At 38.6% G+C, this 142090-nt stretch overlaps 1 protein-coding gene and 1 pseudogene across 1 annotated transcript; one reads left to right on the forward strand and one right to left on the reverse strand.

The window, feature by feature from the left end:
* Nucleotides 1-16082: 16082 nt before the first annotated feature.
* LOC132143294 (vacuolar protein sorting-associated protein 8 homolog) lies at nt 16083-55421 on the reverse strand (annotated as a pseudogene).
* A 24930-nt stretch (nt 55422-80351) lies between these two features.
* LOC132143698 (vacuolar protein sorting-associated protein 8 homolog) lies at nt 80352-94900 on the forward strand. Its single transcript, XM_059554155.1, has 3 exons — nt 80352-80535; nt 80671-80752; nt 94820-94900. Exons 1-3 carry the CDS (start codon nt 80407-80409, stop codon nt 94849-94851), a joined length of 243 nt encoding a protein of 80 aa, XP_059410138.1. The 5' UTR covers nt 80352-80406; the 3' UTR covers nt 94852-94900.
* Nucleotides 94901-142090: the final 47190 nt, after the last annotated feature.

Here is a 142090-nt window from a genome sequence, read left to right on the forward strand (position 1 = left end):
GGCAAAGCATCACTAAGGAGTAAAACCAGTCTCTGGTGATGTCCATGAGTTCCCAGGCTTAATACAGTCGTTGCCTGCAAAGGATTCTCTGTAAAATATTAAAAATAAACATTTTATTGATTATATTAATTTGTCCAATTACATTTGAGCCACTTTTGTGGAATCCTGTGGAATATGATACATATAGCTGAAAGAAATGCCCTCTTTTTGGAAGCTAAAAGAATCAGCAAATTATGTAAAATATTAAAATACAAAATGGACTGATGGAATGCGGTGACCTGCTGAGGACTGAACTGACACAACAGGTCCAATAAGAGCTCATGAAGATCTGGACCCAACTTCAAGACAGGCTGAGGATTCATAAATCATGAGAAAAGAATGCACTTTAGAATAGAAGAAACTGTTACAAAACACTTTCAGAAAGTTGTTTTTAATAAACAATTTTTTGCAAAATGGTCATTTATTTGGATCATCAGACTATTGCTGTGAGCATTACTGTCCAGACTTACTACACACAGCACATACAGTAAGAGCAGCCTGCTCAAGGCAGTCCTTCAAAGCCAACTTCCATGAACTGAAGTTTAAGACCGCTGGCTTGAATGTGCCGGGGAAAAGATCAACAGCCAGACCAAAACCAAGGACAAACAGACCATAAAATGTAAACATGAAAACTCAACTGACAACAGAGAGTAGAATTAACATGACAATCAATTTTCATGTGAATATCTGCTTTGATGTACTGTGGTATCCTCAATAGTTTTCTGATAGCAATAACATCATTGCTCAGCTAACTCTAATTCCTATTCCTTAGTTATAATATCATTTTATTTAATTTATAACTAAAATACACTACCATTCAAAGGTTTGGTGTCAGTTAGATTGGTTAACATTAAATGAGTATTTGTTTGATAAAAAAATGCAAACATTTTTTTTTTACTTTTATTCCAAAGTAGACATTTCTTCAGTGCACATGATTCTTATTTTTTTTTTCATAAATAATTATAATATGCTGTTTTAATGAACCATCAATGTTAGAAGAAAGAGATTAATGACCCCAAACTTTTTTAACGGTAAAAGTGACAACAAAAAAAAAGTTGGGTGTTCAGTGCCTTGCTCGAGGGCACCTCAGATGTGGTATTGAAGGAGGAGACAGTGCTGTACATTCACTCCCCCCGCCTACAATTCCTGTCGACCCGAGACTCAAACTAGCAACCTTTGGATTACAAATCCAAATCTCTAACCATTAGGCCATGACTTCCGCTAGTGGATACTATTACAAAAGATTTATTTTTTAAATAAATGCGGTTACTTTTTATTCATAGGATTCATATCATAGGTTCCAAAAAGAAAATAAAAAAATTAAGCCACACAGTTGTTTCCAACATTGTTAATAAATCAGTGTATAATAATAAATTATATTTTAAAGTATATTAAAATAGAAAACATTTAAAATCACAATAATATTTCACAATATAAGTTTTTCTGCATTATTGATTAAATAAATGCAGCGTTGATTAGCATAAGAAAATTCTTTAAAAACATAACAAATCTGAGCCAAAACTATATATAAATATCCTATATACATACTGTCAAATATATAGGTGTTTTAGGCCAAGCCATCTACTCCTAAGACTGTCTGTCTCTTCTGAGGTAAATATGTTTTTCAAAGAGCTCCAAATGGAAATCATGCGTCATCCCCTTCTTGCTCTCGTTCGCTCTCTATCAAGTTATCATGTAGAGTGGTTTTCTCAGACCTCAATCATAGCCAAGCTCTCAAATCAGAGCCCAATCAGCCACCATCAGCTCCTGCTGAATAAGGCATGTGTGAGAGAGCACATCCTCATGTGAGACGCACTGTCCTACTCATAAATCTATGAGGCATATGAGAATGATATTATGAAGTATATGAAGTGGTCAAAATCATACAGAACATAAATGTATGTTTATGTTATGGATAACAAACACAGATGCATTTTACTGATGGCATTTTGAATGCACAGAGATACTGTGACAAGATCCTGAGGACCCCTCCGGACCCCCAATACAGTAAAACTGCACATTTTAGAGTGGCCTTTTATTGTGGCCAGCCTAAGGCACATCTGTGCAATAATCATGCCGTCTAATCAGGATCTTGATATGCCACACCTGTGAGGTGGATGGATTATCTCGGCAAAGGAGAAGTGCTCACTAACAAGATTTAGACATATTTGTGAACAATATTTGAGAGAAATAGACATTTTGTGTACATAGAAAAGGCTTAGATCTTTGAGTTCAGCTCATGAAAAATGGGGTCAAAAACAAAAGTGTTGCATTTATAATTTTGTTCAGTGTCTTCATTTATGATTGGAGAAATGATAAAAAAACAAGTGCTACTCTTAACCACTGACTTCTAGTCGTGTCCTCTTTTGAAAGGCCAAACAAAATAGTTTCTCTTCACAATGAAACAGCGTCATACACCACGGCCTTGAGAGGGTCGGCCTAGAGACTCTGCTTCGACCACAGTGACCACCACCTTCCCAAGCCTACCTCGCCACATACCCCCACCGCCCAACTCAGGCCGGGAAGCACTCCGGCCTGCAGCAGCCCCCCCCCACCCATTCCTGGAGAGGAAGTCGGCCACCGCCATCTGAGCCCCTGGCCTGTGGATCACCTTGAATTTAAAAGGCTGTAAAGCGAGATACCAACGGGTGATCCACGCGTTGGTATCCTTCATGCGGTGGAGCCACTGGAGGGCTGCGTGGTCCGAACAGAGAGTGAATTCCCGTCCCAGGAGGTAATAGCGCAGAGTGAGGACGGCCCACCGAATGGCTAAACATTCTTCTTCAGTGGTGCTGTATCTAGTCTCTCTCTTTGAGAGCTTTCGACTTAGATACAGCACCGGCCGCTCCTCTCCTGCGACCACCTGAGACAGGACTGCACCCAGCCCCCTGTCCGACGCGTCCTTCTGCAACAAAAAACGGAGATTAAAGTTAGGAGAGTGCAAGAGCAGCCCACCGCACAGAGCAGCCTTTACCTTGGTTAGGGCCTGTTGGCACGGCTCCGTCCACTGGACCGGATCTGGTGCTTCCTTTTTGGTGAGATCAGGGACGCACCTGCCCATGACCCAAGTGGAAGCCCAGATACCGTACCTCCACCCGCCCAATTGCACACTTCCGTGGGTTCGCCATGAGTCCAGCCACCCTTAAGGATCTCAGGACCGCACGCAGATGTTCCATATGCCGCTGCCAATCACTACTGTGTATAATGATGTCGTCGAGATAGGCAGCGGCGTACGCGCAATGGGGCCGGAGAATCTTGTCCATGAGACGCTGAAAGGTGGCGGGAGCCCGAATAACCCAAAAGGAAGGGAGACAAATTGGTGCAACCCAAACGGCGTGGTGAAGGACGTTTTTTCTTTGGATAATGGCGACAAGGGGATCTGCCAATACCTTTTGTTAAATCCAGTGTCGAATAAAAGCGAGCCGAACCTAACCGATCAAGCAGCTCGTCAACTCGGGGCATTGGATAAGCGTCGAATTTCGACACTGCAATCACCTTTCGGTAATCAACACAGAAACGGACCGAGCCATCTGTTTTAGGGACTAAAACTATCGGGCTCACCCAGTCGCTATGCAATTCTTCTATTACTCTATTCTATTACTTCTATTACTAATTCATCTTGAACCACCTTTTTTTGTGTTCCGGTAAATGATAGGGGCGGCTGCGCACCACTTCCCCGGGGACCGTTTTGGTATGGTGTTGTATGAGATTTGTGCGACCCGGCAGGGGTGAAAATACATCCGCAAAATCTGCTTGCAACTTGGCTAACTCTGCGAGCTGCCGCGGCGAGAGGAGATCTCCCCCAGGGACCAGAGTGAGCGGGTTGGTTTTGACAGCTGCTTCTGGTCCGAGATCATCCTCTGCTGAAATTGTCATGGCTAACTCAACCGAGGTCACCTCATTCCACCGTTTTAGAGGATTGAGATGGTAAATGTGACGTGAATTCCCTCTATCCGATCGCACCACCTCATAATCGAGATCCCCCACTCGCCGTGTAACCACAAACTGGATGTTGGAAGTAACAAAAGCTCTTTCTCTCCCAGTGTAAATTAACGCGCTCGCATACCCCTGTGGTACAGCCGACTCTGTTTGTTTTGAGCCTGGAGCAAATTCTCCATAGACAGCCGCCCCAGAGTGTGAAGTTTTGTTAGAAGGTCCATGACATAGTGAATTTCACTACGGCTGTTTGAAGGCCCCTCCTCCCAAGCCTCCCTAATGACGTCAAGCACACCGCGGGGCTGACGACCATAGAGAAGCTTGAATGGGGAAAACCCTGTGGAGTCTTGTGGAACCTCCCGCACTGGGAACATTAGGGGCTCGAGCCATTTATCCCAATTTTTGGCGTCCTCCTTCACAAACTTACGAACCATGGATTTCAATGTGTGATTAAATCGTTCCACCAAGCCGTCTGTTTGTGGGTGATAGACGCTGGTGCGAATCGATTTAATGCCCAGTAGTTCGTATAGCTCGCTTACCGTACATCACATAAACGCCGTGCCCTGGTCTGTGAGGATCTCTTTGGGGATCCCCACTCGGGAGATCACTCGAAACAGTGCATCCGCCACACTCTTTGCGGAGATTGTGCTAAGCGGCACTGCTTCTGGGTATCGTGTTGCATAGTCCACGAGAACTAATGCAAAACGATGCCCGCATGCTGAGTGTTCTAATGGCCCGATGAGGTCCATACCAATTATCTCGAAGGGGACCTCCATCAGTGGTAAGGGACTCAATGGCGCTTTAGAAGTGGCCGGAGGATTTACCAGCTGACATTCCCGACACCCCGCACACCACCGGCGGATGTACTCATGAATGCCCAGCCAAAAAAAAACGGGCCATTAGCTGCGCACGTGTCTTTGCTTACCCCAAGTGGCCTGCCATGGGACTACAGTGAGCCGCCTGGAAAAGCATTTCCCGACGGCTTTTTGGGACTAATAATTGGGTTATATTCCTTTTTGACTGGGTATCTTGGGTCACCCAATACAACCTATCTTTTATCATGGAAAAATAAGGAAAAGAGAGCGGTTGGTCAGGCTGGAGAAGCCGTCCGTCGATGGTGCGGACCCGGTCATACGCGTTTTAAGCGTCTCATCACGAGACTGCTCCAGTGGAAAGTCATCTTGCTTAGGGGACATGAAGTCCGCCCTTGTTCTCGTTTCCTCTGAGTCAGCCTGTGAAGGTCCCGCAACTGCATCCCCAGCCTGCGCCACCGCTTCTCCGTTTCCCTGCCCTGTCTCCCAAGAAGCATCCGCTCACAAAATCCCCAATAATTGTGTAAAAGCTGGCCAATCTGTCCCCAAAATCAGCGGATGCCTAAGGTGGGAATTAACCGCCACCTTCATTCTATGCATTTTCCCCCTAAACTGAATACTAACAGGCACTAAAGGGTAGTCCACCACATCCCCAGCAGGCCGGCCAAGGCCTTTCCGCCGCCCCAGCGGCAGAAGGATGGCCAAAAAAATTGGTGGAGAGAGGAGAAAGGGGCGGATGGACCAGTAGCCCCTATGCCCTCCCGTGTCCCTGGTCCGTTCCCCTGGAAGGCCCCACTCCGCTGTGGGACTCGAGGGGGCATGTTACTCCGCGACCTGGGAACAGGAATAGGGCGAGAGGGAGAGGGAAGGGAAGTGTTGCCGATGTTGTTCGGGGGTACGGCCGACTCACTGAAGGATGGCCCGCTTCATGTCGTCATAGGCCAGGAGGTTCGCTACAGGCAGCTGTTGGGCCGCCACCTGTGCCTCCCCAGTCAGCAGCGGCATGATTTCCACACCTCCGCTGTTCTCTCAAAGAGATCCACAAATGCCTCCGAATCGTCTTGTGGACCCATCTTCATCAGCAGGACGTGAGCTAAGGAAGAGACTGCTGCTGGGGTGCCCTCCCGGCCAAGAAAGCTCCAGAGAACTCGCCAGTCTTCATCCTGTGCTTGGACCAACAGCCGGAAGCGATCTTCCTGCTCCAACTTGAGGTCCATCAGCGCCTGATGTTGGGTTTGGTGAAGACCGGCGAGTGACTTCACCAGCTCCGCAAGTGGCGTTGCTGTAGCTGGCTGCATGGCGGCGTGCCAGCTTCCATGTCCCGGGTTTCGGCACCAGTGTAAAACAGGAAGTCAGGGTGGCGAAAAAGGCTCTTTATTAACTCAAAATAAAACAGGATAAACAAAAGTAAAAAAGGGCTCGGCTCTCTGCCTTCACACATATATACACACACACTCGACTCGGCTCAGCTCTGGCTCTCCCAAAGATCCAGCTATCTCCCCCTTTCCCCAGTCTATTGGGCGCTTATAACTCCTCTCTTCCCCAATCACTGGAATTACAAACAGGTGTTAATCATTAATCATTTGACCTCCTTATTACCGCTCATCTCCACATTCTTTCTCCCACTGCAGCTTTCCACCTTCCCACGCCCACCTCGCCACAATCTCTTTGGATTTGAGACTTTAGTCTTTGCAACTTTACAGATCTTCCTTACGCACCAAGAGCTTGTAACACTCCAAAGAGAAAGGAAAAAATTTAATCACATCATATAACCCCTTTAAGAGAGAATAGAAGATGTGTCAATGGGTCCTTTTAAATGTATATTTTAAACTCCATGCACACTAAAATACAAAATATCATACATGTTGGTGAATTGCCAAAGTGAAAAAAAGAAAAACACATCAAAGTCTAGATAAAGAATGGTCTTTTTTTTTTTTTACCCCAAATGCTGGCTATTGAGTATTTTTTTTCCTTTGATATGATCAAATTTTTATTTAAAAGGTAAATCGTTCACATATTGTCCTAAGGGTGCTTTCACATTTGGTTCGCTTGCCTGGTCGAACCAGAGTTCAATTGCTCCTCCCTGCCCCCACTGGACTGCATTCATATTATTTTATTTGGGTCTGAACCATGGTTTGTTTCTGTCAAGCCAGCAGCTGTTTGTTATTAACCATAGTGCAGGAGAAGGCGACAAATGCATAACATTGCTCTTTGCACTTTAATATATTTATGTTTTTGAACTGTTAGTTTTGTTTACAAAGCTTCAGTACATAACGGCACTGTACGTCTGTCTTTTAAATGTACTGCAAATGCTCTAAAGAATGCTGAAGGCAAACAGAAATGAGATAAACAGCACTCTGTTTGCAGCACACCAGTCACACTCATCAGGAAAGTGAGTGAAACACACACACACAAACACTTTTTTATCAAATAACACATCATTAATAGCAGTTCACTTCCGCAATTTGGTACGATTGTGTTCACATCAGCAGCGTGTTAAATCCTTTCCAGTTACACTTTACAGAGAATTAGTTTTACTGTGTTCTAATTTCATCTTGCAAAGAGAATGTAAATCTTAAGTAAAAAGTGGCACAGGTTCTGACGTTCTCCTGAAAGTGTTAAAGTTTCTGCCAGAAGGTAAAGTCACAGATGAGTTATTTTTATAGCGAAGTCTGTAGTGTGTTTATCACTGCTGTGTCTGGCTTCAAGTCAAGTCAAGTCAAGTCACCTTTATTTATATAGCACTTTAAACAAAATACATTGCGTCAAAGCAACTGAACAACATTCATTAGGAAAACAGTGTGTGAATAATGCAAAATGATAGTTAAAGGCAGTTCATCATTGAATTCAGTGATGTCATATCTGTTCAGTTAAATAGTGTCAGTGCATTTATTTGCAATCAAGTCAACGATATCGCTGTAGATGAAGTGACCCCAACTAAGCAAGCCAGAGGCGACAGCGGCAAGGAACCGAAACTCCATCGGTGACAGAATGGAGAAAAAAACCTTGGGATAAACCAGGCTCAGTTGGGGGGCCAGTTCTCCTCTGACCAGACGAAACCAGTAGTTCAATTCCAGGCTGCAGCAAAGTCAGATTGTGCAGAAGAATCATCTGTTTCCTGTGGTCTTGTCCTGGTGGTCCTCTGAGACAAGGTCTTTACAGGGGATCTGTATCTGGGGCTCTAGTTGTCCTGGTCTGCGCTGTCTTTCAGGGCAGTAGAGGTCCTTTCTAGATGCTGATCCACCATCTGGTCTGGATACGTACTGGATCCGGGTGACTGCAGTGACCCTCTGATCTGGATACAGACTGGATCTGGTGGCTACGGTGACCTCGGAATAAGAGAGAAACAGACAAATATTAGTGTAGATGCCATTCTTCAAATGATGTAGCAAGTACATAGGGTGTTATGTGAAGTGTTCCCGGTTCCGGTTTACCTAATTAATGCAGCCTAAAAATCCTTTAACGGATTTGGATATTAAAAGCATATTAGTATGTTATGTGTAAGCCAGGTTAAAGAGATGGGTCTTTCATCTAGATTTAAACTGCAAGAGTGTGTCTGCCTCCCGAACAATGTTAGGTAGGTTATTCCTAAGGAAAGATTGCGATCAAATAGCACACCTAGGTTCCTAACTGATGACGAATAATTTACAGAGCAACCATCAAGTCTAAGACAGTGTTCTAGGTTATTACAAGCAGAGTTTTTAGGTCCTATAATTAACACCTCTGTTTTTTCAGAATTTAGCAGTAAGAAATTACTCGTCATCCAGTTTTTTATATCAACTATGCATTCCATTAGTTTTTCAAATTGGTGTGTTTCACCGGGCTGTGAAGAAATATAGAGCTGAGTATCATCAGCATAACAGTGAAAGCTAACACTGTGTTTCCTGATGATATCTCCCAAAGGTTACATATAAAGCGTGAAGAGTAGAGGCCCTAGTACTGAGCCTTGAGGTACTCCATACTGCACTTGTGATCGATATGATACATCTTCATTAACTGCTACGAACTGATGGCGGTCATATAGACGGTTTCATTGGGCGCACGCGCCTGGACCTAAGTTAACTTCCGGTCTGTGTTGTGTATATCGGTCTGGCTGCGGTGCCTTCTACAAACGCAGTTAAAGTCAATGTGATGAGTAGACTGAAGTTGGGGTCAGGTGGTTGTGCTGCGGGATGTGTTTCCCATACATTTATTTATTTTTGGAGACTCGCCACAATTTTAAAACTGATCGATTTTCAAAAAGGCTTCGTTGAATAAACATGAGTAACGTTATGTACTGCACGTTTAATAATAATAATTCCTTACATTTATATGTTTAAATATCAAAACGAGGCACAGGTGTTTTTATATCGCTGTATTTCTGAAGGAAGACTTGCATGTTATATGCCTGATAAAGCAGCGTTTGAGCGTACCAGCTCTGCTTTGTTTACAGCTGTTACTGGGGAAACCTCTATTTCTCGCCCTTTATGTCTATGCTTTAAAACATCTCCTGCTGGCAAAGAATGAATTTGCATTTTCATTAAGTCCGCCTGATCCACACGGCAAACATATTTAGTTTGTTTATCAAAAAATATCTACTCTAGAGGGACTTGGCTGTTGTTATTGATTCTATTTGGAGGTCTACCGGAAGTTAAGTTAGGTCCACAAAAGTGTGCATGCAAAGTAACGTTTGTTTATGTTGTTGCCGTTGAAACTGTCTATAAGTACGCTTTAAACCATGCTAATGCACTTCCATTAATGCCAACAAAGTGTTCAAGTCTATGCAAAAGAATGTTGTGGTCAATTGTGTCAAACGCAGCACTAAGATCCAATAAAACTAATAGAGAAATACACCCATGATCAGATGATAAGAGTAGATCATTTGTAACTCTAAGGAGAGCAGTCTCAGTACTATGATACGGTCTAAATCCTGACTGGAAATCCTCACATATACCATTTTTCTCTAAGAAAGAATATAGTTGTGAGGATACCACCTTTTTCTAGTATCAGAAAAGGGAGATTCGAGATTGGTCTATAATTAACTAGTTATTTGGGGTCAAGTTGTGGTTTTTTGATGAGAGGCTTAATAACAGCCAGTTTGAAGGTTTTGGGGACATATCCTAATGACAATGAGGAATTAATAATAGTCAGAAGAGGATCTATGACTTCAGGAAGCACATCTTTTAGGAGCTTAGATGGTATAGGGTCTAACATACATGTTGTTGGTTTAGATGATTTAACAAGTTTATACAATTCTTCCTCTCCTATAGTAGAGAATGAGTGGAACTGTTCCTCAGGGGGTCTATAGTGCACTGTCTGATGCGATTCTGTAGCTGACGGCTGAATGGTTGCAATTTTATCTCTAATAGTATCGATTTTAGAAGTAAAGTAGTTCATAAAGTCTTTACTGCTGTGGTGTTGGGAAATGTCAACACTTGTTGAGGCTTTATTTTTCGTTAATTTAGCCACTGTATTGAATAAATACCTGGGGTTATGTTTGTTTTCTTCTAAAAGAAAAGAAAAGTAATCGGATCTAGCAGTTGTTAATGCTTTTTTGTAGGATAGGTTACTTTCCCGCCAAGCAATACGAAATACCTCTAGTTTTGTTTTCCTCCAGCTGCGCTCCATTTTTCGGGCTGCTCTCTTTAGGGTCCGAGTATGCTCATTATACCATGGTGTCAAACTGTTTTCCTTACCCTTCCTTAAGCGTAGAGGAGCAACTGTATTTAAAGTGCTAGAAAAGAGAGAGTCCATAGTTTCTGTTACATCATCAAGTTGTTCTGAGGTTTTGGATATGCTAAGGAATTTGGATACATAAGGGAGATAACTTAAAAAGCAGTCTTTTGTGGTAGAAGTGATGGTTCTTCCATACTTGTAACAAGAAGTAGAATTAGCAATTTTGGCTATATGAAGTTTGCACAAAACTAAATAATGATCTGAGATATCATCACTTGGCTGCATAATTTCAACACTATCAACATCAATTCCATGTGACAGTATTAAATCTAGAGTATGATTTCGACAATGAGTAGGTCCTGAAACGTGTTGTCTAACCCCAATAGAGTTCTTTTTCATTAGCAACATGGATATTAAAATCACCAACTATTAAAATTTTATCTGCAGCCAGAACTAACTCGGATGTAAAATCACCAAACTCTTTAATAAAGTCTGTATGGTGCCCTGGTGGCCTGTATACAGTAGCCAGTACAAACATAACAGGGGATTTATCATTAACATTTGTTTCTCTGGATAATGTTATATGAAGCACCATTACTTCAAACGAGTTATACTTGAAGCCTGCCCTCTGAGAAATCCTGAAAACGTTGTTATAAATTAAAGCAACACCTCCCCCTTTGCCTTTTAGACGCGGCTCATGTTTATATCAGTAATCTTGGGGGGTGGAGTCATTTAAAATAATGTAATCATCAAGTTTTAGCCAGGTTTCTGTCAAACAGAGCACATCCATATTATGATCAGTGATAATATTATTTACAAAAAGTGTTTTCGTAGAAAGGGATCTGATATTCAATAAGCCAAGCTTTATCATTTGTTTATCCATATTGCATCTGTTTTTTATTTGTTGAACCTCAATTAAATTGTTAATCTTAACTTGGTTTGGATGTTTTTTGTATTTTCTAGTTTGGGGAACAGAAACAGTCTCTATAGTGTGATATCTAGGTGAAAGAGTCTCTATGTGCTGAGAATTAGCTGACCTCTGTGACGTGAGGCAGCTAGCAGATGGTCGGTTTAGCCAGTCTGTCTATCTGAACTTAACTATGTAGTCCAAGATGAGGCTCTGTGACAAACTGAGATGGGAGGTTGCTAAGGACAGGAAGATCGTGAGGTGAAACGCGCTTTGAGGCTTGGCCTGAGAGGAGACAGCAGTCACACGGGGAAGACAGAGTAAATTCAGATGTTCTTCCATAGATGAGTTTTAGCCCTGAGGTACCATGTGTCCCATAATGGGCACCACAGGTCAGCTACAGTAAAAGCAGCGTTGTAGCTCTAAGGGTCTGCCATGACACTGAAATGAGCAAGCACTGATGTGTGACTGTGTCTGAAACTAAAACAACTCTGAACTGGGCCGAGGTGAATGTGTAAAAATCCAAATATAGATTTTGAAACATTTTCAGTAATAACATAATAAACAAAAAGGGTGCTGCTACGCACTTGCAAAGGTGGGGTGGGTTTTAGCCAGTTTCTTACTGGCTTAAGTTAAAGTTGCAGTGAAACAGAATGAATGACAAATCTTTACTTCTATATTGTGAAACATATAAAGTACAATGAAATCAAAATGTAGGGTGGAAACTTTTTTCCCTCATCGATTGAGATGTGGGCATTGCACTCAGAAAGGGAGGCAGACATAAACGCTTGCTTTCAATTGATTTAAGAAAGGGGTTTAAGTGGACTAAATGATTTCAGAAGTCAAGCAGAGATTTCTATTTATTTTTTACTGAAAATTACAGTTTTACCTCAATAAACTCCCAATTTGCAGATTTTTGATGGAAAGGTAGTTGTTATAGTAGTTTTGTGTTTATGTTAAGAAACCTAGAATATAGTTGTGAAATAAAGCATTAATATGTGCTTTTACAAGTATTAATATACAGCCAATATGCTAGTAATATGAATGTTAATAAGCGACTAGTTAATACTGAATAGTGTTCCCTAATTTAAACTGGGTCACATTAAAGGTTCAATTCTCACTATTAACAAATCATTAAGAACAATGATTAATTGATATTGTATTAAAAACAAAAGTGAATTAAAAAACAATGAAAACTAAATTAAACTTTGAGATTTTCTTATTAATTAAATACATTTTAATAGTGTACATGTAAAAATATGGAAAATGATGTATAAGTAAATGACGACTGCTTCAAGATGTGGTAGCAATGTATCATGCATTCCTAATAGCATGGTCTTTAGAGGTTATGGGATTTCTCTACAGATGTTATTGTCCACCAGAAAAGTCGGATAACTGAAACATTTTCTTCAGATTAAAACTAATTAATCGGTTTTCTCCACCAGTCACCCAGTCAGAAAATCTCAAGGTAAAATGCATACGTACATTGCAAGAAGGTCTGATCTCTCTGTTATCCTCAGTCGAGCTGTGTAAGACCACTGTACTGACAGACTGTCCTCTCTGTTTTATAACTACCAGCTGTCAACAGGAGTATGTGCAAAACTCACTACAGATACTGATCTAAATCCTTGAGTCCTGTTTGGCAAGGGCAGCAGAAGAAAGACAAAAACTAAAATGTGGGAGCTGGGTGTAATGGACTCCAGGACAATATACAGGTACAAGCGAATGAAATACTAGGTGTAGATAAATAGATCATATATGAGGAAAAGAGATGAAAAAACAATGCTTAAGACAGAAATAGATGGTGACAGAGATGGCTGTTATTTTGACAGAGGGCTGCACCTGCTCACTAATAAATGAGCAATATTGTTGTTTGATTAATATTAATGACAAAATAGACAGTTCATGTCTGCTTAACTACATTTACACTGCAAGCCCTAATGTATAGATTACATATTTTGAAACAAATAAGATGCAGCCTCTGTTGGATATGAGATGTGAAATAGCCAAAGTTTGTTAAAGGAGCATTTCACCCGTGGGAACATTGATCTTCATTGAAAGTGGGTCATATATGTAGTCGAAATCTATTAAAATTTTCGAATTTGGTGCCTTTTTGACCGAGTTATTACAGAAAGTAACTTTAGGGCTCATTTGTATGGAAAACCACAACTCCCACAATGCAACACATTTGCACAGCTCCACAAGCCACTCCCACTAATCCAGAACATTGAGACATTGAGGACACAGTTAGCGATGTATGGTATTTACGTGCCACAGTAGTAAACAATGCCACAGTAAGCTTTTTGTGCATTAAAAAAGGTACTGCACAAACAGTTTACAGTTGACGTTACGTAACTTATTAACCGGAAAACATTTCGTGATAATAATGCTTGAAGAAATTGTGTACATTTTACGAAATGAATAATAAATAAAATTGAAACACTTACTTTACAGTTAGACGTCCATTTGTCCCTGCAGGCTTCGGCTGGCGTTTCCAGTTTACCTTCGGAATTCTGAAATATGTCTCCAGGACGCCTCTGTCCATATGCGGGGCGAAACTAGGATGGTTCACAACGCAAACATCCGTGTCCTTGTCTGCCTCAGACATTTCTTCGAGGAGAAATTGCCATCTTTGAAGTTCTTGGCAGCAGACGGACTCTAGCTCTGTGTCCGTAGGCGCACAACGAGAGCACAGGCACCACCAGTCCGCACCAGCTCGAGCATGCCCGGGCTCCTGGGACGCGACAGGCAGGTCTCCGGCCTCGGCTGCAGCCGCCGCCTCCTCCTGTTCCTCCATCAGCCTCAGCTGCTCTGCGCTATATTGTGGCTCGTATAGATAGCCACGAACATCTGTTTCGAGCAACAGACTTTGAAAATCCTCTTCTTCCATATCATGAGTTGTTCCTCCAGCCATTCTCGTAAATCTGACTCCATAAGCGCTTGTTAGCTACATAGCTTCCAAACAAAGATGGCGGATTTTCATTTTCGTTTCTGTAAGTTTAGTCCCACCCACTGATCTGTAATAGGCCTGTAGGGTGAGTGGGTCCCACCCCCTGGAATAATAATAAGCTTGTGTTTGTAGTCTACACTTTTCAATGAATTTTGACTTCCTGCTTATTATGACGCAAAATGACGATTTTTACGTCATAATAAGCAGGAAGTAAAACACTTAAATCCTTATTTCTCCCATCTCAGGGAAAAATAAAGGGAAAATCCATGATCATTATAATATATGACTGGGTTTCTAACAATACAAAGCTAAATGCAAATGGGTGAAGTGTCCCTTTAAATTGTAGAAACTTGGTGTCGTGTCTGACTAAAACACTGGAAAAACACCAGTCCTTTGCTCTTTGTAATTCCATTGGATTGAAGAAGCATAAATCTTTAGCAATTCACATGAAGTTCACAAATTCACATGGAGCAGGACTACTAGGCTGGACATGATGAACAGGATGCACAGGATAAACAGGATGTTATTAAATCATTAACGAATCCTAAGGGGACATGGTTGGGTGTCCATTCAAACCCCCATACTTTCCCAATGCAAAAAGGACAAAGGATGGAAGTAAGTAGTAACCAGGGGAATATGGGTAATGGAGTGCACCATATATGGACATGTAGTTTACTAGGAATTGTGGGAGATGTAGTACAAAGAAAAAAGGAAAAATGTGAAAAAAAGAAACATGAATCAAATTCACAACAACCTCTTTACTGCAAGGCATGTCAGCCCTGGTATTTTCAAGAAGATCATTTATATACAAATTTGGCTATAATTCAGACTGAAACAATAACACCCAGATGCATAACAGTAATATATATTGAATGGTCTCTAATGCTAGATCCCTCACAGTCAAGTTCTTATTTGTGTCTTATTAACTGATGTAGGGACAAACATAAATACAATACCATTCAAAAGTTTAGAATAAATCCGTTTTTTAATGTTTATGAAAGAAGTCTGTTCTGCTTACCAAGGCTGAATTTATTTGAATTAAAATATAGTAAAGAAAATAATATTGTGAAATATTATTACAATTCAAAATCATTTAAAAGTTTTCTGTTTGAATATATTGTACAATTAAATGTATTACTGTGATGCAAAGTTGAATTTTCAAAAACAATCCAGTTGGGTAAGATTTAAAAAAAAATAGAAAATATATAAAAAGATAATAATACTTTTATGCAACAAGTTCAAATAGATGCCTTTGTTTCTTTCTATTCATCAAAGAATCCTAAAAATTTTAGTTTTTTGTCCCAGCATAAATATTAAGCAGCATATACTCTTTTAAACGTTGATAATAATAAGAACCATTATGGAGAACCAATAATAACTGATCATATTTAAGCAACATATCAGAATGATTTCTTTAGGATCATGTGACACTGAAGACTGGAGTAATTGTTGCTGAAAATTTTTTTGCTGAAAAGTTCTGTGTCACAAGAATCAATTATATTTGAAAATCTTTTACAACAGAAACATATTTAAACTTTTTAACTGTATTTTTAATCAAATAAATGCAGTATTTATATGTAGAAAACATTTATTTCAGTATTTCATATTTCAAAGAATTATTAAAAATTTTTGGTAGTGTAGTTTAAGTAAATCATTTTTATGGCCAGTTTTTACAGTTGACCTGCCTTTCAACCCATTATAGGTTTCGGTGGATGTTAAGGAAATAAAAAGAGAATCAATGGTAAAAAGTCATAGTGTTTCTCTGCTTGCCCTGGAGAGAGATCTATGAGGTGTGAAACTTTAACTGCACACCATTAAACCATTACAAAAAACAGCACAACACAGACAGCAGGCACGTAAGATGAAACAAAACTGCAGAAGAGAGAAAGTGTTTCAGAGGGTGCTGCTATTATTAGGAGGCACTTCAGAAACTGGAACGCCAAATAGTCATCCTACAGACACAGAGAGTTCAACATCAAAATATAGTTCTCTTTCAAATGGACTGCAGTCATGTGAAATTATAACTTTGACACAAATCGCAATGTCTGGCTTGTGCGAGTAAAAATCTGCTCAGTTTGACCACTAGTGTTCTTGTCATCGATAATTTACCAAATGCTCCAGATTTGAATGAACTACACATCATTAAATCAGCATTAATGTTATTCTCACACTAGTCTTTGACTGTGAAAAAAGAAAAAAAATCCCTTAACACTTGTTTATTTTCTCCCCATTTCCCTCATATCTTCTTCTCATCGGCACATATGTTTGCACAAGCAGGCTTTTCAATTAGCACCTTTCTGACAGTGTGTGAGAGATAACGCAAACCCAATTACACACAGCACTGCAGATAGAGCCTAATCCATTTACTGATACACACACACGCGTGGGCCTCAGGGGGGCCTCTTCCTTCTCACACACATTCACTGACACTATCTTAAGATGAATGAATAGGAGCCCAGACAATGCAACACATATATTTACACACACACACAAACAGAGAATCAAACACTGACAGGGTCCTTTAGAAATGCTTTTCTTAACAGTCCACCTTTTGGAAGATAAACTATGTGTGTCAAGCCAATATCAAGTCAACAGAGAGAGAGAGAGCGCTTACATACGGCAATGCGGCGTACCTGCAGAGATGTGAGGACAGACTGCACCTTGTCTGCAAAGTGCACTGACACTAGTTCTGCTGTCTTAGCTGAGTTAATGCTGACCAGATCCTGCAACAGAGAAACCATGACATACCAATGAGAATTCATAACATCAGTCAACCAACCAGAGTAGTATTTTCTTAGTGTTAGTTGAGTCCTAAGGTCTACTAGTAAAAACAATTTATTTATTACAAATAATATTGTTGGCAAAACAATTTGAATTAAATGCTTCATCAAAATAAACACAATGTAAATTTCAGAATTTCGGTATGCTGCGTCAACTCTGTAAAGCCTGATATATGAAGGTACAGTATAACAAAAACAATTTCTTATATATATATATATATATATATATATATATATATATATATATATATATATATATACCCCAGTCAAGTTTTTTAAAGAGAATGTTTTTTAAAGAAGTCTCTTCTGCTCACCAAGCCTGCATTTATTTGATCCAAAGTACAGCACAACCCCCCCCCGCCCTTTTTTTTTAACAATTTAAAATAACAGTTTTCTATCTGAATATATTTTAAAATGTTATTTATTCCATTGATTTCAAAGCTGAATTTTTAGCATATATAAATGTTAAAATAATGTATGATGATCAAGTAAACCTAAGTTGCTTCAGCCCAGTAAGAGTTCATCTTGAAATATTATTTACAATATTGTTCGTACATTTACTTTATAAAAATCAGTAAAGATTTAAAAGCAAAAAGACACCTCAATCAAAACCTGAAGGTGAAACATTTTAAGGTTATATAACAAATGAAAATCAAATGAAAGCCAGTCAAAAATAATGCAGTGGCACCGACTGATTTTTAGAGCTCTCTATTTTAACAATCAGAGTAAGTAATTTGGACAAAGATCATTTACTGAACAAGATGAGAAAGAGAAGGGTCTGATGAGATTAGGGTCTGAACTGAGCTTTCTCTCTACCTGAAGTGTGCTCATGGTAACAAAGCATTAGAAGCCTTGTTTGACTCACATTGATGTGTTGAAGGGCTTTGACCCACACTAACTGTTTCTCTTCTGAGCTGTAACATGGCATGGACAGGATGTTATGGATGTAGTTGAAGCGCTCCTCCTGGAGTTCGAGATAAAGATTTAGTACAGGAATAACAGAAGTGACAGTAAAGAAAAAAGTGAAATGGAGTACCTTTCACATTTTGTCGTATAAGTACTTTTTGTCATACATAAACTCGCAGATCTGATAACTGAAAGAACGAAAACAAAACAACAATATAGATTAATAAGTAATAATAACAACAAAAAGGTTTGCTCTTCAGTAGATGTTCAATGTCTTTCTCCTTGAGGAAATCAACATAATGCATTCAACAGAAGTTGTTAGATTTAGCATTGATTTAACCTTCTAGCTTTTAGAAGTCTTGCTTAGAGTGGATCACTGTGTTTACTTGGTACTTACCACGCAATTATTTTTTTGACAGTTAACCACATTTTCACTCCGTTGTGCTTAAAGGTAGTTTTCAACACTTAAATACAAAAAAAGGGAAAAAATACTACAAAATGAAGTTAGTTTATTTTAAATCAGCAAAAATGAAAGGCAGTGCAACAAATACAGCCATAAACACTACCATTAAAAATTTGGGATTGGTAAGATTTTTCATGTTTTTGAAACATTGCAGGTCTCTTCTGCTCACCCAAGCTACATTTACAATATTTGATTAAAATATATATATATATATATATATATATATATATATATATATATATATATATATATATATATATATATATATGTAGATATTAAGAAATATTACATTTTAAAATCACTGTTTTCTTTAAGAATATATGTTTTTGTAATGCTGATTCACTGCTCTAGAAACATTTCTTATTATCATCAATGTTGAAATCTGCTTCATATTTTTGTGGTTTTTAAGGATTCTGTGATGATCAAAAAATGAATGATCAAAAAGATCAGCATAATTTTTTAACAATTCATATTACATAGTCTTAATTATTTATACTGAATTGTATTTAAGTGAAATACGATTTCATATTTCTTTCTTTTGATTCTAAGGTGAAATATGATCTGGACGTGGTTTTGACAGGTTTCATGATGCTCATCTATGCAAACTTTAGTGCAAGTGATTTTTACAAGAAAATATCTAACTAACATTTATGTACAAGTTAAATCTAATTTATCAACCACATTTCCAGAGAATAATTAAATATATGCCTCCTCAAATAACATGCCGGACCATTATAAATGATGATTTGCTATGATCTATGAATGGTTCATGCTGTACTGTAGAAGATGGATGATCTTATCGTTCCACAAATAAATCTTGTTTTGACCATGAATTTAAAGGACTTCAGCTGTATATATGTTTGGTGGATGAAGCAAATCTGTTCTGCGTTCTGATTGAAAGATATCTTACAATTTGGCCTTCTGTGCAAGGTCAAGGAGACGCCCCTCATCAAACTGGACCACGCCACCAACCTGCAGCAGCTCCAGCAGAACCTGAAACATAACACATGAAGATCACATGATCAATCAATGTTTTCACAAATCCTGAGTAAAATTAAAGATGTCTTTCTACTTTCAGTATGTCTAGAGTCATCATCTGGACTACATACACAGAAACTCTAGAACCTGCAAAAGAATGAGTAACCAAAAAACCTCAACAAAACATCTTTTCATATAGGAAAGGAAGAATAATTCTTAAATCACAATTGTCAGCTTCCCTGTCAGTAGCTGAAAAGCTTCCAGACTGGTATTAAATGTATTCAATCTAATTAAGAACAGGCCTTAATGCAGGGTGCAAAATCCTGAACTATTTAAACATGCAGAAACAAGCATAACGCTTCTAATGCGGAGAGCTATTTTTACAGAAGCTGCTAATTGTCTTTACCAGCACTAACACCTTAGAAATATTCTCTTGCTTTAACCATTATAGCTCAGATTAGAAAAATGACAGCATAGTGCAAATGGAAAAGGCGAGGGACTGACAAATGAACTGTGAAAGAAGCAGACAGTCACGTCACCTGGTCAAACAGCTTCCGGTTAACAAAGAGGGTATTGTCAGGTTTGGCAAGTTGTCGTGCAAGGAAGGTAAAAAGACAGCCGACCTGAGAAGGGGTGAAGTCAGAATTGTCCACCATAACCTGAAAAGTGCACACACACAAGGAATTTGTTAGTGTCTGTATATATAAAGAGTGAAACATTTTTACAATTATTTTTGTTAAGATTATCGGAGTGTGTTTTACTCTAATTCAAAAGGTAAAATTTAATTGAATGGGTTACTTGCCATTTCTTTGCCATTATTTTTGTTCAAGTAAATTTGAACGGAAAAGCCAAAGTCACACTTTTATTTTGTGTTTTGTCATCTAATCAACTGATTAGCAAAAATGCCTCTGGTATTGGAATCGGTGCACAGAGAGAGAGATCTGACTGACAGGCTTGTCCAAAGAAAGTTATTCTTCTGCTATTTAGGAACTTTTACTTAAGGATTGAGATTATGATAAGTGGTGCAATATTCAATTATAAGGCCATTCAGTAACATCTGTAGTGAATATTTGAGTTTCTAAAGTTGAGGTGTAGGTTCTAATTATTGACTTATTGACAATTTAGAAGAAAAGGTTTCCTTGACAGTTCGTGTCATATTAATTCACGAGAGGGAGTCGTGTGCCACGCTCTGCTTTGAGCGGGTGTGAGTCAGTGAGGACGGTATATTCCGGGATTGGGTGCGTTTGTGCAGGTGAATAGACGGGACTTTACTAATGCATCTGCTTCTAGGAAACGCAGTAGTGTGTAACTTAGCGATCACTTTACACCAGAGGATAATTTATCATCCCGGCAAAATGATGCAGTTCAACATTGGATATCGAAGCAAGTGAGTTTGACTCAGAGCTGATGCACACAACACAGCACCTGCTTTGGGTCCTGTTCTGCCTGTGGCTCACCCACCGACGGGTGACATGATGCTCACAGATCTGTCAGAGATGCTGCTCTACGAAAAAGTCAGCTGTGCACCGCAAGTCTTGTTTTTAAACATTTGCTACCTACCAAATCAGTGAACATAATTTTTGCATAATGAGTCACAATAAGATGTGTATAGGTTGTTTTAAAGCACTGCAGCTAGCTTGTAAGCATTAGCAATAACGTTATATACCATGTAAAAACATTAACATATGAGAAGGCATAACCATTAAGTCTAGTTACAGCTTAGTGACATTGTTTGGTAATTTTTTTTGTCATGTGGTGCATTTATATGGCTTTGGGAGACATTGCAAGTAATGAGGGAGTGTGAAGACCTGAAGCAGTAAAGGCCAGCTGTTATTAACCACCTCTACTGGACTGCAGCTTCTGCTCCTAATGGAGATGCAGATGTGATGGAGGCCAAGTGGAAAAGCATGGTCAGCAGTGAATGTGATCTAAACTTTTGCTTGCTTCTCTCAGCATACTCATCAGGCCTCATGGAGTCTCTGAGAGAGGAATACTGAGGTCACCACAGGCTCTATGAGAACACAGCACTGTCTTGTCCACCACTACACCTGCTACTCTGTCCAGATCCCTCCAGAGAATCAACAAGATGAGGCTGTTGTTGTGTATCTAGCTCAGCATTCACGATTTATGGGCCAGATGGCAAATTTTTCTTTCTTTCAGTAGTATATGTTTGGTACATCCATCCATCCATCCATCCATCCATTTATCTACATCTATCTATCTATCGTCTCATTTACATATGTAACCCTCGTTCCCTGAAGGAGGGAACGGAGACATTACGTCAGTAAGAGACTGACGAATGGGATCTTGTTCGAGAGCCCAATCACCTTCGAGAGGTTACAAAACGAGCCAATGGTACACAAAGTACCTTGGTCTGCGGAACTTGCATCACGAGCTCCGCCCCGCAGAGCGGGTATATAAGGAGCAGCGTGAGCAACTCGCAAACAGGTCTTCGCTGAAGTGCCGAGCCCAGTGACCTGGCTGTTCAGCGGAACAGCGATGTGGCAAGGGGACGTAACGTCTCTGTTCCCTCTGTAAGGGAAACAGGTCAATTTAGCTCAAAGGAAATCATTTAAGATTTTAAAGGGAATTTGAACAGAATCACTGTTTCACGGCTGATCACTGAGACGCCCTGCGATTCACTGAATGAGCCGTTTAACATCAAATCTGCGCTGGATATTAATATCCAAACTATAGTGAAAACACTATCAATTAGCACAGTAACAAGATCGGCAGTTTAAGACATTAACTTGTAAGCACAAAACACAAGATACTTCTCTTTTCAATATGAATAAGGCTTTATTAGATAAATCTAAGACAGATAAACTAATCTAACACATAAACGCACGCACTCACACATTCAAGTTGCAGGAAGATCGAAAGTTAGGGAAAGATCATTTTAAGAGAATGGTAATGTGGAATCCCAAGTTTACAGCAATACGTGAAATTGCATAGACATGAACAGCCATCAATCACTTAATTCTGAAAAAACAGAGGTGTTAATTATAGGACCTAAAAACTCTGCTTGTAATAACCTAGAACACTAAGACTTGATGGTTGCTCTGTCAATTCTTCATCATCAGTTAGGAACCTAGGTGTGCTATTTGATCGCAATCTTTCCTTAGAAAGCCACGTTTCTAGCATTTGTAAAACTGCATTTTTCCATCTCAAAAATATATCTAAATTACGGCCTATGCTCTCAATGTCAAATGCAGAAATGCTAATCCGTGCATTTATGACCTTAAGGTTAGATTATTGTAATGCTTTATTGGGATAATTAAATATATGCCTCCTCAAATAACATGCCGGACCATTATAAATGATGATTTGCTATGATCTATGAATGGTTCATGCTGTACTGTAGAAGATGGATGATCTTATCGTTCCACAAATAAATCTTGTTTTGACCATGAAGTTAAAGGACTTCAGCTGTATATATGTTTGGTGGATGAAGCAAATCTGTTCTGCGTTCTGATTGAAAGATATCTTACAATTTGGCCTTCTGTGCAAGGTCAAGGAGACGCCCCTCATCAAACTGGACCACGCCACCAACCTGCAGCAGCTCCAGCAGAACCTGAAACATAACACATGAAGATCACATGATCAATCAATGTTTTTACAAATCCTGAGTAAAATTAAAGATGTCTTTCTACCTGCTGTCTTTCAGTATGTCTAGAGTCATCATCTGGACTACATACACAGAAACTCTAGAACCTGCAAAAGAATGAGTAACCAAAAAACCTCAACAAAACATCTTTTCATATAGGAAAGGAAGAATAATTCTTAAATCACAATTGTCAGCTTCCCTGTCAGTAGCTAAATAGCTTCCAGACTGGTATTAAATGTATTCAATCTAATTAAGAACAGGCCTTAATGCAGGGTGCAAAATCCGTAACTATTTAAACATGCAGAAACAAGCATAACGCTTCTTATGCGTTATGCATAGACATGAACAGCCATCAATCACTTAATTCTGAAAAAACAGAGGTGTTAATTATAGGACCTAAAAACTCTGCTTGTAATAACCTAGAACACTAAGACTTGATGGTTGCTCTGTCAATTCTTCGTCATCAGTTGGGAACCTAGGTGTGCTATTTGATCGCAATCTTTCCTTAGAAAGCCACGTTTCTAGCATTTGTAAAACTGCATTTTTCCATCTCAAAAATATATCTAAATTACGGCCTATGCTCTCAATGTCAAATGCAGAAATGCTAATCCGTGAATTTATGACCTTAAGGTTAGATATTGTAATGCTTTATTGGGTGTGCACGCTTAGTAAACAAACTACAGCTAGTCCAAAATGCAGCAGCAAGAGTTCTTACTAGAACCAGGAAGTATGACCATATTAGCCCGGTCCTGTCAACACTGCACTGGCTCCCTATCAAACATCGTATAGATTTTAAAATATTGCTTATTACTTATAAAGCTCTGAATGGTTTAGCACCTCAGTATTTGAATGAGCTCCTTTTACATTATAATCCTCTACGTCCGCTACGTTGTCAAAACTCAGGCAATTTGATAATACCTAGAATATAAAAATCAACTGCGGGCGGCAGATCCTTTTCCTAATTGGTGCCTAAACTCTGGAATAACCTACCTAACATTGTTCGGGAGGCAGACACACTCTTGCAGTTTAAATCTAGATTAAAGACCCATATCTTTAACCTGGCTTACACATAACATACTAATATGCTTTTAATATCCAAATCCGTTAAAGGATTTTTAGGCTGCATTAATTAGGTAAACCGGAAACCGGGAACACTTCTCATAACACCCTATGTACTTGCTACATCATTAGAAGAATGGCATCTACGCTAATATTTGTCTGTTTCTCTCTTATTCTGAGGTCACCGTAGCCACCAGATCCAGTCTGTATCCAGATCAGAGGGTCACTGCAGTCACCCGGATCCAGTACGTATCCAGACCAGATCGTGGATCAGCACCTAGAAAGGACCTCTACTGCCCTGAAAGACAGCGGAGACCAGGACAACTAGAGCCCCAGATACAGATCCCCTGTAAAGACCTTGTCTCAGAGGACCACCAGGACAAGACCACAGGAAACCGATGATTCTTCTGCACAATCTGATTTTGCTGCAGCCTGGAATTGAACTACTGTTTTCGTCTGGTCAGAGGAGAACTGGTCCCCCAACTGAGCCTGGTTTCTCCCAAGGTTTTTTTCTCCATTCTCTCACCGATGGAGTTTCGTTTCCTTGCCGCTGTCGCTTCTGGCTTGCTTAGTTGGGGTCACTTCATCTATAGCGATATCGTTGACAGACACTATATAACTGAACAGAGATGACATCACTGAATTCAATGATGAACTGCCTTTAACTATCATTTTGCATCATTGACACACTGATTTCCTAATGAATGTTGTTCAGTTGCTTTGACGCAATGTATTTAGTTTAAAGCGCTATATAAAGGTGACTTGACTTGACTTGACTTAATTAACCCTCGCATTGAGTTCCTCAATGAGGTTAAAATTATATTAGATACATCAGTACAAATGTCTGAAGGTACATTGCCTGTGTAAAGGTGTTCCCTTTGTTGTCGTTGAAAGGGATTTTCCCGATGTCGCTGATTGGCTGGAAGTTCAGTAGTCGTTGAAGTGACATCTTGGGTAGCCCGTGGTTGGGCGTTGGCTGAAGACGCGGAGTTGTGTGGGCTGGTTGAAGTTGAATGGGCACTTGAGGTCAGACGTCGGAGACTCGACGTTACGAAACTTAACTCAGAACAAGAAACTCTCAAACGGAAAAGAAAAGAGGTAAAGTTTGGCGAGACTAGGTGGTGTTTCTTCTCATCGTGGCTAAGTAGCAGCAGGCGTGCAGGCCGATGCACGCTGGAACCACGCTCAAAGAAAAGCTAACAGTGATGACTAAAAGCATGTCTAAAAGCTAAAGCTAGGAAGCAAAGCTACAAGCTAAAAGCAGACATGACTAATAGCAAAAGCTTAACAAAAGCTAAAAGCTAAAAGCTAACTAAAGGCATACTAAAAGCTGGCATGACTGATAGCCAAAGCAAAGCTAAAACTAAAAGCAAGATTTTATGGTGTCCTAAGTATTTAAACTGGCCTGTTGGCCACACCTCAAATGTTGTATTGACCAAATCAGATATTGTCTTGGCTCGGGGGTATCATAAATCATATGTTATCTTATCAAGCATGTGGTCCGAATTTTTCCGCTCTTGCAGGGTCTAATTTTGGACATGATTCCTATAACAAGATTATGATACATTTGACAAATAACTGATGGTCATGACTGTTGCTAACAGATTTGAACACAAACATACCAAACATGATTATGAATCCTTAAGCTATCCCATAGTTATTAAAAGACATACACAATAAGTGATTAAACATAATAGTCAAATGTGTGGGTTACATATAAATGAATATGGAGTGAAGCGATGGACTGATATTCATTTATAAGTCTTTTTGAGTTCATTTTGGTCCATATATATGTAGAAAAGACAGTTTTCTGTGCCATTATCTGACAAAGATTTCTGTGGAGACCAGAGGTTAAAAGGACCCTTAGGAATTTAAGTCTGGTTCTGCTAGGTGGGGGAAGTCAAAGGATCTTGTGTAGTACTCTCATGGGTTTACACGTGATGTCCGACGTTCCATCTCAATTACTTTCCCCAAATTTGACAATCTCTTCTCTGAATTGAAATTTTCAATAATTGTTCTAATGGTGTTAATGTCGAAAGCTGTTCTGTGAAAGAGTTGGTTGGTTGGTTAAATTGTTTCTGACTTGTGGCACTAGAACTGATTTATGATCTCCGGGTGCCTTCCTGAGGAATTTGGCTCATGTTTCAAACACAGTCCTGATCGACTCTTTCATTTGTCTGATTGCATCAGAAAGAGAATGACGAATGGGGTCCCTTACAAAATGCCACATGGCTGTGAGTGATAGCATCCTGTCGTGAGGCCAGCATGAGCGAGTGCCTATTGCTAACACAGAATACACTGGGTAGCATATTCCAGCTGGACGTATGCTAGCAGGCTGCCTGCTCGTAGGAGAACTTACAAAGGCAGGTATCAACCAAAGGTGGTGATACACATGAACTCTGAGGTACCCAGCCCGCAGGGTGGAAGTTTCAATGACAGAGCTGGCAAGGGGCTTGCCAAGGGAAAGACACATGCTAGGAAGAGACTTACTGTGGACATACACACGTGGGATTGCCCAGAAAGGGCTTCCTGGCCAAAGCTTCCTGGCCCCTCTCAGGAACCTGATGATCAGATCATGCTTCCCAAGAGACTTACCTTTAACAGGGTCATGGTGAGCCGAAATGGCACCTTCAGCCACCTTCAGGGTGGAAGGAGACAGCATTCGTTCCAACCCCTCCGGAAAAAAGTAAAGCACTGACCCGATAGGGCATTTCCAGGGGTCCTCACGACGTGAAGAAGACCAAGTGACAAACAGGTTCCACTTCAAAGCACAGGCGTGTCTGGTGGACACGAGTGATGGTAGCTACCATCTGAGGTGGCAAGGTACCTAAACCTTCCGCGACCCGTCCAGAACCCACACATGTAGGTTCCAAAGATCGGGACATGGATGACAGAGGGTGCCACGTCTCTGAGAAAGAAGGTCCTTCCTCAGAGGAATTGGCCAGGGAGGGGCTGTCGCGAGGAGTACAAGTTCATGGAACCAGGTCCTGCTGGGCCAAAAAGATATAATCACCATGAGGATCTGCTCCTCGTCCTCCCTGATCTTGCATAACGTCTATGAAAGAAGGCTCACTGGGGGAAACGCATACTTGCGCAGGCCAGCAGCCAGCTGAGTGCCAGAGCGTCTGTGCCAAGGGTCCCCTTGGTCAGGGAGTAAAACAACTGGCAGTGGGAATTTTTTGGAGAGGCAAACAAGTGTACTTGAGCATCTCCGAAGCATTCCCAAATCAGCTGAACCGATTTGGGGTGGAGTCTCCATTACCCGGGGCGAGACTGCTGCTGTGAGAGCTCATCGGCTGCACGATTGAGCCTGCCCAGGATGTGAATGACATGAAGCGACCTCAGATGCTTCTGACTCCATAAGAGGAGATGGCGTGCAAGTTGCGACATGTGGCGGGAGCATAGATCGCCTTGATGGATACGGACCCCTCGTTCCCTGTGAGGAGCCAGGGCTCCATCCGTGACTTTTGTAAAGACAAGGGGAGACAGGACCAACCCGAATGAGAGGCCCTTGTACTGAAATGCCTGCCCTTCGAAAAGCAAACCGAAGAAATGGTCTGATTCGAGGAAGAATGGAGACATGAAAGTACGCGTCCTTCAGGTCGATTGCTGCAAACCAATCCAACGGATGACTTCATGCATTCGAAAATGCGCTTGGGCATTAGCATCTTGAACGTAAGTCTGTGAAGAGCTCGGTTCAAGACACGCAAGTCCAGGATTGGCAGTAACCCACCTGTTTTTTTGGGTACTATGAAGTAGGGACTGTAAAAGCTGGACCTCATGTCGGCTGGAGGGACCGGCTCTATCGCGCCCTTTGCTAGCAGGGTCGTGACCTCCGCGTGCATGACAGGAGCTTCTTTGCCCACCATTGTCGCGCAAACACCCTGAAACCTGGGGGGACGCCTGGCAAACTAAATCGTGTAGCCGAGCCTGATTGTTCGGATGAGCCAGAGTTATGGCCTGGGGAGCTCTAGCCAGGCTCCCAGAAACCGATCCAGCGGGGTCAAGGGAACTACAGGCATACCCACAGTGGGGCAGCGAGGTGGACAGCCCCAGCATGGGAGGGATAGCGTCCCTTACCGTCTGACTCCAAGTGGCAAAGAGGGCATGAGAAGGCAAACCTCCTCCGGGGAAGGAGTGGTCCTGCTACCATCTCCTGACAAGCTGACGTCTCCAACTCTGGGTCGCCCGTCCGGGTCGCCCATCTCAGGAATGCCGCTTGGGCTGACGCTTGGCAGGTTTAGGGGCAGAGACGGGCTGCGCCGGCCTTCTGCGGCCATCTCTTCGCTGCGGCCGGGGTAACGGCTGCTGCGGTGGCCGAGCGGGAGTAGAGGAGACCACAGGGGGGGCGCCCTCTGGGACGAGCAGACTGAGGCGGCTGTGCTGGCTGCAGAGTGGAGGCAGCAGCGGGCCGTTTCAAACACGATAAGCATGAGCAGCCCCCAGGAACCAATCATCCAGCCTTGAGCGCTCGAGGCAGGGTGGAGGATTCAAGTCAAGCCCGATGCTCTCAGCTGCCCGGGAAAACACGGCTGTCAGCTCGGGATCGAACTCGGGCAACACTGGGACTCTCGAGGGAGGCAACGCAGCCGAATCTTCATCTCACGAGGACTCAAGCCCGCCTTGTGATGCGGCGATCGACATAAGGTCTTCCTTCTGAGCCCAGAAATAAGATGTCAGGAGCCTGAGAGGGTCTAGAAACTCATCCAGAAACTCAACCGGCTGCACCATTTGTGAGGGGGGTGTGGCCCGAGGAGTCGTTCTGTCACACTTGTTAATATCCCAACACTAACGTTACATGATCTAGCAGTTTTTCATCACTGCAGGAGAGAGATAAACACATTTTTGTTTCATTATTTGTGAGAAATGTGAGGTCATGGTCACAGCTGCAGCACTAACTTTCCTCAGCTGTGACCATGATCTCACATTTCGTTAGTGTTGGGATATTAACAAGTGTGACACACAAAAACGACTCCAGAAGCCTTAAAAGCGTATTTAAAAATATAGTTTAAAGAAAATCTAGTTCCTACATTATTTTTCTATACATCGACTCACTGGGGTCTCTAACCTGGAATATGCACTTTAAAAGTAAGCATTACTCATGAATAATAATACTATCCTTAAAAAAAAAATAATAATAAAAGTATTAGACATTAGCATTTAAAATGCTAGTTTTTTTAGCATTACTCAAGAAAATTTTACAAACAAGATTCAAGATACTTATTCATCACATACACAATTATTTTGAGAATATGAATGAAATGTAAACTTCAGGGTGGTTAGACTGTTATTTGTTACACTATCTTGCTTCACAAACATTGAACCAGGTTTTCTAAGATCAAGTGATTTTTTAACTGTTTTGCATTTTTGAAAATTTATTTAAGCAGAAAAAAGATGGGGCTTTTTTTGCATTTTTCTACATGTGTGATTGTTAAATTCTGAGGAATTAATTAAAATATGGTAAAACCTTCTGAATGATAAGCATTTTATTTCTGCTGGATATTCGGTGGAGTTATGTGGGAGTCATGTGGGATACCATGGGGGCCAAGGTAGTGCTCTCTGTTTTTTATGAATGAACAAGTGATTACAGATGGAGAGAAAGAGAGAGTGTGCGGATGTTGATTTGAGTTGCTGAAGGCTCTTGAATGAGCTGTGATGTGGTGGGGGAGGAAGACTGCAGGACTGAACCGCTTCTCCAGCAGATAAAATTATCCCATTCACATGATTTACATTCCAATGACAGAGTGAAGAATCATTTCAGAGCCAAATGATTTTTACACAGATGGAGGGAAAGCTGGGTGAGCATTCGAATGTATGTGTGTGCGTATGTGTATGAGATTTGTAGGCAAAAGACAGTGAGAAATATGTTACTGTTACCTTCAGTAAAATGTCCACAATCCGTTGCTGATACTCCAGAGCCTGTTTGTCATTCTTGAAGTCCTCAAATGTCTGTGAGACAAGGAGATATTAATATTCAGATCTGATTATAGAGTGTACTGAACTACACTCTACATGTATGTGACGAGTGGGGCGGGGCCCAGAGATTTGGGAACAGGAGCGAGGCCAGTGGAGTGATTGGGAATGAGCGACACCTGCTCGACCCACCGGTCTCGAGTCCCACAGAGGAGATGAAAGGATATAAAACCAGAGCGACAACAGTGACAGACGTTAGAGGACCAGGCCTGGGTTTTAGTTTGTGTTTTGATTTTTATTTGTGCACGTCAGTCGTCTGTGAGGGGCTGACGCGCTGTTTTGTGTTTATTTTGATCATTAAAATATTATTTGATTGTCCGCCGGTTCCCGCCTCCTTTTTCCTCATGGTTATGAAGGTTTTTATCGTTACAGTGGTGTCGAAACCCGGGAGAAGGAGGGACGCACTGCTGAAGATCTCTCGCCGCTGTGGTGAATCCGCGGTGCCATCGAGCAGGCGAGGGAGTGTGCCGCCATGGATGCTCGAGGCGGTGGGCTGGAGTGAGTTGCCGGGGACGGGCGAGCTCGCTGCCGGCCGCCCGTGATGTGGAGGGGCGGCTGCCATCCGTGAGGGAGCGGAGGAGTTGGCGCGGTTCGCCAGGGGGCCGGAGCCTGCTGCCTCCGTGAAGGAATCCGGAGGAGCAGGGAACGGGGGACTCCTGCCGGCTGCCCAAAACCGGAGGAGCCGCCGTGCCGTCAGCTGAGGGCCTTCCAGTGCCACCGCCAGGCACTGCGGAGGAGATCACCCAGCTGGTGGAGGGCCGAGCAGCAGTGCGTCTGGGAACCGGAATTTTTTTTTTTCCCTCTCTCCCCTCTGTCGCTTCTCCTTCCATCTCCTTTTCTCTTGCCTCGTCTGTCCTACCCCCAGGTTTCCGCAGGTCCCCGTGAGCGGTCCCCCTCGGAGGGAGGGGGGGTGTAGAGCTTAGTCTTGAGGTTACAATGTATAACACATTAGTAGAGCACTGATGATTTTAGTAATACATATTGAATTATGGATCAGCTGGTGCAAACCAGTGCCAGGACGTTGAGGAACTCTCGAGTGTCGAAGTGCAGAAGAGTTTGAATGTATGGATACACTTCCTCTTCCTGAGCAGCCTCCAACGAGTTCAGACGAATGAGAAACTCAAACACCTGGAACGCATTCAGTAATACAATATAAATAGCACAGCATTGCTTTTCAATGATTTTTTTATTTTTTAAGATTACCTTTGCTGTCATCGAACACTTACTTTATGTTATTATTTTAAAACACTTATATATAAAATTTCATCAATTATATTATATTTTTAACATTCAAGTTAAAAAGCCATTGTAAAATTTTTATCTATGTGCTCGTTAACCAATTCCTCTACACAATAACTAAATCAAAATTCAACCCATTATCATCTGAGTACAGTATAGGGGCTGACTAGTTGCCATGGTGACCAGGTAGTACACTTTCCTTCCAGTGTGTGTGTGTATGTGTGTGTGTGTGTGTGAGAGAGAGAGAGAGAGAGAGAGAGAGAGAGAGAGAGAGAGAGAGAGGCACAGACCAAAAGATTAGCCATTATCTCTCATTCACAGACACATAAAGGGAGGTAATTGGGCATCATTTGGAGGTGCTCATCTTTGCAACGCCAATGTTTTCTTTTACAGCAGGGAGAAGGTTTTATTTCAGGAAGGATTTGGACCTGCAGATGTGACAATGTGTGTGTGTGTGACTGCATGGGAATGTGTGGATGATGCTTCATTGCAATGAAGGATCAAAGAGGAACAGGAGTCTCTCTGTGCAGATGTCCCTTTGAACATGACAACTCAGGGCCAACAAGATGATACTCCACTTGATAATACAATTTACTCCATGCTGTAAAACATACAGTACACACTACTAAAAATACATATAGTAAACACATATAAAAACATACACAAGCATACATATGTGTGTGTGTAGGCTACATACATTTTATTGGTCACTGAAACACTAAGTTACCCGTGTTGTCATAGTTTGAAAAAGGCCTATGCCTATTTTTTCAGTACTGTTTTTTTTAATGTACAGTTGAGGTCAAGTGTTTTCAACCCCCTTTCAGAATCTGCAAAATGTTAATTATTTTACCAAAATAAGAGGGATTATACAAAATTCAAGTTATTGTTTATTTAGTGACCTGAATACTATATTTCACATGAAATATGTTTACATATAGTCCACAAGAAAAATTGACAAATTCATTTATAAAAAAAAAGACTCCTTTCAGAAGTTTACATCCCCTGGATTCTTATTACTGTGTTTTTACCTAAATGATCCACAGCTGTTTTGTTGCAAAGTGATTTTTTGCATGAGTCCCTTGTTCGTCCTGAACAGTTTAACTGCCTGCTGTTCTACAAAACAATCCTTCAAGTCCCACAAATTCTTTGGTTTTCCAGCATTTTTGTGTATTTTATCCCTTTCCAACAGTGACTGTATGATTTTGAGATTCATCTTTTCACACCGAGGGCAACTGAGGGACTCGGTATTATGGCACAAGATAAACATGAGTGTACATCAGAAAGTATTCTGTCTCAACCACGGAAAGACGACAGTACACACCACTTTTCAAGTTCAAGTCCACCAACGTTAATCTACTTTCCGGTCTGATTTGTTTGTCGGACAAAATGGCAGATTCTGTGTTATTATTAGCTAGATTTGCTGTCAATCAAACTCTGCTTCAGGGTAAATGACCGTAGACTCAATAGATAATGTCCTGGCAGAAAACCACCAGCATACATCTCATTTTTTTATGCATTTATTTCTTTCAGGGGGTATTTTGCAGCCCATCTTAAAACCTAAACCTGGATTCTTCGATACTCTCCTTAATTTCGCCGAGAACATTCTGTCTTGTTTCAGGACAGATCATCTCTACACATCTTTGGAGTAAACAACCCTGTCTGTCATGCTTTCACTCAAACCTATAGAGTGTGACAGCACTCAATGTGTGTGTGTGTGTGTGTGTGTGTGATCCATGTCCGTTTTTAAGTTCCTCTGGAGGTTGTCTATCCCAGAACAAATCACTTGAGCACTCTGAATGGGAAACAAAGAGAAAATCCCTCTAAAAGCCCTGCTGAGAGCAAACTGCAGAGAATACTAAACACACACTTGTGCTGTATATAACTGAGGGAGAAAGAGTGGCATGAATTATACAGACCCATACAAACCAAACAGACATGAGTGTTACAGTGTTGAGCTGTACAGACATTAGAATGTGACTGCAAACCAAACCATACAAATTCTCTGCAATCTGGGTTTAATCAAACTTCTTACCTGGTTTTTCACCTGAGAGACCAGATCTCCTGGAATGTCACCTAACGGATAGGCCCGTCCTGCCAAACAACAGCTAGCAGAGGAGAAGGAAACAGGTGTGTGTGTAATTGCACACAACTATGTATGAGTGCAGTACTTATGCAGAAAGTCACCTCACCTGATGTACACCAGCAGTTTATTTCCCATCACAACATGCTCATCTGAGGAAGGAAACAAATGGGAAAATGTGATTATGTGCACTGTAGTTTAGCATTAGCTGACCAGATTTCAGGAACGAAAACCATTCTACTTCAGCAGTCAAAAATCTGTGGCATTTGCAGTGTTATTATCTATTCATTATTTATTAATAACATTGTTATTAAGCAGATTTTGTAAATTCTGGAGGTTGGGGTTGGCTGGCATTTTTTGTTTTCATTCATTGCTGAGTATCTCTTGTGAAACAAGTCTGACAATGTGCAAAAGAAAGTTTGAGTTATTGGTTTGAATTATTAATTTTGAGCAACCCCCCCCCCAAAAAAAAAAATAAATAAAAATAAAATAAGTACTCATATGCATCTTTTAGGATTTGAAATGCAATCTAGGCTTGTTGTGTTTGTAGTGCTTAATAATTTGGTCAAAATCTTATGGTTATATACATTTATTTACGGTATTTATTTTTACATATTTTTTTACATACATTACAAATACAAATACAATCTATACTAAACAAGAAATATTACTAAAATCTTACTATAAAACAGCCAAGCTTGAGTATTCAAGAAAAATTATAATAATTCAATTTTACATTACAACTGCAAAATTGTAATACTTATAATTAAAGCTGTCTAAATTTCTTTTCTGGAATAGTTTCTGCCAGCTTCTCAGGTTTAGCTGAGTATCTTGATGTATGTTGCATGTTTTGTTTTATATTTGCTGGTTCTTTGTTCTACCTGTGAGAGGAGGACCAATTGCCTGAAAGAGTTTCTGAAAAACCAGGAAACAGAAGCAGTTAAATTTTTATTATTTGTTACAAGCAGTGCTTTAAGTGGGCCGGTACGCACCGGTACTCATTACCGCCACTTCCAAATATAGCTCTTGAGCGTACCGCCACCTCTCCGTGCGCTCAGAACATGCTTTTAGCGTTCCGGTACGCTCATTTGGACATCTGTTTTAATAGAGGTTTTAATCTTTTGCCTGCGCTGCCGCTATTCAGAGCGCCCTTCACAATGCAAGCTTCCTAATTCATCCCACCGAGAGCAGAGACTACATTACCCATACACCCTTCAGTTTAGCAAGTGAAAGTGCATGCGTCGCTTTTGCCGCTGTCAGAAAGAACTTAACGTGGCCGGAGAGGGTGTGTGAAACACGCACACTCGGCTCAGTTAAAATTCAAATACAGTGAATAACACTTAATATGCTTTCCTGGCTTCAGACTCTGAGTACTAAAACAACACGGTCAGAATCAGATAACTCGCTGGCTGACACCCCACCAAGCCTCAATGATATCACTGAAGGTCAGACGCAAGCTAATGAAGTAATTCAGTAGCTCTTTCTGGTAGGGTGACCAGACGTCTCGAAAAATTCGGGACAGTACCAAAATCTAAACTGTTGTCCCGAATCCCGAATCTGGCCCTAATTGTCCCAAAAATTATACTAAAGCAAAATCTTGAGTAGTTGTCTGATAAACATTAAAAACTGTCTGCAGAGGTTGAGTCGTCCTGCAACCAGCCCCCGCCGGCTGCTCATTGGCTGCAGCATCTTTTTTCTAAGTTCTAAAAAAATACCGTAGGCAGCTAGGCACGAATTTAGATATTCATTTATCTAATTAATCTATACGCACAAAGACAATATGACCTTTTTGTCCCCTTTTTGTTTTAAAGCTTGATGAAGAGAGCGCAAGTTGCTGCAGCTGCGAGGAGGACAGTGATGCACGCGTATACAGGCGTGATTAACAGTTCGCGGCACTGTGTACAAAAAATACGTTTAAGTTCGTTAGCATTAGCGTAACAGAAAGGTCTGATTTACGCACTGTTACAACAGTCATTGTTTTTTTTCTTTTTACAATGACATTTGAGTTCATGATTTTAATGTTGTTGTTTCTTGTGGCAGACTAAAGAGTAATGACAGACGGTTTATCTTTGAAGAAAAGTGTGTTTAGTTAAGGTTTGAAATTCATTATCTTTTATTATAGGCTACGAAGTCTAATATCATAAGCCCCCCATCCCGTCACCCAAGACCGCAGACACCCCCCCTGCTAACACACGACGTAACACTTACGTAACGTATTGGTAATTTTTGGTAATTCCATGACTTACCAATTGACAACGTAACTACGACGTCTCATGCCCGTAATTGTATTACCATCACATTACCAACTCACAACGTCGTCAGTACGTCCTTCCAACGTAACAAGATAACCAAGAACATCCCAGATAGGTCCTCTATTCGTAATATATTGGTAACTTCATGACTTACTGGCAACGTAACTACAACGTCGTACGCACGTAATTTTAATTACCATAATTTTTGTACATTCTTTATATGCTCCCTGAGTATAGTGCTATTTATAAAGTGTAATTAAACTTCAGACACACGATTAAACGTTCCTTAAAGATAAAATGTGTTTCTTTTCACCAAGTCAGAATATGGACATGCTTTTAATATATAGTGACGTGGCATACAGCGCGCGCGCGCTTCCACAACTGACGCACCCGCGCGCACAATATTGACAAGAAAGGAAATACATTTTTCGGAGTTGTGAAACTTTCTATTTCGTAAGGAGTTGTGAACGTGAAATAATGACAGACTGGCTACACCATCTCATCTGCCGCAGATACAATAACGTTATCAGGAGGACAGCACGTTTGTTTGAAGCACTTTTCACTTCAACTGTGTCTGACAGAAGAATTGGCTTTTTCTGAGGTGAGTCTTACAATTTATAATAAATAAAGAGGTTGGTAAAATTTATAAAACAAAAGTCTTGATCTCCGTAAAGACGCTAATTTAATCTCATTGTTTTTATTAGCCTACTAGCCGTTGAGAGTTACCATGGCAACAGCGGACACATCAGCTGCTGGAGAGGAGAGGACTCATCTGACAGTTTCTCTGTTTCTCGTCAGTTATACCAAAAAAAAGTTCAACAACTGCGACAGATTGGTTAAGTAACATATGTTAATATTATCCACAGTCTACTTTAAGTACTTTTGTTAACATTTATACCTCTGTGATTATGGCATCTTAATTATCTGATATGTCTGCTAGCAAATATTATGCTAGCTTAGAAGCATAAATATAACATAATAGATTTGAGCTCTTATTAATGAAAGTTTGGGCTTTTAATCACATCTTATGTGTAAAGGAGCGGTTTTGATAGCTTTGTAAACGTTTTTGATGATAATATGTCAAAAGATAAATGGAAGCAAGCTAATTAATTAAACCTAAAAGTCTGCACCTTAGAGTCTATCAGTGACGTCACTCGCGGTCTAAAATTGGCTGACACTATTTCAAACCAGTGTTTCAAACACGTTTTGATTTTTCATTGTAAACAAATATTGATAAAAATTGTACTGTGATTTCAGGAGTGTCTTAAAAACCCTCTAAAACAGAGGGGAAGTTCAAAGAAAATTTCTAATGGGAGCTGCTGACAGAGATAGAAAACACAGGTGATCCGAGGAAGCTTATTAAATAACTTAATATTTTACACAACATATCATCATGCATCTGTAACATCAAAAAATGTGAATACTGGTATCTTAAGATTTATATGTATGTTTTCCATTTTGCTATTTTTCTTTTCTGCATTTTACCTATTCTCTAGTTTGTTTATTTGTAATAAGGAGCTGGAGGCTGTGGAGAAGCAGATCCGTGACCTCATGGAGAAGCAGGCCCAGCTGAGAGAGTGGAGAGCTGTGCTGGAAACATTCAGGGGTTGACGCTCATAAGTCCAGGGTAAGTAAACAGCTAACCCTACTACCTTCTCTACTCTGTGTGGTTCTCAGCACAAGCTTGGTGCACCCAGGACGCGATCTTCCCAGATGTCCACAGCGTAAGACATGAGCCAGGACCTGGGCGATGACCTCTCTCCTTCCAACGCCTCCGGTCTTCAGGATCTCCACCTGCAGGAGCTCCACTTCGCGAGACAGAACACGACACTGTTATCATCTGAGAGGGTTAACGACACCACGCTGCGGCAGACGGAGACGCTGAAGAGGGATTTCAGGAGCCTGATCGAGACGGTTCGCAGCACGACACCCGCGGCGACGATCATCGTGTCAGGACCAATGCCCACGTATCAACGAGGACACGAAAGGTTCAGTAGACTTGTTGCTTTAAATGAATGGTTGTTGTCATGGTGTAAAGAACAGAAACTGCTACTTGTTAATAACTGGAATCTTTTCTGGGAGCGTCCTAGGCTGTTTCGCGCTGATGGTCTGCACCCCAGCAGAGTCGGAGCGGAGCTGCTCTCTGACAACATCTCCAGGACACTTCGCTCCATGTGACTAGTAAGACAATTCTCAAATAACTATTATGATGACTTTTGTTCTACACGCTCAAATAGAAGTACTTGTGCTGTCCAATCAATAAAGATTGTGTTTGTACCAGTGTTAATTTTGACAGGCATTTTTGATTTAGCATTAGTCTAAACTCCACCAAACTACTGTTATAAGCATGAGCCCCGTCAGACTGGTAGTGGCGGAGGTGTTGCAACAATATATAGTGATATTCTCAATGTTACCCAGAAAACAGGATACAGGTTTAACTCATTCGAAATACTTCAGCTTAATGTTACACTGTCAGACATGCAAAAGAAATCTAATGTATCTCTTGCTCTGGCTACTAGGGGTGTGACCAGACACTTAACCCACAAGACGAGATGAGACAGGAGACTGGGTTCATGAAAGCGAGATGAGATTTTTTTTTTTTTTTTTAAAGAAATGCTGAATGATTTTTTTTTTTTTGCATTATTGACACACTGTTTTCCTAATGAATGTTGTTCAGTTGCTTTGACGCAATGTATTTTGTTTAAAGCGCTATATAAATAAAGGTGACTTTGACTTTGAATGATAAAATAAATATTTAATTTTTCTCTACTCCTTTTTCGTAGTACATACATTTTCACATCAATTTATTAAAAGTAAAAAAAAAAACATGTTTAGGGCCCTATGAAATGTTTCATTTTTCCCCCAGCATATTATTTTTTATTATTATTGTTAACAAATTATGTATTTTAGCATGTCTAACTATTTGAATGCATAACACAACTTAATTTATTAATTTTATTTTTTCTTAAAGGTAGCCTTACTGATATAGATATCATACCTCAAAGTGTTGTTACTGACCACTTCCTTGTATCGTGCATGCTGCATATTACTGATATTAACTATATTTCCAAAATGAGCATTATGAATGTAAGTGTTACAGATTATGCTAGTGCTAAACGTAAAACAAAGTGCGAGATGAGGATCTGGAACAAATAAGGAGTTTACTGATGACGAAGGAGAATACAGACAATATACAAGATTACATTTAGCATTAACATATCAACAAGACATTTACATACAAACACATCAACAATCACGGACCAGGGAGAACTGAACAGACCGGGTATTTAAACACTCAGGAGGTGATGAGGGAACTGGAAACAGGTGGGGATCAATCACTTAACCAAAACAAGAACAGGAAGACCAAAAAAGGAAACAGAAAGTTCATAAATGTGACAGTTCGCCCCTTCCCGGAACGGTGCATCCTCGCACCGCAAGAGGAATACCAGCGGAGGGAGGGTGGGGGTTCTGGAGGCGGGCGAGGAGCAGGCCAGGAGGAGGTGACGAGGGAGCATGGAGGAAGGGACCAGGGTGGAGTGGATGGAGGGAGGAGCCAGGGAGGAGCCCGGAGCAGGAGGAGCCAGATGGTCCACCAGAGACCAGCCAGGACGGAGATCCATGGTGGAGTCGATGGCGGGAGGAGCCATGGTGAAGGGGCCGACGACACCAGGGGGCCGACAGGCGGAGACTGCTCCGGTGGGTGAGGAGCCCAAGATGGAGCAGCACAGCCGCAGAGCCAGGGTGACGTCGAGGATCCGGAGGGCCTAGGTGGAGCAGAAGGCTCAGGCGACCAAGGCGGAGGCGGGGTCCTGGGAGACTGCTGTGGAGCCGGAGCGACCGAGGATGGAGGTGGAACCAGAGGGAAGGAGGAGCCTGACAGAGCCGGAGGGATGGAGTGATGAGGTGGAACCAGAGGAATGGAGTCCCAAGGCGGTGGATGGTCGACGACTGACCGAGGTGGAGCCGGAGGGACGATGGAGCCCAGTGGAGCAGGTGGGATGCCAGGCCACGGTGGAGACCAGGGAGCTAAGAGCCAAGGCGGAGCCGCTGGGTCGAAGGACCGAGGAGGAGTCCAGGGCTCGGAGGCAGGAGGCGGAGACAGGGCCTTAACGCGCCAAGGCGGAGCTGGAGACTGGCAGTCCAGCGGCGAAACATCGCGCCCAGATGGCGCGGACTGAGGGTGAGCTGCGGGACTGACTGGCACCAGCAGGGATGACGAGGAACTGGCTGGTCTAGAGGAGGAGAGAGAGGAAGGATGGGAGGAAACACACGAGGATCAGGGCTGGACGGAACCAGCGGAAGTGGAGCAGAGGGACCGGCAGGTCCATGAGGAGGTGGACCTGCACACAACTTAATAAATTAAGTTGTGTTATGCAAATTCAAAGTCACCTTTATTTTAATTCATAGCTGGGCGGAGGGAGGCTGGGAGGGAACACAGGAGACACAGAAGATTCAGAGCTGGGCGGAACCAGCGGAGACACAGAAGATTCAGAGCTGGGCAGAACCAGCGGAGACACAGAAGATTCAGAGCTGGAAGGAACCAGCGGAGAAACAGAAAATTCATAGCTGGGCGGAACCAGCGGAAAAACAGAAAATTCAGGGCTGGGCGGAACCAGCAGAGAAACAGAAAATTCATAGCTGGGCGGAACCAGCGGAGAAACAGAAAATTCAGGGCTGGGCGGAACCAGCGGAGAAACAGAAAATTCATAGCTGGGCGGAACCAGCGGAGAAACAGAAAATTCAGGGCTGGGCGGAACCAGCGGAGATGGAGCATAGGAACTGACTGGAGGAGGTAGGAGTGGGAGACTGAGAGGGTACACAGGGGGATCAGGGCTGGACGGAACCAGCGGAGAAACAGGAAAATTAGGGATTACCTCCATTGACCAGTCCATAAGGTCCATACGTTGCTCCATGTTTTTTCCCCGAGATCGCATACAGCTCACTCTCAGTCGCAGGAGTGTGGGCAGGGCTTTCCTCCACGCCCTCGATCTCCACGAGGACTCCCACGATGCACAGTGTTGCCGGCTCGCACACCTGGTCAGTCGCGCTCTCGAGATCCTGCTTCATGTCAGTGGATGGCTCGGGCTCTGCGGCTGCGGTGGGCTCTGGCGCGCTGTGTGTCTGTGTGCCTTACACCGCTCGCTCAGGCCGGCGTAGAAGAAGTTAGAGAGCGAGCGTTCGGGGAAGTGAGTAAGGCACGCCAGATCTAAAAAGTCCCTGGTGTGGTCCTCCAGCGAACGGTCCAGTTGCTCCAGGCATAGGAGACGGACTGCTGGGATGGCCATTCCGGGAGAGGAGAAAAAAAAAAAAAGAATAAATGAAAGAAAAAACGCTGCTAAATTAACTACACTGTTGTGGGTCCGTGATTCTGTTACAGATTATGCTAGTGCTAAACGTAAAACAAAGTGCGAGATGAGGATCTGGAACAAATAAGGAGTTTACTGATGACGAAGGAGAATACAGACAATATACAAGATTACATTTAGCATTAACATATCAACAAGACATTTACATACAAACACATCAACAATCACGGACCAGGGAGAACTGAACAGACCGGGTATTTAAACACTTTGACTTTGAATGATAAAATAAATATTTAATTTTTCTCTACTCCTTTTTCGTAGTACATACATTTTCACATCAATTTATTAAAAGTAAAAAAAAAAACATGTTTAGGGCCCTATGAAATGTTTCATTTTTCCCCCAGCATATTATTTTTTATTATTATTGTTAACAAATTATGTATTTTAGCATGTCTAACTATTTGAATGCATAACACAACTTAATTTATTAATTTTATTTTTTCTTAAAGGTAGCCTTACTGATATAGATATCATACCTCAAAGTGTTGTTACTGACCACTTCCTTGTATCGTGCATGCTGCATATTACTGATATTAACTATATTTCCAAAATGAGCATTATGAATGTAAGTGTTACAGATTATGCTAGTGCTAAACGTAAAACAAAGTGCGAGATGAGGATCTGGAACAAATAAGGAGTTTACTGATGACGAAGGAGAATACAGACAATATACAAGATTACATTTAGCATTAACATATCAACAAGACATTTACATACAAACACATCAACAATCACGGACCAGGGAGAACTGAACAGACCGGGTATTTAAACACTCAGGAGGTGATGAGGGAACTGGAAACAGGTGGGGATCAATCACTTAACCAAAACAAGAACAGGAAGACCAAAAAAGGAAACAGAAAGTTCATAAACGTGACAGTAAGAGCCTTACATTACATTTCTAACAATCATTGTTAATGTTTGAATTGTATTTCAGGGCAGTTTGTGAAGACAGATAATCAAGAGAAGTCAGTTCCAGATCCACCTTCCACACCAGACCTCTCTCTCACGAGGATTGCTGTCTACTAGCATATTGTGTTCTCTTCAGACTTCGGGGGATGCAGATATTACTCAGGGACATGAACACTTGAATATTGCAAGAATAGAGAAAGTAAGAATTACTTAAGATTTTAGAATTTAATGTTAATTGCTTAAACATATATACATATATATTTTTTTAGATATATTTTTTGTGGCAGTGTGAACTGGCCATAATGCTGTATGATACGTGTGAGAGTCATTAAACTTGATTTGCTATAATACATCTGTTCATAAGCTATTGCATATTATTTTCAATGAATTATCTGTAGTGGTTTGGTTAAGGGTGTGATTAGCTGACATATTATTGTGGGAGCTTGTGATTAGTTGATGAAAGTGTGCATTGTTAAAGATAATATTTAAATGCAATGTACTGAGTGCCCACTAAGACTTGCATGTTTGTGCATAATGTTTTGACCCTGGATGCTTACAGAAGGGTATAGATATTTAAATATATGGAAATGTATTTATTATTAATATATCTCAATCTATGTGCTTCTGTATGGGCTGACTGCTTTCAATCATATTTCGCTGTATATTCTATGTTTTTAATAATAATCTGGGTGTATTACTGTTCATATTTGCTTGTTAATAAATTAACTGAATTCATTTCGAGTATGTATTCATCATTCACAGCAGCTGAAACAGCCTTTAAATTAGTTTGGGCACATGAGGACATAAATTAGGTTCAAGTACTGCATGTCCGCCCATAGAATAATTATAAAAAAATGACCAACTGATTACCAGCACACGACCACCGATCCGCGACGTTGCCACGACGTCGCAGTTACTTACTGGCAACGTCACAAAGTTACGTTGTGGTGACGTATACGCACCTCTCACTTTTCCGGTTGCCACGACGAAACTTTGGTCACCAGATTACGTTGCAGTTACGTAACAGTTACGTAATGTTGTTAGCAGGGCCCCTTACACCCCCTTATACATGATATCGCTGCAGGTCAGACACAAGCTAATGAAGTAATGCAGTAGCTCTTTCTAAGCGTATTTTTTCAAAATCCTTTTGCACATTTTATTTATGTTCAGTAGCTCTTTCTAGCTAAAGCAAACCGACAAACTAATAAAAGGATTTATTATCTTTTATAAGGTCGTCTGTTGACTGCTGTATATAAAATCCTTCAATATAGTTGTTGTTACCTCAGGGGATGAGGGGAATCATCAAAAAAAAAATAATAATAATTATATATATAATATATATATAGGCTATAATAGAGTACCGGCACCCCTTTTGGGCCACTTAAAGCACTGGTTACAAGTGAACATGAACATTAACAGAGCTCATTTAAAATAGTAAATAATTTTACCACTTCATCTTGGCTTAATAACTACTCAGCTGTTTTCTAACAACCAGCAAGTAAATAAATGTACGCTATTAAGAAAAGTCACTTCAGGGACAGCAAGTCATCACAATCTTTTCTCAGGAAGATTGTTCATGAAATGACCAGAAAAGACAGTAAATATGCTCTCTTTTGATTTCATCTTGACTTTTAACTCTTAAGACAATCTGATTTTTATTTTCAGCAAATACAGCATGTTGAGAGAGTTTATCAGCACTGTAGTCTACTCTCCCTCCAGACTCACAGCAGCACCTGCATGACATGGTCACATAATCTAGCACAACACACACTAAAGCAGAGCGGTCAGTCTGTATGTGTGTGACATTTTGGCCATGAAACAAATGAATCCCTTTCTCAGTTGCCTTTCATCTGGGGTTCAGAAGATTCCACTGACAACAAGGCTTTCATCATCTTTTTTCTAGCTTAATAGTGAGAAACATACACAAAAAAAAAAAAACACACACACTTTATTTGAAAAACACACGTGGATCAAAAATGTGCACACATACACCCTTGATGTGTCCCCAAAGGCTTAGCAGGTTCAACCGAGTGGTTTCTGCTTTGCGTGGCAACTATACTATCAGTACGTGACTTTTGCCTAGCTTTCACTTAAGTGTTAATTTCGTTAACGTAAACCATGAAAAAAAATATATATTTTAGTTGATGAGCTCTTTCCCATCACTAAGTCAAGACGAAGACTAGACAACAATAATGTCAATAAATGATAACTATCATTATTTCAACATGCAATTTCGTTGAAGAAATAAGACGAGACTAAAATGTATTTAAAAAATGTAAAACTTTACCAAAAACCTATTTTTATTTTCAGCAAAAAAGGAGACGTTATTATGGACTGCTCTACACACCTCTACTACGCAAGATTTCATGAGTTTGCTTGCCAGATATCAAAAGTTAAAATCCTCGAATCAGAGCTTCGCTGTTACAAGGATCCATTTTTAGCCCGGTGTTTTGCTTATTTTATCTGGAAACCATGTGCACTCACTCACTTCTCATTGCGGAAGCGCCGCCGAGGATGATCTGAAAACAGTCACAAACAAGTTGGAGTATAGCAATCTAAATAGAAGTGTCTCAACTGTATTGTTTGTGATTGTGGTTGCTGAATAAATGCACTTACTCAACTGCTGTTGTTTTAATAGAGAAATAGGGTTATTTCAATTTGGAATTAGTGGAATTACTTGGAATTTCACTGTTATAATATTTTTTGTTTGTTTTAACAGTTTTCATAATGTAGACAGAGATATTGCATAAGTCTTTGGTATTAATTTATATAATAAAAAATCTATAATAAATCAGTACACAAGATAAGGTAAAATACACCATTTATGAGTCCACATTCTATTTATTTGTGCTTACTGGTGAAAGTGCAAAATTAAATTTATCAAATGACAACAATTATTATAATTATAATTTTGAGTAAAAATAATTTTGATCAGTTTAACCATTATACAGCATGACGAAAATGTGACTAAGATTTGATTAAAACCTGACTAAAATGCTTGTACATTTAATTGACTTAAACTTGAATAAACAAAAACAGGACAAGGTTGATTAAATATGATAACTAAAATGTACATTTTAGTAAGACTAACACTAAATTAAAAATGGCCAAAATTAATACTGCTTTACGGTTAATTAATAATAATCTTATTGCTAAAATGTCAAGTTTTTATTGACTAAAACTAGACAAATACTTCAGGTTTTCTTTGACTAAAACTATACTAAAATGTTGAAACTTTATAGGATAAAATGATAAAACTAAATAGGATAAAAATGACTAAATATGATAAACACTAAAAAGGCCATTTAACACGGCACTAAGACTAAAATTGAAAATAGATGACAAATTAAACTACTTTTGACCCAATTTACAGTATAGACAAGACGCGAGCTGTCAGAGCCAGTCTTCAGATTTTGGACAATTGGAGTTGTAGTGTATAGTGTACTGTGTAGATGGGCACAGATATTTTAGCTTCAGTCCATGATTCCATCCAGTTGAAAGATATAGAAAAGAAATAATATTTTCAGCTGATTTTAGAAGACATATAATAGCGACAGATTATAATTTACAATGTGTTTTACACTCAGGGTTAGTTCAAATATGATAAACAGAATTTCAAACATGCTTGTTTGACACACGAGAACCAATGAGGCTTGTTTTCATGTGTTATGCAAGCATGTTTGAGCTTTGTGTTTGAGGTTTGTTCTCATGCATAAAGCTTCTATTGACCATAGTGGATGTGCTCAGTTTATGCATGTTGATCATGTTAATTTGTAAAATACAAGATAAAATTAAATCAGTTCATTCTGAAAAGCAGTGGTTCTCAATTGCAGTCCTCGCGCCCCACTGCTCTGCACATATTGTGTGTCTCTCTTTGTTAACACACCTGATTCAGATAATCAGCTCGTTAGAAGGGAGCTCTGTGCATGAATTTTGTTCCGATTGACAGGGATGGTCTCTACACAGTGTTCATCGCTCCCTACTCCCTGAGCAGGGGAAATCTGTTGAAGTTTACTTCACTTCGGAACATTCATTCACGGATTTGCATTGCACAATGTCTGTCTACACACACGGACAAGTGTGAAATCTTATACCTCTGTAAATCAATATAATTTAAATTCACGTCTCGCACACTTCAATGCACTTTGAATGGAACATATGTGTTTCCTTCGAACTGGAATCATGGCTGAATATCCTGTGATGTCCACTTCACAGGGCACTTATGTTCGAATAGAATAAACGTCTGAAGTAATAAGAGATACGTACAAAATGTGCAGATCAGTGGGGCGCAAGGACTAGAATTGAGAACCGCTGCTGTAAAGAGATCGTGTCAAATCAGTTGACATCAGTATTTTACTATGGATTTCTTTTACTATCTCTTCTTGAACTTTCCAAAAATAAGACATTGTAAGAAATTTCAAAATCACCAAAACTTTTGGAAGGAGCTTTTAACCCTCTGGTGTTGTTTGGTCATTGTATGCTGAAAAAAAATATGTTTTTTGAATTTAGAATTTTTTTTGAATTTTAAAAAATCGCTACTTCATTGGAATGGTACGACACTTGGTGACTTTTATGGCAGTCACTACGTAACCACAAAAATAATAATAATAATAATAATTGTGGACTTTTTGAAAAAGCTAAATACATGACACAGAAAAAGAGTGCACAGCAATACATAAAGGGGTGACACTGTAAAAATATCGAGAGTGCAAAATAGACACTCTCCCCCCATCTGCATAGAAATACATACAGGTATGTCAATAAATTAGAATGTTGTGGAAAAGCTTATTTATTTCAGTAATTCAACTCAAATAAGTGAAAGTTGAGTATTAAAAAAAATTCAATGCACACAGATAATATAATATAATATAATATAATATAATATAATATAATAATCAACTCAAAACACCTGCAAAGGTTTCATGAGCCTTCAAAATGGTCTCAAACTCTCAGTTTGGTTCACATGGCTACACAATCATGAGAAAGACTGCTGATCTGACAGTTGTTCAGAAAACATTTATTGACATCCTTCACGAGGAGGGTAAGCCACAAACATTCATTGCCAAAGAATCTGGCTGTTCACAGAGTGATGTATCCAAGCATGTCAACAGAAAGTTGAGTGGCAGGAAAAAGTGTGGAAGAAAAAAATGCACAACCAACGAGAGAACCGCAGCCTTATGAGGATATGAGGAATTTGAGTGAAAATCACAAGGAATTTCACAGAAGTGTCAAGGAATTTACTGAACCACAGACAACATCAGAGGCATCTTACCTTACCTGTTGTCCAGTGGTCCAAAGTCCTCTTTTCAGATGAGAGCATGTTTTGTTTTTCATTTGGAAACCAAGGTCCTAGAGTCTGGAGGAAGGGTGGAGAAGCTCATAGCCCAAGTTGCTTGAAGTCCAGTGTTAAGTTTCCACAGTCTGTGATGATTTGGGGTGCAATGTCATCTGCTGGTGTTGGTCCATTGTGTTTTTTGAAAACCAAAGTCACTGCACCCGTTTACCAATACATTTTGGAGCACTTCATGCTTCCTTCTGCTGTACTGCTTTTTGAAGATGCTGATTTCATTTTCCAGCAGGATTTGGCACCTGCCCAAACTGCCAAAAGCACCAAAAGTTGGTTAAATGACCATGGTGTTGGTGTGCTTGACTGGCCAGCAAACTCATCAGACCTGAACCCCATATAGAATCTATGGGGTATTGTCAAGAGGAAGATGAGAAACAAGAGACCAAAAAATGCAGATGAGCTGAAGGACACTGTCAAAGAAACCTGGGCTTCCATACCAACTCAGCAGTGCCACAAACTGATCACCTCCATGCCCCGTCAAATTGAGGCAGTAATTAAAGCAAAAGGAGCCCCTACCAAGTATTGAGTACATGTACAGTAAATTAACATACTTTCCAGAAGGCCAACAATTAACTAAAAAAGTTTTTTATTGGTCTTATAAAGTATTCTAATTTGCTGAAATGAATTGGTGGGTTTTTGTCAAATGTGAGCCAAAATCATCACAATAAAAAAAAAACTAAGACTTAAACTACTTCAGTCTTTGTGCATTGAATTTAATACACAAGTTTCACTATTTGAGTTGAATTACTGAAATAAATGAACTTTTCCATGGTATTATAATTTATTGAGATGCACCTGTATATGAACTAGTGTGACTGTAACTCAAAGCATGTTTCTACAAATGCATGAAACAATAATTCAGCCAAAAATGCAGTCAAAACACAGACACCAAGGAAGGGGTTACAAACTAAAACATCAAGAATACAAAACAGACACACACACACACAAATACACACTCACTTACACACACTCACAGACACACCACACACCATTATAACACACACAAATGAACTGGTGTGGCTGTAACAATATGGCAAAATAGAGCCAGAAGGATCAGATAAGAGGTTGAAATGTGATTGATTAATTTCTGATAAAGCATTTCTGTTCATTTTGGTTACATTTTTGTTGAATTTTGAAGTAATGTGTAACAAAATGCTTTCTCTGTGTTCAGGTTTGACTGTATTAAATTTAATAAAAAAGAAAAAAAGAAAAAAAAATCTAAACCTTTACTAAATGTTGTCTTTGAGAATGTCTAAATATATTTCCAGATCCAAAACTTAATAAAAGTAAGACTTTATGCTTAAAAACAACTAGAAAATTTAAAAGCCTTTTCATATAGAGCTATAAAGGAATTTAGTGACTAAACCATGCAATTGCAGATGTTTTCCAGATAGCACTAATCTGATTTTCAAAATTGGATTTTAAAGGCATTTTAAAGGCATTTCTATTTTAACATTAAATACTGTCATAAATGAAAAGTAATATCAAAATCTTGATACCCAGTGGGAAAATCTTTATCATAATTATTGCATAAATATTAATTAGTACCATGAAATTCTCTCAAAATACAAAATAAAAAATATTATTGAACAAAAATATATTACACTGATTTTACTAAAAATAAAGTTACATTTCAGGTGTTTAGTCAGTTTTGACCGCAAACAATACAAGTGTTCCTCCCAAATGAACAAATTCCAGAGGGTTAATGGAAGGACAGAATGCTACGCCATTAGAGTGAGTAACTAACGCAGCGGTTTTCAACTCCAGTCCTCCCAAAGGAATAGTCCACACAAAAATGATTTTTTTTTTTTCATCATTTACTCACCATCGTGTCGTTCTACACCTGAGTAAGTTCCTTTCTCATGTTAAACACAAAATAAGATATTTTTAACAGTTCCCATTGACTTCCATAGTATGGAAAGAAATACTAATCAAACAGTTGTTGGACCAGGGTGAGTAAATGATGACAAAATTTACATTTTGGGTGAACTATCCCTTTAACAGACCTAAAGTCCCTCACTTCCAACTCATGCTGCAGTCTTGTACAGGCCAGACTGAACATGTCTACCCACCAAGACCAGATCTGAATGTGCTTGGCTCGTTTTTTCTCATCATGCTTCTTCTAGCAAGTTTCTATGAGTCTGTTAAATTCAGAATGACTGGAAAAGTCTGGTATTGTGTGATCTTCAGTCTTTTAGTATATGATGCCAAGATCATCTCTGTAACCATTCACAAGTCAGCAAGCGTATGAAGTAAACCTAGTGTTTCAAAATCTTAACACATTAACACAAACATTGATTGAGCACAGTATCATACCTCCATGGGGCTGATGTAGTCGTTCATGCGACTGTTGAAGTCATGGCATCCAACAGCTGGTTATCCCAGCACATCTGCACCACCTACAAACATCCAGTAAACATATGCTGACTTAAGCAATACAGATGATGAAGAGCTGCTGCTATGAAGTGCTCGCACATACACACACCTGTTGTATGTCCAGATTGGAGAAGTCCGTATGGACCAGGCATCCCTCCACACTTTCCATCATGCCATTCTCCTGGAAGTAGCTGAGGAGGTCTCTCATGACAGGTGCAGTCAGACAACCAATCCTCTCGCTCAGAATGTAAGGCTCCAGACTCTCCAGAAACATCCCTGGCCACTGAGTTCTCCACCAGACGAGGGTAGATCTGGTTAAACAGCAGGTCCCTGAGCAGAAGAGAAATTGTTTGAAAAATTAGATGGGTTATCACATTAATCATTGGCCATCAATTGTATTTATGTGTTTTTTTTTTTTGGTTTTTGTTTTTTGTGTGAGGAAAACATCTTAAATACTTGAAAAACTCACATCTATTAAATCAGATGACGGTAAACCATGTTAAACTATATGCTTATGAGTTCATTATAAGCTCTTAATATAAAGCATTCTCATCTTTAGGACAATTTAGGTACTTTCCCCACAGCAGCTAACTATGTGTTCTCTGCATTTTTCAAGAGCTTTTTTGTCAATATGTGTTTTTCATTGTCCAATATTTTCATTACCAATTTTTACTGATTTGTTGTTGCAGACCTACGAAGAGTCACTTCACAAGCATTTTACCATTTCATTTGAGTAAAACCAGTGTCAATTTAAAGGTATTCAAGGCAACCCATCAAAATAAGTTCACTTTTACAGTACATAAAGGCATTGTGCAAGAAATATTACTATTATTTAATAGAATGTATGTGATACTGCTTCTGCTGTTGAAAAAAAATAATACAACTTTTTAAATAAACAAAATCACACAATATTTCTTCCATGTTTTAATTTTAATAGCAAGTCCCCTTTATCTACTAAAAAATAAAATGTGTTTAAATTTCATTAATTAAAAGACAAATTAAATTTGGGAGAAACTTGCTTACTGTTTTTCATAATTATATTACTTGTAGAAAAACTTTAAACACAATTGTAAATAAGTCTAAAGAATGGCATTGGTTTTATTTTTAGTGATAAAAAGTGTTTTTTTTTAAATTAGCATATTTTTGTGTTTTGCTTTGGTACCGAAATTTGTACCAAGAACCGTGGATTTTCACTGGTATCGGTACCGAATACTGAAATTTTGGTAACGTGACCACACATCCTTCATTATAATGCATTAGTGACATGTTTGAAAACTGACATATAAAATCTCATAGTATTCTCCATCTGTATACTGTATCACTAAATTATGAAAATGTAATAATTCATATCAGATTCAAAAAAGTAAATATCACACAACACTAAAATTCAAAGTCTGTATAAATGGCATTATTTTAAAAGCTGCAAGCAAATACCAGGGCCAAAAAAACATCACTGCTGATTAACTAGATGTGCATTTAAAAAAAAAACCTACTGTGATAAGAGCTTATCAGTTGCCGATGTGACAGTGTCACAAGCACCTGAAGTGTGAGAGAGGAACAGAACTCTACCAGAAAGCAAGAAGTGATGACAGAAATTAAAGTCTCTGTGGATACACAGCATAATAGTAGCTCTAGGCAGTGGGAATGTAAAGCTTGAGTACAAAGGCTGTGAAGATAAATGAATGTAACATTTTGAAATATTTTTACTATTTAAAACAACTGTTTTCTATTTAAATATATGTTATAATGTAATTTAATGCTGTGATCTCAAAGCTGAATTTTTTGCATCATTACTCCAGTCTTCAGTGTCACATGATCATTCAGAAATCATTCCAAAATGCTGATTTGCTGTTCAAGAAACATCTATTATTATTAATATCAATATCTATATAATATAATAAGTGCCCCATTAAGGATTTTTTTTTAATTACCTTTCATACAGTGTGTAACACAGCTCTAAGTGAAAGAAAACATCCTGCAAAGTTTAAAATCTGAAAGTGCACCGTGTATATTGCCTCTCAAAAGAAAGATTTGAATTTGAAAGACTATGAATCTTTTAAACAAGTAATTTTTAAAAGAAATCCCAAGCCTTTTCATGTTGACGTCAACATCTTCTCTCTGTCCTGGCAGAAAGGTGTTTTCGTGTTTTTTGTCTTGTGAGTCGCAGTGTTTTTGTACGTCGTCGTCATCATGTCTACCTGTCTGTAATCGCGCATACAGTCGCAAGTTTCTGCTCGATGTCAGCAGAACCGCATTTTTACAGTTAAACGTGCACGAGGAACAGCTGCGGGATCTCTGTCTGCTACGGAGGCCTACACCACCCCCACTACTGCATCTTGCCCGCAGCGGAGGCGCCACAAGCGGTGTGAGAGGAAGCAGAAGAGGGGTAAGCGCTGAGGTATCCGGACTAGGCTAACGGCTAACCCACACAAGCCATCTATCCCCACCATCGTACTGGCTAACATACGCTCGTTGGACAATAAACTGGACTAAATTCGATTATTACGTTAAACTCAGAGGACTGTAAGAGACTGTTGTGTTTTTCTGTTCATGGAAACATGGCTCAGCAATAGCGTTCAAGACTGCGCTTTTCAGCTCGACCAGCTGACATGCTATCGAGCGGACAGCGCTTTCGTCGTGGGAGGAAAAACCCACGGTGTCGGGCTTTGTGTTTACATCAATGATGCGTGGTGCCACGAATGCTGTTGTGATCTGCAAACACTGCTCACCCCTGCTGGAGTTTATGATTATTAAGTGTCGGCCGTTCTATCTGCCGAGGGAATATACTGCCATACTGCTCATTTCAGTTTACATTCCCCCGATCAACATCAACTGCAAAAGGAACGATGCACTAAATTAACTGAACCAGCACATCAGTGAGCAGCAGACAGCACACCCTGATGCTTTTCTCATCATATCTGGGGATTTCAACCATGCTGCCTTAAAGAGTGTGTTTCCAAAAATACACCAACACATGAACTTTCCAACACGAGGTAATAACATTTTGGACTTTGTTTACACCACACAGAGAGGAGCTTACAAAGCCCTCCCCCACCTCGGAGCCTCAGACCACAACATACAATAACTCCACTGACCTTCAGGAGTACTCCGAGACTGTCACTGCCTACATCAACAAGTGTATTGATGATGTAACAGTCACAAAAACCGTCACTGTCTGGGCCAATCAGAAGCCGTGGATGACAGGGGAGGTCTACAGACTCCTTAAGACACGGAATGCTGCCTTCAGAGCTGGAGATGAGGTGGGCCTGAGAACAGCCAGGGCCAACCTGTCCCGCGGCATCAGAGAGTCTAAGAGATAGCACTCCAGGAGGATAGCCCATCAATTCAGTGACAGCAGAGACACTAGGACACTAGGAGCCTGTGGCAGGGGATTAAGCTGACCTCAGACAGTGTGAGGAGATCCTTCAGCAGGATCAATGCACGCAAAGCTCCGGCTCCTGACAACATCCCTGGGCGTGTACTGAGAGACTGTGCAGCAGAACTCACTGATGTCTTCACAGACATTTTCAACATCTCACTGAGTCAGGCTGTTGTTCCCACATGTTTCAAAACTACCACCATCATTCCAGTTCCGAAGAAGCCATCTCCATTCTGCTTCAATGACTACCGTCCTGTTGCACTTACTCCCATCCTCATGAAGTGCTTTAAATGGCTAGTCATGCACCACATCAAGTCTGAAAAGACTCTGCAACGCATAGTGAAAGCAGCTGAGAAGATCATTCGTGTCTCTCTCCCCTCCCTCAAGGACATTTATGGAACCCGTCTCACTCGCAAAGCCCTCTGCATTGCAGGTGATCCCACCCACCCGTCACACAGCTTCTTCAGTCTGCTGCCATCAGGGAGGAGACTGCGAAGTCTCCAGGCCAGGACCAGCAGACTGAAGGACAGCTTCATCCATCAGGCTGACAAGAAGCTGAACTCGGTCCCGAACCTTGGTTTCGAAATAAAATACAAAACTTTGGACCACTGGGCAACAGTCCAGTTTTTCTTCCCCTTAGCCCAGGTAAAAGATGCCTCTGACGTTGTCTGTGGTTCAACAAAGTCATGACACATCTGTGTGTGGTTGCTCTCGATGCCTTGACCCCAGCCTCAGTAAATTCCTTGTGAATTTCACTCAAATTCTTGTATTGATTTTGCTTGACAATCCTCATAAGGCTGCGGTTCTCTCGGTCGGTTGTGCATCTTTTTCATCTACACTTTTTCCTTCCACACAACTTTCTGTTAACATGCTTGAATACAGCACTCTGTGAACAGCCAGCTTCTTTGGCAATGAATGTTTGTGGCTAACCCTCCTTGTGAAGGGTGTCAATGAGTGTCTTGTGGACAACTGTCAGATCAGCAGTCTTCCCCAAGATTGTGTAGCCTTGTGAACCAAACTGAGAGACCATTTTGAAGGCTCAGGAAACCTTTCTCATGTGTTTTGAGTTGATTAGCTGATTTGCATGTCACCATATTCTAATTTGTTGAGATAGTGAATTGGTGTGTTTTTGTTAAATGTGAGACAAAATCATCACAATTAAAAGAACCAAAAACTTAAAATACTTCACTCTGTGTGCACTGAATTTATTTTATACACAAGTTTCACAATTTGAGTCGAATTACTGAAATAAATTAACTTTTAGATGACATTCTAATTTATTGAGATGCATGTTATGTTCTGTAATTTATGTTCATGGACTGCAATACTGAACCAGTCCGCTAGAGGCTGATAGAGAGATTTGTACGGGTGGGGAGGAAGAAGAAGAAGAGTGGAGTAAAGTGAAAGTAGTTGAAAACAATGAGCCTTCTCATCTGATTTATTTCTTTTGATTACATGTCTCAACATTACAAATTTTGGCGACGAGGATGTCTGCATCCGTACCTATTCCTGCATGTTTACTACTTGGATGATCTCATCGTGTATGGCCAAACCAAAGCCATCCACGACGCCAATCTACAGGCAGTGATGACGCGACTCACAGACATTGGTCTAAAACTTAATATGAAGAAAAGCAAATTCGGCCAGAGCAGAATTCGGTATCTAGGCCATGATATCTCAAAAGAGGGACTACATCCTAACCCGGACTCAGTTGAAGCCATTGCAAATGCACCTGCACCATCCGACCTACCGTCATTACGGTCCTTCTTAGGACTTACGTCTTGGTTTAGCAAGTTCATCCCGAACTATGCAATGGTAGTAGACCCTTTGCGTGAGATACTCAGATCATCTCAGAATGGATTTACTTGGACGGAAGCAGCTGAGGCGAGTTTTCGAGAGCTAAAGCCACTGTTAGTCCACAGTCCAGCCTTAGCTTTATTCGACCCCTTCTTGCCAACATTTGTGTCCACTGATGCTTCCGATTATGGCATTGGAGGTGTCATCTCTCAACGGCACCCAGACCAGTCGGAGCGTCCAATAGCATTCACTTCTCGTACATTGACGCCAGCCGAAAGAAAATTCAGTACAGTTGAGAAGGAAGCATTAGCGTGTGTCTGGACAGTAGAACGTTGGAGGACTTACCTTTGGGGCAGGAAGTTTACACTGAAGACGGACCACCAAGCACTGACCACATTGCTGGCCACCAGAGGAATGAACAGAGCAGGAATGAGGATTGCGCGCTGGTCAGCCAGACTTCTGTGTTTCAAATACAATCTGGAATACAGACCAGGTAAAACAAATTGTGTTGCTGATTGTTTGTCACGTTTACCGTTACCTGATTCAGATGCTGGTCAGGAAGAGGAATTAGGCCTTGTAGCAGAGATTTCAAAGGACCTTTCAAAAGCCATTCCTATGAAGGATCTCCTGGAAGCATGTAAATCTTGTTCAGAGTTGTCCAAGATGCATGCCCAGATCACACAAGGCTGGCCTAAATCACAGAAACAAATGGATCCAACGATCATGGCGTACTTTCAGATCAGGCATGAGTTAGCTGTGGATGATAAGTACATCTTGAGAGGGCAGAGACTAGTGGTGCCAGTTGCATTGCGCTCTAAATTAATTCACTTAGCACACGAGGGGCACCAGGGAGTGGTACGAACTAAACAACGGCTAAGAGACTTGTACTGGTGGCCTCATATGGACTATGAAGTGCATTCGTCCATTGCTTCTTGTTCCGCCTGTCAGTCCTGTGACAAAACCGCCCGGACGTGTCCAGCTCCATTGCAGCCAGTGGACCTGCCAGATGGTTCATTTCAGAAAGTCGCAATAGATATTGTTGGACCTTTTGAGAGAGCCACTCAGGATTGTCGGTTTGCTATTACGATGGTGGATTATTATTGAAAGTGGCCGGAGGTTGCATTTACCTCAAATGTTACAACCAACACTGTTACAAAGTTTCTAGCATCTGTGTTTGCGAGAGAAGGTAACCCACTCACATTAGTCAGTGATAATGGTCCTCAATTTGATTCTTCGGCATTCGCTGATTTCTTGACTGAAAGAGGAATAAAACACATTCGTTGCAGTGTTTACTGGCCCCAAGCGAATGGTGCTGTGGAGAGATGGAATCGTGTTTTAAAGAACTGCATCCAAGTAGTTGAAATGCAACAACTTCCATGGAAGCAAGCAGTCACAGATTTCCTCCTGAACTACAGAGCTACACCGCACGCGACCACAGGCGTATCACCTTTTGAACTGTTAAGAGGGAGGAAGATGCGTACAAAGCTAAACACTCTACCAACCACAGCAGCTCAGGGTGAGAAAGGAGCAATGGGCATACGTGACCGTGTACATCGGGTTCAGCAAAGGTTGAAACTGTACACTGATAAGAAACATGGAGCAAAACCACCACCCTTCAAGTGTGGAGATCGGGTACGTGTAAGAAAACCTATGCATGTACCGAAGGCTGGAAGGAAATTCACTGTTCCAATGTTACTGAATAAGAAATTGGGACCGAGCACTTATGTCTTGAGTGATGGGAAGAAATGGAATGCGGCTCACCTGTCTCTGGTTCCAGAAACCACTCAAATGACATTAGAGAATGCTCATGTTAATCCTGGAACAGAGAAAGTTGTGTATGAGCCAGTTAAGAGCACACGGGCTACACAGCCTCCAGTATGGTTAAAGGACTATGCTACAGAGTAAAGGGAAATTGAAAGGAAAAGTAAATGAAAGAACATTAGAGTTGTAGTAAGGAAGTAACCGAAAATATATGGTGAATGTGTTCGTATGTTATTCATATGTTGGTTAACTGATAGTTTAAGATACTGAAGAAATTTATAGTTATAGTCAGAGTTCATAAGTGGATGGAAACTGGGTTGAATAATTCCACTTGTTAAGAGTCTTTCCTAAAGAAAGCGGGGAATGTTATGTTCTGTTATTTATGTTCATGGACTGCAATACTGAACAGTCCGCTAGAGGCTGATAGAGAGATTTGTACGGGTGGGGAGGAAGAAGAAGAAGAGTGGAGTAAAGTGAAAGTAGTTGAAAACAATGAGCCTTCTCGTCTGATTTATTTCTTTTGATTACAAGTCTCAACATTACAATGCAGCTGTATGTTTAATGTGTCTATGTTTGCGTCTAGTCAGATATTGACAGTTCCCCTGTAGTTGTTTCGCGTTTGCCTAATGTGGGACTGCCCAGTTTCACTCTGCTAAATAGTGAGGCGTGGCCAGCTGACTTCAATCACAGGTAATCAGGCAAATATAAAGCCCTCGTGTGAATCCTCCTTGTGTGAAGACCGACAAGTGTAAAGACCATCGACTCTACCTGCGCGACTCCACTGAGCAAGGACACCGACAGGGCACTTGAGTATTGCTTTTCTCCTCTTTCTTAACTTTTTGTATAGCTTGTTTTCAAATACTTATTTCTTACACTTGTAGTCACTATGTGCTTTCAGATCTCTACTATCACCAGTAACACTCGGAGAGCCTCTATGTACATCGCAGGAAGGCCTGTCCGACAAACCTATGGCTTGTCCCTCTGACCTCTACTACTACGCTCTCTATTCCAGTTGGTCTCTGGAACTGCCAGTCTGCTGTTAACGAAGCAGACTTCATTTCTTCTATTGCTACTCATTCCGGTCTCAACCTCATGGCAATGACTGAGACTTGGATGAAACCTGAAGACACTGCCACTCCCGCAGCCCTCTCCACTAATTTAACTTGTTCCTACACTCCTCGTACCACTGGGAGGGGTGGAGGTACTGGTCTCCTTATATCAAAAGAATGGAAATTTGATCTTCACCCATCACCTACAGAAAATGGTTCATTTGAATCAGATGCCATTACTGTGGCCTAATGGTTAAAGAGTTGGACTTGTAACCCGAAGGCCGCAGGTTCGAGTCTCAGTGCTGGCAGGAGTTAGGAAGGAGAGTCAGGTGGAGTGAATGAACAGTGCTCTCTTCCACCCTCAATACCCATGGCTGAAGTGCTCTTGAGCAAGGCACTGAACCCCAAGTTGCTCCCTGGGTATATAGCTGCCCACTGCTCGTGTGTGTGTTCACAGTGTGTTCACTTCTCACTGCTGTGTGTGTGCACTTGGATGGGTTAAATGCAGAGCACCAATTTAGAGTTACCATACTTGGCAAATGTCACGACTTTCACTTTATCTTTAAATATGGACTAATCCCATATTTTACAGATAGCTGCATGTGATGCACAAACAATTTTAGAGATTTAGGTGTAAATGAAATTATGTGTTCTGAAAATGGCTACTGATGCATATAGAGTGAACAGACACTCTGCCCACCCAGTTACACTAAGGTAATAAAGAGGAAACAGGCCAAATGCTATTATTCCTAATCACTACATAAACTACCTATTATACAACTATTAAAATGACAAAAAAAATCTTTTTACATTACACTGAACCCTTGTTTCGTGGAAAACAGGATGGTTTTAATGATAGCACTGTGGACATCAAAGCAATTCAGCATTATTATTCATCTCATTCTGTTCCTCTCCCCATTTCTTTCACAGGGAAAAAAAAAGAGCCCAAAAGAGAGAATGCCAAATAATGTGCATCGAATAAAAAAAGAAGAGAGAGAATAGAGAACCAAGGAGAGGGAGAGGACGAAAGAAAGGTTGAGAGTTGAGTCTTTGAATCCATTTGTTAATCAGTATATTGTGAACAAGAATTTGACATTACAGTGAGGGTCTTGATCCACCAAACAGTGGGAGACTTTTCACTCAGATTGGTCTGCGTTTTGGCAGGAATATCTAGACATCAGTTCTGAATCTGACTGAGGAATTATCATGTGATTGAAGTAAAAAATTATACATTATATTATAAAACTAATATATAATTGCAATTATCCATACATTTTTATCCTTTTTATCTTATAATGAACTTTACAATTCAAACATTAAAATACATTTAGGTAGAATGTTGTCTGCCATTGTTATTTAATTATGATGATTTGTTTTATTTATTTAGCAAATAAGTATAAATGCTTCACAAATGGATACAGTAATGTTTAAAAATACTTACAATATGCTTTACACAGAAATTTTAAAAGATAGGGAAACATTTAAAGTATCTACAGTCCATGTAAGCATTAGCGTTATGGTATTTAAGTGTTTTTGAGTGTTTCAGATTTTACAAAGAAAAACCTTTTCTAAAAATGTTTTATTAAATCCACTGTCTCCAATAATTGCATATTTACTTGAAAACATCAGTTTTTAAGTGAAAAACAGTTTTTTTGCCTTTTCAAGTAAATCCTACTTCAAATTAATTATAAATTGATAATTCAAAAAAATAATTATTATTTACTATTATTTTCAGTTCTGAAACTGGCAATGCGCTTAAAAGTACATTTTTTAATTTAACAGAAATTGTCATGACTTGTAAATATTTCATAATTTTTTTATTCATAAAATCGAATTAATTAATATAACTATTAATGTTTATTTAATAACAGTCATTCAAAATCACTATTTTGAAACTTATTGAATTTTGGGGGGTTTGTTATGAACGTGGAAACCCTGTACTGAACTACTTTAGATCTGCCCAGAGAGATGGTGTTTTTCTCAAGAGGATAACAGTTTGCCCCAGTATGACAGAAAACATTTCCCTCAAGGGCATGGGTGTTTGAGAGCCCCAAAATACATACACACATCAATGTCAACTCACACAGACACTTTCACAGAACTATAATGAGAGACTCTGGCATTCTGTGAACAGGGCTTTTTAAACACTACAACATCAGTGAATACACCTACTCTCTGTAACCACTGACACAAAGTGTCACAACTGACAGCACATCTCACATTTAGAGACACAGCAGCATTAATCTCATCTCCAGCTCAAATATGAGTCAACAGCAGATATAAGGACAAAAACAGAAACCTTTCAACATGCACATAAACGAGACATTTCCTTGCATGACTTTCCCTTAGTGCACGGGTCTCCAACCTCATTTCATTCGGGAGCTACTTTTTAAAAATGAAAGTGGATGAAAGCTACCAATGTTATACAGTACTTAAAACTCTTAAATAATGTATCAATCCAAACTGTTATACACAGTGTTGTTAAAATGTCCGAAAGACATTACTGTCAGTGAAGTCCAATTAGGGAGTAGGGAGCAGTGAACACTCCGTAGGGACCCTGTCAATTGGAACGCAGAGCAGAGGGCATGAACAGCAGAACCGATCTGTTTTCACGGTAACCTCTGTTAACAAAGCTCCTGCTTCTAAACACTGCTTTATTACGCATTACACTGAGGGAAGATGGAACTGATGAAACTTTTCTGAAGACATTCACTGCGTGATTCATTTTAATACTCTCCTCCAATAAATTTAGCAATCGAAGGGAAGCTTGACTGTACAAATACATATTTAATAAGGAGAGCCATAAAAATAACTGTCCATGCCTTTTCGGGGCTAATTTCCCACTGGGTGTCATTCCTGACTTCCTACACTGTAAAAAAAAAATCTAAAGTTGAGCGAACTTACAAAGTTTAAGGCAACCAGCTTCAGGAGATATTTGAGTTTTTCTTAACTTCTTGTTTTCAGTTTTTTGCAACAAAAAGTTGTGATATCACAAAACTTTCCTGAAGCTGAAGTATTGTTACGGATCACTCGGGATGCTGAGGAGTAACAGACAGAATGGTTTTTTGAACAGACACAAGCAGAGGAGCAGGTAGTGTAGGGTGGAGTGAGGGATGGATCCGTGCAGGCTGGGTGAAGACGTCAGAGGAGGAAGGTGAACCACACACACACTGGGGATCTGGATCTTCGGAGAATAAAAAAAAAGCCTGCGTAAAGCCCGCTGGAGTTGGTGGTGTGCCGTGTCCCAGACACTCTCACTCTCCCGGAACCAGTAGTCAATGGCAGGGACATCCGAGGGTTCACCTGACCAGGGGAATAAAGGTGGCTGGTAGCCGAGGAACTGGTTCCAGGAGTTCTGGTGGCCGTGACAGAAGGTACGGAGGAAGCGTCCAATCTCCTGAACCTTCCTCTCCGTCTGCCCGTTTGACTGGGGATGGTACCCAGAGGACAGGCTGATGGCCACACCTAGGAGTGAGTGGAAAGCCTTCCACTTTGTTTGGAGGGATATGGGACCCACACTATGACGTTCCTGAAGTTACTGTGGGCAACCCGGCGGGGTGTTGGTGGTAGGCTTGGTAGGAGGAAGGGTCTCAGCAGACCAGGTAATAGGAGAGACGATGACTCTTTCTGGAAGAATGGTTTCCGGAGTTTCGGGATTCTCTTCGGGGGCGTAACACCTGGAGAGGGCGTCAGCCTTCACATTTTTCACCCCTGGGCGGTATGTGATGGTGAAATGGAAGCGGGTGAAGAATAACGCCCAGTGGGCTTGTCTCGGATTTAATCTTTTGGCCACTCGAAGATAATCTAAGTTCTTATGATCTGTTAGGACCAGAAAGGGGTGTTTGGCTCCCTCCAACCAATGCCTCCATTCTTCCAAGGCCAGTTTGGTCGAGGCGTCGATTTCCACGACGAAGGGACGGTCGGGATCGGGATGGACCATGAGTGGGCCGGTCGTAAAGGCCTCCTTAAGGATGGCGGCTGGAGTCCAGGAGAGAGATTTGGGTTTGTTACGGAGGAGACTGGTGAGAGGGCTGGTGATGGTACTGAAGTTTTGTATAAACCGTCTATAGAAGTTGGCAAAGCCAAAGAACCGCTGTAACTCCTTGATGGTGGTTGGAGTGGGCCAATCTCTGACGGCGTTTACCTTCCCCTCGTCCATCCGGATGCCACTGCTGCTGATGTTGTATCCAAGGAACTGCACTGAGGGCTGATGGAAAGAGCACTTTTCGGCCTTGAGATACAGTTGGTAGGCCCTCAGGCATTGCAGGACCTCCGCAACGTGGTGTTGATGTTCTGCCAGGCTCCAGGTGTAGATGAGGATATCATCAATGTAGACTAGGACGAACTTGTGGAGGAATTCCCGGAGCACCTCGTGGATGAAGTCCTGGAATACGGAGGGGGCGTTAACAAGTCCATACGGCATCACGCAGTATTCATAGTGGCCTTTAGGGGTTATGAAGGTGGTCTTCTACTCGTCCCCCTCTCGTATCCGGATGAGGTTGTAGGCGCTGCGGAGGTCCAACTTGGTGAACACAGTGGCACCACGGAGATGTTCCAAGGCAGCTGGGACGAGGGGAAGTGGGTACCTGAACTTCACTGTTATATTGTTGAGAGCCCGATAATCAATGCATGGTCTTAAACCTCCGTTCTTTTTCTCCACAAAGAAGAAACTCGAAGCAGCAGGGGAAGTCGATGGACGAATATAACCCTGAGCCAGCGTCTCCTTGATGTACTCCTCCATGGGCTTCTCCTCAGGAATGGATAGGGGGTATATCCTTCCTTTAAGCACTGGTTCACCCGGCAGCAGATCGATTGCACAGTCCCACGGCCGGTGTGGAGGCAGCTTGGAGGCCCGTTTGGGGCAGAAGATGTCACTGAAGGGGGCGTAGCAGTGAGGGATGGCGATGGATTGGTTTTCCACTGGGCTCTCTATTGATGTGGAACAGACTGGAAGAGGTTCAGGGGAAGGTGTGGCTGGAACTGGACAACCTGACATGCAGCTCTTGAAACAGGCGTCGCCCCACTTCAGGACTTCACCAAGGAGATTACAGGGTTGTGCTGCTCTAACCACGGGCGCCCTAGAATCACGTCAGCGGTGGATTCCTCCAGAACTAGCGTATGGATTTCCTCGTGATGGAGTAGTCCGGTTTGGAGGGATATGGGACCCACACTATGACGCACGCATCTCCTGCTTAACGGCTTGCCGGTGATAGTGTGGACTTGGTAGGCTGACGGCGTTGCCGTGGTAGCGAGCTTGAGCTGACGGCAGAGGGCACCGGAGATGAAGTTGCCGGCTGACCCAGAATCGAGGAGGGCAGAAACTGGAAGAGATATGTCAGTGGCAGTAAGTGTCACAACAGCTGTGAGTGGTTTCATTTGGTATCTTGAAGGGAGAATGGCACTCACCATGGGACAAGGAGGACGGACGGGGCATACAGCGATGGCATGCCCCGGGGCTGCACAGTAGAGGCACAGATTCTGGGCCAGCCATCTTTGTCGTTCAGCCATAGAGAGACGATAGGAGTCTAGTAGCATGGGTTCACTGGCTGGTTCTGGGGGGCTGACGGCCTCTGGTCGGAAGAGTGGCTTAGAGGAATACGCCTGGCCCTGGTGCTCTTCGAGGCATGACTGCATACGAGTGGCGAAGCGGATGGACAGCTGGATGAATCGTTCTAGCCCGATGGTGTCCTCGTATGCAGCGAGATGCAACTGCACTCGAGGTTCCAATCCCTGACGGTAGGTAGTCAGTAAAGCCTGTTCATTCCATCCACTGGACGCCGCTAGAGTCCTAAACTGAAGGGCATATTCATTGACAGACATTTTCCCCTGTTTGAGATTATACAGCTTCTCACCAATGGAAGAGTCCCAAGCTGGTCTGCCGAAAACTTCACGGAAATGGTCGATGAAGCTGGCATAAGACTGGATAACTGGGTTATTTTGAGTCCATATTGAATCTGCCCACAGTAGTGCTTTACCTTGCAGTTGAGAAATTACAAAGGCTACCTTAGATCTCTCAGTGGGGTACAAGTGCGGTTGCATCTCCAGGACCAGCGAGCATTGTAGGAGGAAACCGCTGCATTCCTCCGCCGCACCAGAGTAGGGCGCTGGCCGGGCCATGGGACTGGCTTGAACGGAAGGTGAGGAGGTGCTGGCATCATTGACGGAAGTGCTCGCTGGTGTTGGGGATGCAGTTGTAGCCGTGAGTGTCCTTCGGAGTGCATTAACCAGATCTTGAAAGGGGTCCGTGAGGCTCATGCTTGTGCCTGGCGGTGTTGGTCCGGTCTTCTGTTACGGATCACTCGGGAGGCTGAGGAGTAACAGACAGAATGGTTTATTGAACAGACACAAGCAGAGGAGCAGGTAGTATAGGGTGGAGTGAGGGATGGATCCGTGCAGGCTGGGTGAAGACGTCAGAGGAGGAAGGTGAACCACACACACGCACACTGGGGATCTGGATCTTCGGAGAATCGCTGGAGAGAGGTAAGTAGAAGAAGAGTTAGTCCTTAGAGTTAGCATACAGGTAAGACCTTGTCGCGAACGAGACGGGACATCGATTGAGTGCGTGTGTGTGGTTTTTATGGTGCTGAGGTGATTGGGTGGTGATGAGGATCAGGTGGATGTGCTTAGTATTCCAGTGAGGGCGTGCGTAGTGATTGCGTTGAGGTGGAACCTGGCGTGTTTGTAACAAGTATTCTCAACATTTCACTTTTTACAGGGTTTTGATTTTCTCAAATTTTTTTACATTTAGTTACATTACAAATCTTAATAAAAGATGCACAACATTATATTGACATCATATTTTACATCTATTTTAATAATAATAATCAATATTACTCAAGGTAAGATTTAAGAGTATTATTAAACTGTAAAGTCAATTTAATTTACTTCTATACAGTAGTTTTCTACACCTGATGGATAACGCCAACTTATAGCTTACAGCTACATTTGCTTAAATGTTTTCAGATGGATAACCATGAAGTGTTTAGTCATGTACAACATAATAACAAGAAATGACAGGAGTGTATGGTGAAAACAAGAGAGGAGAGGCAGAGAAGAGAGGAGGCTGAAAGTGTGAGGCAGGTCTGATAAAGGCAGCTGCTGACCTTTACTGGCACTGATAATACAACAAGTAACAAAATTACACAGGCAGGAAATTGGCTTGTCGCAAGTATAGAAAATAATTCTCCCAGAATATGAAGAGAAAGATGAGGGGCATTTCATCTTCTGCTCGTCTGGAATATAAATGAAAGTTTGTCACAGAATTTTTAAGATAAAGTATATATATATTTAAATATAACAGGCTTAATGAAATATAATCCTGGATCAAATAAAAAGCAGTTATGAAACTATTTTTTCCCCAAACTTATTAAAAATGTGTGCATTTATGTTTATGTCATTTGCAGAGCTCTGAAGTACTTCTACAATTGGGAATAAGCACAGGACAGATGCTTTGCAAGGTCTGATGTAATGCTTTTTAAAGCGACACATGTCTTTATTGCAGATTTCTGGTGCTCGGTCTGCAGTTAAACCCATTTTAATTTTGGTTTGTATGCTTTGCTTCTACAGCACTGCTCTTCAGAGTTAAGAGGAGCGAGCAAAATTTTTCACATCATCCACCGCAGCCATCACTTATCTGCCTCACTGCACACTTTACATTTAAAATTACCCTTATGCATTTGGCACATACTCGCTTTTATTAAAAGCAACCTGCATTGCATTTCAAGGCAATGTCCCTATTTTTAATCAGTTTATGCATTCTCAGAATGTCACACCGGCTTGAAATTTCAAAAGTAATGAAATAAATAAATGCTGATGGTGATGTTGCACTATTTTACATTTTTGGTACCATATTATTTTTAAGTACCAGTATACAAATGCAGGAGTTTAAATGTCATGAAACCCCTTATTTAAGCACCTGTTTCTTATGGTTCTTACCACAGGTTTGAAATATGTTGAATAGGATAGCTCCCCTAAAAATGAAAATTACCCCATGATTTACTCACCCTAAAGTCATCCTAGGTGTATATGACTTTCTTCTTTCAGACGAATGCAACTGGAGTTAAAAAAAAATGTCCTGGCTTTTCCAAGCTTTAAAATGCCAGTGAATGGGTGCTGAGATTTTGAAAAAAAAAAAAGTGCAAAAAAAAAGTGCATCATAAAAAGTGCTCCACACAGCTCCGGTGGTAAATAAAGGCCTTCTGAAGTGAAGTGATGTGTTTGTGTTAGAATAATATCCGTATGTAAAACTTTATAAACCGTAATCTCTAGCTTCCACTACCTGTTGTTTGAGAGAGTGGCGGATGATGTAGGACTTAGGCGTACATAAGCTCCAGTGAAAAGTGATGAATGTGGAAGCGAAGCGGACAGAATGAAACAAAACACCAGTTACAGATTAGTACAAAACAAGGATTTGTAAAGAAAAATGTTGATATAAGCCAAGAGGAGAATGGTTTTCCTTTGAAACAAAACTTGGTTCTCGCAAGACATACTTCGATTGTATTAATCTGAAAGAAGAAAGTCATATACACCTAGGATGGCTTGAGTTGAGGTTGAGTAAACCATGGGGCAATTTTCATTTTTGGGTCAACTATCCCTTTAAGAATGTGGGTGTGGTAAGCTGCAGTATCAAAGTTTCCCACAAATGCACACTGCAATTCACCACACACACAACAAAATGAACACATATATCATACACGTTTTTTAAAGCTCTCAGTACATTACACAAATACACATATATCCTGTTACAACCATAACACACAAATTCATTCACCAGCCACTTAATTAGGTGCACCTGTTCACCTGCTCGGTAACACAAATATCCACCAATCATATGGCAGCAACACAATGCATTTAGGCATGTAGACATGGTCGAGATGATCTTCATAAGTTCAAACCAGTCCAAGAATGGAGAAGAAAGGTGGACTGGTCTGGAGTATTTCAGATACTGCTGATCTACTGGGATTTTCATGTATAAAAATTTCCAGGGTTTACAGAGAAGGGTCCAAAAGATATATAGTGAGCAGCAGTTCTGTGTTCGAAAAGGCCTTGCTGATGCCAGATGTCACAGCAATATGGCTAGACTGGTTTGAGCTGATAGAAAGGCAACAGTAACTCAAATAACCACTCGTTACAACCGAGTTATGCAGAAGTGCTTCGAGATTAAACACAGCTAATTTAACCTTGAAGCAGTGTAATGTTTTCTAGAGGAGCAGAAAACACCGGGTGCCACTTCTCTCAGCTAAGAACAGGAAGCTGAGGCTACAATTCCCACAGGCTCACAAAAATGGGACAATAGAAGACTGGAAAAAAGTTGCCTGGTCTCATGAGTCTCGATTTCTGCTGCATCATTCGGATGTTAGGGTCAGAATGTGGTGTAAACAACATGAAAGAATGGATCCATCCTGCCTTGTATTAACAGTTCAGGCAAGTGGGGTGGTGTAATGGTGAAGGGATATTTTCTTGGAACACTTTGGGCCCCTTCAGTTACAACTGAGCATTGTTTAAACACCACAGCCTACCGTAAGACCTCCGTTCATCTTCAGAACACGGTTTAAGATATTTTAAATTTAGTCTGAGAGCTTTCTGTCCCTGTATGTACGGTAGACTGTCCATCTCCAGAAAGGTAATAAAAACATCATCAAAGAAGCCCATGTGACATCAGAACGCAGAATTTGTTGAAGCGTCAAAAATAAATTTTGGTCCAAAAATAACAAAAACTACGACTTTATTCAGAATCGTCTTCTCTTCCGGGTCTGTTATGAGCGTGTTCACAACACTGAAGTGACGCTGCTGAAGCAGCAGATGTTGTTATCCAAAGCGACTTACAAATAATGACAACAGTATCAATCAAAATCAACAAAAGTGCAATAATAAGCAGAAGCTATGACAAGGGACAAGTTGAAACTATTTTGTTAAAGGTCCCATGATGTGGATTATTTTCTCTTTTTTTATGTTTCCTGAGGTGTACTTATATTGTTAGTATGATGTTTACATTTAAAATTTAGAAATAAAAGGCATTTTTATATCCTGATTTTAGCCCTCTGGCTTGAATGCTCTGTTTGAAGGGGTGTGTCTGCTGTGAGACTCAGAGTAAATGCCAACTGTTGTGATTGGCTGACATCTTTGCATTTGAAATGCCTATTACATGTGGAACCCCTCTCAAATACCTTTACTACGTTTTTTTTTTTTTTTTTTACCATTACAGCTGTCGAGGTTAACGAATCTTGGAAGTGTTGATTATAGCATTATTTTTTTAGATATTTTCCCATCACATGAAAGGCTGCAGTGATGAACATTGAGTAGACAGAGTCTGTTTATCGCCTGAATGCAGTGATCTCAACATTGCAGCGCATTTTCTCTCACAAAATGCTTTCAATACAACTAACAGCAAACACAAAATCAACATGAATACAGTAAGAGCTTCGTTGTGCAGCACAACGGCATCATTCATTATAACAGCAGTTTGAGCAAGTGTGCAGATATACTCGCTAAATAAATGAGCGTTCTTTGATCGCTCTGTGTAGCTAAATCACAATTTAAATAACAGATTTGTTTCATGCTACTAAGAGAAACAACGTGAAGTTGATCATTTAGTCACTGGCTTGATTCACTGATGCATAAATAGTTTTAAACGATTTAGAAAGAAAGTCTGTGTGAACATGAATAATTAGCTACACACAGAGGTGGGGAAGACGACATAAGGGGAAGATTCCATATCGGCCCGTCAGAGCTCTCATTTTCTCAAAGGCAGAGCAGGACACCTAGAACTTGGTTTACACCTATCGGAATTTCTAGCCACTGGGGGACCATAGACAGGCTAGGGGAACTCATATTAATGTAAAAAAAAAACTCATAAAGTGAAATTTTCATGTCATGGCACCTTTAAGCAACTATATGCCAGAAATGCTTCCAAGTGATCTTCACTTGTACCAGGAATACTTTCTTAAACAGTAATAAAACTTGAAACATGCAGAGTTTCTAAGGAAGGAGCAAGTGAGAAATGGAAAACCTGGAGTGAATCTAGAGGCTTTCAGCAGAGAGGAAAACTATTTCTGGCTGCACTCCACTAACATACTTTGGGGCGAAGCTTTAGGACACTGGTCCTGGATGTGAGGGGAGATGAGGTTATCTGCTGACACTGACTAACATTGACACATTGCTAGAGAGAGAGAACAGATGGAGATGATAATCAGAATGAGAGAAAGTGCAGGGCAGTAATGAGATGTCTGCGAGTTTGGCCCAAGGATAATGAGATGCCAGTTTATCTTTGTGTGTTTGTTTATGTGTACACATGCACATGCTCATGTGTGTATTATTCCAAGGTCACCATGAGCCACAGGCAATGAAAACACCATGACAATAAGACGAGAAGTGCAGAAAGAGAAAAAAATAAAATTATGAACTGTGTTGTTTCCAAAGATGTTCTGAATTCAGTGATAATTTCTTACAAAATAGGACAAGTTAAATTATTTTCCAATATCAGTTTTTCAGTTAGTGGTCTCGTGTGCGGATGGCTTTCTCATTAGATGTTAATTCGTTTCGAATAATGTGTGTGTGTGTGTGTGTGTGTGTGTGTGTGTGTGTGTGTGTGTGTGTGTGTGTGTGTGTGTGTGTGTGTGTGTATGTGTACATGTCAATGTTCAATTCTAAGTTTGTCTATCAAACCATGAAATTCATTTAGAGCAGGGGTCTCCAACCTTTTTGTGAGTGAGGGCTCCCTGAAGGGATAAAATAGTCTTGAGGGCTACTTGTTTGATATAGGCACACACACACACACACACACACACACAAAGTTTCAAGTTTTGAAAAATACAACAACAAACTGTAATATTGTTAAATATGACTATTGAATATATAATTATCGTATATACCCGAATATAAGACAAGTTTTTTTTGTCCTAAAAATAGGCTTTTTTTGTCCTAAAAAATGGGGGGTCGTCTTATATTCGCGATATAGACAAAATCACAGGGGGAAAGGGAGAAAGAACAACGGCATAAATATGAAATAGTGACTGAATGATATACTTTACATACTTGCATGCAGTGCCGATCCTGACCTCCCTGGGGCCCTAAGCAAAATTCTGCTAAGGGGCCCTCTAACTGACCCGTGACGCCGTGAGCTATGTAAACCATTTGCCATTGCCACACAGTCACACCTGACACTTCAGTGATCCCAATACAATCCTCCCTCCTTTAAACAAAACAGTCGACAATATAGAACAACAATATAGAACAGAATGAGGTTCAAACAAACAATATTTATTGAATAGAGTATTTCCTATAGAATATTAAGATAACAAGTGAATATTATTAAGTAAGTGAATATTAACGTAAACATAAATAATAAATTATAACTCTGAGCTTTGGCTTTTGGGATTAACTTAGGTTCTCTCTACAGCCTGGGCATTTTCGGCATCAGTATGGGCAACACCAGTCTATCTGGACTGTCTAGAAGAAACTGAGAAGAATATCACATAGTTAGTTAAACAGTCATTTACACAATCTTACATGTTACTCGTTACATGTTACAAATGCGTAAACATTTGAATGTTTGAATTAAAATCTTACCATCAAAATATTCCTTTTCTGCACTTTCTTGAGGCAAAATCATCAATGATGTCATCATAGGACAGGTGTTTCCCCACATCATGATTTATGCTCATGATGGCCAATCCACTCAAACGTTCCTGTGACATTGAAGACCTCAGGTAGCTTTTGATGAGCTTTAATTTTGAAAAGCTCCTCTCTGACGATGCTACTGTTACAGGCAGGGTGACTGCAATTCTTAGGGCTATCCAAAGATTAGGATAGAGTTCCTCCAGGTTTTTCTCACAGAGAAATGAAAGCAACTCAAATGCAGTCATCTTATCTGATGGCAGATCAGGTAAATTCTGAATCTCGTGTGCCAGATCCATTCCACTGATGTCATAGTCATTTCTGAAGGTTAGAGTATTTTGAACTTCCATGCAGTGAGCTTTTAAAGATTCACTAGACATCTGTGAGGCAGTGCTGATGTTTAGCAACACTCCATATTTGGATTTCACCTGGTTGAGTGTTTCAAATCTCTCATCCATGGATGTCACAGCAGAGTCGACCACAATGTTAAAGAAGTTGACTTCAAGGTTTTTCAGTGCATCAGTCATTGGTTCATCAGGAGCCTCATAGCTGAAATGCCTCTTGCTGTTTCTCAGTCTCTTCTCTTTCAGAACAGCCTCCACATTCATTACTTCGCAAATGCTTGTGGCTGTTGTCTGTGCCTCAGAGAATCCAGTGTCTCGGTATGTAGTGAGGGAAGCCTTTGCATTCGAGATTAAATTAACTGCTATATCCAACTGCATTGAGGCTGATTGGAGGAGCTTGTTCACTATGTTTGTAATAGTCAGTATCTTACACCATACGACACAGCAAATCAAGAAGCGGTAGGACCCAACTTCCTCGGCAAGTGCTTGTGCCTCCACTTTGGCCACAGGATCATTGATTGTCTGTCTGGCTTCCAGTAATGCCTCCCGAACCTCAGATGCCTGGTGCCTTATTGCATGAATGCTTTTGAGCCTACTCTCCCATCTTGTGTCACTCCATGACTTCATGGTTATCTTCACGTGTTTCTTTAAAACACTCCATCTTTGTGTGCCAGCTGAAAAGAAGGTGAAGAGCTTTTGCACATGTCCAAAGAACCCGACTGCATCTTTTGAAGATTTGGCAGCATCTGCAATTACAAGGTTTAGAGTATGTGCTCCACATGGGACAAACACGGCTCTGGGATTTCTTCTGAGCAGTCTGGCTTGTACTCCTTGGTTCTTGCCTTTCATGTTGGCCCCATTATCAAAAGCTTGCCCTCTGCAATCTTCAAATGAAATCTTCAGCTCATTCAGCTTATTTAAGATGACAGTGGACAGATTTAAACCTGTTGTAGCCTCAACATTTACAAAGCCGAGGAAGTGCTCCTTGATCTCTGGCTTTCCCCTTAAAGCCACGCTTCTCAGAATAATGGACATTTGCTCTTGGTGACTAATGTCAGGTGTACAGTCCAAGATAATGGAGAAGTACTTTGAGTCTCTTATTTGAGTCACTATTGCTTCCAGAATTTTGCCACTCACAATCTGTATTAGCTCATTCTGTGTGTGCTGCCCAAGGTAATGAGCATGTGTCTGTCCATCTTTAATTTTGCTTAGATGGTTTTCCATAATGGGATCAAATTTTGCCAGTAATTCAACCTCTTTTAGGAAGTTTCCATTATCTGGCTGGAAGAGTTTTTCTGACGAACCCCTGAATGCTAGGTTTCGTTCAGCCAGAGACTGGGTTATACTTATTAAACGTGTAAGGACATCACGCCATCTCTTTCTTTCAGCCTCATAAATGGTCATTTGTATCTGGTCAAGAGTCTGACCCAGACTTAGGCGCAGATCAAGTTCTCTCCACTTAATCATATTTTGTGTGTGTTCAGGACTACTCTCATGGTGTTTCAGAATGGCATTGATATTTGACCAGTCATTCACACCTTCCTTTATAATTTTGTTGTATTTTGTAGAAAAGAGCTTACAGCAAAAACAATAAACAGCATTGTTTTTGATTGAGCATGTAAGCCAGCTCCTGTGAATCTTTTCCCCATTTGACAGTTTTCTCTGTAATAAGCCTGAATGGAAAGCTCTTCTAGACTTGTGTTTAGGGAAAGAAAAATCCAGTCCTGGTTTGAATGGACCTCTGCGCACTAACTCACTCCTCATAAAGTCTGTTAAGACGGGGGGCCAATCTGCTGGGTCATTTGATGGAGCGGCAACTGTTCTATTTGGGTCTGAGCTGCTGGCTGAACACCTCTGGTTGTGCTAGTACTGACTGAGGCTGCCTGTACTTCACCTGGGTCTGTGTTAATACTTGCTGAAGACTGCTGTGCTGTATTTGCTGAAGCTGGCTGTTCTGGGTCTGTGCTAGTACTGGCTGAGGCTGGATGTGTATCAACTGAGTCTGTGCTTGTACTGGCTGATGGTCCAGCATCTCCTCTACTGACAAACTTAAGCATAGCACCTGCAAATTATAGATAACTCGTTTTATAAGCTGCATCAGACCCATTCAAACTGGCTCCCAATTTTCTTTTATACATTTTTCAAATATAAAATACTATTTATACTATGGCTTGGCTCTTGTAATATTTAACTAGTGAACTAGTTATGCAGATATCAATAATCCCTGTAAGTGATGACATCATTGATATCAAGAATGAACTTTTGTACAAGTTAACATGTAATTCCTGATATCAAAAATAGACATTGGTAGATAAAAATGTAACTAAGTATTACTATTAGCTATTAGTATTAATATTATTAGTATTAGCTATTATTGACTAACTATTAGTAAAAAATAATCAAGAATTCACATTGCAAATAGTAAAGAAATGTAATGCTTGATATCAAAAAATGCATAAGCTGTAAATGAATAAAAGCTCAAATGGCTTGCCATAGCATGTTAAAGGTTTTTTTAATTTTTGTAATGTATATGGTGAAGCAATTCTTGATTTATGGTTATTATTAACTGAGGGATGTGCATCCACACATTGACCAGTATGTCCAGCTAATCAACATTTTAAATTCAACATAGCCTATAAATCAAGTCAATCACTGTCAAATTATCAATAAATTGCTTTCCATCTTGCATAATTAGTGCAGTGCAGTTGTATAGCGTTTTTAACTGCACATTGACTGAGACTAGATAACCAGTGTCTTGTTTTAAAAGTATGTATGTATAATGTGCACTTTTGATGAGGAGTGCCATCATTCACGCCCATATATTGTACAGTCTGTCTGGTCTCCACATATATTTCTGCTTGAAAAATGCTCATTTCATTTCGTGCATGCGCATATGAACGCATGATAACACGCGACGCGGTTATCTTTTCCGAGCTGCAGTAAACAAACACCGTTGCACTTTGTCGTTTATCAAAAACAAACGTAATAAATAATTGTATTTTACTCTCACTTTTGCCAGGCACAAAGTGATGCAAGAGATGCACTGCCTGCCTGCCCAGCTAGGTTAGCAAGACCGAAAAAACACAACAGAAATGCACATAAACTTTACTTTGCTGACCTCAAACTTAGAGAGGAGAGAAGACAAGTTTACCTGATTGTTGTTCCCGCAGTTCACTTTCATGGGTTTTTTTCCCTCTTTTCGTGACCAGAAGGATAGTTTCGCTTCATTTTGTCATTGATGTTGTAAACATTAATTGAAGCTGACTTGACGCGTTATGACACGAGGAGGAGGCGGGGCCTTGAGTAATTTGCGGGGCCCTACGCAGCTTGCGTAGTGAGCGTATAGGGCTGATCGGCTCTGCTAAACACAGTAAAACATAACCCAAGCAAAGCCTTGCAACCCCAGACACCATGTTCCGGGGAATTTCTGTGAGTAAACAAAATTATGTTGGAAAATACCATCTATTAGTCTCAAGACTCAGTCTGCATTAATATGAAATAATAGAAAGTGTAGCTCAAAGAGTACTTCACAGGCAGCATTTAAAGTCAGTAAGGGAAAAGAAAAAGAAAAGCAAAAACAGTTAGCACGATGTAAACCATCAGAAGTAAACTAAAACTTCTGCAGTCGCGTTGTCCGTATTATGAAAAAAAAAAGAGAAAAAAAAAAACAACAACAGCCAGCTCGCAACAGCTAGCTCATGTATGCCTCACCTCATCAGGTAACTTATGGAGAAGTTAAATTGGACAAGCAGCTTCAGCGTCTTTGTGGCAACTGAAACGCTGCTGTTTTCCATCGACAATAACACACAGAGTACAAGGATACCGGAGAAAGTACTTCATATTGAGATCACGGAGCTTACGTTTGACAGGATCAAAGTTCCGACGTCTCTTCGTCAGATCGGCACTGAAATCTGGATAGATAAAGATGCGATTCCCACTATATTCCAACGTCTTTTTCTCTCTAGCAAGGCGAAGGATTTTGACCTTATCCTGGAAGTTAAGCAGTGTGATCATAATTGACCTGGGACTGGCTCGATCACTCTGTCGGACAGACGGAGTGCGGTGAGCCCTCTCAATGATCGGTGTTGTAGGTAAGTTACTTCGTCCCAGGAGTTGTGTGATTAAATGAGACATAAAACCGACGATATCACCGCCTTCAGCGGTTTCATGCACTCCCACGAAACGAAGGTTGCAGCGACGGCTCCGGTTCTCCAAGTCATCAACTTTATCCAGCAGGTAAGAATTACTTTTCTCAAGTTGCTGAACCCGAGCCATAAACTCCTGTAGATTGTCCTCATTAGCTCCCACACGCTCCTCAAGTAAATTAACTTGTTCTCCCAAAGTGGTTAAAGAATCCTGAATGCTGCTCAGACTACTTTGTATGGGATCCACTTTAGCATCAAAGCGTGTCAGCATATCAGTCTTGATCTGTTGAATGGCGTCCCACAATGTTTGTAATGAAATGTGGCGCTCCTCCATTGTGACAAGGACGCATATAAAATGTCCCAAAATAAATCTCTTAACTGTGTAGAACAGCTTTGTTTAATGCTTAACTTGTTTAGATAGAAGTCAAATCAGGATGGATCAGCACATAGGATCACTTAAAAGGCTACTATATCATGAATAAACAGACTTGCTTGAGATACGTTCACTCACGCAGCAGCCATCTTGGGTTGATAAATCTACAGCATCTACGTATGTGGTGCTGAAGCAGCACGGACTCATACTCATTGTGCTTTTACACAGGACACGTTTGCAGTCCGCTACTCGGTACGTGAACGATCGCTGCACTGCTGCAGACGCAACGCTCCTGGAACGCACTGACGGACCACAACTGCGTGAACGCTGAAATACGTTAACATGGGTGCGTAAAAAAATACGAAATGCATACGCACTGCAGATGGAGTATGTGTGAAACAGGTGTAAGGTTGGAATTTGTTTATAGCTTTCTCAAGCAGTTTGTGATGCATTTTGGAAACAGGAGATGAGCCCCTAATGCACCACCTGTCTTGAGAAACCCGTTCTCAAAGACTTAACGTTACTTTTAGTCAGTATTTTTTTTGGGTTGCACACATATTCTGAATTCCTTCGGCAGAATTCAAATGAGCCAAATTAATCTAGATTAATGTAGATTAATTCCAAGATTACAGTGCGATTAATCTAGATTAAAGAAAATTAATCTATACCCACCACTAAAAATGTATATATATATATATATATATATATACTACAGACCAAAAGTTTGGACACACCTTCTCATTCAAAGTGTTTTCTTTATTTTCATGACTATGAAAATTGTAGAGTCACACTGAAGGCATCAAGGGCTATTTGACCAAGAAGGAGCGTGATGGGGTGCTGCGCCAGATGACCTGGCCTCCACAGTCATCGGACATGAACCCAACCCTGGAGCTTCATGTCCTGGATGTGCATCCCACAAATCTCCATCAACTGCAAGATGCTATCCTATCAATATGGGCCAACATTTCTAAAGAATGCTTTCAGCACCTTGTTGAATCAATGCCATGTAGAATTAAGGTAGTTCTGAAGGTGAAAGTGGGTCAAACACAGTATTAGTATGGTGTTCCTAATAATCCTTTAGGTGAGTGTACATTCCAGGTACATTCGGCATCTGGCTCATATTGGGGATTGGAAGCCTTTTGATGTTACTCTCAAAACATTTTCATCATCTTAAGAATCTGTAATTTGTTTGCCGACAGCTTTGTCATCAGATCCACCATTAAATTAGGCTAATATTTGATTACGAACTTGCTCTGCAGTAAATCGCTGAGCCATGTCAAGATTGGATGATGATACTTGAGTATTCTCTTTTATGTCTGTGGTAATTTTTATGAGGTGACACATCATTTATCAGACATCACCACATTGAGATATTCAAGATTGTTCACTACACCTACACATTGTATCACTACACCTACACATTTACATACATTGGGTTACTATAGACACATTATACAATGTGGAATACCAAGGAATACTAAGAAGGTGGAAGTGTCACTTCAGAAACTCAGTGATGGGGAGGGTAGAGGATAACGTCCTACGGTATAGGTATAAAATGCTGGGCTTTTGATAAGATGCCCATAGGTGATGTACTGTAAGTAACAAACATATCCTTTGCTGTGACTCATTGTGTAAACAATGAAGTTCCCCCAAGGTGTTAAGCTTATTCCCACTTCTCTTGCCTTTATTAATCCATGAGTGTTTCACCAGACATGACTGCAAAGTTAAACTGGTCACTGGTCTGATCCTAATCACGGAAAGGCTGCTTATAAATGAAGGTAAAGATGAAACCCAGGCAGTACGGTGATAGGACTGTGACCTCTGTCTTGACAGTGCAGCTCTCTCTGGACCAGTACAGCTCCAGACTGGAGACTTAAAATTGATGGAAACTTCAGTCGAGAGGGTCAGCAGTTTCTGAGAATAACCATCACAGAGAAGTTAACCTGATCTTGTCACACCAGTGTATTGGTCAGAATAGCATGTCAGCAGATTTTCTGCACAAATTAGAGAAGTTTGGCATGCCATCACACCCTGGTCAGCAAGTGTAAGTGTATGTGTCCTGACTAGGCATATCAGAGCCTGGTGTGGGAGCTGCACTGTCCTGAAGTACAAAGTACTAGGGAGAGTGGTCCAGTCAGCAGATCTTATTACAGGCACTTAAACATCAAGGACAGGATGTTTACAAATAGATGCTTAATGAAGACCAGGACTATCCTTGCTTTATATCACGGAAATAGAATTTCACTGATACTGTCTGGAAAATGTTATCAGAGCATCTACTTAAAAACCACCAAAATACTTTGTAACAGATTTTAGCCCCATGTAGTCGCCATTCACTGAGAATCACCATGTTGTATGATCATATATTAATGTGTAAGTACCGCTGTAATGCTCAGCCTTAATGGTCAAATTACATGGGGTCAGATTAAACTGGGGGAGGTAAAATAAGTGTTTTAAAAAGATGAGACAATGCCAAAACTAGAATGAATAAATATTTTATTTACACAATTCACAGGGAGCTTACCACAATTAAAACTAGAAATCCTGTTAAAAGTACAGAGTCTTTCAGTTCCATACCATTAAAACCTTTAAAACCTTAAAGGGTTAGTTCACCCACATATTAAAATTGTCATTAATGACTCACCCTCATGTCGTTCCAAACCAGTAAGACCTCCGTTCATCTTCAGAACACAGTTTAAGATATTTTAGATTTAGTCCGAGAGCTCTCAGTCCCTCCATTGAAACTGTGTGTACGGTATACTGTCCATGTTCAGAAAGGTAAGAAAAACTTCTTCAAAGTAGTCCATGTGACATCAGAGGGTCAGTTAGAATTTGTTGAAGCATCGAAAATACATTTTGGTCCAAAAATAACAAAAACTATGACTTTATTCAGCATTGTCTTCTCTTCCGGGTCTGTTGTGAGTGCATTCACAACACTGCAGTGACGCTGCTGACGTGTTATCTTTGTTATTGGGCGCACCAGAAAACACGTCAGCAGCGTCATACGTTATACGTCAACAGTCACAGCAGTCACACTCACAAAAGGTCATGTGATATCTTTTTATTTATTTATTTATTTTTGGTAACTTTCAGGAGGGTGTAGTCATTTTTGCATCAAAAAGTTGTATCACTTTGATAAGAAAATCTTATTTTGCTGAATAATTGTGGCTTTCTTCTTTGGTAATTGATCAGGCTTGTTGGAACATTATCTCCAAAGAATCCTAACATGTTTTCTAAGTAAAGAGTACTTGCTGAATTTAAGTATTAGAGGGGATGTACTCATTTATGCTGTGCACTGTAACAGTAGACCCCAACATGTCTTTCTGTTTACTGAATAACACATAAAACAATATTTAATCTCTAACATTCTCTCCTAATGGAGTCCCTTGCAGAGCATGCATACAGTTTATCAAAATGACTGACTTTCTACTCTGAAAATTTGCCAAACAATGATTAATGTGACATTTCACATTTTGTTTGATATCAGCTTTCAGTTTATCTGATTTATTTTAATTCCTTTATTGTACTAATGTAAAGCTAGTTATATTCGCTATAACAGAATGTGCAGCACTGTTTAAAATATTGTAAAAAAAAAAAAAAAAAACAGTGGAATTCTACAGAATGGATTTACCCATGTTCAGAATGATCAAAGAATGATCAAATTATGCTAAAAAAAAAGAAGAAAAAAAGAATCAGGAACACATTACTTTTTAAATCAGAACATTCTGATTCAGAGAAAAGATGAGGATTTTGTATGGGCCGCCAACCCTTTTATTATTATATTTCGAAGGCTCTCAATGTAACATGTTGATTTTGTGCAATAATAATAAAAAAGAGAAAAGAAAAAAGATCATTCTCTGGCGCCTGTCTCATGCATATATTCCATAATGAACAATTATAAAACGGATAGTTCTGGTCCTTGATTCTGATTGGTTGAGCTGCATTCAAAGGTGTTTTAAATTACTCTACAAACATACACCATTGTGTACATCTGTGTTTTGCTCAGCAACCACCTTTTTGCAACCACAAGTGTTTCTGAGGAACTAAATTTTTTGACAGAAGAATAATGTTTTCATTAATATCATTACATTTTATTTGCTTTGTTTTATTTTGTGAAACCCTGCTACATATATGGAATAACCGTTTTATAAAAGCAATAAGCCCTGTGAAGCTGTGGTTTACAGTGAATTTATAACAGCTAAGGGGGGGTTTAGGCACTCTGCTTCGCCTTGCTTCTTGGGGCTTATTTCTTTATTTTACTAATGTCAGAGCAAGTCAAGCACACCATTAGTAAACAGTTGTTCCCTCAGGGCATGTTTTGTGTTTAAAAACAGCTGTTATGTAGCAGCATGTAACAGAATGCCAGCAAGTTTGGGCTTTTTCAAACTTGAATTTCAGCATTGGCGATTATAACTAGAGATGCTGAAAAGTGAGTTGTGAGAAACCATTACAAAAAATCTTCCAGATTCCAAATTTTTGAATGGTAGTATCTTTTCAGTATGGATATACAATACATGTTAAATTGACAAAGTAATTTTTTTCGTCTATTGAGCATTTTCACCTGCCTTAATAATGTTTTAATTATCATATATTATCATATATTTATGAATATGTAATTAATTGACACTTCGCAATAACCCACATCGCCATGGCGCTCTCACTCCACACATCATATTCACAAATCATGCGGAGAAGCGTTCATCACCACAAAAGTGTAAAGCACATGATAGAAAACTGAACAAAATTGTAGGTCAATATTTTTTATTATTGTTAATAATTTGGTGCTAAAATGCACAAGGACACTTGCGTCTTCTCTCTGTGTGTTTCATAAACTCTGTTTTTTGCTGCTCTGACTGCACTCACTATGCACAATTACCCTACACATCCCTTATGTCTGTTTTGTTGAATTAATGACATTGTCATCAGGCTAAAATGCATGCACAGGTTATTTTGCATCCTGAACAACTTCGCACCCGAGTCCGAGTTGCTTTCACATTCATGCAAATTGTGCCACAGTTCCAGGGCAAGCTAACTCAGACCACCAATGGTCATTCTGCCTGGCAGCTTTCACATTACCATGTTTTCATGCGAACTGTGCCTTGTCTGAACTTAACTGCCAGCGTGAAAGCACCCTCAGAAATGGCGAGTTCATTTAGATGGTGTTTATTTAGAACATTGTCTTAAATATCCCTGGTGAGACTGAAAGGGCAGGTGGAAATGGGCTATCGATCTGTTGATTTCTGCTTCCCAGACCCTGAAGGGCAAACTCCACAAACTTGCACTGGAAGGCTCAGAGGCAGACAAGCTTGATGGTGAGGAGGAAGAGACAGGTGATGAAGTGCCGAGTCTGTTACAAAGAGTGGAGGAAGCTCTGCATGACATCATTGCTTTGTGTCAGAGGAGCACAGTCTCACGGTCTCAACCAGCTGCAGAGAAAGGTGTGTGTGTGTGAACTCTGTCCCATCAACCTGGGCTGTGTTGTTCATGAACAGGATGTATTGATCTTCTTATTCCCGGTTTTACATTTCTCTCTCTCTCTCTGTGTGTGTACATCAATCTTCTTTCATTTTCAGGCTCTGTGGTTTCCTCTCCTCGAGGCGATGATGTCACCACAGAAACTACTCAAAGGAGCCGACACCAAACACACTTCAGGGGGTGAGACACACAGACACAAGCACTAGATTTAAGTTTATCCACAGCATAGCAGCAGTCCTTTGTAACTCCAATGCCCCTATATGTATAATTAAAAAATCCCCTCATTCTCATCCTATTTATTCTCTTCTGCTTACAAAAAATGTGGCTCCTTCTAATTTTCAAGGTTTGTGGTAGATATTCTGATTAGTGTTGTCAAAAGACCCGGTACTTCGGTACCAAGCCGGTACTAAAAAAATTTAAATGTGACGGTACCAGGTTTCTTTAAGTACCGGTAGTACCGAGGTCCCATTTAAACCCGGTTCAGCTCTATGGTTTCCACGAAGCAGAAAACGAGGACGGAATCTCAAAATCCAGTCATGAAAATGAAACTTACATTTTAATATGGACAGTCATGGAATTTGTCAAAGTTAGCATAAATTAATCAAATCAAATCTCCATATGGACCAGTATCTGTAAATGTTAAGCCGCAAAAGTTGTTTGAAATATGAATCCGTGTTCTGCGTCTCTGTGTGAATTAATGAATGGCAGACACGTGCGGGTTTGTTTACTACATAGACTGAAGCGCATGACGCTTGCATTAATTTCAGCATCTGAGCTTCAGAGTTCTCTCTCCATCAAGCGATCTGAACTTTTCAGTTCATCTCAATGGACGCACAGCGCACCTGTATTTGATGCTCTGTAAACTCTTTGTGAGGGCGCACAACTCACCGTCGCTTTACTGATAGCGCTGTTTCTCACACATGCAAAGAGAGAGAAAGAGAGAGCGAGAGTCTTACCACGCTGAATCGACACGCTATATGTAAACTATTCTTTGTTGTCTTCTCCTGTCAAAATAATGGAGTTCATTAAGAAGTATTCATATTCATTTTCGAACAAGCAGAAGACATACCGGTTTCTCCGGTAGTGGGCGGAGCTAATGCGCAAATGGCAATATCATTGGCTGGCGCTGATCTAGTACCGTCCCTGTTTTGATTTCAGCAAATCAGTTTGACCAAACGCAGACAACGTGATTAATATTCATGAACTCAGCAGCTCATAAATTCATAGTGCATTGTATATACATTAGTATGATAGTAGAATTAGTAGTAGTATTATCTTTTAATAATTAATATGATCTATTACTATTTTTTTTTTTTTTACAGAAACCCTCAATGACCAAAAATATCTTAAGCATCACCACCAGTCTTAAGTTCAGTTAAAATGACAAATATATATATATATTTAATATTCATATTCATTAGGCCTAAAAGTTAATTTTTACATAAAGGCATTGTGCTAGAAATATTACTATTATTTAGTAAAATGTATGTGATACTGCTACTACTGTTGAAAAAAAATTATAAAAATTTATTTTTTAAAGAAATAAATCACAATTTTCTTCCATGTTTTAATTTTAATAGCAAATCCCCTTTATTTACCAAAAATAAAATGTGTTTAAATTTCATAAATTAAAAGACAAATTAAATTTGGGTGAAACTTGTTTACTGTTTTTCATAATTATATAACTTGTTTAAAAACTTTAAACACAATTGTAATAATAAGTCTAAAGAATGGCATTGGTTTTTTTTTAGTGCTAAAAAGTTATTTTTTTTTAATTAGCATATTTTTGTGTTTCGCTTTAGTACCGAAATTGGAACTGAGAACTGTGGATTTTCACTGGTATCAGTATTCACTGGTTTATATATATATATATACAACCCGAATTCCGGAAAAGTTGGGACGTTTTTTAAATTTTAATAAAATGAAAACTAAAGGAATTTCAAATTACATGAGCCAATATTTTATTCACAATAGAACATAGATAACGTAGCAAATGTTTAAACTGATAAATTTTACACTTTTATCCACTTAATTAGCTCATTTAAAATTTAATGCCTGCTACAGGTCTCAAAAAAGTTGGCACGGGGGCAACAAATGGCTAAAAAAGCAAGCAGTTTTGAAAAGATTCAGCTTGGAGAACATCTAGTGATTAATTAAGTTAATTGATATCAGGTCTGTAACATGATTAGCTATAAAAGCTTTGTCTTAGAGAAGCAGAGTCTCTCAGAAGTAAAGATGGGCAGAGGCTCTCCAATCTGTGAAAGACTGCGTAAAAAAATTGTGGAAAACTTTAAAAACTATGTTCCTCAACGTCAAATTGCAAAGGCTTTGCAAATCTCATCATCTACAGTGCATAACATCATCAAAAGATTCAGAGAAACTGGAGAAATCTCTATGCGTAAGGGACAAGGCCGGAGACCTTTATTGGATGCCCGTGGTCTTCGGGCTCTCAGACGACACTGCATCACTCATCGGCATGATTGTGTCAATGACATTACTAAATGGGCCCAGGAATACTTTCAGAAACCACTGTCGGTAAACACAATCCGCCGTGCCATCAGCAGATGCCAACTAAAGCTCTATCATGCAAAAAGGAAGCCATATGTGAACATGGTCCAGAAGCGCCGTCGTCTCCTGTGGGCCAAGGCTAATTTAAAATGGACTATTTCAAAGTGGAATAGTGTTTTATGGTCAGACGAGTCCAAATTTGACATTCTTGTTGGAAATCACGGACGCCGTGTCCTCCGTGCTAAAGAGGAGGGAGACCTTCCAGCATGTTATCAGCGTTCAGTTCAAAAGCCAGCATCTCTGATGGTATTGGGGTGCATAAGTGCATACGGTATGGGCAGCTTGCATGTTTTGGAAGGCTCTGTGAATGCTGAAAGGTATATAAAGGTTTTAGAGCAACATATGCTTCCCTCCAAATAACGTCTATTTCGGGGAAGGCCTTGTTTATTTCAGCAGGACAATGCAAAACCACATACTGCAGCTATAACAACAGCATGGCTTCGTCATAGAAGAGTCCGGGTGCTAACCTGGCCTGCCTGCAGTCCAGATCTTTCACCTATAGAGAACATTTGGCACATCATTAAATGAAAAATACATCAAAGACGACCACAAACTCTTCAGCAGCTGGAAATCTATATAAGGCAAGAATGGGACCAAATTCCAACAGCAAAACTCCAGCAACTCATAGCCTCAATGCCCAGACGTCTTCAAACTGTTTTGAAAAGAAAAGGAGATGCTACACCATGATAAACATGCCCCGTCCCAGCTATTTTGAGACCTGTAGCAGAAATCAAAATTGAAATGAGCCCATTTTGTGCATAAAATTGTAAACTTTCTCAGTTTAAACATTTGCTATGTTATCTATGTTCTATTGTGAATAAAATATTGGCTCATGTGATTTGAAAGTCTTTTAGTTTTCATTTTATTAAAAGTTAAAAAACGTCCCAACTTTTCCGGAATTCGGGTTGTATATATATATATATATATATATATATATATATTTCATGGCATCAACACATCTCAAAAAAGTTGGGACAAGGCCATGTTTACCACGGTGTGGCATCCCCTCTTCTTTTTATAACAGTCTGCAAACGTCTGGGGACTGAGGAGACAAGTTGCTCAAGTTTAGGAATAGGAATGTTGTCCCATTCTTGTCTAATACAGGCTTCTAGTTGCTGTCTTAGGTCTTCTTTGTTGCATCTTCCTCTTTATGATGCGCCAAATATCTTCTATGGGTAAAAGATCTTGCCTGCAGGCTGCCCATTTCAGTACCCAGATCTTTCTTCTACGCAGCCATGATGTTGTAATTGATGCAGTATGTGGTCTGACATTGTCATGTTGGAAATTCCATGGTCTTCCCTGAAAGAGACGACATCTGGATGGGAGCATATGTTGTTCTAGAACTTGGATATACATTTCAGCATTGATGGTGATTTTCCAGATGTGTAAGCTGCCCATGCCACACGCACTCATGCAACCCCATACCATCAGAGATGTAGGCTTCTGAACGGAGCGCTGATAACAACTTGGGTTTTCCTTTGTTCTCTTTAGTCTGGATGACATGGCGTCCCAGTTTTACTGAAAGTACTTCAAATTTGGATTCGTCTGACCACAGAATAGTTTTCCACTTTGCCACAGTGCATTTTAAAAGAGCCTTGGCCCAGAGAAAACGCCTGAGCTTCTGGATCATGTTTAGATATGGCTTCTTTTTTGACCTACAGTGTAGAGTTTTAGCCGGCAACGGCGAATGGCACGGTGGATTGTGTTCACCGGCAATGTTTTCTGGAAGTATTCCTGAGCCCATGTTGTGATTTCCTTTACAATAGCATTCCTGTATGTGATGCAGAGCCGTCTAAGGGCCCGAAGATCATGGGCATCCAGTATGGTTTTCCAACCTTGACCCTTACGCACAGAGATTGTTCCAGATTCTCTGAATCTTTGGATGATATTATGCACTGAAAGTGAAGTGACGTGACATTCAGCCAAGTATGGTGACCCGTACTCAGAATTCGTGCTCTGCATTTAACCCATCCAAAGTGCACACACACAGAGCAGTGAACACACACACACACTGCAAGCACACACCCCCGGAGCAGTGGGCAGCCATTTATGCTGTGGAGCCCGGGGAGCAGTTGGGGGTTCGATGCCTTGCTCAAGGGCACCTAAGTCGTGGTATTGCAGGCCCGAGATTCGAACCCACAACCCTAGGGTTAGGAGTCAAACTCTCTAACCAGTAGGCCACAACTTCCCCCTTAAAAAAAGACACACAGCTTTGCATTTGCTGGGAATCGAACCTGGGTCTCCTGCATGCGAAATGACAATTCTGCCACTCAACCACCAGTGTAGATGATGATAACCTCAAACTCTTTGCAATTTTTCTCTGAGAAACTCCTTTCTGATATTGCTTCACTATTTTTCGCCACAGCATTTGGGGAATTGGTGATCCTCTGCCCATCTTGATTTCTGAGAGACTGCCACTCTGAGAGGCTCTTTTTATACCCAATCATGTTGCCAATTGACCAAATAAGTTGCAAATTGGTCCTCCAGCTGTTCCTTATATATACAGTACATTTAACTTTTCCGGCCTCTTATTGCTACCTGTCCCAACTTTTTTGCAATATCTAGCTCTCATGAAATCCAAAATAAGCCATTATTTGGCATGACATTTCAAAATGTCTCACTTTCCACACTTGATATGTTATCTATATTCTATCTATATTCTATTGTGAATACAATTTTTATATAAATAAGCAATAGAAAATATTATTTTTCAGACATGAATGTGTAACTTCTTGTAATAATGATAACCCAACTTGGAAGTAGGAGTTTTCCAGGTACATGTGAAGGCCGAATAAGCTAATGTTTGTTCTGTTTAGCATTAAATTTTTCTCCAACTTCCTATTTCTAGTACAGTACCATGAGTAGACTTGATTTTCAGTAGTTTTAACATTTTAATGAATTTTGATGATAAAAACATGAACCATAGAAAATACAAAATTGGCAATAATTAAGTGCTATAAAGCTTTCTTTGTTTTTTAGAATTAAAATAATTAAAACTGATAAAAGTAATGTCAAATTTTTTGACTTTAGTGAAGCGCTGGTGTATAATGAATTTAGCTGAGGGCTCAGTCAGTCCTGATTGTGTCTCTCTTTCCTCAGCATTAAAAGAGCTCACTATGAAAGTCTTAAACAGCATGTCCAGTTTTATCACCCCACCTGCCATCATTCGGCACATCCTACAGGTAAGTACATGCTCTTGTTATTTTTAAAAACTCATGCAGTTTAGCTTAAAACTAGGCTGCTTTTATGCCTGCCTGTTACTAAAAGGCAGTCATTGTGTGCATGTTCAGAGGTCGCTCAGTGTGTTCCAGTGATTGCGGTACGTGTGAGATGTTATTGTTCTTTATGGGATTTGTTTGGAAAGACTTGAAGCCTTCTAACGTGACAATAAGGTAGCTGGCTCAAGCTCAAAATCCCATGGTTCTTATTTGTGCAAAACTATTGAGACACTCACATAGACATTTACACAGATTCTGAATTCAACTGCTCTGGAGATGTCAACAAATCTACCGTCGTGAAACTTTTAAACATCAGGGTTAAAATTCCTAAAATGTAGTTTGTGGGTCATAAAATGCCGCTGTACTGTAATTGAAGTCCATTAAGTCCTCAATAAATATAGCTTTTATACACTTCAATTAATGGCGTGTTGGTGTTATATTTTAATTCCAGTTCAGATTATCAGAATCAAGTTAAAATTACTGTGAAGTTCAACATAAGGTTGCTGCAAACTTTTTAGTACACTTATACACTTATACACATATCATTGTGAACCTCAAACAGTACATATTTGTTTATCACTTGATTTATTTATTGGTTTATTTATTGTCATTATTGAAATTGTGTTCTTTTTAAAACTTTTTGTGTTTCTGATTAAGTTTTTAATGCCAGCGTTCATTAAAAGGGGCTTAAAATGCTTGAAGTAGTTGATTTTGACTTTTTGAATTTTTGGTACTGGAAAACCCTTGAAAACAGACATCTTTTTTGAGAAGGTACTTGAAAAATACTTTTATTTTTAAAGCGCAGTATATATGAAATAAGTGTTACTTTTTCCCTCAATAAAACAATCTTTTTACGCAAAATTAACGATGCCGCGCGTCTGATATAATTACAGAGCCTTTTCGCCTGGCTTTTAGCAGCACACGAGATCTACCGATATTACTCCTTGAGGTGAAAAGCGGTTTCGCTTATGCCATGCTAATTATTAATCTAGGAAAACAGTGCATGTTATCTCACTAGATTTGTAACATACATCATTTATAAACCTATGCCAACACAGGAGAATTTAGCAACATATTTCTAAATATGCGATTTGTTGTGAATCGCGATTTCAAAAGAAATGTTCAAACCTTCGCTCTGAGTTTGCAGGTGGTCAAATATTAAAATTACATGGATTTAAACGTCCTTGAATCACGCTGTAAAGTAAAGCGCCCTCTGCAGGTATTAGTTATAATACATAATAAACTTAAGTTGGTTATGTTCATATTTTGTGTAGGCGTATTACATTATGTAGGCCTATTTTATCAGGGTTGCTCAATAAAGCCATGTAATTACTTGGTTTTGATATTTTATTCGAACCAATTATTATTGCCTCAGCTTTAGTTCATATATTAATAGTCATACTAAAGCCGGTTTTTCACTTAGGTCTATTTGTATTACTAAAAAATATCAGATTACTTAACTGTCAATGATTAGAGGATTACCAAAACAATTATTAGTTATTAATTATTAGTTAATATTTGATTAAAAGACAAATATTTTGTCATTTAAAAAAAAAACAATTATAAATGGTATTAAAAATATTGTCTTATTGTAGTGAACCAAGTATTTAGATTTCTTTTGAGCTAAGTGTACTGTCAAGCTCATAATTTCCCAAGTGTACGATACAGCTTTCATTCTTCAGGTGAGTCATGTTCATTAAAAAAAAATCAGTTTGAATAAGGAAAGCGATGACTTTGCCATAATATCCTTTCAAATGTTAAAGATTCCACAGTCATTGCATGCTTTTGTGCTGCAGTTTATCTGTGCCATTTGGTTTAATTAGTTAAATAGAATTTGAAAGATAATTAATGTTAATGTTTACAAATGTTATGCTATCGGTGTTCAATATTCATCTTTTTTATTTAAAATCACATTTTCTAATATTCCGTTTCTTTTAGAATTTTATTCAGTAGTATATATTGACGTGTATTCAACTGAATTTTGTGAGAATTACAAACATTCTGAATTAAAGGGATTCAGACCTTCTCAGTATTGCAGCATACTCTATATACATCATGTTAAATAGGAGAAATGGTTGGTTACAGTGGCATCTACTGATGCAGCCTTTTTTTGTTTTTGTTTTTCGCAAGCTTTCTCAGTATCCATTGTTAGTTTTCATATTTGGATTGATGGACACACTGTAGAAGCTGAACAGGAAATTTGCTTTTCAGCTCAGAGCCTTGTGTAGCTGTTTCAAACACTCTCACACACACATTTTGACTCTCCATGAGATCGATGCAGCAACTCATGAATCTGTTGAGGCTTTGGGCAGTGGAAGGCCTTTATCTGTTTTCATCTACACATATTCAGTGCTGTCAGCTTTCCCCCATCGATCTTCCGTTCTCACCCTTCTTATCAGTGCTATTACACCAGCACTCTGCTTCAACCTGCTGTCATTACAACCTCTGTGATTTCTTTTGAATCAGTGCTTATGAATTTTCTTTTTTTCTTTTTTTGTAGTAGTAGTAGTGTGCAAAGATACACTAATGTTTACATTTTAGATTTTTTGGTATCAATTTATTACAAACCACTATTAGTTTATAGTTTAGAATTTGTATTATTAATACAGTAGTAGCGTTACTACAAATAGTGAGTTCTTTCATTTTCACTGTAATACACAAATAGTTAGTTTATTTAGCTCATATTTGTAAAGAGTTCTAGTTTAAAGAGATACTGTGTTTTATACTTAACTGAAGTGTAGTATTTTAAACACTGTTAAAGTTGTTGTTAATGGTTATTTAGAGTTAACCATTCACCTTTTAGATTAGATCAATAAAACAAACAGTTCCTAAAATTAAAGTGCAGTTTTTAGACATTTGTTTGAAATACTGGCAATATGCAAAAACATACAACTATGCATAAGATGTTAAAACAGTTACTGTAGCGTTAGGATACAAAGGATGAAAAACAAAGTATTCGAAAAAAACTTTTTTTTTACATGTGAGCTTTTAGAATATAATTTTTTTTATTACAGTCACAATGAAACTCAGAATTATAATGGTTTGCATATGATTTTGAAGTACGTTTTTTTCTTGAAAAATGTGTACATTTCAGCAAGGATGCATTAAATTGATCAAAAGTATTAGTAAAGATATTACCGAACACAAGAATCCTGGTTTCATAAAAATATGAAGCATTGCAATAGTTTTCAACATTGATAATAACAATAAATGTTTCTTTTTGTTGCAAATCAGCATATTAGAATGATTTCTGAAGGATCATCTTACAGTGTAGACTGAATTAATGGCTGCTGAAAATTTCAGCTTTGCATCACAGATTGTTTTAAAGTGACCCTATTATGCCATTTCCAATATTGCCTTTCATGCAGTATGGAGTGTAGCTGCATGTGAATGTAAATGATCAGTGAAGTTGTAAAGCCAAAATTGCACGATAAAAAATAAATGAAAATAAAGAATTGACTCTCTACAGCCTAAACAAGTCGTTAGTAATTTGAATCCTATGAATTATGCAAATGTGTTACCCTGTGACAGAGTAATACATTTGCATAATTCCACATCCACAAACACGTCATTACTGACGACTGCTTCTCTAATCTTGGGGAGTTCAAGGTGGGATTCACTAAACGCTTGCTCTTGAAAGATGGCTCAGTTCCCTGTTTATTTGGACCAGCTGCTCCTCTGAATCACATGTATGATAAATCATAGATGTGGGGACATGACCAGAACAAAGGTGGGGAGACACTTTCTTGGAGTCAAAAAAAAGTTTATTTACTCACATCTGACACAGGAGACATTAAAGTTGACGCTCCTCATGGAAGCCCCAACCAACACAAAACCCTGAGAGGCCAAGTACGCCCTTTTTAAACTCAAGGGTCAAACCATCCCAAATTATAGGAAAACCCACAAAAAGAAAAATCCTATACAAACACATAAACAGCCACATAAACTCAATTGAAGATAAAGTTCAAAACAACATAAGATCAACATAACAAAAATACATTCAAAAACTGAACAATACATTTACAATGACCCCCCTGCTCTGACTAGCCAGTAGGCTATGCCTACATTACCCAGAATTCCATTTGATTGTATAAAATAGGAAACAGGAAGGCCGCACTTCCTCTTAAACCCTCACCCCCAAACCATGCTGCAGTCATGAGCCCAGAAGAAAAAAGGTAAGGAAATAAAACTGAATAAATAACTACAAAATAACCCTTTTTGGTGTCTCTTTTTCTTGACCTAATGTGCACCTTACACCAGAAAAATAAACCCAAAACACAAACAATAGAAAAAAAAACATTCATATCAATAATATAAACCAAACAATTTAAACCAAACAAAACACAGGACATAGCCCAAAGATTAAAGATGACTTATGACATCGTCACAATAGATTTCTATATTTTTTATATTTTGAGTGTTCAAAATACGGAACTATGTTAATGGGCATATTGTTTCTGACACGCACTGTATGCGGTAGACTATTCCCAACAGACTGGGCCATCTGACCAATTAAAGCAGACTAGGCTCATGGAAAGGAGGGTTTTGAAAAGACTGAATCTTGGAACTGCTTTGAACGAATCGTTTGAGAATTGCTGGAAAATGAGATGATATTAAATGCATATTTTGCGAAAATTAAAGCTTTTTTTGACCTTGCATGCAGGTAATCCTATTGTAGGAGACTCACAGAACAAAATTAGGAACCTTAGAAAATGGCATAACAGGGGCACTTTAAATTTTGATAATAATTAATATTTTTACAATATTTTTGATCAAATTAATGCAGCCTTGGTGAACAGAACACCTTTCCTTTCAAAAACATTTTAAAATATTACTGATCCCTTAAGCCTCCATCACACTGTCAGCTCAAATCCGATTTTGTGCATATCCGGATGGAATCTGATTTTAATAACTGACTGTCCACACAGTTTATTGCAACTGTTCATATCTGATTTGTGTGTCCATAAGTGCTCTTTCTTTTTACATAATGTGCATTGGTTTCTATGACAATGCCGTTGCATTGTTATGCCAACACTTAAAACAACAGTAACAGCAAAACAGTTTGCAATACAGATGTAGTCTTATGACATGAAATAACATTTTGCCGTCTTTCTGGATTATTAGTATGCCAAGTCCGTGGTTTTCCGCGACCCCAATAACATGATATTAAGCCCCTAAAATCAAAATTTTACCAGGGGGACCCCGCCAGAAAACATGTATTTTATGCCCCGGAATGTAATTTTTATCAGGGGACCCCCTTTGAAACGTGATTGGGCTAGTTTTGAATAGCAATTGGGCGAGTTTTGTTGTGAAAACCTGCCAACCCTAATCATTATTGATTTTGATGATATTGATTATCCCTTTAAAGTGAAAGTAAATCCAAGACAAAACATTTGCTGTCACTATAGTTTTTGACATTGTTCATGTTCATTATGATTCAGTAATAGTCTCTTATTTTTTTGTGGCCCATGTTGATTCATTAATCTCCCTGCCTCAGCATCTATCCGAGCAGCTCTGGTTCTGCCCGACTGCTGATGGTGACATTTGATGGCATTTGCTCACAGCGTGTAATCATTAGTGTGCTGCTGTGAATGCAAATGTACCACTGACAAGGAGCAGGAAAGGTTAGAAAGAGCCCTAACAAGTTATACTAACAAATGATCGCAATCCATATATTACATAATCTACAGGTGTCATCTTGAATGTGCACTTACACCTGGGTAGAGGCACCTGCAGCTGTACGCTCTGTGCTTGCTTATTACATTTATTATTATTATTATTTTTGTAATTCAAGGCTTAGAATTGATTTACAATTTGTTTGTGCTCCACAGAATTATAAGAGGGGGCGGTGGTCTGCACCAGACCAAGCTGGTGGCAATGCTGTTTGCAAATGTTCATTGGAGCTATGGTTTTGGGAATCAACTAATCTTAGAACTGTGTTGGTAATGGCAGAACTTACTGCCTTTTGATGATGTTTTTGGAAATGCACCCCTGGTTAGATCTATTAGACTGCATTGGTAGCAAACCAGATAACTATCTTAAGCTGATATGACTGGGAATATATGGAATATTTACCTACTGTAGTAATCTGCCCAAGATATTTCTAGAAAAAAAGATGGCATGTGAGGATATAGACCTCTGAGATCATGGCTTTCTGGGTGGAGATCATTCTTACTGTTGATCAGAGGCGCCAAATACTCCCAATCTGGATATTTTTCCAACATTCATTTGCTATGCATATAAACCCTTTCCGCAAGTGAAGTAAAATATAGCAGAGTAAACTTCTTTAGAGGTACATGGGAGACTCTAGCAAATATTATGTTTGTGTTTGCTTTGGCTCCAGCAGCAAATTAGATCATCCACTATTGCATTTACATGGCTTTCCACAAAGAAAAAAGAAGACCTACAGTAGAGAAATGTTTTATCACATTTCTGGTCAGTCTGAATAAGTCTGGTAATGTTGTTTTAATCAGCAAAGCCTCTCTACATTATAACGACAGCATTATCACTCTTAATGACAGTCTTTTTCATATTTCACACACTGTGGTACGTGGGTGGATGGAGTGTAAGTGGGGAATTATATTATTAGAATTATAATTATAATTATATCCCAGTTCTCCAAAGTTTAAATTGGGTATAAATATAATTGCACTATTGAAATTTTTTTTGTTTGTCCATGGATGTTTGGATTTGTTTATAGCTTTTTACAGGATGTCTGAAAAGTGGTAGCTGTTGATTGGTGGGCTGAATAACACCTGCAACTAGAGTGGCATGCATGTCTTTAGTCAAGGACACTCATCTGAGTCAAACATGCTGAAGTAATTAGTAGATCATCTCTCTTCTTTCTGTCTGTCTCTTCCTGAAGCTGTAGCCGTTCTGTACAACTCACAGAAGGTTTGTAGTTGCTCCCAGTGGCATACCTTGTGGCTCTTGAGAATCATGAAAACCATCTGGATCAGGGTGAAATAGTGTTGCTGGAATGAAAAAGTGATGTTATTTTAGACAATTATTCTCTTGTAGTGAATTCTTTTCTCTTCATTCATAATTTTCTTTATATCATTCTGTAAATCTATAACAGTTCATCAAACTCAAAGATTTAAAATTGGAACCATGTAGTAAACATTTGACCAAAATTATTACAACAATAGTATTTATTCAAGTTAGTATTATACTAATATTAAAATAACTCCATGATAAAAACTATGATCTTAACAAATAGTGAATTTAACATAATTTCCATATTTGCTGTGTGAACGTGATTTAAACTTGTATTCAGAAGTTTGAAATAAGTTTTTTTTAAAACCTTAACTGTAAAAATACCCAAACTGCATTTAGAGTTCCTCTGTGGAGCATTAAACCATGTATGTAAACAATGTATATTTGCTTTTATATGCACCTTCTATGCAGAGTTATATTGTTATAGATAAAGAGCATATGATGTAAAATAAAAAAAATATAAAACCAAATTTAGCTCATTAGTCCCATGTGGTGGCCCCTGTGGATTAGAGTGATGCCCCATTTGCCAAGGGTATAGCTCCATAGGAGCTAGTTGAAGTTTGTGTGGTGGATGTATATTGTAAAAAGCTAAATTTATTGAGTTTTGTTAGTTTTCATTCTTCTCATAGAACATATGTTGGGTTTCAAACCTGAGCTCCAGGGATTTGGTATTCCAGATGTTTGTGACTGTCTCTCTGAAAGGAGAGCAGTTTTGGCCTTGGGGAATTGGCTGCATTCATCTTGTGTGCAGAGGAGGTAGACTATAACAACACAGTTTTATGTCCTATTCTCTTCATACAGGATCAATAAAGTATCTTATTAGGATAAAAAAAGTAAAAAAAAAAAATAATTCTTATCAGAATCAATTTTGCTGCAAGAGAACTAACTGACAAAGGCAGTAGTTTTTATTATATTGAGGATGTGTGAAGAAATGGAGATTAAGAATACAGTAGGTGTTTTGTTATTGTAAAATATTGAATGATCAGAAGTCTGTTGTGTTTGCCATTGCAGGACCTTCAAGTTTTTTCGTTTCCCCTCAATAAAAGAATGTGTGTACCATTTCTGTCCCTCAGAATGAAGAGGAGTGTGTATGTTTGTGTGTGTGTGTGTGTGTGTGTGTGTGTGTGAGTGAGAAAGAGTCTTCCAGGTCTTCAATTTTGTGACTGCATCAATCTGAGCCCCTACTGAGGGCAAAATTACCCATGTGTGTGCAGTACTGTGATAACGGCTAGTGATGACTGTTTGTGTGCGTGTGTGAGATGTTTTTGAGACTGCACTCCTTCATCATCTGAATGCAGTCTGACAGCACGCACTGTGTTTACGCTCTGATTTGTGTATAATTTGGTTTACTGCAGAACATGCCTTTAAAATTTACTTACAAACTTTGTGCAAACAGACACAGGTTTCTAATGTGATGAGAGCTATGTTAAAATAATTAATCTTGTATATGTGTTCTCTCCTGCAGGACCCTATGTATGGGAAAGGAAAGCTGGCTGAGATTCAGGGACTTATTTTAGGGATGCTAGAAACCTTCAACTATGAACAGGTAGTGTGTGTGTGTGTGTGCTTGCGCATTATATAGCAATCTGACCTCATCAGCTTGTTATTGTTGAATGCTTTCAATTTTTTGAATGCTTTCTTGCACCATTGAGAAGCATGTTAATTGTCATTTGTCTTGCATTCTTATACAGTGTGTGTGTATGTGTGTGTGTACCTTGAAGAATCTGCCAAATGTTAATCTTTTTTTTATTTTATTCAAGTTTTTATTGTTTTCATCCGGTACATTTACATTTATTCATTTAGCTGACGCTTTTATCCAAAGCGACTTACAATTGCTATATATGTCAGAGGTCATATGTCAGAGGTCGCACGCCTCTGGAGCAACTAGGGGTTAAGTGTCTTGATCAGGGACACATTGGTGTCTCACAGTGGATTCGAACCCGGGTCTCTCACACCAAAGGCATGTGTCTTATCCACTGCGCCAACACCACCGGTACATGACAATAACGTACAGAGCACAGATTGCAGATATATACAAATGCTATGTATAAGGCCTACGGTGCCTGTGAGAGGACATCACAGAGGTCAGTTCACTTAGTTTTGTCGTTGCCACAACATAATAACTTGTGGGAACGTGATAATATGTCGTGGCCACGAAATATTAATTAGTGGGAACATCATATTATGCCGTGGCCATGAGATCATTTTGACGAGGTAACGGCATGTTTTTCTCGTGACCACGAGTTTAATGTGTAAACAAACCTGCGTGACCATAGCAACCCGGGATTATTAGAGATGTATTCATTCATATTTTATTTTGAATTACTATGTTATTGAATTGAATTATTATATTATTTATTATAGAAAATATTTAATTATTAAATTATTATAATAATTAAATGCCTTGGCTATGGGACTTTATTACGTATGACAGTCAGCATTCAAATTAAGTTTAGCATGAATAAATAATAAACTGAATGAATAATTGTTATAAAAATGAATGAATAAATATATTCATTTGTAAATGAAAACACAACATGCTCATTTATCATCACATCACGTCAAAACTTTATTGGGATAATTGTCAGATAAATGATAAATGAGCCTGTTGTGTTTTTATTTACAAATGAAACTAGGGGCTAAGCAAGTTTCTGATAGGGCTATAGTCCTGTCAAGCACTGCCCTAGCACACCCTCTGGCACGTAATAAAGTCTGCTAGCCAAGGCATATGGTTAATATCATTTTTTGCTATGGTCACACAGGTTTGTTTACGCATTAAACTCGTGGCCACGAGAAAAATATGTTGTTCCCTCAACATAAGGATGTTGTTACCTCGTCAAAATGATCTCTTGACCACGACATATTATCACGTTCCCACAAATTATTATTTTGTGGCCATGACAAAACTAAGTGAACCGACCATGTCCTCTCACAGGCACCGTAAAGGCCAGAATAATTTGAAAAAAATAAGAAGGATCATAAAAATTGTCCTGAAAACACATAACAGATATTTACGTATATCCCACAAGACAAAATAATAACTTAATAATAATATATTAACAATATTAATAAAAAGTAATACAAATGTATTATTATTACGTTTTTATGTTTTGTGATAGTTGTTCATGTGTCCTTGTTGTCCTGAGAAGTTCAGCTGCCCTTTTTTTTATCAGCAAAATCCTCCAGATTCTTTACATTCATTGGTTTTCCAGCATCTTCTGCCATTTTTAACCTTTTCCAGCAGTGAATGTTTGATTTTTCACTTCAAAACTTTAAAACTCACAACTATTACAAAATGTGAAAACATTCACTGATGCAACATGGGGAGTGTATACTTTTTTAATTGGATGATCAGCGTTAACTGTACTTATTGTTATTATTGTTGTTCAAATGTTCACGCACCTTATTGGCCCTTATTGTTAATGGCAGCTTTCTTTCACTCACAAAAATTATTCACTGCCTAACTTGAATAGCATATTTCTTACGGCTGCATTAGTAAACAACAACTCATCACTGTACCAGGGTGTCACCACAATTAAAAAAAAAAAAAATTATGATTGAATTTATTTACTTTGTATTAGGGTTTAGTGCAGGGTTTATGAGGTGTTGATGCACAGCCTAACTCACAAGATGAATTATTAAATATATCCATATAGTGTAGTAATGTTTTCATACTAATTGCACTCTTGCTGGTTTCATACAGCAGCATAGAAAGATACATCATTTAGCTCTGTTAAATTATAATGAGATCTTCTCTTACTGTTTACACAGCTGAAGCTACAGCAGCTAAATTCACAGAGTTTTATGTGATAATTGGAATGAGGTATGGAGGTGAGATGCATTGAAAATTTTGAATTTAAAACCTTTATGCCAATAGCAATCATTGGGGAACATTTACTGGCACTAAAGTATGTTTTGCCCTATGATAATGAAATTATTTATTTGTTACCTCTGTTAAATCAGACAGAAATTTTATCACATTTTCATTGTTATTTTACTTGTCTTAATGATGTGTGTGCTTATTAAAGCAGTGTTTCTGCTTGTCTTAAAATGAATCGCTTAAATTAGAGCACAAAGTAGTGTCATTAAATGTTGCATACACTGCAAAAAAAAAAAAAAGTATATCTTCCTCTGTATTTCTGTCTTATTTTGTAGTAAAAATATTTAAACATCCTTAGACATCCTTATAGAACCTTTAGACAATTTCACTGGAAAACAAGACAAAAAAGCAAGAACACTGAAGAACACTTATTTGCAGTTTGATCAGAAGTACAAATTCCATATTAAAATTAAGTGGTTTTTTTTATATTCTATGTTTTCATTTATTTATGAATTATAAGGTAATGGAGATATGTTGCTGACTCAAACTGATGCTGGTATGCATTTAGCAAATTTTAGGTTGATATTTATTGATTTTATTATAGGCAGAAAACATAAGTGCACAATAAGATGATACAATAAGTGTATCTACTACCTACTGATTAAGAAACCAGTTTATAATATTGGCTTTTTCATGTTAATTTCTAACATGCCAGTAATTTTAATTTGACCAATAATCTATTAAATATGGGTATGAATAATAATAAAATAAGTACTTTACATCAAACTTTTAAGAGAGTTGGGACCTGTTACGACATGGTTCAGCAATATTCATAAAAACATCACAGTGGTGGGTCATGCACGCACACAGACACACACACACACACACACACACACACACACACACACAAATACTGTACCTTTTCAATCCCTCTTAATAGCTTTTTAGGGATTGGCGCCCTTTAGACGAACTATCATACTTATTCCAGCTTATCCTCAAGGCTGCTTTAATCGGGTCAGTTGAGGGTGGAGTGTTATGAGAACTCATTAATGGGTGTTTCTTCATTAATTAACAAGCACATAATTGAAGAGGCTCTCTAGACATTTTAGGTCCTGTAATGGTTATCAGTGGCACGCACACATACACCCTACAGTTTTACTAAACAAACAACTAAATACTTTCCGATAAATAGTTTCCCTCATCTCAAGGCCTCACAGAAGTTTCTTAAAGCTGTCTGAAAACTTCTGAAGCATTTATTCTTATTTGTGTTTTAGTGTTATTATATTGTAGCAACTTGATTAAAATCTTCCCTGGGTTCGGCTTCACCGCTTGTTATTTTCTGAAAGTCGAGACAAAATAAACAAAAATAAAGAGACTTTGTTGTCTGAAATTTCACTGAACTTGACTCTTATTGACATCTTTTTGCAATGCTAATTTCTTTTATAGATTTTTGTTAGTTTTTTTCTGTCTGGTTGAAATGAAAATACGATACAAAATGTTTACGTATACAGCTAAATGCATCTCTGTGGGTGTGCGGCCCAAGTTAAGTAGTCTAAATTTATTTATATCTGTGGAAAATGTTCTATCTGAAAACATCAAAATGTTCAGTCTGAACATTACAATAAGGTGACAGATAATATTTTATTACTTCTAAACTGTTTTTTTTATGTAAAAATCTTGATAACATTATAAGTGGACCTCAGAGAACAGTACAAAATAAAAAACAAAGGCAGTTAATTAACCAATTTAAAAAAACGCCTTGTTTTCTCAATATTTGACTTCTCAATTATTCGACTGCTAAAATCCATTTCTTGTTTTCTTTCCATAATATGGATGTTTAATAGATCTATCACACTTTATTTTAAGGTCAATTTCTTGCTATTAACAAACCATTAAACAAGCAAATTCTGAGAATTGGCTCCTAAACTGAAGTGTTACCAATAGATCTTTAGAGATGACGTATGTGACCCTGGACCACAAAACCAGTCATAAGGGTCAATATTTTGATTATGTATGGTTTGTTAGGATAGGATAATATTTGGCAGAGATACAGCTGAAATCTGAGGATGCAAAAAAATCTTAATATTGAGAAAATTGCCTTTAAAGTTGTCCAAATTAAGTTCTTAGCAATGCATATTACTAATAAAAAATTAATTTTTGATATATTTACAAATTTACAAAATATCTTAATTGAACATGATCTTTACTTAATATCCTAATGATTTTTGACATAAAAGAAAAATCTATAATTTTGACCCATACAGTGTATAATTTGCTATTGCTACAAATAAACCCCAGTGACTTAAGAAAAATTTGTATTTATAGATTTGTGCATTTAGTTTCAATGTATACTAAAATACAGGACTGAGGATCATTATGCATTTAACATTTTACTGCTGAGCTATTTTTTTCCTTCCTAATTATGTACAACTTCTTTTACTTTCAAAGATTGTCCTTGTTGTTACCAGAGTGGAAGGTTTTCAGTTAATTGGGGAAATGTATTTATTGTGGAAGTGTTTTATTTGCTATTTAGCAATGTTGGGGAAACATTGGGCTACAGTACTCATAATTCAAAGCAGTTAAATTCCAGTTAAGTTACCCTTTAGCTAGAGTAAATTGGTCAATTAAAGTTTTGTTTAATTGTCTACCTATTATATTACATAGTTTATTAGAGCAGTACTGTATTTATTTCACTCGTAGAATGTTAACATAAAACCTGAACACCTTCCTTTACATTTAAACAACTAATACAAAAACATCTGAATAAAACATCATTTCTAAAATGTAATAATTATAAACATGAAATGTCACAAATGGACTTCTCAAAAAACCTGAGTAATTTTTTAACAAACCAATTTACTAAAAAAAAATTATGTTTTTTAAGAATGTCCTGTTGCATGCTACTGTCATGCTACTAAAAGTTAAAGGATTTTGCTGTTTTATATCTGTATCACTTTCTCTGTCTGTTCTGTGTCTTTAAACTATCAATGTGGTTATGCACTCTTTCTGTGTGTCTGTGGAAGTAAGTGTGTGTCAGTGTATGTTTGGACTCTCCCTTCCATGACCAATGGGAATTTGCAGCTTGTCATTCAAAGGAAATAGCGAGCAAGGCAAGAATACCACCTGATCCCCTCGCCCTACTCTCTCTCTCTCTCTCTCTCTCTCTCTCTCTCTCTCTCTCTCTCTCTCTCTCTCTCTCTCTCTCTCTCACACACACACACAAACAAACACACACACACACACATAGACACACACACACACACATTTTCCCCTTGCTTTTGAGACTCTCCACTTGGCATCATGCAGCCACAAAATTTAGACGAAAATACACACATAAATACACACAGTTGAACAATCCCTTAGGAAAGCTTGTACTGGCATACATTTCAATTCACACGCACTTTGTGAATTGCCCCGATAGCTGATGAAATATTTTGAAATGTATGTTTTCATCCAATTCTCAGAAATGTCTGTCAGGGGGAAAACGTGCATGTGTGCGTGTGTGTTTGCAGGCTTGTGTGTTACTGTGTTTGTGTGCATGTAATACACAAAATGCTGCACTAACAGCAAAATTAAATAACATGCATCAAGCCTCTCTCTCTCTCTTTCTCTCTCTCTTTCCCTTTGCCACTCTTCAGTCTTTTTATATGACCTTGCTGAAATACATTGCCTCTGGTGAGGAGACTAACAGAAATTCTTTCGCTCATGAAAATAAACTGAGCCAATTTTAGTGTCAGCACAAGCTCAAGTGTTAATCCATTTCACAAATTTCAAAAGAGATTTGATTGTAATAAAAAAGAAACATTTAAGTGACTTGAAATGGCATTTGCTTCCCTTTAGATTCTGAGTCGTTTCTCATGTCTCATTGGTTTTAGTTCGATAATTTCATTGGTAATGGGGAATTTCTTCCATTGCCTGTGGTAGCATTTGAGTAAGTGTGTTCCCTCATAAATAAAACTTAAATAGGATAGTTGACACAACTTGAAACTTAACATTTTTATTTTAGCTTAAAGATTTTATTTTAAAAGTTGTTGGAAAATGTGGCTGTTCATCATTTCCTGTATGCTGATCAGAAGTTGAAATCAACTTTAAGATCAGATTAACTTATGATAGATTGAAAAAGCATTTTTTTTTTGTGCTGGTTTTAGAGGAAAATATGAAATGTATTTAAATATGCTAAATGCATTAAGTATGAAGTATGTGCGTTTTAAATGAACATTTTTAAGTCTTTCATTAATTTTGTCCATGCAACCAAACCTTTAACATATCAAAAAAGTACAAAAAGGAACATCATCAGCACATGTTTTTGCCTCTTACAGTACAGACGTATGGCAGGAGGTTTTTAGGCAGAGATGTGGGGATGTTAAATCAACACACATCACAGCCTAGACTCAAACCTGCTTCATCTGAATAAGAAAAATCGTTCAGTGTGTCTGGACCAAGTGTGCTGACCTCTGATAATGATTATTTAATTTTATTTTTTAAGCTTTGCAATGGTTCATTTTACTTCTTTCTCTCAGACATTGTTGGAGACTACCACAAATCTGTTGAACTCAGATATTCACTGGTCTCTGTCACACCTGCGTAAGGCGGTCAGTAGAGGGCTTCACCCAAGACAGGACCACTGCAACATCTGCTTACAGCAAGTCAAGTCAAGTAACCTTTATTTATATAGCGCTTTAAACAAAATACATTGTGTCAAAGCAACTGAACAACATTAATTAGGAAAACGTTGTGTCAATAATGCAAAATAACAGTTAAAGGCAGTTCATCATTGAATTCAGTGAAGTCATCTCTGTTCAGTTTAAATAGTGTCCGTGCATTTATTTGCAATCAAGTCAACGATATCGCTGTAGATGAAGTGTCCCCAACTAAGCAAGCCAGAGGCGACAGCGGCAAGGAACCGAAACTCCATCGGTGAAAGAATGGAGAAAAAACCTTGGGAGAAACCAGGCTCAGTTGGGGGGCCAGTTCTCCTCTGACCAGACGAAACCAGTAGTTCAATTCCAGGCTGCAGCAAAGTCAGATTGTGCAGAAGAATCATCTGTTTCCTGTGGTCTTGTCCTGGTGGTCATCTGAGACAAGATCTTTACAGGGGATCTGTATCTGGGGCTCTAGTTGTCCTGGTCTCCGCTCTCTTTCAGGGATGTAGAAGTCCTTTCTAGGTGCTGATCCACCATCTGGTCTGGATACGTACAGGATCCGGGTGACTGCAGTGACCCTATGATCTGGACACAGACTGGATCTGGTGGCTACGGTAACCTCGGAATAAGAGAGAAACAGACTAATATTAGCGTAGATGCCATTCTTCTAATGATGTAGCAAGGACATCGGGTGTTATGGGAAGTGTTGGTTTACCTAATTAATGCAACCTAAAAATCTTTCAACGGATTTGAATATTAAAAGCATATCAGTATGGAATGTGTAGGCCAGGTTAAAGAGATGGGTCTTTAATCTAGATTTAAACTGCAAGAGTGTGTCTGCCTCCTGAACAATGTTAGGTAGGTTATTCCAGAGTTTAGGAGCCAAATAGGAAAAGGATCTGCCGCCTGCAGTTGATTTTGATATTCTAGGTATTATCAAATTGCCTGAGTTTTGAGAATGTAGCGGACGTAGATTATAATGTAAAAGGAGCTCATTCAAATACTGGTGCTAAACCATTCAGGGCTTTATAAGTAATAAGCAATATTTTAAAATCTATACGATGTTTGATAGGGAACCAGTGCAGTGTTGACAGGACCCGGCTAATATGGTCATACTTCCTGGTTCTAGTAAGAACTCTTGCTGCTGCATTTTGGACTAGCTGATATATAGATATATTTTTGAGATGGAGAAATGCAGTTTTACAAATGCTAGAAACGTGGCTTTCTAAGGAAAGTCTTGTACTCTACAGCAGTACAAGAGATGCCAGGAGAGCGAAGAGGAGATCATTATCTTTAGATACACACACATATACAGTATCATCTGTGCACTGCAGGAGCACAGTCCAATGTCTTTTGCTATAACAAACAAAATAGATTTATTTGTTTCGTAATTTTAAATGCATGTTGTTAATAAAACATGTTTCATGCTGTAATTGTTAAATATATTTACTTTTATAAATTGGACTTGTCACAATCTACATTTTTACTACACTATTATCATGGCCAAAATAATTTATGATAACTATATTGCGATATCTATATAAATTCTAAATAAATAAATAAACATGTCATGTTAAACAGTCAAGTTCATGTTTAACTTTTATTTTTAGTTTTCTCCTTTTTTTGTAACTTACAATACAAATGTAGAAAAGTGGAGAGATTTTGTAACCGTAACTGTTCAAAAGATTTTACTGTTGATCGACACTTCCTGCAGACTAGGGTTTCTAACACCCTGCATTGGCGAACTGAATTTTTTCAGCTGCAGGTAGAATGTCTGATTTTTACCTGTAATCTCCTCCGATGTGAGTTTGTGTGGCAGTAGTAGCTACTGTACACACTGCATCTTCTACTTTTCCAGTTTGTGACAGATGCCTACTAGTGTCAAGCTGCAATACAACCAACCACTATGTGGAAGTGTCAGCCAGATCATTATTGGTGCTGGATTATTTACAGTATTATCATATGTGTAATATTAACGTGATATCAATATTTAATTTCATAAATATCATAGTTATTGTGATACCTATGTTAGAAATATTTAGCATTAAATCAGTTAGTGCTGGCAGCCAGTCATTAAAAAAAAAATCAATTCATTTGTGGTTATTTTTTCTGATCCCTTATTTGAGTCACATATTTGTTACTTAAACAAGCTGTTGTAGCACTCTGCCTAAACGTTCTACACATATAGACCACAGTTAGCCTCATTCTTGTTTTATGTGTAGCTGTGGACACCTGTATCACTGCCAGTGTCTTCAGCGTAAAGAGGTGGGCGTTTTGTACTAGAGGCAGTACTCATGGAGCTGCTACAAATGCACATCCAACCAGGGCTCACGGCCAGCGGACAGACCCAGCACAGAGAGGTCTCGATCGCGCTCTGCTTCTCTGGCACAGGTCAGTCGGGCAGTCACATTTCACAGTCAGTGTGTTCATCCAAATATGACAATTCTGGCATATTTTATTCACCACAATATGCTTCTGAAGAATGCATTCTTAAAGAATTGTCATTTTGCTTATAAGTTCATATTACCCATGTCAGTCAAGCTCTAAAATGGATAAAGAAATGAAATAAAAAAACACCTTGAATGTGGAAAGTAGCCCATATGACTTTTGCCAAATATTTCAAATCTGAATGTATACCATCTAACGCTGTATGACAGATTAGTGCGTGGAAGAGACAATAATGTACTGAAATTTTACTGGACATCTTCCACAAAGAGCATATGAGCTTGAGTATATGAGCTTGAAAAGACATGATGGTGAGTAAATAATGACTGAAAAAAGATTATTTTGGGTAAACAAATCCTTTAACACTTCACTGAACTGTTTCTTCATGTCTTTCGTCTGTCCATCAGTGTGTCTCTCAGTCTATCATGCGCTCATCATAATTGTATCAGCACAGAACAACTTTTCTTTAAGGGACTTTTTTAGTTTGATCATGTTTCTATTCATCATTGTATCTCTCTCATTCACTCTTTGGGACTGCAAAGAGTTCACATTAAAGGTGATATGACTTGTAAGTACTATTATATACATACAGCCAGGGTATATGTATTATCCACGCTAATTGTATTTCTGTTATAGGGCAGTGGAGTGTATGTAAATGGAATGCAAATGGCTTTCTCAGCATGCACCTGAATTAGTCATAACCATAGGAGGCTGATGACTGCAGGGACAAAAGACAGCCATGCTAGTATCCCTAAACAGTTATTCTTTTGGAAGTAAAGAAAAAATGATTGACAGCCAGTGTGATAAGAATATTTGATCACCTGCGCAAACAATGCAAAGCTGCTTTTACCTTAAACACATGGTCCATGATTCCTGCTGACTGAATCTGCACTGCAGCTTAACAAAAGAATGTTATATTTCTGTAAACTAGTGATGTACTGTAAATGAAATACAACCCGAATTCCGGAAAAGTTGGGACGTTTTTTAAATTTTAATAAAATAAAAACTAAAGGAATTTCAAATCACATGAGCCAATATTTTATTCACAATAGAACATAGATAACGTAGCAAATGTTTAAACTGAGAAATTTTACACTTTTATCCACTTAATTAGCTCATTTAAAATTTAATGCCTGCTACAGGTCTCAAAAAAGTTGGCAAGGGGGCAACAAATGGCTAAAAAAGCAAGCAGTTTTGAAAAGATTCAGCTGGGAGAACATCTAGTGATTAATTAAGTTAATTGATATCAGGTCTGTAACATGATTAGCTATAAAAGCTTTGTCTTAGAGAAGCAGAGTCTCTCAAAAGTAAAGATGGGCAGAGGATCTCCAATCTGTGAAAGACTGCGTAAAAAAATTGTGGAAAACTTTAAAAACAATGTTCCTCAACGTCAAATTGCAAAGGCTTTGCAAATCTCATCATCTACAGTGCATAACATCATCAAACGATTCAGAGAAACTGGAGAAATCTCTGTGCGTAAGGGACAAGGCCGGAGACCTTTATTGGATGCCCGTGGTCTTCGGGCTCTCAGACGACACTGCATCACTCATCGGCATGATTGTGTCAATGACATTACTAAATGGGCCCAGGAATACTTTCAGAAACCACTGTCGGTAAACACAATCCGCCGTGCCATCAGCAGATGCCAACTAAAGCTCTATCATGCAAAAAGGAAGCCATATGTGAACATGGTCCAGAAGCGCCGTCGTGTCCTGTGGGCCAAGGCTCATTTAAAATGGACTATTTCAAAGTGGAATAGTGTTTTATGGTCAGACGAGTCCAAATTTGACATTCTTGTTGGAAATCACGGACGCCGTGTCCTCCGGGCTAAAGAGGAGGGAGACCTTCCAGCATGTTATCAGCGTTCAGTTCAAAAGCCAGCATCTCTGATGGTATGGGGGTGCATAAGTGCATACGGTATGGGCAGCTTGCATGTTTTGGAAGGCTCTGTGAATGCTGAAAGGTATATAAAGGTTTTAGAGCAACATATGCTTCCCTCCAAACAACGTCTATTTCAGGGAAGGCCTTGTTTATTTCAGCAGGACAATGCAAAACCACATACTGCAGCTATAACAACAGCATGGCTTCGTCGTAGAAGAGTCCGGGTGCTAACCTGGCCTGCCTGCAGTCCAGATCTTTCACCTATAGAGAACATTTGGTGCATCATTAAACGAAAAATACGAACTCTTCAGCAGCTGGAAATCTATATAAGGCAAGAATGGGACCAAATTCCAACAGCAAAACTCCAGCAACTCATAGCCTCAATGCCCAGACGTCTTCAAACTGTTTTGAAAAGAAAAGGAGATGCTACACCATGGTAAACATGCCCCGTCCCAACTATTTTGAGACCTGTAGCAGAAATCAAAATTGAAATGAGCTCATTTTGTGCATAAAATTGTAAACTTTCTCAGTTTAAACATTTGCTATGTTATCTATGTTCTATTGTGAATAAAATATTGGCTCATGTGATTTGAAAGTCTTTTAGTTTTCATTTTATTAAAATTTAAAAAACGTCCCAACTTTTCCGGAATTCGGGTTGTAATAAAAGTCAGCAGAAAGTGCCGGATTAATGGGTCAGCGATGTGATAATCTAATAATATATTCAAAAATGCAGGCAACTGCAATTCATATTTACAGTGATTAAATAAACCCCTGTGTTTCAGTTGTTTTTGTTGGTCGTTGCTCCTGTATGTGTGTTCCAAGTAGTTTCTCTCATGGCTTGTGTGGATTATATTCTTGTTCCAGGGTTGGATTATATATATTTGTGTTTTTTAAGTAAATTTACTTGTGCTTGCATTTGGATTCTAACTCCGTCTCGTTCTGCTCACTCGTTACAGAATGTGAATATAATATATGGCCTTAAATTAAATTTTTGTGTGAACTGTCACTTTAAAGATAACATATATGGCAATACAACTCTTTATATGATATTGCATATGTGATATATTAACATTTCTGTTTGTGAGTAGTTAAAAGAATAACATTTTAAGTGGATTCATTATTTTTTCTTAGAAAAATAAATATTCTTAACAAAAGCTTCATTGCTGCTTCGTATTTTAACATCCTTTGTCCGGAAGATTAAAGGCATGTGGTATGACCAACATGCAGAAGTATAAAACACACACACAAAAAAAACATAAAACTGCAAATGATAGCATAGAGAGGACTGCTGCAGACCCTCATGACAGATAATTTCACCTGTTTATGATCAGATGAAGCTTGTTAGAGAAGTCGGGAAATTATTATGACAGAACTGTATTCGAGTCTGACTGTATCACTGAACTGCTTTTGTCATAATCTGTCAATTTTATTTAACCCGTCACATCGTGTGTTTCAGACTAAAGTGATGTCTGCTCATCGTGGGATTGTGGCAGAGGCTCATGAGAGAAAGTTAAGTGAGTGGAATTTGCATTCTACAACTACACTGGGTTTGATTAGGTTAAGATGATTAAATCATACCTCAGCTGTAAGAAATTCTGTGTTTAAAATAGTTTTAAATTTATATTGTAAATTGATTTGGCAACAAACTTTTTTTTTCAAAAAATTGCAGTTTAGATTTCAGATTTTAGATTTAGTTTTTAATTAGTATTAGACCTTTACAATAAACTGTTTTAATATTGCATTGCATTTTCTCTTTTCTATAACGGTCCAGCACTTTTAGAGGTGCATCATTGCTCTACTTCAGCTCGACAGAGAATCATAGGTCTCTTCCACTCTGCCTTTTGTGTGTTCATTCATCCCTGAAACATAAATGGCTTTTTCCCTGCTGGTTCAAAGTAAATTAGTTTGCTTATGATTGCATTATACTCTCTCCCTACTTTCATGCATTTGTTTACTGGCAGGAATAGAGTGATGAAACAGTCCTGCCTTGTCTGTCTGTCTGTCTCTTTCTTTCTTTCTTACTTTCTACCTCTCTCATCTACATTTCTGTCTCTCGTTTTCACTCTTTTGGAGACATTCTCTACTTTCTATCTCTCTCTTCATTGAGCATTCATTGCTTGTTGGTCAAGAGACTTGGCGTTTTATGCAATGTGACAGTGAGCCTGAAAGACAAGACAGGAAGTGACATGAACCTTTTGACCTATTCCTCTTCTCCCGCATCCCTTCATCCTCTCTCTCCTTCAGGAAACCCTTAGCCATTAGCATCATTAAGCACTGTGTTATCTGTAACAGTCAAAATTCAGCACTTTTCTTCACGTCCAAGTTTTCAGGAACCTGCTAACACACAGAATTATACCTGTGGAGACTTTTGCTTTAATGAACACTTAATGCTTCAGAACTCCTGCATGCTAATGATAACAAGGCTGACAGGAGGACGACACACAGCGTTTTGTTTTGTTTTTTTCTTCTGCTCGCTCTCCTTTTCATCTTTGAATGCAGTGCTCTTGCAGCAGAAACTGCTGTTAGCATGCAAATATAAAGATTTAAATGCTTGGATGTACTCATACCCATACAAAAATCTCATACATGGAAGAAAAATACATATTCAGGTTTTAAAAAAAAGATTAAAAACAATTACATGACGTGCAGATCAAGTAAATGGATTAATCACAATTAATTGCTTCGAAAAATTCCCCCAAAATAAAAGTAATTCACACCTAACAAAACAGTAACTTTAGAAGTAAATATAATCTTTGTTTTATTTATTTGTATTTTATTTATATTTATCTTCAATTGTAATTTGATTTAAATAATATGTTATTGTGTATATATATATATATATACTGTATATATGAACCTACATTGCTCTCATGTAGGGTAGGGTTGTACAAAAACAGACATGACATGTAAACCTAACCCAAAATCTCAGCCATGATTATAATATGAAAAGGAATAAATAGGGTGAAACTGGATAAACGTTAAACTAAAAATACTTATGGTATCTTAAGGCCATTGCACACTTGAGTTCGAAATTTTTGCATTTTGAAAAATAAATATGACCTTGTATTGTGTCAATCATGTTTACACACTGCCTCCAAAACTTTTGTCCATCATAAAAATAAAAATAAATCGGACCAGGTTCAATTTTCTGCATTTTCGCATCCGTTGCAAACATTTTGATAGGACATTTTTGATAGGAGATTTCGGACTCAGTGCGCAAGGACCTTTTATTGTTATATATTTTCTGAAGCTGTTTTGGTTCTTTCCTAACAACCAACAAGAAACATTAGGTTTAATCTAAACAAAACATGATACTTCAGGTATAGAGGAGGCTGATCCTAAGTGAGAAGAAAAAGAAAATGGCAGATCTTTAGAAGTAGGTCAGACGTTCTCTAAACGATTTCAACATCTTGTCTAGTTGGCTGAAGTGCTCCTCCTGATGTCTCGAGTAGAAGAAAAGTGGCTTTTAACTTTTTTTTAAGCTAGGAAATACATTGGGCATTCAAAAAGTGTGTAATTGGTTTATTTAAATAAGTTGTGCGTAAATAACGGATTTAATGAATGCTTCACCAAATTTTCCTACCTTTCCCACAACACTGTCACGCAAAATCGACGTCCTCCAGCTCAGTGCCCTTTATTCGGAGACAGCTGAAACAGCGTGACAATGTTCATTTCCTTCTTTCTGCTGAAGGAAGGGAGCAATAATTGCATTTATTCTTCTGCAGTGACAGTAGCATTTGTTCTTTGTGCCACTCAAAACAGACTTTGGTTATATATAGAGAACCAGTGAGGTAAAGTGAGGATACACTTGATTTAATTTTGGAACATTCTGTTGAAAAGCGTCTCTGGGTGGAGTTTGGCAGATCTTTAGGGTTTGTGCTTGACTTTGTGCCTTTGGGACTGGAGAAGTCATTGACATTGGATGACGGAGACTGAGAGGTTTTGGATTACTGGAGGCCGATTTGAGCCAAACCAAGTGATGAAATGATTCTGATTGGTGTGAAGGACACTGGAATGTGTCTTTAATGTGTCTTTAAATAAGTGTAAATGTGTTTTTATGTATGAAGGGCCTGTCTGTAAATCTGGGCCAACGTTGATTTAAATGTGGATTATTATATATTAATTAATGTATATCTAACCATGTAAATTCTTCAAAATCATATACAGCCACGAGAAGTAGTATATGACCACATAAACAATTCATTGCAAGCAATATCAAAGTATTTCACAAATTTTCTTCCTGCTTGAAATCTGTTGATGTCAAGGTTTTTTTTTTTTTTTGTTTTTTGTTTTTTTAAATGTCACATCCGTCTGTCTTTAATCACTTGTCTTTCCCACTTCATAGGCTTGTGTATGAAAATGTCACATTCGATGCTATTAACACTCCTCTGATTCTTGAAGGATTTATGTAGAATTTGTGCACTTTGCTATTTATCAAGTCCATATCTTACAGCATGGTTTGCCCCTTCATATTTCATATTGACATTCTAATGTTTTTATAGATGTCTTTGATGTATTTTCACAAAAATGTTATATTTAATTGTCTTTAGGATTATCTCTGGCCATGTGTCTAGTGTCAGGGGTGTTTTGGTTCTGTGAGTACGTTGATCTGTTATGTTGGTATGTTTTTCTTTCTGTAGATGTTGACTGAAGTCACTCTGGATGCCCAGCAGACTCAGGCCTGGGATCATTTCCGTACTCTCTACAGAGGACCATCAAGGGTACAACTGACCTTAAAATCAGTTCTTTCCATTCTCGCACTACTCTAATGTTTACATGCCACTTCCAAAATCTGTTTATCTTTTTTTTTTCTCAAAAAATACAATTTTAGTACGGTCATAAAAATTTTATTTTAGTCATAGCGAAGCTCTCTGTTGTATAAGCTACAATTTTTGTAATCTTTTTGAAAAGTCAATATTAATACTTTCACAGTAATATTGTGAAATTTTACAATTTATTTCAAATTGTATTACATATTACAATTTATCACAAGTCATTTCTTATATAATTTCTTTTTTGTGTGAAAACAATAATATATTAGATTTTTCAGGATTATTTAGTAAACAGAAATTTTAAAAGAACAGGGTTTATTTGAAATATAAATATTTTGTAAGATTACAAATGTACTTACTGTCACTTTGGTCATGTTAATGCCTCAGTGATATATATAAAAAAAAAAACAATAAAAAAAAAATTCTGACAGACCTGCAAATTTTTATTGTATCCCACAGGACCAAAAAAAAAAAAACTTAATCACATTATCCTGTTCAATAAATACAGACCCTTTACATACCCCGGTTATTATCTAGTGTTGACACCTCAAGCATCAATATCTCCTTTCAGCCTTTTGTGATAGCAGTGCATAAGTCCATGGTTGTCGTGAACATTAAAGTTGCTTGCTGTTCTTTGAAAAAAAAAAAAAAAAACCTGGGTACTCTAAGTTCTTGCTTGCAAGTTGAATTCTTCCCCACAGTGGATCAATGATGTTGAGATCCAACTTCAGGACAATTGAAGGACTTGTACATTATTATGAAAAGGCTGGCAGCAGTCATGGATACTCATGGAGGCAGTACATGATACGAGAAGAGTTTGATTTTCAGCCATTTCAGTTATTTTTCTTGTGGAATATTTGTAAATGTCTATTATGCAGCTTATTTAGTACTAAAATAAAATCTAATTCAGTAGGATTAATTAATAAATAAACAAAAGGCAGTTTTTAACAATATTTCAAATTTTTTTTAAATGCTAAACATTTTTAAAAAAATGTATCTGTAATATATCATTCGTTCACTTATTTTTTTTATTTATTTAAAGGCGATGCTTATGACAATGCTAAAATTAACATTATTTTGTGTATTTGGTGTAATGCAATGTGTTTATGCGGTTTGAGGTTCAAAGATAGCTCCTCTCTCCCCTGCCTTTCTGAAACACGTCCATTTTAAAAAAGCTTAGAAATGAGCAGTGTTGGGCAAGTTACTTCCAAAATGTAATACATTAGTTACTGTCGTTTGAAAGTAATTAGTTACATTACAATATTATTGTCTCTGAATTGTAATGTGTTACTCTACTTTTGATTTATTTTTTTATTGCTTTTACCAAAATATCCACAGAAGTATGACTTGGCATTCTAAATTGTATTTTATTGCTGCTCATTATACATCTAGAGGGTGATGTGGTAAGTCTACTATAGAATGAAATTATAAAAGCATTTAAATACTAGTATTTACACTATATTGTATTGCAAGTATTGGGACACCCACTTCTATTGAACAGGTTGGACTACTTTGGTCATTTCCATAAGGACCAATCTTAATGTTTAAGCATATAATGATGTTCTAGGGAATTGTGCGGTTCTAATTTTATAGCAACAGTTTGGACAGAACCTTTTTTCTATTCTAACATGACAGTGCCTCTGTGTAGAAGGCAAGATTCAAAAAGAAATGATCGATTCAGTCAGTGTGGAAGAGCTTTACTCGTCTGCAGAAAGCCAAAACCTGATCCCAGCTGAACACCTCTGGTGTGACTTTAAATGCAGACCTTGAGCCAAAACCTCATCACCAAACACCAATGACTTGTACATATGGGTACAGTCATTTTACACACTTCCAAAACTGTTGCAACAGAGATGGAAATACAGTTTTTCAATACATTAATTATGTTTCCATCTTTGTTGCCACAGTTTTGGAAGTGCCTTATTCTGTTCTAAAGAAGTGGGTGTCCCAATACTTTTGTCTACATAGTGTATGTACAAGTCATTGGTGTTTGGTTTTTTAGTTCCATTTTTCTTCCCCTTAGTTTTATATTTATATACCTTTTCAAGAGTAGAGACCTGTAGTATTGGACTCTATTTTCACTCATAGTTCTTTCCATCACAAACACACAGATGCACTCAAATACCCTCTCACCCACATATGCACACCCCCACATACAAACACACAAACATAGAGACGCTTACAATTAAATGAAGGTCTATGTCGACTGCTGACTAAAAACTAAGTTGACTCAGTGTCAAATGGAATTTTTGTTAAAAGTGTCTTTGATTAAGAGAGGCCCATTGCCCTATTTAAACCTGGAATTAATATTAATTTACTGTAATAATATAACATTAAAAGCCAGACATAAATGCACCCATGAATCACTAAAAACGTCACATTGTGTAATAGCTTTTTTGCATCTGCTTTCAATTACATTGTAAATAATCATATACTTCGCACTTTGCATTAATCATTTTTTGACGGATTTTCACTACACTATTATTGAGGCCCAAACTTATAACACAATAAGAATAGAATTTAAATAAATAAATAGTTCTGTCAAACGATTAATCACATCCAAAATAAAAGTTTTTGTTTACATAATATGTGTGTATACGGTGTAAATTTATTATGTGTATATATAAATATAAACAGTACAGTATATATATAAGAAAAATATGTTTACATATTAAATGTTTTTTTATATATAATATAAAATATAAGAATATAAATATATAAATGTGTGCATATATGTGTGTGTGTGTAAATATTTTTTAAATGTATATACAGTATGTAGTTTTACTTGATCTTAGTGCTGCGTTCGACACCATAGATCATGACATACTCATAGATCGATTACAAAACTATACAGGTATTCAAGGGCAGGCTCTGAGATGGTTTAGATCCTACCTGTCCGATCGCCAGAGGTGGAAAGTAACGAATTACATTTACTCGCGTTACTGTAATTGAGTAGCTTTTTTGTGTACTTCTACTTTTTTAAGTATTTTTTTTAATCTGTAATTTTACTTTTACTTAAGTATATTTTGTTTGAAGTATTGTACTTCGCTACATTTTAAAACACATTAATTACTGAGTAAAAAAAAAAATCGCTCCCTGGAAGGTATGGCAAACTGGCGCTAAAATCACAAGAAAGATGCAGACGGACAAAACAGGCGTTAGTGGTGCAGACACCGCTGAAAACGAAACCCCGTCATATTCTGAAGTTGAACTCAAGGAAATGAAGTGAACCCCTGGCCATATGTATGCTCTATTATGCTGTGTATGCTGTGCTTGCCTAGGGAGACCAAACTAGCAGTTTATAAAATCTCGACAAGACATCAACCCCACGTAAGCATATAGAGGTGAGCTAAATAATTGCGTCATTGCATTGGTGGTTAAAATGATGCTTTGACATTTTAGCAAGAGGTTTTGCACAAATTAGCCAAAAAGACTGGTGCGGAGTGTGCGATATATATTGTCTGCGATAATATCATAATTGTTGTTTTAATGAAGTACGCGCCCATTTAGAGTGTTCTTTCACTGTGTGATTCAGTCTGTTGAAATGCATTTAGAATGAAATCAATCAAAATCATTTAGAATCAAAATCACACAAAGAATACTGTCTTTTCCTCTAAAAATCATAATCACACACACACACACACACACACACACACACATATATATATATATAGATCAGTGGGGATTTCTTTAAGACTGCAAGGGAAGCTCAGCTTCCCCTCTAATGTAAAAAAACCCAACGGTCAAATATGTACTATTGTGTATTATGTATTGTGTTAATCAGCTACATGTCGGCTGACTCGATTTTCTTCTCATACATTCCCGTAGCGTCACAGTGCATTTCCCTGTTGAAGCCGAGCGTCCATTGACTTCGATGGGGCTGCTTTGAACAGTTTTTTTCAGTGCTCCGAAGCTAGACGGTCATTGGATAAATGCTGCGATTATGTCCCGCCCACGGACGCTCAGCGTCTCTGGAGGTGAATGAAGACTGGGCTTCCGCGTGATGATTGGAGGATCTGTCGATCTCCTTTTGACTGACAGCGGTCTGCACCATAAGAAGTCGGCGAAGCTGTTTCACGCTCAGTCCCATGATCGCGGATTTCTCAAGTGTATTCGAAAGACAAACTGCGGCAATATTTCTTGATATTTGTAAAATGCAGAACCACCACAAAATTAAATTGGTAACTAAGACAGATTGAAAATGTGCGCGCGCGCGCACACACACACACACACACACACACACACACTATAGCCATCTAGTGGTTAAAGTGATTTATTACAATTTTTAAACTGAATTTCCCCAAAAATGGGCAAAAATCTTACATTAAACCTTATAAAATTATCCATGGTATCCCCATGTATGAAAGTTAGAAATCTGGGTCTTTTATGAAGTGAATTTTACCTGAAATGCTTTTTTCTTTTTTTGTAAAAAAAAAAAAGCCTATTTAAATAAATATTTATTTATTTATAGAAATGTAAAAGAATTAAATCCTCCAAAAACTGTACAAAGTTTAGTAAAAACATAAATGAACAGAGTAAAATTATATTTGTAAAAAATTTAAATATTTTACTATTACAAAATGAAATGTTATTGTCTGGGGTCAAAAAGACCCCGAGTGTCACTACAAATGAAGACCATCAGAGGGTTATAATGTAGGCCGAAAATGAGCTTCCCCTCTTTGAAAGACCAGCAGCCGCCACTGATATATATATATATATATATATATATATATATATATATATATATATACATTTTTTTTTTTTTTTTTTTTTTTTACAACAGGACAGTAAACTAAGAGACTTGCGTTTTAGACACCATATTGCCATTGTTTTTGCTCTATTTCTACAACAAAAATTTATTCCAAACACAGCCACCAAAGCAAAATTTTGCATCTCTGAGCAACATGACAGTGTTTCGTTTCTGAATGAATCAACTGTTTAAATGATTTGGTTCAATCGCAATGACTCACTTATTAACAGTGACTTGCTGACACATACTGGCCATTTTAATTTCACATTTAAAGTATCTTTTGATTTTTTTTTTTTTTATAATTAAGTTTTTATAATTTCAAATGAGTATTCAACATTTTATGTCTGGCATATCAAAACATTATTTATGCATTTGTAACTGCAGGTTAAATGCATTCTTGTCCTGCACTAAACAGTGTAATACATCTAAATGCCACGTCCGATGAAGCTTTTGCATTTCCTCTGTATTGAAAAGATGAGTTTGTTGATACTGATTTGCCAGATAACAGCCCAAATGTTTTATTATTCTAAATAACTGATTCCTTTAATTAAAAACAACTAGTTTGAGATTAATAGACCTATCCCAGGGGTGTCAAACTCAGTTCCTGGAGGGCCATAGCCCTAACCCTGCTCCAGCACACATATCATGTAGTTTTCAAATAAACCTAAATGATTAGATTAGCTGGATCAGGTGTGTTTAATTAGGGTTAAATCTAAACTGTGCAGGACTGTGGCCCTCCAGGAACTGAGTTTGACACCCTTGGTCTGTCCCATTTTTGACTCCCTCCCACTGGTTAAAATGTAACTAAGTAATTTTTACTCTGAGTAAATTTTAAATGAGCTACTTTTTACTTTTACTTGAGTGGATTTTTTAGACTGGTACTTTTACTTGTACTTAAGTAAAATTTCATTAATGTAATGGTACTTTTACTTGAGTAGAATATTTTTGTACTCTTTCCACCTCTGCCGATCGCTACCATTTTGTTTATTTAAATGGGAAGTCATCTCATTTATCACCAGTAAAATATGGAGTGCCACAAGGATCCGTCCTAGGTCACCTTCTATTTTCAATATACATGTTGCCCCTTGGTAATACTATTAGAAAATACGGAATTAGCTTCCACTGTTATGCTGATGATACTCAACGAGACCAGATTACCAGACCTCTAAATGATCTAAGCTAACAGAGTGTGTTAAAAATGTAAAAGATTGGATGACCAATCATTTTCTCCAATTAAATTCGGATAAGACAGAGATATTAATTATTGGACCAAAAAACACTACACAGAATCTTGTAGATTACAATCTGCAACTAGATGGATGTACTGTTACTTCTTCTACAGTCAAAAATCTGGGTGTTATATTAGACAGCAACTTGTCTTTTGAAAATCATATTTCCCATGTTACAAAAACTGCATTCTTCCATCTTAGAAACATTGCCAAGCTATGAAACATGTTGTCTGTTTCTGATGCAGAAAAGCTGGTTCATGCATTCATGACCACTAGACTGGACTGTTGTAATGCACTTCTAGGTGGTTGTCCTGCTTCTTCAATAAACAAGCTACAGGTAGTCCAAAATGCAGCGGCTTGAGTCCTTACCAGCATAGGCGTCGATTTCGGGGGGGACGGGGGGGACGCGTCCCCCCCAGATTTCGTCATGTGTCATTTTGTACCCACCACTTTTTTTTTTTTTTTTAAAGTAAAAGAACTCGAGGGTTTTTAAACCTCGAGTTCTGCTGCTGCAATGGCTACACGCTTTTCTGTTCATTAAAACTGCAACAACTGTAACATTGGGATACGTTCTAGGTTGGGGGAGGGGGAGTCATCGTGTCACTGTTATTATTTTCTCTATAGACGGTTTCAACGGCAACAACATAAACAAACGTTACTGCGCATGCGCGCTTTTGCGGACCTAACTTAACTTCCGGTAGACTTCCAAATAGAATCAATAACAACAGCCAAGTCCCTCTAGAGTAGATATTTTTTGATAACAAACAAAATATGTTTGCTGCATGGATCAGGTGGACTTAATGAGAATGCAAATCTATTCTTTGCCAATAAGAGATGTTTTAAAGCATAGACATAAAGCGCGAGAAATGGAGGTTTCCCCAGTAACAGCTGTAAACAAAGTACGCTCACACACGCTGCTTTATCAGGCATATAACATGCAAGTCTTCCTTCAGAAATACAGCGATATAAAAAACACCTGTGCCTCGTTTTGATATTTAAACATATAAATGTAAGGGATTATTATTATTAAACGTGCAGTACATAACGTTACTCATGTTTATTCAGCGAAGCCTTTTTGAAAATCGATCAGTTTTAAAATTGTGGTGAGTTTCCAAAAATAAATAAATGTATGGGAAACACATCCCGCAGCACAACCACCTGAGCCCTCAGTCTACTCATCGCCTTGACTTTAACCGCGTTTGTAGAAGGCACTGCAGCCAGACCGATATACACAACACAGACCGGGAGTTAGCTTAGGTCCAGGCGCGTGCGCCCGATGAAACCGTCTATATGACTATATGTTTTTCAAATGAGTTGACAGTTTGAAATGGACAGTGAACGAGCGGGAACGAGGCTACCTAGTCTTTGCTGGGATTGGCCAGAATTTCTGGCGAATGTATCATAGACGAGCAAGTCATTTAGCCTTCATACAATATCACAAGGTTGCATCCTTGTGCCATGGACTATAACATATCAAAGTGATAACCTGTAGAACAAATGGATGTTGTTGTACACACAGCATGGGTCTGCAGACCATTGACACAAAGGTAAGACGCGATAACTTATGTTTATTAAGATTTGCTGGTATTATGGCTAGGTCTTGTGCATTTGCACACAAGGGATCGGCTGTTTTAATTCTTCTCTTGCAATTAATGTTACGTTAGACTTCCTTAGCCAGCAACTTAATTAGCTAGTTACGGTTTGCGTTCATACAGCAAGTGTTGGGGGAGATGATTGTTGAGTAGTCAGTATCTTGTTTAATTATTGCTTGAATCTATTGCTGAATTCTGAAATAGTTGTGATGATGATGATGATGATGATGAGGAATGGATCAAGTTTTAGTCAAAATGCCTGATGTAGATTGGATGGATGCATGTTGTTGTGAATTGAGAGCAGTCAGATCATGGTGTGATAGTCAATGATGTTCATGTGCTACACGTATTTTTGCTTTTTCAATCTTGATAAAATTTGTAGTGCTTAAGTTGTGTTGTCTGTTATTTCTTGATAATAACACCGTTGCCATGAAAAACAGAGCGTTGCTGTGGACGCGGCAGGATTCTAATCGTAGAGACGGAACTATTTTCTTTAGCGGAAGCAATACAATACAATACAATACAATACAAATAAGTGTTTAAATCAATAAACTCTTTTTTAAATCAATATTTTGTGTCAAATTATTGATTTATTTGGTGGGTAGCCATGTAATAAGCGGGATAATGTAGAGCGAGGCCCGATTTTGGGTTAGATTTTTTTCCCCGTTTTCAGTGGTTATAACAAAGCAACATGAAAGAGAAAATTGGTAATCATTGTTTAGGTACATTAAACCACGTCATGGCCATGTCATATTGTCAACATGGTACTTATATGATGATATGAAGCAGATTAGTGGGTCATATATCATATGTCTAATGCTTTGTACGGCTTTCTTCTTCATAAAACGAGCCGGACATCATCACATTTTTGTATACATTTTTATTTATTTACATTAATAAGATACAGGACGTATTTCAAAACATGACCTGCGCGAAAGAGAAAAAAAAAATGCATCATTGTACCCACCACTTCTGAAAATGCACTTCTGAATGCGTCTCTGTCCCCACCACATTTCAAACCAAACTGACGCCCATGCTTACCAGGTCAAGAAAATATGATCATATTACCCCAATTTTACAGTCTCTGCACTGGCTACCTATTAAGTTCCGTATCAGTTACAAATTATCATTACTTACCTATAAGGCCCTAAATGGTTTAGCTCCTGCGTACCTAACTAGCCTTCTACCACGCTACAATCCATCACGCTCCCTAAGGTCACAAAACGCTGGACTTTTGGTAGTTCCTAGGATAGCAAAGTCCACTAAAGGAGGTAGAGCTTTTTCACATTTGGCTCCAAAACTCTGGAATAGCCTTCCTGATAATGTTCAGGGTTTAGACACACTCTCTCTGTTTAAATCTAGATTAAAAACGCATCTCTTTCGCCAAGCATTTGAATAATGTATCTTAAATTGTGAGTGTAGTTGTATCTGATCAAATGTGCATTCTTATTCTTTAGCTTGGGTTAAACTAATTAATTTTACTTTGTTGGAACAGCAGCTATGCTAATGATGTCTTTATTTGTTTCTATGTTTTGCCACGGGATTTACATCCCGTGGTAACTAGGATTTACACAAGCTCCAGTCTGGATCCAGAACACCTGAGAAGAGAAGATGCTGACCCTCAGAGGACCCCAGATGATGCTAACCCTGAATCAACAACAGAACTAACAAATATTGCTGCAAGTGTGACTGCATCATATAATAATTATTAATTATTAATAATATTAATAATGTTCATCATCTGGCTGACTACGACTTGTATAAATTTTTCTACAAATCCTGTCATAAGTGCACAAACTGACAGTCACCACTTATAAGCTATTACTAAATATTGTAGAAACATAATTTTCTGTCAAGTTGCTTTGACTTTTTTGGGCTGTGGGTTGAAATGATTTTCGCCTGTCATCGCCTCTGACATGACTTTATGTGACAGCTACACACTGGCTCTACACACTGCCTATACGTTGCCTATACGAGTGTCAACTATCGTCAATGTGGTTATTGCAGCAGTCCTACAACAATGTTTTTTAAGTGCAGTAAATGATCTACATTTTTCAGTTAATGCAACCTCTCATGTTATTTGTAAGAGACACTTTGAGTTTTTAATGTAGTCAGATCTAACTGTAGCTGTACAGGGAGTCATTGTGGCCTACTGAAGACTTGCTGTTGATACTCTTGTCCATTTAAATCTCACATTACCAATCAGCCCAAACCAGCTCAAACCAATCCAGTCAGTTTGTGTAGAAATAGCAAGTCACTGCTGTGATCCAGTATCACTCTTAACACACTCTCAATCTTTCCTCAGCTTTAAGAGTCGGAGTAGATACACATCCTGAAAGAGAGGTAGACAGACAGAGAGTACACTTATTGTCAGTTTCTTTCTTCGCTTATCTACAGTATGTGACATGCTGAAGTATGTTTGTGTATTTGCTGTCGTTCTTTTCCTGTCTCTGTGCTAGACTTCACACTCTCGGTAATAAGGAAACAAACTACTCTAGACTTGACATCATGCCAAACTGAGCTTCAGAGAGATGAACAAACGCACTCATGTACTCGGTGTGACTATCAGTGATTATGAATACAACGCATAGCATGTGTATGTGTGGATGATGCAAGTAATGCAGAGTATTCATACCTTAAAACTCCCTCACATCCCTTCCTGTACAGTTTAAAATAATTGTTTTCTGTTGTAAAATATAGGGATGTAACGATATCAAAATCTCACGATATATTATTGCTATATGAAGTCTGCAATATGATATCTCGATATTTAAAAAGAGAAAAAAAGACAAATGAAAAATGTGTACATTTGAAAGATAATTATTCTATCTAATGCAATTTCAGAGGTCAAATCTGGAGCCAATCTTAGCCACAGAAAACACCGGATCCCGAGCTGATCAAATGAACAATGTGCATCCAAAACAAATATATTTGAAAAACTAAACCTATCGTTTCATATCGTCATGTGACTATGATAATATTGTCATATTGATAATATCTTACCATCCCTAGTAATATATTTTAACTTTGTCATTTTTCCTGTGATGTCAAAGCTGAATCTTCAGCAGCCATTGCTCCAGTCTTCAGTGTCACATAATGCTTCAGAAGTCATCATGCTGATTTATTGCTCAAGAAACATTTCTTCTTATTATTATTTCCTGTTATTCTTTGAATTTGAATTTAAACTAAGCAATTTAATGAAGTGGTTTTGCCATATCTATATATGTAGTAAGTAGTACATTAGTACCACAATAGAGATGTACTGGTAGAGTAAGCAATGTCACTCCCTGTTGTGTCCTCCATGATGAGTGAGAGATGAGGGAATGGTATTCACAGTTCATCAGCCTGGGTTGTACAGAAGGGTGTCATCACAGCTTGACTATAGTTTTTATGTGACAGACTCAAAAGAAGGAATTAAGAGGTTTGATGAGACCAGGTCATTTTAGTCCTCTAAACTAAAAGTTTGGCAGACCTAATGCAAAAAAGGGGGTTGCAACTGTGTCAAATAAGTGTCCCCAAAGTCTAGAGCTAAATAAAAGTGACTCATTTACTGAAAGGGCTCTGTTAAAGGGGTCATTTTATTTTGAATCCACATAGTCAAAGGGGCTTTTTTTTTTTGCAATAGTTGCATGCGATAGTTTGGGAACCCCTTGCAGAATCTGTGAAAATGTAAATAATTGTCACATATTAAATGCATGTTAGTTTTTATTTAGTACTTTCCTGAGTAAGATATTTTACATAAATTATGTTTGCATATAGTCCACAATAGTATAAAAAATGCTGAAATAATTTTGGGTTTATTTTCCATTCAAAAGTTTGCAAAATGAAGGGAAAAATATCAGGTTGAAGAAAAAAAAAAACATTGCTATCATATTCTGTCGGCAGTATAAGTAGGTTCATAGGAATGCAATGTTTTGATTTAAAGTCCTGTTATTCTAACATTAGACAGAGCAATAGGTTCTTCCTCACAGCCAGGAAACACATTTGATTAATGTCTCACGCATCCTATTGTAAGTAATGTTCCAACTTGAATAGTGTTACATGTTCTTCTTTTGGACTTGATGAATGTCTGTATCCAGTGTCAATATCCTGCTTCCACTGTATTACCTACGGCATTTGTGTGTACATATGTTTTTAACGTTTAACAAGCGTTTTAATAAATGAAACTTGGGAAGGAGTTATACAATCTGAAAGTTAGAATATGTGTTTAAATAGTACATAGAACACTGTCAAAGGATTTTTTTTTCTTGTGATACTTTCTTGCAGTTGTATTAAATTATTTTCTTTTTAAACATGTGACTCTTGCAGTGTGAGTTTGACCTGCTTGACTTTCTCATTACCGTCCCTGTTTTCCTCAAGCACCCTCTGCCATCTCTCTCCATCCTAAAATATCTGAAAAAGAGGCCATCTCCACATCCATTTTATGTACATGGCTCTCTGGAATACTTGAATCTGACCGGTGGCATCTGATGACGGTCATGATTGGTGACCGTCTGACTATACATTATCACTCGGCACTCTTTCTACAAAATAGTACAGTTTTACTAGATGAGCAGATGCGGGGTGGGGGTCTAGCAACATTAAGTGGTGATAATATGGGGAAAGTGAGTTTGAAACTGCAAGTGTCACAATCACGTTTCCCCTTTTTTTCCCCATTTTTTCTCTTATTTTCTTATCAAGTCAGAAAAGGCCAAACAAAACAAAGTTGATAATTGTCAGTCAGTTTGAACCTAATAATAAACTTTAAGCCCTGAGCTGAAGTAGAAACATTGCATCTATTCATACAAAGCGGACATTAAAACACTTTTATTTTGCCTCTGTGTATGAGTGACCCAAATATATCCGTTAGTCATTGTGTTGGTTCTAAGTGAATCTCCTCCCAGGATATGAAGAGGCTGTGGTCTCTGATACTGAATACAGATCCTGTATTGAAACACACTGCTTTCACCCAGCCTCACGGTCAACACGTAATGCATTTGATCTTCTTTTGATAAACGTATTCATCATAGACTATAGTCTATACACATAGACTGCACAAAGAGTGCAGTTTTTTTCCATACAGCTATGTGAAGAAACTAGGTACATTTCTAGCAAATGTTTGATTGTTTATTAGGGTTTATTACGTTTCTGTTGAGAAATAGTTAAAGAAAGTTATATAAGCTTATAGTCTTATACACAACCGTTCAAAAGTTAGGGGTCAGTAAGATTTAAAAATTTAAATAAAAATGCATAAAAACACACACACATACAAAAAAAAACTACTTAAAAAAAGACATTAGGCCTAAACAAAAGTAATAGCAAAATAAAAACATGTACAGTGTTACAATAGATTTTCACTTTTATTTATTTTAAATAAATGCTGTTGAATAAATTATTCTTTAAACAAATTCATAAAAATAATATAATGGTTTCCATTAACTATTTCCAATATTTATAATAATGACAAATGTTTCTTGAGCAGCAAATCAGTATATTAGAATGACTTCTGAAGGATCATGTGACACTGAAGACTTTGCATCACAGCTATAAATTACATTTTATTACAAAAGAAAACATTTTAAATTGTAAACAATATATTAACAATGTTACTGGTTTCACTATATTTTTGATCAAATAAATCCACCTTGGCATGAGATATGAGATTTCTATCAAAAGCATTCAAAAAATCTTTTGAACAGTCAGTGTTTTCCCTGTAGAGTTTTAGGGTGGAACATAAATTGACGTGGCCATCTCCCATGAGAGCCCGGAGTCAGGTAAACACATATCAGTCTTTGTGCCGATCCCTTCACACAAGCATCCTCAAGAGTTTGATTAGAACTGTTTGGTCAGCACACACACATACAGTACACATTCCCAGCAGACATCCCATAATTAACACAGCAGAACTGCACAGCCCAGTTCTGAGCTCTTTAATTAAACCGTAAAGGGTTTCAGAGGATGAGTAGAGGGAAAAAAAGACCAGTGCGTCAGACAAAGTGTTTATTTGTGCATGTGTGGTTAGTGTCTCCCGTTGTTCCTTTGTCTGGGGGAAGATTATGGAATTCTGATTTACTTAAGAAACTGAGCCAAACAGATTAAAGATGTTTGTGTTTGAGAGAGAGATTAATTAAAACTAAAAGCGAAAAGCAGATAGAGTGACTCTCCCAACACCGTGTGTGTGTGTGTGTGTGTGTGTGTGTGTGTGTGTGTGCGCGCGTGCATTAATGAGAAGGCTGCCAGGCAGGTGCTGACAATAAACTCCAGTCATGATTATGTCAGCACTAGTGTGTGTGTGTGAGTGTATAGCGTATGTGTGTGAGCATCAGAGTTTTTGAAGTGCTGTCTAAACGTTCTGGATCTGCTGATTAGGCTTACAAGAACATTTGATTTCGACCAAGAGGAAATGAAAGATGTGTGTTGTTCATGTGTTTGTGTGTGCCTTGTTTTATAGTCTAAATCTGTGTGTGTGTGTGTGTTTGTGTGTGTGTGGGAGGTTGTCAGGGTTTCTCTGATGCTTTGTCAGTGCTGAGCTTTGATTGCTCTCTTTGAGGTGCCAGTTGGTCCATTTCCCTTCAGTGCAGCAGTTCTAGAAAGAAGGCGAGGTAGACGGATGAAGCCAATGGAAAAAGAGATGTATGTGGAGAGATGAGGCAAGAGTGCAATATGAAGAAATACAGCTATAGGAAAGGGGCTGTATTGAGAGGAAAGAGCTGGAAGGATTATAAAATTGCAGGAGCAATAAAAAAGGTGTAAGTGTTTGGTATGAATGAATTAGAAGGACAAGATTTAAGAGAGGTGAAAGGACAGAATGAGGGAGGAGAAAGGAAGGCCTTTGATAGACTATATGGATGATTAAATCTTGGAAAATGTTTCATTTGTGTTATAAATGTTTCAGCTTGTCCTGGGAGATTTGATCATGGCTTTAAAGGAATGGTTAATCCAAGAAATTTCTGAAAATGTACTTGCCCTCAGGCCATACAAGATGGGAACAAATGCGAACAGATTTAGAGAAATGTAGCATTATAACACTCACCAAAGGATGCTCTGCGGTGTATGGGTGCCGTCAGAATAAGACTCCACAATAATCCACACGACTCCAGTCCATCAATCAACATCTTTTGAATGAAAAGCTGAGTGTTTTCAAAAAACAAATCCATCATTAAGACATTTTAACTTTAAACTGTAGCTTAGGTTACAACGTTGGTGTCGATAGCCTTATGGGTAGTGTGCTGACACGTACCTCTAGCTCTCTTTGTGTCTTTGCGCCCAAGTATCTCTTGGTGTAAGAGGCATCAGGTTGTCAAAGGCATTAAAAGATCTGGTGGAGAAGGCAGAGAAAGGGAGTTTCTGGCTCTTGCTATGGAGAAAGGACAAGGTGTGGGGGAGAGAAAGATCCTAGGGCTGGATTCGGGGCATGGTAGGGAGACGTCCTTACTGCTGCTCCACCACCCAGAGATGTTCTGGGAGTAAAGGAGCGAAACATTAACGATGGGTGGCTCCCAGCTGACGACTCTGCAGCCAGCCCTAATGGTACCATCGGAGGTATGGCAGGCAGAAATGACTTGCAGGTATTCCTACCTGTGCTTGCAACCCCCTGCAACTTTAAGGAATAGTTCATCTAGACATTAATATTCCGTTATCAGTTACTCACTCTCGTGTCATTCAAAACCCATTAGACTTTAATTCTCATTGAAAAATAATTCATAACTCACTCCTTCATCCCAGGGCCAAATACAATGACCTGTCAAACCAAACACTGAATGAAAGAAAAAGCCTACCTGCAGCATAATAAAAACCATTACAAACACAAAGAAACATTCATATACTACATTACAAATTATCTTCTACACACTAGAATACACAATTCTAGAATAATTGGTCACAAAAATAAGTTGTAATCAATCTCTTATTAGAGAATGTGGTGTAACACCCCCATCCCCCCCAAAAAAATAAAACAATTGCTTTACACCCCATCAGTATTATCTTCCTTGGACTCAGACACCAGTAATATCAACAGCTCGATGTCTATGTGGTTCTGAAAAATTGCTTGCTTTGTCACATAGTTCTTAGTGTGAATAAACCTTCAGGCTCTCTTTTCGACCTTATCCATATATGGATTTTACAGTAGGCAACATCGCACGCAGCATAGCACAAAGTGTGTCCTTTTTCATACCTAACAGTTCGACAGCTCTCCACTAATGTAATTAAATCATACACCATAGTTTTCACACAAAGGCGAACTTTTCATACATCGCCTCCATGTATGACTCACTCTGAGAAGCCATTACAAGCTAACACACTCAGAAGTACATCATATGAATACATGTTCAGATTTGTTGTAGTCTCTATTAGGGCTGTCATGATGTAAGATTTTTCTCTATACGATTATCGTGTCCACAAATGTTTACAATAACGATATATCGTAATTTAATTATAGAAATCTCGCAAAATAAATAACCATGCTATAAGTCAAATTCATGTTTATTTATTTATTTTGTTCCTTTCTTGATTAGTGAATCACACTATTGTATACAAAAGGAACAATTACACTAAACAGATCGGACTAAAATGCTAACAGTTTTTAGTATATGATTTTTAGGCTGCATTAATTAGGTAAACCGGAACTGTGAACACTTCCCATAACACCCGATGTACTTAATACATCATTAGAAGAATGGCATCTACGCTAATATTAGTCTGTTTCTCTCTTATTCCGAGGTCAACGTAGCCACCAGATCCAGTCTGTATCCAGATCAGAGGGTCACTGCAGTCACCCGGATCCTGTACGTATCCAGACCAGATGCTGGATCAGCACCTAGAAAGGACCTCTACATCCCTGAAAGACAGCGGAGACCAGGACAACTAGAGCCCCAGATACAGATCCCCTGTAAAGACCTTGTCTCAGATGACCACCAGGACAAGACCACAGGAAACAGATGATTCTTCTGCACAATCTTCTGCACAATCAAAAAATTGATTGCAAATAAATGCACAGACACTATTTAAACTGAACAGAGATGACATCACTGAATTCAATGATGAACTGCCTTTAACTATCATTTTGCATTATTGACACACTGTTTTGCTAATGAATGTTGTTCAGTTGCTTTGACAAAATGTATTTTGTTTAAAGCGCTATATAAATAAAGGTGACTTGACTTGACTTATAGTATAGTTTCAAAATACAGCAATTTATTGTAATAAAATATATTTTTACTCTAAACAGGTGTTCTAAATAATTTCCTTCTGTGAACTGATTCTTTTTACAGAATGAGACAGAAATTAACTTATTTTATAGGGTTCTGTACAGTAAATAAAGGATGTGTGGATTAGCATTACCTTATATATACATATCCTTATTAAAATACCTAAGATTAAGGAACACAGTTAATCCTATACTGTTGTAATCGTGTGTTGATTGTCTTCATGTTTTATCAGAAAAAAATCTTTCTGCATTTTAATCATCTACAGTGATAGTTGGATGCTTACAAAGATTATCTGGAATGTCATAAGTACTATTATTACTATGAGTCTTGCTTGACGTTTTTTTGCGAGGGCGCCCTCCGGCGTTGAGTATGAATGAAACAAATTACATGTGAGAGTATAGTGCTCCATAATGGCGCTGACTCTAGATTGTTACATGTTGTATTGTCTTATGTGTACTATCCATTTTTAAATATCGCCATTACCATTATATTGCAACACCCCCAATTAAAACGATAACAATATTTTGTTATTTAAATATCACTATTATAGTCAATACTGGTATTTTCCAACTTTCTATCTTATACATGACCCTGGACCACAAAACCAGTCATAAGGTACATTTTTTAAAATAGAGAATTATACTGTACATTGTCCAAAAGCTGAATATATAAGCCTTCCATTGATGTATGATTTGCAATATTTGGCCGAGATACAGCTATTTAAAAATCTAAAATCTAAGGGTGCAAAAAAAATCGAAATATTGGGAAAATCACCTTTTAAAGTTGTCCAAATTAAGTCCTATTAATTTATTACTATTCATATTACTGATCAAAAATTAAGTTTTGATATGTTTACGGAAGGAAAATTACAAAATATCTTCATGGAACATGATCTTTACTTAATATCTTAATGATTTTTGGCATCAAATAAAAATCAATCATTTTGACCCATACAATATATTATTGGCTATTGTTACAAATATACCCATGCTACTTATGACTGGTGATGTAGTCCAGGGTCACATACTGCAAAGTAACTAAACATTGGTTAAACACGCCGAGAAAAAAACATAATTTATTCTATAGATGCAGTAAAAATGAAAATATAACATGGTTGCCATAGTATCTAATGCTAGGCTTTTTCACAGAGGAGCATCAACCCTGGTTAGCAGTGTGGAAAATTGCTCATAGTGAAGTATGATAGAGAGACTGTTACTGGTATTAGACGTGCCCAGACTTCATACTCTGTGTTTAGCCTGTTTGCTAACAGTATGGGGCTAATAATAAAGCCACTGCGGTGACAGAGGCGATGATTAACCACTGACATGCTTTCCATGTCTCTATTTTCTTTTATCCGTCACTCTCCATAGCCTTCGCTTAGCAGGTGTCCGGTTTAGATAGGGAAAAAAAGGAAATTAGCTTGACTGAGGAATAGAACTATGGTTTATAAATGGCAGCCTGTTTTGAAGATTGCTAATAAACAGCAGGAAAAAGAAGGGGACACAAAATGAGTGAATTGAAAAGAGCAATGCAGATGGATTTGATGCTGAAAAGTTGGTTTGCCCACAGAAAGAAAGGGACTGATTAGAGAGGGAGTGGACGGTAATGAGGAAAGGAAAATTTGAGTGAGATCAGAGAGGGAAGGAGAAGATAAAGATGCAACAGAGGGCTTCAAAGTGAGGCTGGAGAGAGAAGGATAGATTATGCTGTTTGATTCATGCTGTTTCGTTAAATGCGCATTGATTGCTCGGTCTGTAACAAGGTCCCTGCTGAAAATATACACATTAATGAATGACTCTGGACAAGCTAATGTTGCTAATGAGTGGGGGTTGGTTGCTGTGAGTCTGTGTTGAAGTTTACAGTCTTACTGCATGGTGCAATCCAGGTTACTACATAACTTCTACTTGCCAAGTTTTGGTTACTGGCCAAAACCAACAGATTGATACTGTTGTCAATAAAATAATAATAATGGACATTAGATGCTGGATGAAATGCATGTTAAGGGATAGTTCAACCTAAAATTCTTTCATTTACTCACTCTCATGTCATACCAAACCTGAAGAACTTTCTTCAGTAGAACACAAAAAAATATACTTTTTAATGATCGATGACATCCATTGTCAATGAAGGAAGTATTTATCACAGCGTGAATTTCCTGTTAAAGCTTTCTCCTTCTCCACTGGTGGAGGAGTAGATGACTCCGCCCAATGTTACAAATTATAATAGAGCACTACCATTTCTGTACAGAACTCATGTTTGAAATGTTGAGTTTCAATGCTTTGCAGTCCTTACAGTCTCAAATCAGATGATACAATTGAATGATAATCTCCAGATACTAGTTAATGTATGATAATTCCACATGTTTCAGATATGCTAAATGGAGAAAAATAATATATATTGGTAAACAGATTAAAGCCTGTGGTGTGAGAGACCCGGGTTCAAATCCACTGTGAAACGCCAGTGTGTCCCTGAGCAAGACACTTAACCCCTAGTTGCTCCAGAGGCGTGCGACCTCTGACATATATAGCAATTGTAAGTCGCTTTGGATAAAAGCGTCAGCTAAATGAATAAATGTAAATGTAAAGTAATATTCAAATGAGCAACAGTCTTTACACTTGGTAGTTTAACTACCTAAGGCAAACAAAAAGAAAGAATGAGTTTATGGATATATGAGCCTTTTATGATCGCACACGCACAAGGAATTTGACTTTGTTAAACATTTCCAGTACTTAATTTTATTACAAAATTTGTTTATTTTAAATTTTAAACTTAATTCTAACTTAATTTTATTCTTGCTGTCAGAGCACTAAAAAAGTAAATTAAATATTTATAAATAAGAATGTTGCATATCTCAAAAATATTGCAGTATAAAGACAACCACTAAGGCAGCATTCAGTGTTTGTTAGGGATTCATAGGCTTCAGTGGTCTAAGGTAAGAAGCTGCTCTTGTGTATCAATGTTCTGACTGTAGAGTTCAAAGAAGCTATCCTAATGGTCCATTGAGGCCTGTTTTTTCTCAAATCTGGTTGCTAAACCAGATAGTATTCAGTATTCCTGTCTGCAGGTTGAACATTATCAGTTGTCCTCCAGTATCACTGATTCTAATATTCACACTGTTACTTACACAGGAAACAATGAGATGTGTGTGCTAAAGAACAGATACACAGAGAGTTCTTTAAGAGAGGCCCCTACATCCACTGAGAAAGGATTGTTCTCTCATCAAAAGCTCATTTCAGTGTCATAAAAAGTGTAAGGCACAGAGATGCACATTGATGCAGCTGCAAGTGTGCATTGCGTAGCTTCATTCAGGGATTCTGAAGATCTTAAAAAGTCTTAATTTGCCCTTCTACAAACGAACGCCTTAAAAAGTTCTTAAATCAGAGCAAGACTTAGATTCAGACAGTTATGGAAATATTTAGTATTTTTTTGTCTTGTTTTTCAATATAAATATTTAAAAATCCTTAAATAAAGATACATTCACTTTGAGATGCAAAATGAAAATATGAAGTCTTGTTTTCTCACAAATTTAACAAAATTAAATGAATATTTGTCCAGTTATCGCTGTTAACAAACCATTAACTGTGACTTTAGCCTCAATAAACTACTAATTTTCTTCTTATTAAAAGTAGTGGTTAAGTTTAGTTATTGGGTAGGATTAGGAATGTAGAATAAGGTCATACAGAATATGTGCTTTATAAGCACTAATAAACAGCCAATATGTTAATAAGAGGCATCCTAATAAGCAACTATTTAATAGTGAGAATCAGTCCCTATACTAAATTAGAGCAGTGGTTCCCAACCACGTTCTTGAAGGCCCCCCAACACTGCAGGTCTCCTTAATCAAACAAACCTGATTCAGATCCTCAGCTCATTAGTAGAGACTCACAGACCTGAACTGGGTGTGTCAGACAGAGGAGAGATGCAAAATGTGCAGTGTTGGGGGGCCTCCAGGAACGAGGTTGGGAACAACTGAATTAGAGTATAAGGAACAATATCTGCCCACAGGATATGAAAAAGTGTTTTCCCTTTGAATTACAGTCATAGGTTTACATACCCCTTGCAGAATTTGCAAAGTGTTAATAATTTGAACAATATAGGGATCGTGAAAAGTCAAGTCACCTTTATTTATATAGCACTTTAAACAAAAAAGATTGTGTCAAAGCAACTGAACAACATTAATTAGGAAAACGTTGTGTCAATAATGCAAAATGTCAGTTAAAGGCTCATCATTTCATGAGTTCATCATTGAATTCAGTGATGTCATCTCTGTTCAGTTTAAATAGTGTCTGTGCAATCATTTGCAATCAAGTCAACGATATCGCTGTAGATGAAGTGACCTCAACTAAGCAAGCCAGAGGCGACAGCGGCAAGGAACCGAAACTCCATCGGTGAAAGAATGGGAGAAACCAGGCTCAGTTGGGGGGCCAGTTCTCCTCTGACCAGACGAAACCAGTAGTTCAATTCCAGGCTGCTGCAAAGTCAGATTGTGCAGAAGAATCATTTGTTTCCTGTGGTCTTGTCCTGGTGATCATCTGAGACAAGGTCTTTACAGGGGATCTGTATCTGGGGCTCTAGTTGTCTTGGTCTCCGTTGTCTTTCAGTGCTGTAGAGGTCCTTTCTAGGTGCTGATCCAGCATCTGGTCTGGATACGTACAGGATCCGGGTGACTGCAGTGACCCTCTGATCTGGATCTGGTGGCTACGGTGACCTCGGAATAAGAGAGAAACAGACTAATATTAGCGTAGATGCCATTCTTCTAATGATGTAGCAAGTACATCGGGTGTTATGGGAAGTGTTCCCGGTTCCAGTTTACATAATTAATGCAGCCTAAAAATCCTTTGACAGATTCGGATATTAGAAGCATGTTAGTATGTTATGTGTAAGCCAAGTTAAAGAGATGGGTCTTTAATCTAGATTTAAGCTGCAAGAGTTTGTCTGCCTCCCGAACAATGTTTGGTAGGTTATTCCAGAGTTTAGGTGCCAAATAAGAAAAGGATCTGCCGCCCGCAGTTGATTTTGATATTCTAGGTGTTATCAAATTGCCTGAGTTTTGAGAACGCAATAAAATAACTAGAATATTTTTGTTTTGTTTCTTTATGCTAGTTGTTCATGAGTGCCTCAGTTGTCCTGAGAGGTTCAACTTTAACACTTCTGTTCCTCAAAAAAGTCCTCCAGGTTCTGCACATTCATTGTTTTTATTTTTTTGTTGTTGTTGTTTTTTCAGAATCTTCTGCATATTTGAACCCTTTCCAGCAGATCCATCTTTTCTGCACTGAAAGCAATCTTAGGGGACTAATATACAATTATTACAAAGAGTGAAAACATTCAATGATGCTCAAGAGAGCAACACGATGCATTTACTTTCATAAAAGTTACTCTGAGGTCTCCCTGTTGGTTCCCACCAATTAGCACACGTGAAAAGAATCAATCCTAGTGATAGGAAGTTTGGATCATTTTACCGACCTTTGAGTTTCGTTCAGCAAAATAAACGAATCTTTTTTCGAGTCATTTTGTTCATTTTTATCAAAATATAATACAAATTTTACTTGTTACTTCCCTAACATGTCTACTAGGACTTAGGCAAACATTGATCACACTACAAACAATACAAAACTATAATGCTATAAGAAACAGAAAATATGAATTCATTGTCTACCTGGGTCTTCAGTCTATGATAAGCTCACCTCCCCTCTTATCTGACAAGTCTTCGGGTTTGAGTCATTCTTTCATCATGTGACAGCCCCATAAGCTTTAACCATAGACTGTATAAAAGGAGTTACCCAGGCAACAAATCTGTGTGTATATTCTTATTTGTATATATGATTTATTGTGTACTGCCTTTATTTTTTAATATTTGTATTGTTTAATAAAGAAAAAATACTGTATATAAGGTTTTAACCTATCATTCGTTCCTTTGTCACGTGATGTAACAGCATTGCATAGAGAACTTAATTTACAAGCTTCCTTACAAACGGGTGCATAGTCATTATCATCATCATCATCATCATTATTATTATTATTATTATTATTATTTACTCTTACAGTTACTGTGTTTTTGGTCTCAATTTGTAGCTTTTTACTTCTTACAGTTTATAAATGTGTGAATTTCTGTCTTGATTGTTCTTTTCCATACACTGAATGCTGTAACAAAGAGAATAAAGTGTTGGTTATTATTATTATTAAGTCTCTTTCTGGCTCAGACTGCACAGGTTAAGCTTATGGGTCTGTCACGTGATGAATGAACGACTCGAAAAACCTGAAGACTCGAGAGATGAACTAATGAATTATCTTTCCAGCTTAGAATGCATTGATTGAAATGGGTAAAATAGACTAATTCCAGTACAGAACCCATAGAATTTTGCGCATGCACAACTGAACGAATCACTCCCTGAGATGACTCGTTCTTCCCGAGTCACATTAAAGAATCGTTCAAAATGAACGAATCCTTCAAGAACGACCCATCACTACAACACAGCCAGAGCTAAATGCTTTTTGAAGTAAGATATGGTAACTGGATCTTATTTTTCCACCTACACTTCTATACATAGAGCATTATTCAGCAAAGGCCTGACTGTTTCCACCTCACCTTCTACTTTTAATACTCCCATATGCACTTGAACAACCCAGATAAAAGGCAATTTCTAAGTGTGTCAGTGAGCGTTTACATGTGTGGGCAGTGGAGGAGAGCCAATCAAAGGATGGAGTGTTTGTCGATGATAGCTTTAAATCTCTCTGATTGTGCTGAGCCTCGGCCTGTGTCTCTAAAGTGGTGTAGGAAACATTGCAAATGACAAAAGGTCATTTGTGGAAAGTTTTCCAGTGTGACCTTTCATACTCGTAGCATTTATGAAGTGCAACGTATTTAAATTGATTTTTTAGAAATATACAAATTTCTGTTTTTTTTTCTGTATATACAACCACATTAAGATGTTTGATGCATAAGGTGAGTTAATAGTGTAATCTCACTGAATGCATTGATATTGAAACATTTAAAAAGAGCACATCTTCATTACCACTACAAAAACGAAGCTATGATGGTAAAACTATTGTTTATTCCGGCCAGACATGTTTCATGAGCATCTCCATTCAAAGGATGTAGTTTACTCTGAAAAGCACAGAGAGGCATGAAGAGAGAGGATCCGGCATCATATTGCACTGTATTGATCTTGTTTGGAGGAGAGTACTTCATACAAATATGAAAATAAATAAATAAACACATAAATAAAACGTTGGACATGAAATCAAGTGCAGTGCTTCTTATTTTAAGCAAAGTTCTGCCTCAAGTGCAGCCTTTCAAGAGCACATATTTAAAAAGTAATTTGCTGACTTTCCATCCCCAGTCATTTTCATGTTTTCAGGACTAAAAATAATAAAAAGGAAGTTTGACAAGAGATCTTGCATTTCTGTGGATGGTGTTGTGGCATGGGATTTGAAGTAGAAGAAAAGCAAATAATTTGAAATAGTAATCTCCCTTTAATTGTGATGCATTTTAAATCATTTAACCCATTTTAAAATGCTAAAGGTGTAATCAGAGCTCTCCAGTGCTTTTGAATGATTATTGGTATACATTCTTAGAGACTTGGCAAAATGTTTGATGTTTACACCTCAAGATTTTAATAGAACGCCATGTACTAATACGTACAGCATTCTGAGGCAAGGATTATGTGTCCCAATGCTTTTTCTTATTGTCACTAAGGGTCAACATGTGACTATTTTCGCCAATAATTGCATATTATAGAATCGTATTATATTTTACTGTCTTGCAGCCGAGATTTCTTCGGTATTTGTGTTGCATTTGAATATTATTTTTAATATACAATTGTTAATGTTAAAAACAAAACAAGGCAAAAAAATCTCAGATTAGAATAGTAGATGGACGTGAATTGGCATAAATTGTGTGAAATGTTAACACATTGGCTGTTGCTAGGTTACACTACGCCAAGGAAGGAAGATTAAGGCAGGGCAGCTACTAACAGCTGAAAGGATGAAAGGATTCAAGCAGTAGATCTTGTCATCCTGGATATAGACTCATTCATCCTCAGAATTCCATCATCCACATGGAGAGCATTTTCTCCATTAAAGGGGTCAACGGATGCAAAATTAACTTTTGTTGTTGTTTGAACATAAATGTGTGTTGGAAGTGTGTGCAGACATTCATCCTATAATGATAAAAATTCACCCATTGTTTTTTTTTTTTAATCCCCTTTCTCAAATCAGGCTGTTCTGAGACTCCTGTCAGTATGACATAGTTCTGCACCGGCCCCTCCCACGATAGTTGATTGACAGGGCCATCTTACTTTAGACCCGCCCTGAGCAAGCTGTGAACTGCCCTCCATTGTGTCGACTCCGGTGCAGGGGAAGACAGGAATGTGTCAGATTAAGCAATTGAGGTGTTTTGTTGCTGGATGTAATAATGAACATAGCAGTCGTCATTTATTGCCAAAATCTGACGATTAACGTTACTTTTGTTTTGAAGGGAGTCTTCGATCCCCGATCTTCCTAAATGCATCTATGTTCACACTAATCATTCGTGATCCAGCTTCATCTACAGAAAAACTGAGGATACGTTTTTTTTTTTTTTTTTTATCTTTGCAAATCACCTTTGTGCTAGTAAGCAAGTTGGTACTTGGTACCCACGGAAGAGAGGGGCGGGGTCAGCAGAGCTCTTTAGCATTTAAAGGAACATGCACTGTGAGCTGGAAACAGAGCTCATTTTGACAGGGTAAAAAAGTTGTTTTTATTACACTGCCATTGGGAAATTTTAACCAAAGTATGTTATAGACTTTTCATTAAGACCCTAAAGAATCATATCAACTTATATTAAATGGGCATCCGATGACCTCTTTAAGAAAAGCAAGAGGAGTGAATCAACCAGATTCCTATCAAAGTCTTACTAATGTTGTTGCTGCGAAAAAAATACACTTTTGTTATTTTTATTCTTTCTTGATACATTTGGTTGTAACCAACCCTTTTCTTTTTTGTGTTTGGAAACATATAATATAATATAATATAATATAATATAATATAATATAATATAATATAATATAATATAATATAATATAATATAATATAATATAATATAATATAATATAATATAATATATAATATATAATATAGGAAACATAAAGACAATAGTAAGCATCAGTGCATTACATTAGTGCATTTTTTTCACTGGAATTGTATTAATTAAATGTCTAAAATACAGAACTCTTAATTTACAATTAATACTTATGTCTGTGAATGTTTATGTGTGTATGTGTGTAATATTTGTAATAATTTGGTATATTGTTAATATTCTTTTCATTTTAGAGATGCAATTTGGCAATTTTCATGAGTCTTTATGTTTACCTGATTTTTTTATTTTGGTTGTCACATCATTAAGTGCTTTATTATATGACATTAAATCTTAAGTATTTGAATCATTATTGTAAACAAGTGCCAATGTTACAAAAATTACATTAGAATTAGAATAGGAAGCAATGCAAAATATGGATGTTTTTATCCAAAAACCAAAGTGATTGCATTTTAAATGCATTTGTGCATCTTTTAGAATTCCAGTTTTACTTACATTATGGTCAGCTGTCACCTCTACTTAAGTTGCATATGTGACATAAAACAGAAAGTGTCCCTTATTACATTACACACTGAGTTAGAGAATCACTTACTTTCTTATGCTAACCCTAATCACCATCCAGTAGAGATGAGATTTGGTCATTATGCCTGGAAAATGAGTGTTAAACCTAAATAAGAATGTCAAAGGAGGGTAAAAAGCTAGTCACAGTATTTGAGGCTTCGTATCATTTCTTGTTTTATTTTCCTGTGTTTTAATGACTGATTTATGCCTTTTATTTTTGTATGAGAGGCCATCCACTGAAATATTTGTTGAAAATGTATTTGTAATTTCTTCAACAATGACTTACGCAACAGCAATTAACACAACCAAAAGAAATATGATTCATCTGTAATAACAGTTGATTGAGCTTTGTGGAGGAGTGTTTGGTCTCCAGTCCCTTTTTTCTTCCTTTTTTAATGATCTGACTCAGGCACAGCTGGCCTCTCTTGAGTATTTAAACCGTGCCGTGTCTCAGCACCGCACATCTCTGCTCACACTGTGAATTTTCTTATGGAAAGAAAAAGCACTATAGGCTTAAGGAGATAGAGAAGGTAATTATGGAGTCTTTACAAGTTGTGCAATTGACTGAATGTGTCGTTAAATAATTGCACTGCCAGGGCTGTTATTGGCTGTGCTTCATTTATAAATTGTCATGCTAATTCCAAAGTCAATGTTCTAATCTGGGCATTTTACCTGAAACCACCCACGCTCACTATCCAGCATTTAATGAGTCTGTTGCTGCTGGACATTAAACAAGAGAGGTGAGTTCACATGTATCTTGGTGGGCTTGAAAGCTTTCTCAGTGCATTTCCTTCAAGTTTCATTGTGTTTTATGCCTTGGGAATGCTATCACACTATTGAGAGAAACTCATATGTTTTCAGAGACTGGTTGCTCTTCAAGAACCTTGCCTCTGTTCACAATATTAATTCATCTTCATCATGGACTTATTTGTGCTCAGGGTAAACAAGCATTTTGAAGCACCATCTCACTACTTATGTCGTACTTTGGTGATTCTGGATAACCATTTTTGGATGTATAGTATTTGTAATCGTTAATATTTTTTTATCAGAAATCTCCCTGTGCTATAAGCGGTTTTGTAGATCATTCTGTTCAGCAATGGTACATTTTTGTTTGTAAAAGATTTAGAGGTGAAGTGTGCAATTTTGATGCCAGTAGCACCACAAAATTGAAAAATTAAAGTCAGGCTTTGATATTAAAGCTGCACTTTAATAGAAACAAAATACATATTGCCTTTAAAGTGAAGACATGGAATTCAAAGTCTAACTGGCCTTTTTTTTTTTTTTTTTAATTGTATTCATATTCCTTAAATACACAATAGGAAATTTAGAACCCAGTCTGCTCACCAAACCTATTTTAGTTTTGAACACCCATACATTGAACTTCAACTTCAATGTATTGCCTCATTAAAATGTAAATACATATCCTGAATTATATTTGCAAGTCAAAAGTAATTTATGTACAGAAAATTGACCTTCTCAAATCAGTTCTGAATGGCAAACAACCCTGTCAAACATACAGGCTAGCTCTGTAGAAAAAGGAAGGACCTAAAGGTCATGATGAGTGAGGAACTCAGTACTGTGAACATTCTGTAGGCACATGCATAGTATCAGGCACTGGAAGGAAAGACCCAAATCGCAGAATGACAAAGTAAAAGGGTTTATTGACAAAAACAGGGCACAGAAGGGCACGTGCAGTGAAAGTCCAACAGGAGGGGATACTGGGGTAATGACGGGATAGCTGAGGGTGACCACTGGAACCCGCATAAGGAAGCAGCAGCTAGGACCACTGCTGAGTTGGCAAGACCAGACAGAATGTAGATGACCAGGCGAGACATAGGAGCAGAGAATTGCAGCTTGAAGATCACTTGCCCAGAACCGATACAGCTGCAGGGGTGAGGGAACCAGCGGTCAGGGAACCACAAACGGCCAGGCAGGGCTGGAGGGGGAAAACACAACAGACAGAGACACCACAAGACCTGACAAAACTAGCACACAAACAATACAGGGAACAAGAAATGCTGAGGGGAAAAAAACTAAACTAGAGACTTGAATCTAGCAAAAGACTAGAAGGATAACTCTTGGATAATAGGAGAAAATAAACTTAAACTAAAAAGGAACTAAAAAAGAAGACCTAGGGAAAAAATAGCTCTTGGCGGAACAAGTAGCTTGGCTCAACAGGAAAGTCCAAAAAGCAAAAACTAGATTTGACTATGAAAACTCGAAACTGCAAAACACACCTTAGGCAAACATACAGCCAAAACGAACCGGCAGCTACAAGAGGAAAGGGAGCACAATAAGAAGCATACAGCGACATGAGGAACAGGTGACAACACTCTGACTAATGAGGACTAAACAAGGGGGCGTGACCCGGGAAAACAAGAAGGTGGGACAAGAGGAGCACATGGCAGACACAAGAGACACAACCATGTGCTCAGGCACAAAATAAACAAAGACACATTGAACAAAGACAGTACAAACAAGACTGTCAGGGCAGGATCCTGACACATAGGTCTCATAACTTTTGATAAGGAATATATTCGATCAGAAACCAAACACAATCATGCAGTCACCTTCATTTAGAGGACAAAGTTTAACCCTTTATAGTGGCAGTCTTAATGAAATGTTCAATTTTCAGCTCAAAGCAAAAGTCTGCTTTTCTCACTGATGCATTTGTAAGCCAGTTGTTTTTATTTTTTTATTTGCCTTAGGTTAGCTTGGATTAATTAGCTGAATTCTATGGATGTTTCTCAGTCTAGCTCTCTGCCTGCTGTGCTGCACTGTTTGCATAAAACATCAGACCCCCTCAAACAAAGTGAACCCCACCACCACATTCTGACAATGGAAGAAAAGACTGTTTACTTTCTGCAAATGATGCCAGCCCAGGGGTAATGCTCTAATTCTCCTCTAATGGTTTCAAATAGAGTGCATATCTAATGAGATGAGCTCTGTGTTTCTAGATGGTCTTGAGACTTGCTGAGTTCAGAAATGAAAGTCTCCTCCCTCTCTCTATCTACCAAATACCATGTAGCTTACTTTGTTTACGTCTCTCTCTCTTCCGATCCTCAGATAAATGTCTCCCTGACTACCTGTGGGGATGAGTGCATGCTGGATCCGACATTCCTGTTTGCTCATTAGCATGAGTTTCCTGTGTGATCTATTCTTCAGATCTGTGGACTATGATATGAGCACTTCCAGTGTTTTCATCTTGTTATGCACCACCTCAGTCATTCTGTTCACAAGACTGATACAGTCTGGTACCCCTAATAGTGGTTTAGCGGGATCGATTGCAACTCTTGATAGACTACCCTATTTTCTCCACCCTGCATCCATAAAGCTGTGCACTGTTGCAGGCAAAGAATCTTGAGCAAATATATCTAAAATATAAAGCAGCACAACTGATTTTAACACTGATAAAAAATAAATAAATAAAAAACTATTATTTCTTGAGGAGCAAATGAGCATATTAGAATGATTAAGCCTTGAGAAATGATTCCTGAAAATACAGCTTTTTAAAATTGTCCACATCTGTTCAGATGAAGAAATGCATCTTGGATGGCCTGAAAGTGAGAACATTTTCAATAAGTGTTAATTTTTGGGTGAACTATGGTATTCCTTTAAAAAGTGAAAGTGACATGACATTCAGCCAAGTATGGTGACCCATACTCAGAATTCGTGCTCTGCTTTTAACCCATCCAAAGTGCACACACACAGAGCAGTGAACACACACACACACTGTGAACACACACCCAGAGCAGTGGGCAGCCATTTATGCTGCAGCGACCGGGGAGCAGTTGGGGGTTCAGTGCCTTGCTCAAGGGCACCTAAGTTGTGGTATTGCAGGTGGAGAGAGAACTGTACATGCACTCCCCCCACCCACAATTCCTGCCGGCCCAATGCTCAAACTCACAACCTTTCAATTGGGAGTCCGACTCTCTAACCATTAGGCCACAACTTCCCATGGGTCAGTCACACCCCTAATCACAACCCTAAACCAAAAATGCAGTTATTAGAAGCATTAATATAGGTTGTACTGGATGCGTTTTAATTAGCTTTAAGAGAGATGCAAGTGTGCTCATCAACATGGGGACGTTTTGTGGTCTGTGATTTTATAGGTTCAGGCTTGTATTCCATGGAGCCTCTTCTTGTTAGCACTCATCTGTTTTCCAAGAAGGCATAAAGGCTCGCTGCTTCGATGGCTTCAAATGGATTTCCCTGCTAACTGCTCCTCTATGATTCCAAAATATCCTCTCTTCTGATAATGAAGGGGTTAAAATGAACTGGAAGTTCTCTAGGATTATCTAGGATTAAAAAGTCAATGCAGTTAGCCTTGACGCTGAAGACACATACAATAATATTTCTGTGAAATTATATTAACACCTTTGCTTAACGCTTACATTTGGAATCAGCCAAGACGCACAAGCATATTTTCAGAATGAAAGACAGAAACATTTCTTATTTTCTAAATTTCTTTATAAGAAAAAATAAGAGGTAAGTTAACAATAGTTGTTAAAAGAAAGAAAAAAGGATACATTTTAATATTTGATAAACATTTGTATGTCTACAGCATATATTTTTATCTATCAGTCCCTGATATGAAAACTGCAGAGACGGATAGTTATATTCATTCATTCAGTAACAAGGAGAGATTCACACCTGCATCATCTATGGATCATGGTCCTTCCGTGATCAGAGGAACTCTTAAATGAATATTTTTGTTCAGGCAGTGAAGTTACATATGTGCTTATATATTACATGAGTTTGGCAGACAGCAAGCTAGTATAATAT

The sequence above is a fragment of the Carassius carassius genome, chromosome 7 (assembly GCF_963082965.1).
Source record: "Carassius carassius chromosome 7, fCarCar2.1, whole genome shotgun sequence".
Lineage (NCBI taxonomy): Eukaryota > Metazoa > Chordata > Actinopteri > Cypriniformes > Cyprinidae > Carassius > Carassius carassius.

Bases quoted from the DNA above. Each gene is read 5' to 3' on its own strand.
- LOC132143698 (XM_059554155.1), top strand. From the start codon at position 80,407: ATGGTGAGGAGGAAGAGACAGGTGATGAAGTGCCGAGTCTGTTACAAA. The intron at 80,536-80,670 runs GTGTGTGTGTGT...TTTCATTTTCAG, and splicing joins TCAACCAGCTGCAGAGAAAG to GCTCTGTGGTTTCCTCTCCT. The intron at 80,753-94,819 runs GTGAGACACACA...TCTCTCCTGCAG, and splicing joins CACCAAACACACTTCAGGGG to GACCCTATGTATGGGAAAGG.